Source organism: Melanerpes formicivorus, unplaced genomic scaffold (genome assembly GCF_026170545.1).
Source record: "Melanerpes formicivorus ecotype bairdi unplaced genomic scaffold, bMelFor1.0.p_v2 SCAF_205, whole genome shotgun sequence".
In the NCBI taxonomy this organism is placed as follows: domain Eukaryota; kingdom Metazoa; phylum Chordata; class Aves; order Piciformes; family Picidae; genus Melanerpes; species Melanerpes formicivorus.
This window is the reverse complement of record NW_027142557.1, coordinates 91007-212902: the sequence shown is the minus strand read 5'-3', so window position 1 is coordinate 212902 and position 121896 is coordinate 91007. Positions and strand designations below refer to the sequence as shown.

Sequence of the window (121896 nt, the reverse complement as noted above, 5' to 3'; positions counted from 1 at the left end):
TTCCCTACATCCAGGGAAAATTTCAAGAAGGATTCCACCTTCTGGGTATCTGTGGGAACTCAAGAGAAGGCATCATTGATGGTATTGAGCCTGAAGGCTCAGATTAAAGACTGCTTAAGTTTAAATGTGTGGTGGGTTAACACCCATTCTGAAAACAGGGGGGAGGGCCTGCCAGTGCTTTGCCCTCCCTGCAGGGCATTTTCCCCCTGGGAAACTGAGTATGTTCCACTCCCCCCTCCCTGCCCAGCTAGGGTATAAAAGGAGTCATTAGTGAACAAGGTGAACATTAATGAAGTCTGTTCCTTTTGTAGAGACGAGGCATGATATACACAGCAAATACAGCATCAAACTGCAACATCATTTTTCTTTCAGTCATCCTTACAGCTTTTACCAAACTGCACAATTTAAGGTTATACAAGCACAAAAATTTCACAAGACAAATGATACAATTCATAACACAGAGAAATAAGTGTAAAAAAACCAACCCCAAACCCATAGAACACATTTTCTGATGCTCCAGAAATCTTCAGAGGAGGTTTAACACACAAAATGGAATTTATTCAGCAGCACTGATTAAACTCAAGATGAGGCAAGGAACTTCTTTACAAAGTAAAGGCACCAGCTCTTTGTAAACACAGAGTCCTCTCACTTGAACTGAGAAAGCACTCAAAATATTGTGTGGAGGCAACCTGCGTGGGAGTGTTCCATTTGCCTGTGAATACTTCACAGTAGAGATACCAAAGACCTTTCTCCACCTTGTGACTGTGTTTCCTTTACATTGTTTTTTCTTCAATTGATCCATTGGGAATCCCTAAATCTCCCCAGAAGTGTTACAATGAACCTGTAAGACCGTGTTTTCTCTTATCAGGGAAGTTATTCTACCCCTGTACTCAGCCCTGGTGAGGCCATACCTTGAGCACTGTGTCCAGTTCTGACTTGCTCGAACGTGTTTAGAGAAGGGCAACAAAGCTGGGGAGGGGGTTGGAGCACAAGGCCTATGAGGAGTGGCTGAAGGAGCTGGGGTTGTTTAGCCTGGAGAGGAGGAGACTCAGAGGAGACCTTATTGCCATCTACAGCTACCTGAAGAGAGGTTGTAGCCAGGTGGGGGTTGGTCTCTTCTCCCAGACAACCACCAACAGAACGAGAAGACACAGTCAGGGGAGATTTAGGCTGGATGTGAGAAAGAAATTCTTCTCAGAATCGTTGGCCATTGGAATGTGCTGCCCAGGGAGGTGGTGGTGTCACCATCCCTGGAGGTGTTTAAAAAGAGCCTGGATGAGGCACTTGGTGCCATGGTTTAGTTGAATAGATGGTGTTGGGTGATAGGTTGGACCTGATGATCTCAACAGGTCTTTTCCAACTTGGTTAACTCTGTATCTGCCTTCTGATACCTATCAAGAAGTTTCAAGGCAAAAGAAACGTCAGATGCCTGTGTGAAACACACATCTGCAGTCATCTCTTGCTTTCAGTATTGTGCTATAGACAGTTTCCCAGAAGGAAATGTTGGCTAAAAATACAGAAACACTACTTTAAATAAAGGGAACTTGTGAATACCCTTCAGCTGCTACTGGCTCTCTGACTATTCAAATGCACTAGCAAAGACTACACACAAAAGAGACTTTTGTTATGCTGACTGCACTTGGGAGCTTCCAGACTTGTTTCAAGTATGCATCCAGAGGTACAGGTGTCTGTAGCACAGAGAGTCCTCACGCAGCTCTTCACTCATGAAATGTAAAACTTGAAAACCATTGGAACAAATACTCCACACCAAGGTGGATGGTTTGCATCTTAGGCAAAGTGAACTGGCCATCTTCGCAGTCTCCACCCCACAGCTATCATCAGGATCAAGCAAACACATTTTACTGCCCACCCACACAAATCCAGTGATTACACTAATTAACAGGGTTCAGCATCCAGCCACACTTGTGCGTTTCTAAGTCATCTTCGTCCAGCTTTATAAAGCCGACTGCATTTTTAACGTAGTACTCTCAGGTTCTGCAGGACTGTCAACTGGCACCTGGAGAGGGGGGAAAATGGCAGGAATTAATTTGTCATTCACTGGAAGCTAGTCCCTACCTCACTACTCTTAAGTAATCATTAGTAATTAAGTAATTGTACCTCAGTATTAAGTAATTATACCTCAGTATTCTTAAGTTCCAGAGAAGGGCAACGAGGCTGGGGAGAGGTCTCTAGCACAGCCCTATGAGGAGAGGCTGAGGGAGCTGGGGTTGCATAGCCTGGAGAAGAGGAGGCTCAGGGGAGACATTACTGCTCTCAACAACTACTTGAAAGGAGATTGTAGCCAGGTGGGGGTTGGTCTCTTCTCCCAGGCAAGCAGCACCAGAACAAGGGGACACAGTCTCAAGCTGCACCAGGAGAGGTTTAGACTCGAGGTGAGGAGAAAGTTCTTCACTGAGAGAGTCATTTGTCATTGGAATGTGCTGCCCAGGGAGGTGGTGGAGTCCCCATCCCTGGAGGTGTTCAAGAGGGGATCGGACGTGGCACTTGGTGCCATGGTTTGGTTAGTCATGGGGTATTGGGTGATAGGTTGGACTCAATGATCTCTGAGGTCTTTTCCAACCTTATTAATTCTATGATTCTAATCCAATCATGCTAGAAGAGTCACCACCACTTACAGCTTTAACATCCAAATTCATGATCCCTGAATTCACATTGTGTCTTCGCAAATCGGATTTTATTAAGGCTGAAACAATAAACAAAGACAAAACTGGTTCATAACCCTGCAACAACATCCATTTCAAGGGGAATATTTGTACTCTGCAAGCACATGGAAGCTGCTTTCAGCACACTGAACGTGAGCCAGCAGTGTGCCCAGGGGTCCAAGAAGGCCAATGGCATCCTGGCCTGCATCAGGAATAGTGTGGCCAGCAGGGGCAGGGAAGTCATTGTGCCCTGTGCTCAGCACTGCTTAGGCCACACCTTGAGTCCATGTGGGGTGTCCCTGCCCATGCCAGGGGGGTTGGAACTAGATGATTCTTGTGGTCCCTTCCAACCCTGACTGATACTATGATACTATATACTCAAAGTACCCTCACTTATTTTTCCCTCATCACTGATAGTTTGGACTTGCTCCTCAAAGCACACAATGGAAATTACAATAAAAGCTTTTAAACCATGTGGAAACAAAGCTGGGGAGGGGTCTGGAGCACAGCCCTGTGAGGAGAGGCTGAGGGAGCTGGGGTTGTTTAGCCTGGAGAAGAGAAGGCTCAGGGGAGACCTTATTGCTCTCTACAACTACCTGAAGAGAGGTTGTAGCCAGATGGGGGTTGGTCTCTTCCCCCAGGCAACCAGCACCAGAACAAGAGGACACAGTCTCAAATGGCACCAGGGGAAGTTTAGGCTTGAGGTGAGGAGAAAGTTCTTCACTGAGCGAGTCGTTCGCCATTGGAATGTGCTGCTCAGGGAGGTGGTGGAGTCCCCATCCCTGGAGGTGTTCAAGAGGGGAATGGACATGGCACTTGAAGCCATGGTTTAGTAGTCATGAGGTGTTGGGTGACAGGTTGGACTTAATCATCTTTGAGGTCTTTTCCAACCTTATTGATTCTATGTATCACAACAAGTCTTCATATTTCACTTCCATTCCTATTCCTTTTCTTTTCTCTTCTGACCTTGGCTGTTTTGCTTCACCCAGGAGATAAGGGTGCTTCTGGCTGGCCTTTGAGGTAAGACTAACACTGCCTTCTCTCAATCTCTTTCCCCCTGGCACACAGGTAGGGGAAGAGTTTTTGGGGGGGCAGTGGAGTGGCTTCCCTGGTCTTCTGGGGGGGGTTTCTTTGTTATTTGCTAATTGTAAACATCTGGCTGATATTGTAACTCCTGTATATTTTGTACACATTCATTGCAGTCCATTGTAGAGTGTAGGTTTTGCTTGTAAATACAGCTTCATTTGCTTCTAACTGAGTTAGCCTGGCTAAAGTTAATGCTGGGGGAAACTTCAACCCACCACAATGCCTCAAGAAGTGTGTGAGAGATGGCTGTCTGTATATTAATGACAGCATCCTTAAAACAAAGGCCACACACAGCAAGTATTTGAAGTGAAAAAATCAAAACAAACTAACCCAGGCCTTGCACTTGCAGCTCCTGTCAGCCCAGACAGAAAGCCACATATTTAAATCCTAGGTGCCTACAAACTGCCTGGAAATTAATTCTCTCAAAGAAACCTCCACATTGTTACATGAAAGAGAAAGCATTACTTATGTTTCCAATGAATTACCTGTTAAGATGATGCCCACAAAAATCCAAGCACAGAGAAAGAGGTTTCCTGCACGAGGACTGTAGTCTGTTGTGAGTTTTCCTTGAACAAGTGTAAAGACAATTCCAAATATCTATAAACAAACAAGGCACTCATCAGGGTCACTCAGAAAAGAATCATCACTTTACCTTGCAAGGCTTCAAATGAAAAAAAAATATAAGACTACAGCAACAGAACTGAGACTTAGGCAGCCAAGTCTGAGAAAGCCTTCTAAGATTCAAGGAGAGTGGCCTTCTTCCTGAACATCTTCCCCAGGTGGCCAAGAAGGCCAATGGCATCCTGGCCTGTATCAGGAATAGTGTGTCCAGCAGGAGCAGGGAGGTCATTCTGCCCCTGTACTCAGCACTGGTTAGGCCACACCTCGAGTACTGTGTCCAGTTCTGGGCCACTCAGTTTAAGAAGGAGGTTGAGTTGCTGGAAGGTGTCCAGAGAAGGGCAACAAAGCTGGGGAGGGGTCTGGAGCACAGCCCTGTGAGGAGAGGCTGAGGGGGCTGGGGTTGCTTAGCCTGGAGAAGAGGAGGCTCAGGGGAGACCTCATTGCTCTCTACAACTCCCTGAAGGGAGGTTGTAGACAGGTGGGGGTTGGTCTCTTCTTCCAGGCAACCAGCACCAGGACAAGAGGACACAGTCTCAAGCTGTGCCAGGGAAAGTTTAGGCTGGATGTTAGGAAGAAATTCTTCATAGAAAGAGAGATTGGCCATTGGAATGTGCTGCCCAGGGAGGTGGTGGAGTCACCATCACTGGAGGTGTTTAGGAAGAGACTTGATGGGGTGCTTGGTGCCATGGTTTAGTTGAATAGGTGGTGTTGGGCGATAGGTTGGACTCTATCTCGAAGGTCTCTTCCAACCTGGTTAATTCTACTCTATTCTATCTGTTCCCTTGTAGCAATAAGATGGTATAACCTGTGCTGATGCATTAAGGAGTCCTGAGGAAGTGCCTTCAGATTCTGGGTATGTAATTTCCACAGCAAATTCAAACCCAAGTGGGAGATAGCCAGTCATGAAGAACCTGATGGAGACAAAAGTAAAAGGGCCTTCATCTATCACTACAGCTAAGAAAATGAAATGCAAACACATGGCATTATGAATTAGGTGGTATTCTGAACTGTCTGTTTTCAAGACTCAGCACTTGCTTTGCTGGCTTCATTCCCCTGACCTCATCCAGCAATGTTAGCCATACATCTCTCTTTTTGGGACAAAGAAATTTAAATGTATTTGCCATGTTTCCCACAACAACCTTCTCTGGCCAGCCCACGAGCCACTCCATAATTATTTTCAAATGAAAGACATACACAACCAGTTGACCAGCCCAAAGATCCATGTTGGAGAAAAAAAGAGACCATCAGCAGGGCATGAGGCTGGACATGGGAATATCTGCTAGAAGTGGATGAGGGGGTTGATCTGGATGAGGGGGTTGAGTATCTGGATGAGGGGGTTGAGTATCTGGATGAGGGGGTTGAGTCAGTCATCAGCAAGTTTGCAGATGACACCAAGTTAGGAGCAGATGTTGGTCAGTTAGAGGGTAGAAAGGCTCTGCAGAGGGACCTCGACCGACTGGACAGATGGGCAGAGTCCAACGGGATGGCATTCAACAAGTCCAAGTGCCAGGTGCAGCACTTTGGCCACAGCAACCCCATGCAGAGCTACAGGCTGGGGTCAGAGTGGCTGAGAGCTCCCAAACAGAGAGGGACCTGGGGGTGCTGATTGACAGCTGCCTAAACATGAGCCAGCAGTGTGCCCAGGTGGCCAGGAAGGCCAATGGCATCCTGGCCTGCATTAGGAATAGTGTGGCCAGCAGGAGCAGGGAGGTCATTGTGCCCTGTACTCTGCATTGGTTAGGCCACACCTTGAGTCCTGTGTCCAGTTCTGGGCCCCTCAGTTTAAGAAGGACATCGAAACACTTGAAGGTGTCCAGAGAAGGGCAACAAGGCTGGGGAGAGGCCTTGAGCACAGCCCTGTGAGGAGAGGCTGAGGGAGCTGGGGTTGTTTAGCCTGGAGAAGAGAAGGCTCAGGGGAGACCTTACTGTTCTCTACAACTACCTGAAAGGAGTTTGTAGCCAGGAAGGGGTTGGTCTCTTCTCCTAGGCAAGCAGCACCAGAACAAGAGGACACAGTCTCAAGCTGTGCCAGGGGAAGTTTAGGCTGGAGGTGAAGAGAAAGTTCTTCATGGAGAGAGTCATTCGCCATTGGAATGTGCTGCCCAGGGAGGTGGTGGAGTCACCATCCCTGGAGGTGTTCAAGAGGGGATTGGATGTGGCACTTGGTGCCATGGTTTAGTCATGAGGTCTGTGGTTACAGGTTGGACTTGATGATCCTTGAGGTCTCTTCCAACCTTAGTTATACTGTGATACTATGATACTGTGAAGTGGCTGTGAGGGAAGCTGTGGGGACCTTCAGGTGAGAGGAAGAGCAGGGGCTTAATGTAATTGAGGTTGGTTGGTTGCTTTTTTAATTGAAACTCTCAAGATGTTTCTGGCTCTACCTTGACTACTGTGTCTGGATACAGCATCATTTCTTCAGCACCTTTTGGGCTTTTTAGATTACATATATATGAGAAGTGCTCATGCTTTTCTGAGGGTATGTTGCTTGGGCTATCAAAACATATCTTGAAGGTCTCTTCCAACCTGGTCTGGTCTGGTCTGGTCTGGTCTGGTCTGGTCTGGTCTGGTCTGGTCTGGTCTATTCTATTCTATTCTATTCTATTCTATTCTATTCTATTCCATTCCATTCTATTCCATTCCATTCCATTCCATTCCATTCCATTCCATTCCATTCCATTCCATTCCATTCCATTCCATTCCATTCCACATATTAAATCCAAATACACAGAAGCCAGTCTCCCTAGGTATGCTCAGTTAGAATCTAGTGACTTATCTGCTGGCCAACAGAAAGATCCAACTTTACTGCTGGCAGCATGTCTAGCTGCAACCAAACTGACCACACACAGACTTTGGCTAGGTCCATTAAAATGTCAAAAGGAATTCACTGGTGAGTTACTTTAGATGAATTCTGATGTAACAGAAGGTGAAACCCTAGTAAACCCTACCTGTGAGCTACAGGCATAGGTCAAGAGCATGATAATACAACATACAGTAGCATGGTTTAGCTAAAACAGTCAAATATTGTTTCTGAGCAGAACCTCAGTAAGTCTTCCAGTCCTCTTTAATTGCTCACCCAAGTACTCCTCCAGTCACAAATACTACTATAAGGTATCCAAGGTCCAAGGTGAAAGTAAATACCACCAAGCCAATGAAAGAGAGAATGTAAACAATCAGAGTAGTTTGCCTGCAAAGCCAACCAAACAAAAAGAGCAATTAGTAAAAGTGATGTTGTTAACATAAGGTCACAGCACAAGGCTGAAGCATGGAAGAGTAACAGTAACAGTGCTTACTCTCTAGCAACTGACATTCTACAGCTCCAACATGTGCTTCATGTAATTCTGACTCATACATATCATGCAGTGAGAACTTGTACCTTCCTGCACTCTTTACTGCCTTGGTTATATGGCTGTTTACTCAAAGCTAGAAAAAGGCTTACTCCAAGAGTGCACAAGCACAGCACATACTATTACCTTAAGACTACTTTAGGTCTCCTCAATGTTGTACCTCTTGGCCATTCCACAGCCTGGCCTATTATACAACACATGAGCAGCCAAATCAAACTCTATTGGCAGCAAAAGTCAGCCTGTGAGGCAAGTCAAACAAAATCTCATTACAATGGTCTATGTATTTTAAATCTGGAATATTAAAGCACATATCACTTATTTAGAAGCCAAAACACATGCAGAAACAAAGCCAGTCTACAGCATTAACACTCCTGAAGTTTCTAGAGCTCCTGCACACAGAGTACCAAGAGTCAAGTCACAGGGGAGAACTACTCCACCAGAAGCAGCGCTCCAGGGCACTGCTCACTCCTGGGGGGGCACCACACCATGGCTGATGGACCCAAAAGCTCCTACCCTAGAAGAGCTCTACTCCATGGCCATGCCTCCAATTAAACCAGATGTTATGCTTACTAATAGGATCAGGAGTAGTATGTTGAGGAAACAAAAAGAGAGAATCCATCAGCTGTACATGTTACAAATCAGCAACAGAGAGCAGGTCTTGAGCCTTTATGCTTTCCTACAAGGAGCCCACTGAGCCACTGGGCTCCTGAAAAGCCAGTAGATGGAGAACTCCTTCACATGATTGCATTCTCCTCTCATTTCTTTTGGCCAAGAACCAGTTTCTCTCAAGCTTTTGTCATAGCTAGTAACTAGCCTCCATCAAGGCCACTAAACGATCAGGGATGAACTGCATTTTCTCATCAGCTCACTTCAGCCCTCAGGTTGCAGTACTTTTCTACTGCCATTGCAGCCACTCTCCTACCCCTAACCCCAGACATGCCTACCCACACTTACTTGTATGTTTTAGTGTAATCCAGCCACAAACCACAAATAATGGAACCCACCATTCCTGCCACCACCAGTGTCAAGCCAATTCTCCCAGCGTTCACTTCTTCTCCCTTTCAACAGATATTTATATGGTGCTCATTAATAACTTGCTTCCACTCAGAGTCAAGTTCAGACCTCTTGGCAGTCACAAGTCATAACATTCCTATGACTCCCAGAGCTGTAGGGTGCAAGAAATTGTAGGGGGGGGCATATAAAGGAAACAAAATGCCTGAGCACATGTAATACCTACATAATAATCAACATCATCCCTGCCAAGTGCTAAGTTAAAAGAGAAAAGAGATCCCAAAAACTTACCTCATAATGAGTTACTATCATCTGGTTTAATAATGTTGAGACAGAATAAAATGCCCCAGTCATAATACCTGCAGTGCCAAAAGAAAAGCTTCAGTCGTTCCAGGCATAGCCACACAGATCAGCTCCCCCCTAAACATTTCATCTGATGATATATAAGACTCACATCAAAGGCAAAAACTTGTATCTGTCCAGTTCTGGGCCCTTCAATTAAAGGATATTGAGACACTTGAGTGTGTCCAGAGAAGGGCAACAAGGCTGGGGAGAGGTCTGGAGCACAGCCCTGTGAGGAGAGGCTGAGGGAGTTGGGGTTGTTTAGCCTGGAGAAGAGGAGGCTCAGGGGAGACCTTATTGCTCTCTACAACTACCTGAAGGGAGGTTGTAGCCAGGAAGGGGTTGGTCTCTTCTCCCAGACAACCAGCACCAGAACAAGGGGACACAGTCTCAAGCTGCACCAGGGGAGGTTTAGACTCGAGGTGAGGAGAAAGTTCTTCACTGAGAGAGTCATTGGTCATTGGAATGTGCTGCCCAGGGAGGTGGTGGAGTCACCATCCCTGGAGGTGTTCAAGAGGGGATTGGATGTGGCACTTGGTGCCATGGTTTAGTTAGTCATGAGGTGTTGGGTGACAGGTTGGACTTGATGATCTCTGAGGTCTCTTCCAACCTTACTGATTCTATGATTCTATGATCTGCCACATAAAATCTCTTTGCCAGCCCTCCTGCTGGCATTCTGAATCCAGCCAAACCTTCCAGCACTGGCTGCTAAGTACAAGTCTGACAATCCCTCCCCCATAAAACCAAAACCACCACAACCAAAGGTCAGTGTGCTTTTTGCACACATTTGAACTGTTCTGCCAGATGACAGCCAGACAGCACCACTTACCATAACTGATCAGCAAGAGCACAAATGGAATATTTCTGAACAAATTAATAATTGACTGCTTGTAGGAGTAATTCTCAGGAGGCATAGTCTGCAGGACTGCTTGAGAGTGACTAGGAGGGTATTTGGGCTTTTCTTCAAACACTGGGGGAGAAGAAAGAACCATTTTCATTTGTCTTTACCATGAACTTGTGGATTTTAAACACTTCCATGTAATAAATCAAGTCACAGACACATAACAAAATGTGCTAACTATTTGGTCACATCTGACCTCCAACAACATATGATCAAAGACTTCATTTGAAATGTGTCTAAACCTTTGTATCTGAACAGGCAGACTAACAGAGAGAAGGCATGGACTACTCAGTGGATAAGGAACTGGCTAGAAGGCCTCTCTCAAAGAGCTGTGGTCAATGGCTCAACATCCAAGTGGTGACCTGTGATGAGTGGAGTCCCTCAGGGATCAGTACTAGGACCAGTGCTGTTTAACATCTCTGTTGGCAACATGGACAGTGGCTTTGAGTGCACCCTCAGCAAGTTTGCTGACAACACCAAGCTGTGTGGTGCAGCAGAGCCACTGGAAGGAAGGGATGCCAACCAGAGGGACCCTGACAGGCTTCAGAGGTGGGCCTATGCCAGCTTCATGAAGGCAAAGTGCAAGGTTCTGCACCTGCATCAGGGCAACCTTAAGCATAAATACAGACAAGAGGATTGAAAGCAGTCCTGCAGAGAAGGACTTGAGGGTGCTGTTTGATGAGGCATTTGACAAGAGCTGGCAATGTCTGCTGGCAGATCAAAAAGGCAACCACATCATGGGCTGCATCAAAAGATGAGTGGCCAGCAGGTCAAGGGAGCTAATTCTACCTCTCTAATCTGCTCTTGTGAGACTCCACCTGGAGTATTGAGGTCAGCTCAGAACATGGATCTGTTGCAGAGCATCCAGAGGAGAACCATGAAGATGATCAGAGGACTGGAGCACCTTTCCCACCAGGACAGGCTGAGGGAGTTGGGTCTGTTCAGCCTGGAGAAGAGAAGGCTTCAGGCAGACCTTATAGCAGCCTTCCAGTACCTGAAGGGTGCCTACAGGAAAACTAGAGTGGGACTGTTTTTAAGGATCTGTGGTAACAGGGACAGAGGCAATGGCTTTAACCTAGAGCAGGGCAGACTTAGATTAGGTAGTAGAAAGAAGTTCTTTAATATGAGAGCGGCGAGACACTGAAACAGGTTGCCCAAAGAAGGTATGGGTGCCTCATCCCTGGAAGTGTTCAAGACCAGGCTGGATGAAGCTTTGAGCAACCTGGTCTAGGGGGAGGTGTCCCTGCCCATGGCAGAGGGGTTGGAATTAGATGATCTTTGAGGTTCCCTCCAACTCAAGCCAGACTATCATTCCATAGGATGCTAAGAATTCACATCACACCATAATGCTCTGGTAGCAAAAAACCCAAGGGACCAAAATATTCTGAATGAGGTCACAAACTGCTTGTCACTTACCCTGGTGCAACATGTAAGTGAACACAAGTGAGCTAGAGAAAATGCAACCTCAGTTACTTCAAGCAGTCAGATACTTTAAGTGAGATGTTACAAGTATGCACCAGGAATAGTGTGGCCAGCAGGAGCAGGGAAGTCATTGTGCCCCTGTACTCTGCATTGGTTAGACCACACCTTGAGTCCTGTGCCCAGTTCTGGGCCCCTCCATTTAAGAAGGACCTTGAGACAATTGAATGTGTCCAGAGAAGGGCAACGAGGCTGGGAAGAGGCCTTGAGCACAGCCCTGTGAGGAGAGGCTGAGGGAGCTGGGGTTGTTTAGCCTGGAGAAGAGGAGGCTCAGGGAAGACCTTATTGCTGTCCACAACTATCTGAAGGGAGGCTGTAGCCAGGAGGGGGTTGGTCTCTTCTCCCAGGCAACCAGCACCTGAACAAGAGGACACAGTCTCAAGCTGTGCCAGAGGAGGTTTAGGCTGGATGTTAGGATGCAGTTCTTCATAGAAAGAGAGATTGGCCATTGGAATGTGCTGCCCAGGGAGGTGGTGGAGTCACCATCCCTGGAGGTGTTCAAGCAGGGATTGGACATGGCACTTGGTGCCATGGTTTAGTAGTCATGAGGTGTTGGGTGATAGGTTGGACTTCATGATCTCTGAGGTCTTTTCCAATCTTATTGATTCTATGATTCTAAGTGTGACATGTTCACCATTTAAACTACAAGAAGAGAACACTTACCAACTCCTGTCAAGAAGAACAGAAGCGTGGACACTATTGCTGTTCCGTAGAACATGATGCTGATGTTGTGTGCCATCAGAGCAATGTCATCAGGTGTATTTGGAACCAAAACAGGTGGCAATAAAAAGCCAATTGCAGTGCCAAGCTGTAAAGCAAGAAAAGAAAGCTAAAAATAATCATTTCTTTCTTTTATGTTCAGAGGGAAAAGGGAAAAGCCTTACCGGGGGGGTTCAGGATGTATCTTATAATAAACATTAATACAACCACGATGGCAAAGTGTTTCTTTAGTATCATACTTCTGAGTCATTTGCTCTCACAGACATTTCACAATCAGGCCTTTCATAACTCAGGTTTTAACCTTTTCATTTCTAAATTAAACCATAAAACTAAAGCCTACTGCACAGCACACTTAACAACTAAGCATTAAGGAATTTTTGGGGGGCAGGCAGAAGAATCTTTCACAGGAACATGCTGTGCACACACATGGATTTGTATTGGCCATGCTATCCTGAGAAGGCTGGGGAGGGACTTCTCAGGATCTCAGGTAGTGATAGGACTAGGGGGAATGGAATGAAGCTGGAAGTGGGGAGATTTAGGCTGGAGGTGAGGAGGAAGTTCTTCCCCATGAGAGTGGTGAAGCCCTGGAATGGGTTGTCCAGGGAGGTGGTTGGGGCCCTGTCCCTGGAGGTGTTTAAGCCCAGGCTGGATGAGGCTCTGGCCAGGCTGATGTAGTGTGGGGTGTCCCTGCCCATGGCAGGGGGGTTGGAACTAGATGATCCTTGTGGTCCCTTCCAACCCTGACTGATACTATGATACTACTATGCTGCAAATGAAAGCCTAGGGATGACAGAATGAAAGGGATGACAGAAGGCTCCACCTACTGTTGCAGAAATACTCTTCTCTTTCTCCTCAATTAAAATGCTTCACTTGATGTCACAATCCTACCACTACAATAACACAGACTGACATGCAGGTTTTATTGCAGAACTGATACAGCAGAGAAGAGGGAGGGGGAAAAAAGACAAAAAAAGAAGCATCCTTATCAAGAAACACAAAGCCCAAACCTGTATCTGCAATTATTGCTAAGGAGATAAAGAAAAATCACAACATCAGGTAGCAGTGGGTTTGTATCTGAGGCCAATTCCAATGCAGCAACTGATTTTCTCTTAAAAAGGGGCAAAATTCAAGGGCTGAAATTCTGGGTATACAAAGTCTTGGACTATGCTGCAATTTATCTCTGCTAAGAACAACTTTTGGGTTTTTTTAGCTAGGAAAAAACAAACCCTGTGTCTATTTCAGGTAAAGATAAATAAATAAAAGCCAGCACCAATGACTCTAAGAGTAGCCAGGCCAACACTCAGAAAGTGTTCCAATTAAAGGTGTGCCAATGTACTGAAGTATGGCCAAGGGCTCAGGTCCAGCCAGCATGGATTTAGGAAGGGCAGGTCCTGCCTCTCCAACCTGATCTCTTTCTATGATCAGGTGACTGCCTGGTGGATGTGGGGAGGCCTGTGGATGTGGTCTGCCTGGACTTCAGCAAGGCCTTTGACACCGTCCCCCATAGCAAACTGCTGGCCAAGCTGTCAGCCCGTGGATTGGACCACTACACTCTGTGCTGGGTTAGGAACTGGCTGGAGGGCCGGGCCCAGAGAGTGGTAGTGAACGGTGCCACATCCAGCTGGTGGCCAGTCACCAGTGGTGTCCCCCAGGGATCAGTGCTGGGTCCTGTCCTCTTCAACATCTTCATTGATGATCTGGATGAGGGGGTCGAGTCAGTCATCAGCAAGTTTGCAGATGACACCAAGTTAGGGGCAGATGTTGGTCAGTTAGCCCAACCTCCCTGCAGTCAGCAGAGACATTCCAAACTATACCAGGCTGCCCAGGGCCTCATCAAGTCTTACCCTGAATATCTCCAGGGAAGAGGCCTCAGCCACCTCCCTGGGTAACCTGTTCCAGTGTTCCACCAACCTCATAGTGAAGAACTTCCTGATATCTAATCTAAATCTGCCCTTAGAATAGAATAGAATAAACCAGGTTGGAAGAGACCTTTGAGATCATTGTGTCCAACTCGTCATCCAACACCATCTAATCAACTAAACCATGGCACCAAGCACCCCATCAAGTCTCCTCCTAAACACCTCCAGTGATGCTGACTCCACCACCTCCCTGGGCAGCACATTCCAATGGCCAATCACTCCCTCTATGAAGAATTTCTTCCTAACATCCAGCCTAAACCTCCCCTGGCACAGCTTGAGACTGTGTCCTCTTGTTCTGGTGCTGCTTGCCTGGGAGAAGAGACCAACCCCACCTGTCTACAACCTCCCTTCAGGGAGTTGTAGATGGCAGTAAGGTCACCCCTGAGCCTCCTCTTCTCCAGGCTAAGCAACCCCAGCTTCCTCAGCCTCTCCTCACAGGGCTGTGCTCCAGACCCCTCCCCAGCTTTGTTGTCCTTCTCTGGACACCTTCCAGCAACTCAACATCTTTCCTAAACTGTGGGGCCCAGAACTGGAGACAATGCTCATGAAGCCATTGACCCTGCACGCCCAGTGATTTACATTTCAATTGCAAATGACTGGCATCTTATGGGATAACAACTGTGATATGATTTTTGGCAACTGCTCTGTCTCTTCCCTGCCTGTGGTCCCAGCCCTGTTTGTTGTAGCTATAAAGTTATGCAAGGTAGCTGATAAGAAACCAGATGACCAACAGCCCAGTTGGCCATAACAACCCAATTCTGTTACATAGTTCACCTTGTGCAGTTAAAGAAGTACAGTGGGACTGTATCATAATGTGTATGCAGAAGAACATGTATGCATCACTTCTACCTTCCAAGTGCCTAATTGGTCATTTCATATTCCTTCAGTCTAGCTTTTGAGTGGTTGCTTTCAGAAAGCAAAAACTGAGAGCAGAGCAATTCCATTCTTTGACACTCTTATCAATAATCTTCATGGGTCACAAGCAGGATTGGGATCTTAAGCACACAGCTCTGAGCAAGCCGGGCAGGCCACGGACAACACACATCTTGTCAGTGCTTTTTACAGGTGTCTCCCTGCCAGAGGGCCATCTGCACACTCTGATCAGTCCTAGCTTCTGATGGGGGATATGCTCCAGGAGAAACCAACCCTTATTTTGTTCACACCTCTGCTCCTGTTTTCCTCATCCATCCTTCCTGTGTTTCCACACAATCCCTGCCCTCCTGCACCACTTCCACACCCACATCTCAGCATTTGAGGGAAGCATGAGTTGCAGATTCCAAGTAGGATCCCTAGCACTCTATCACACAACTCCTAACTCCTTGCTGCTGGGATGACTTGTGCATGTCAGGAAGAGTTGAAATTTAGCTGCCAAGGAAACCCTTAACCTGCTTCTGGAATGCAGATGCAGTATTCTTCCTGGTCTGCTAAAACCAACAACTTCAAAGCCTTCAGTCCAAAAGAGACAGTCAACTAACTTGTCCATTGGAAGACTTTAACACCAAAGAAAATGATCTTGCAAAAGCATTGGGGGAACTGTAAACAGTTGTGAGCTAATGAGCAATCCTAACTGCAAATAGGGTACTCTAATATTACTGCTGTAATAATCCAAAGTGCACAAGCATAAAACCATTAGACTCACATGAGGAGCAACAAATCACCTGTTACCTTATTCAACCTGTGCCTACGACCTTAGCCTGTGTCACTGCTGCTCGCTGGGATCTTTCTGTTGCCACAAAAAAGCAGGCACAGTGGCAGGGGTGAGAACAAGGCTATGGGAGAGGGGGGGAAAACAACAGTGTCATATCCTCACCCATGCTTTTAGATACACCCGCTCTAGCTTTATGAAAAGCCAGCCAGGACGAGGGAGCTTGAGGAAATCTGACTCAGCTCCCAACTTGTCACGGCAATGTGAACGATCACAGTGCTACAGAAAACTTCGAGTCACCAGGACACTGATTACTGGCATCCAGTGATCCGAGCACATAATTTAAAAAGCATGAACATCTTGGCATTGGAGCTCCCCATGGAAGTTCACATACTTGACTGACCTAGATCTAGGCGAGGGTGGGATTCAGTCAGACGAATGATGCAAGCAGTAAGACGGTGATTACAAGAGGAAAAGTAAGCAGTGCAGGATGACTTCTGCAAAAGGCTCTGACTGATGTAATCTAGGCTGCTAACAGCAGCATCTGAGCCGCTACACACTGCCACAGGTGTGGCAAGGCTGGCCAGGGACAGCAGAGCACAACATCACCACCGGGCCTGCCTCTGCACTGCCATTTGTCCACCCTCCAATGCTGCCCTGTAACCATCTCTCAAAGAATACTTTTCCCCACTTATACAACTTAACTTCTAAATCGATACCACGTGAAACTCCACGGAAGCCTCCCTTGCCCCACTCCATCCCTACCTGGTTGCCCAGCACGGCCACAGCGCAGGCAGTGGAGACCTCGGTGGGGCCAAACCAAACAGAGGCTATGCGCGAGGGCAGCCCCAGGATGAAGACTTGGGCGACGGCGCAGACGGTCTGAGCGGCCAGGGTGAGCCCGTACCGGTCGGGGGCCAGGCTGGCACACTTGAGCCAGGCGCCCAGGCCGTTGAGACCGGCGCCCAGCAGGGCGGTGAGGCGCAGGCCGCGGGCGTCCAGCAGCCAGGTGGCGGGGAGGATCAGCGGCACGTAGGCCACCATGTAGACTATGGAGAGCCAGTCTATCTGCGTGAAGGAGACGTTGTAGAAGCTGGCGAAGACGTTGCTAAGGATGCTGTACTGGATCCACTGGAAAGCGTTCACCAGCGAGTAGCAGCTGAAGACGGCCAGCACCGCCAGCCGCCGCCGCGACAGCCGCGTCTCCAGCCGCCTGCCGCCCGCCGCTAGCATGGCCTCGGCCTCCGCCGCCGCCCGCTCCCCGCCGCCCTCCGTGGCCGGCCGCTCGCCGTCCTCCGCCTCCTTGCCGGGGAGGAAGCCGTTGCAGCGCTGTAGAGGGGGCACGGCGGCGGCCGCCGGCATCTCCCCGCTCTCGCTCTCCCCTTCCGCCTCTTCCTCGCCGCCGTCTTCCACCATCTCCGCCGTCAGCTTCCCCGCTAACAGCGCCGGCAAGGTCACCCGGCTCCCACTCCCGTCCCCGTCCCCACTCCCACTGCGCTCCCACCACCACCACCACGCCGCTACCGCCCTGCCCGCCCACTTCCAGGGCCGGACAACAGCCGCACAGTCCGGCGGGCGGAGCGGGAGGCGGCCCCTGGGCGGGGGGTTCTCGCCGGGCGGGGAAACACTGACGTACCCGAGAGTGGGTTCAAAATCTGTTACCGCAGCACCCGCTGCTGAGAAGCTGCTGAGTGTGATATAGCCACTTCTTACAGTGTGTTCAACAGGACCTATAAAGGCTGTCTCTGCAGGTGACTGAGGGCCAAACGGAGATGGGAATCACAGAATTATAGAATGCTTTAGGCCGGAAGGGATATTTAAAGATCATGGAGCAGATCCTCCTGGAGTCACTACTCACTCAAAAGAATAGTGAAGAGGTGATTGGGAGCAGTCAGCATGGCTTTGCCAAGGGCAAATCCTGCCTGACCAACCTGGTGGCCTTCTATGAGCAGGTGACAAAATTAATAGATGAGGGGAGAGCAACTGATGTCATTTACCTGGACCTGAGCAAAGCCTTTGACACTGTCCCGCACCACATCCTGGTCTCCAGGCTGGTGACACATGGGTTGGATGGGTGACCACTAGATGGATAAGGAACTGGCTTGATGGCCGCACCCAAAGAGTGGCTGTCAATGGCTCCATGTCCCAGTGGAGGCCAGTGACAAGCGGAGTCCCTCAGGGATCAGTCCTGGGACCTGTCTTATTCAACATCTTTGTGGGTGCCATGGACAGTGGCATTGAGTGCACCCTCAGCAGGTTTGCTGATGACACCAAGCTGTGTGGTGCAGCAGACACGCTGGAGGGAAGGGAGGCCATCCAGAGGGACCTTGACAGGCTGGAGAGGTGGGCACAAGCCAACCTCATGAAGTTCAATAAGAGCAAGGGCAGGGTCCTGCATCTGGGTCGAGGCAATCCCAGGCACAAATCCAGGCTGGGCAGGGACTGGCTGGAAAGCAGCCCTGAGGAGAGAGACTTGGGGGTGCTGGTGGACAAAAAGCTCAACAGGAGCTCTCAGTGTGCACTTGCAGCCCAGAAAGCCAATCAGATCCTGGGCTGCATCAGGAGAAGTGTGGCTAGCAGGTCGAGGGAGGTGATCCTCCCCCTCTACTCAGCCCTGGTGAGACCCCATCTGGAGTACTGTGTCCAGTTCTGGAGCCCCTATTACAAGAGGGATCTGGAGGTGCTGGAAGGTGTCCAGAGAAGGCCCAGGAGGATGAGCAGAGAGCTGGAGCACCTCTCCTGTGAGGACAGACTGAAGGAGTTGGGGCTGTTCAGTCTGCAGAAGAGAAGGCTCCGAGGTGACCTCATTGTGGCCTTCCAGTATCTGAAGGGGGCTACAGGAAGGCTGGGGAAGGACTTCTCAGGATCTCAGGTAGTGATAGGACTAGGGGGAAGCTGGAGGTGGGGAGATTCAGGCTAGATGTGAGGAGGAGGTTCTTCACCATGAGAGTGGTGAAACTCTGGAATGGGTTGTCCAGGGAGGTGGTTGAGGCCCTGTCTCTGGAGGTGTTTAAGCCCAGGCTGGATGAGGCTCTGGCCAGGCTGATGTAGTGTGGGGTGTCCCTGCCCATGGGAGGGGGGTTGGAACTAGATGATCCTTGTGGTCCCTTCCAACCCTGAATGAAACTATGAAACTATCTAGCCCAATCCCCCTGCAACAAACTCCATCAGGTTGCTCAGAGTCCTGTCCAACCTGAACTTGAGTGTTTCCAGGGGTAGGGCATCCACCACCTCCCTGGGCAACCTGTAGCAGTATTTCGACACCATCGTGAAAAAATTTTTCCTTTTTTTTAACCTAGATCTCTCCTCCTTTAGTTTAAAACCATTGCCCTTTGTCCAGTCACAACAGGACCTGCATAGTTCTTAAAGTATTGAAAGGCTGCAAAAAAGGTCTCCTTGGAGCCTTTTCTTCTCCAGGCTGAATAAACTTAGCTCTCACAGCCTGCCTTCATAGCAGAAGTCTTCTTATTCTCTGATCATTTTTGTGGCCCTCCTCTGGAGCCACTCCAGCAGGTCTGTGTCTTTCCTGTGCTGAGGCTTCTAGATCAGAACAGGGTAGTCCAGGTGGGGTTTCACCAGAGCAGAGCAGAGCACGGGGGCAGAATCACCTCTGTCAACCTGCTGGCCTGCTTGTCTCTGATCTTCCTATGGCATCCCCAAGGAATGAGCACCATAATCACACTCTCATAATTGCTCTCTCTCGGTCACTGTGTGCTACACAGGCAAAGCTGAGTGATCACAGACCTGGCTTGGCAGCTCATCCCTTGTGTACCCTCCACTGGGCACAGCACAGGCTGTATCACCTGCTGTGCCAAGTGGGGCCATGGGCACACAGGCCACACTGCTCCTAGCACACTCAGGAAAAATCACTGGCCTTGCCCTGGGGTAATGGATTTGTCTCTTTGCAGCAGCAGTGCAGAGAAATGTACTGATGTGATAAGAGACAGATGGGCAGAAACAGAGGCCTGAATTGTGGTGGATGGTGGCCAGGAGGGGTGTATCCACTCCTGCCCTTCACTGCTTGGACGCCGCAGGCAAAAGACATTCCTTGTTTCCACTCAGCCTCTGAAATTTGGTTTGACACATATCCCAGAAAACTGGCCATCTGATTCATGTAGGGATGCAGTTAGATATCTTGCCTCAAACCCTGCTCAGGACATGTCTGCACAGGAGCGGTGTCCGCCAGCCAGCCACGGTTCATAACTCTGCTGCTGCAGACAACACGCCCTCCTAACAAAAAGACAGATTGTTCTCCAAAGAGCATTAGGAAAACACAGGAATATTTCAATTTCTTAATGATGTTAGAAGTATTTTACTGGCTTCTGTGAGAAATCAGTTGGCATGTGTTTAGCAAGTAACACACTGCACATTGTTCACAGATATGTCAGAGCCTAATCAGATCTGTCTGGGTGGGAGACCTGCTTAGCCACCAGTCTCAAGTTCCCTCAGTAATAATGAGTTGGTATTTTAGTCAAGATCAGGTGATCTGTGTAAGCCACAGTCCCTGATCTTATTTACAGAACAAACAACAAACATGTAGATGCATTTCAAAATATTTATTTGGCTATGTTTGCTTTCCCTGAGCACATAGCTGAGCGATGGCAGCACTGAGTTGAGGCACCATGGATTTTTTGAGGCTATTAAAAGTGAATCCTGAATCTGGAGATCACAGGGGTGTGATAAAAACTTGCTCTTGAAGAAGAAATTTACCCATGTCAGACTCAGGCCCTTCCTGCTACTTTAATTTATAACAATGAAAACCCGGATTTGTTTTTAGTTTTCCTGTGTATGACCAGATGCTGAGCAAATTCTTCTGAATTCCTCTGCCTGATTTCACCTTTCAAGTGCTACGTGCTGCAGCAATGAAGCCCTTTTAAAAACAGGCTTCTTCAAGAGGAAGGAGCGTAGTGGAAACAGAAAGACACATGGTATCAAAACAACAGAGTAGCCATATGCCCATGTTACACATTGGTAGAAATATGCTGAAAACACACCTGAGATTACATCTGTGCTGGTGCTTCCAGCAGTGCTTGTCATGGTCACAAGGACCCTGTCATCCACACTGCTGGCACAGGCTGTGGGTTGGCCTCGGGGCCAGGGAAAGGTCTGTATCGCTTTGCTTGGCTCATACAGATGTAGCACCAGTCTCCTAAACAACACTTAATCTTTTGGAAGAAGGTATAAACATCCATCTACAGCTGAATGAATTTAACATCTTTTTCCTGATAGATTTTGGATGATCTCTATGTCCATTCAAAGATAACATTCACTCCTTAAAGACAGGGCACAATAGGCTTTGTTCTTCTCTCGTTTTTCCTTCTCCTTCTGTTACACCCTTGGCTCCATCAGGCAGAGCTGCTGCCAGCTAATACCTTCTGTGAAAGTTTCCAATTCAGCTTGCTGAGGAATGGCCACACTTAGGTTTCACTTCCACGGCACACACAGAGCATCGTCTCAGATAACCACCTGGTGGTTCAGCACACAGAGCATTATCTGCCTCCTGCAGAGGGATACTGCATTGTGGTAGGTTGAAAAGTCCCCAGTAGTAAATTTGCCAGACCAGCTCAGTTGGAAGCAAATGAATCTGTATTTACAAGCAGATATGCAATGAAATGCAATGAATATGTACAGAGTATATAATATTTGCAATATTTACAGGTTTTTACAATCAATAAACAGCACAAGAATCCCCCGGCCAAAAAACAGGGGAGCTGCAACAGCTTCTCCTCCCCACCTCCCCACTCCTCTCCCTACCTCCCTGTACACAAAAGGGACAAGAGAAAGAGTAGAGAAGTTGTTGTTAATACCAGTCACAACAAAAGCAATGAAATAAAGGTCAGTAAAGCCAGGAGAAGCACCAGCCAAATTCCAGCAGTCAGGCAGAGGCCAAGCACTCAAGTTTTAAGGCTGGAGGAAGTTAAAAAGCAATTGGAGTGGTGTTATTGTTCCTTTTGTATCATAGAATCAATAAGGTTGGAAAAGACCTCAGAGATCATCGAGTCCAACCTATCACCCAACACCTCATGACTAACTAAACCATGGCTTCAAGTGCCACATCCAATCCCCTCTTGAATACCTCCAGAGGCAGTGACTCCACCACCTCCCTGGGCAGCCCATTCCAACAGCCAATCTCTCTTTCTGTGAAGAACTTCTTCCTAACATCTGGCCTAAACCTGCCCTGGCACAGCTTGAAACTGTGGCCTCATGTTCTGGTGCTGGTTGCCTGGGAGAAGAGACCAAACTTGTAGCACATGTTCAATTGAAAGAACAGTGTCTCTTCATAACTACTATCAAACTTTATCTTGCAGACAATATCATCCTTGTAAAATTGGCTCAGTTCAGGGCATTTCACAAAACAAAGAAAACCCAGCTATGAAGTGGAGTTTCCAGGGTGTAATTAGCTTTCTGACACTCCCAGATAGGTGATTTCAGTTCTTTCTTCCAAATCAGAAAATCACAGTATCACAGCATCGCTAAGGTTGGAAGAGACCTCAAAGATCACCAAGTCCAACCTGTCACCACAGACCTCATGACTAGACCATGGCACCAAGTGCCACATCCAATCCCCTCTTGAACATCTCCAGGGGAGCTACCAACAAATTTTAGTTAAGGGCCTTGTATCACAGCATCACAGAATCACCAAGGTTGGAAGAGACCTCAAAGATCATCAAGTCCAGCTTGTCACCACAGACCTCATGACTAGACCATGGCACTTGGTTCAGTCCCCTCTTGAACACCTCCAGGGATGGTGACTCCACCACCTCCCTGGACAGCACATTCCAATGACGAATGACTCTCTCGGTGAAGAACTTTCTCCTCACCTCCAGCCTAAAATTCCCCTGGTGTAGCTTGAGACTGTGTCCTCTTGTTCTGGTGCTCATTGCCTGGGAGAAGAGACCAACCCCCTCCTGGCTACAACCACCTTTCAGGTAGTTGTAGAGGGCAATGAGGTCACCCCTGAGCCTCCTCTTCTCCAGGCTAAACAACCCCAGCTCCCTCAGCCTCTCCTCACAGGGCTGTGCTCAAGGCCTCTCCCCAGCCTTGTTGCCCTGCTCTGGACTCCTTCAAGTGTCTTGATGTCCTTCTTAAAGTGAGGGGCCCTGAACTGGACACAGGACTCAAGGTGTGGCCTAACCAAAGCAGAGTACAGGGGCACAATGACTTCCCTGCTCCTGCTAAGCCCCAGCCCTGCAAAAAACAAATACACAACTCCCAAAGCCCAACCCTAACCAACCACCCCACAAGTCAATACATCTTTGTAAACCTTGGTCAGGTGCCTGAAATGAACAATGTAGAATACTGCCAAACTATCATAGAATCATAGTATCAGTCAGGGGTGGAAGGGACCACAAGGATCATCTAGTTCCAACCCCCATTTCTAAAACAAATCTAGAAGTGTTTTGTACAGCAGGCACACAGTTCAGACTTCAACATGTTCTCTCTTTTCAATGTTTCAAACCACATATTTCAGTCTCTTGAGGGAAAAACAAACAAACAAACCACTTCATTTTCTAATGCATTTATCTCTTGGTTACAATTTTCAATGCAAAAAGTTGATCTCTTGATGCAGAAAATACCTACATGGCAGGAGATGCTTAAACAAGTAAACTACAGCATCTTAAGAATGGGATTTCAGAACAAAAGATCTGAAGGTCCAGCTGAGCTATAAATGAACTACTTTAGAAGGATGTTAAACAAACCTCAGTAAGCTGGACTTGGAAGAAAGTGGTTGGAGAGACACATTTAAATTTCTTGATTGAAAGCTAGTAAAGAATACAGGGGAAAATGTAAACATCCTCTTCCTTCTATGCAATCTTCATTCCAGCAACATTTGCCCACTCCCAGGAAAGGTAAAACCATAATTCCACATGAAGAATAAGAGCTTGTAACACAAGCTCTTTGGTGGTGAATGGAGCCACATCCAGCTGGTGGCCAGGGACCAGTGGTGTCCCCCAGGGATCAGTGCTGGGCCCCATCCTCTTTAATATCTTCATTGATGATCTGGATGAGGGGATTGAGTCAGTCATCAGCAAATTTGCAGATGACACCAAGTTAGGAGCAGATGTTGGTCAATTAGAGCACAGAAGGGCTCTGCAGAGGGACCTCGACCGACTGGACAGCTGGGCAGAGTCCAACAGGATGGCATTCAACAAGTCCAAGTGCCGGGTGCTGCACTTTGGCCACAGCAACCCCATGCAGAGCTACAGGCTGGGGTCAGAGTGGCTGAGAGCTGCCAAACAGAGAGGGACCTGGGGGTGCTGATTGACAGCTGCCTAAACATGAGCCAGCAGTGTGCCCAGGTGGCCAGGAAGGCCAATGGCATCCTGGCCTGCATTAGGAACAGTGTGGCCAGCAGGAGCAGGGAAGTCATTGTGCCCCTGTACTCTGCATTGGTTAGGCCACACCTTGAGTCCTGTGTCCAGTTCTGGGCCCCTCAGTTTAGGAAGGACATCGAGACACTTGAACATGTCCAGAGAAGGGCAACAGGGCTGGGGAGAGGCCTTGAGCACAGCCCTGTGAGGAGAGGCTGAGGGAGCTGGGGTTGCTTAGCCTGGAGAGGAGGAGGCTCAGGGGAGACCTCATTTCCCTCTACAACTACCTGAAAGGTGGTTGTAGCCAGGAAGGGGTTGGTCTCTTCTCTCTAGCAACCAGCACCAGAACAAGAGGACACAGTCTCAAGCTGTGCCAGGGGAAGTTTAGGCTGGAGGTGAGGAGAAAGTTCTTCACCAAGCGAGTCATTCGTCATTGGAATGTGCTGCCCAGGGAGGTCGTGGAGTCACCATCCCTGGAGGTGTTCAAGAGGGGACTGAACCAAGTGCCATGGTCTAGTCATGAGGTCTGTGGTGACAGGCTGGACTTGATGATCTTTGAGGTCTCTTCCAACCTTGGTGATTCTGTGATGCTGTGATACAAGGCCCTTAACTAAAATTTGTTGGTAGCTCCAGGTGTTTGCCTAGCCTCCTCAAATGTGAAAAATTTCTTTTCACAGTAGTCAGCTTTGCCAATCCCCTGGATTAAAACTTTTATATCATAACAGGAATATAGAAGCACAGAGATAAGTTCTGAACTTTAAAATACAGGTAATGAACTCCCCTACTGTAAACAATAGACATTTGTCTGTCAACCCACATCAAAGATGCAGAAATGTACATCTGGTCCTTCTGTCAGGCTGCCATCTGGTCTTCCTTTTTGCAGTGAGCTATGGATTTCATTTACATAATGGATTTTTACCCCTGAGTTTCTTACCAAAGCAAGCAAAGTGAAAAAAACAATACATTAAAAAAACCAGTCATGTGAACAAATAGAGTAGGTAAAATTCATGGTGTTCTCTTGGTGAAAATTAACAAGGTCTTTATATTATGAATATAATATATTTGTATGACAAACATGCAAACTATAGTGCAATATATGTTACCCCCCCCAAAAAAAAAAAGGAATATCAATGATATGGATGAGGGGATTGGGTCCAGCATCAGTAAGTTTGCAGACAACACCAAGCTGGGGGCAGGAGTTGATCTGTTAGAGGGTAGGAGAGCTCTGCAGAGGGACCTTGACAGGCTGGACAGAGGGGACACAGTCCAAGGGCAGGAGATTGAACACATCCAAGTGCCAGGTTCTGCACATTGGCCACAACAACCCCAGGCAGTGCTACAGGCTGGGGTCAGAGTGGCTGAGAGCAGCCAGGCAGAAATGGACCTAGGGGTACTGGTCGATAGTAGGCTGAGCATAAGCCAGCAGTGTGCCCAGGTGGCCAAGAAGGCCAATGGCATCCTGGCCTGCATCAGGAACAGTGTGGCCAGCAGGAGCAGGGAAGTCCTTGTGCCCCTGTACACCACACTGGTTAGGCCACACCTGGAGACACGATAGTGAGCCAGTGTATGCCATCAATGGATACCAAACCACACAGGAGTGCTTTGCACCTTCCTTCTTCGACCAGCAGCTTGAATCAGAAGCAGGGACTAGAAGGCTGCTGAAATTACAGTTCATTGGCAGGCTGATGTTGCCCCTTTGCCACCCATGCCAAGCTGTTGGCAGGATTTGTGTAACAAGACTGAAATGATTTTTGTCTGAAGGGCAAGTGGTGCACCAGAAGGGAGTGCATGGAGAGAACTGAAAGGTTACTCTAAGTCACTTGAACTCCTCAGACCCTGGAAATCCCCTCTGAGTTCAGGACTGACAGCCCAGAGTCTAAGGGCTCTATCTTTGCTTACTCACCCAGTTTTTTGGAGGGGCCTTCTGAAACTTGCTCTTAGTCCTGGGCTAATAAGTTCTGAATCTGTTGAACTCTGGGACAAGCTGCGAGGGTGGTGAGAGTGTTTCCAGATTTCAACATGGGAACAAGTGAGGAGATGGTGAAGCCAAGTGGATGATACACTGTTCAATTCTGCTCTTTATTGTGGTTGGAGTTTAAACAAATGGACCAGTGACTTTTACTGGAGATGCTTCCAACAGAGCGGCCAGGCAGAGAGGGAGCTGGAGGTCGATGGTAGGCTGAACATGAGCCTGCAGTGTGCCCAGGCAGCCAGGAGGGCCAATGGCATCCTGGCCTGCATCAGGAACAGTGTGGCCAGCAGGAGCAGGCCACACCTTGAGTCCTGTGTCCAGTTCTGGGCCCCTCAGTTTAGGAAAGATGTTGAGTTGCTGGAAGGTGTCCAGAGAAGGGCAACAAAGCTGGGGAGGGGTTTGGAGCACAGCCCTGTGAGGAGAGGCTGAGGGAGCTGGGGTTGCTTAGCCTGGAGAAGAGGAGGCTCAGGGGAGACCTTCTTGCTGTCTACAACTCCCTGAAGGGAGATTGTAGCCAGGAAGGGTTTCGTCTCTTCTCCCAGGCAACCAGCACCAGAACAAGAGAACACATTCTCAAGCTGTGCCAGTGGTGGTTTAGGCTGGAGGTTAGGACAAAGTTCTACACAGAGAGAGTGATTGCCCATTCGAATGTGCTGCCCAGGGAGGTGGTGGAGTCACCATCAGTGGAGGTGTTCAGGAGGAGACTGGATGGGGTTCTTGGTGCCATGGTTTAGTTGATTAGATGGTGCTGGATGAGAGGTTGGATGCAATGATCTTGAAGGTCTCTTCCAACCTGGTATATCCTATCCTATCCTATCCTATCCTATCCTATCCTATCCTATCCTATCCTATCCTATCCTATCCTATCCTATCCTATCCTATCCTATCCTATCCTATTCTATTCTAAGTCTCCTATGCAATCCATAGATAGGCTCTTTAGAGACCAAAGCAAATAAGTGGCTGGAAAAGCAACTTTCATCACTAATGAGCTTCTGCTTTTGTTTGTTTTTTCATTAATGCAGGCTAGGGTTTGAGCCTCTGTTCCCACTACACAGCAGGAAAATGAGTTTGAAAGAGTCATTGGCTTAGCAGAAAGGTTTGTTGTTCTTCTCTTTGCTTTTCTATATGCAGTACAAAAATATGGCTGAGATCAAAGGAAGGACACTAATTACCATGGTACCTAGTTGTCTCAGCATCTTCCTCTTCAGCAGGTGGTTATCCATCCATTCACTTCCCCTGCTGGAGCTGGATTTCCTCTTGGTGTGGACTGGTTTGGGCATGTGCATGGTAACCCACACTGCACTGTGTGGTGGCCAGATCATGCAGTGAGAGCAAGGTACTTCTTCCCAGGTCTGGCAGATTTCTATGCCTCTCTGAGCTGCTGTGACTGAGAAAAGAGTGAGAAATCATGGTGAGCATGTTGACTGATGAGGCCATACCTGGAGCAGGAACTGATACTCATCTCAAATGCTCAGTGCTGTTCCAGAGCAATGCTGCCAACCAGGTGTTTAATGCAAACACAGGAGGTCAATGCCATTACTGTGTCTGGGTCTGCTGATGAAAATGATGGCATGGTTCACCTGAAAAAGCAGAAACAAAGGAGCTCTGGGACAAGGAGTATGTAGGAGGAAGGCATAACCCCTTTCTGCCCTTGAGAGCAGTGTAACAAGCGTCTCTGAGGTCTTTTCCAACCTTATTGATTCTATGATTCTAAGCAGTGCTGGTATTTTGCCTAGGTGCCACAGGGGACTTCGGTGCACAGAGCCACTGGCATGTGGAGCACTTGTCATGGGATGAGTGCACAGGTGGCATCAAGAAGCATGTTAGATGTTTGAAATGCTGGTTTCCTGCAATGAAAACATTGGAAGGAAGCTAGAAAAGCTACTTTAGATCTTTACAGGAGTATTTCCATAGCTGTTGTCACTTTAAAAGAAATAAATTTATTATTCATATGTTGTTTTATTTCCACATACCTTGCATTGAGAGGATGTTTTCTGCTCTGTTTCATCCTTGCTAAAATCTTCCATTACTGTCCTGTGAAAGTTAAGGTGGAAAAGGCATTAAGATTCCCCCAGTTTGAATTTCACCACTTTTTGTGAAGTCTTAACTGGCTCTTTGTGAGTGTTGGGTAGGACTTCACTCCATGATTTGTGTCCACATCCCAGCAATGCAAGGAGCAGCTGACAGTCCTTGTGCTGGCCACAACAAAACAACTGGACTTGCTCATGTGAGCCAGAAAACTTTCACATAGTGTCTTCCTCATACCTCAGACTTTAACTGGGCTCCACACCTGTTTCCTGCATTACAGCTCCACAGGCATCCTCTGAAGAACACTAGGGGTTGTTTTGAAGTTTGATTTTATCCAAGTGTTCAATGACTTGAGATAAAACAAACCCCAACAATACTTGTGAGGGCTCACATTTGGAGCATGGCATCTTTGCCAAATGCAAGCTAGAAGAATGTTCCTTTCCAGCTGTGCTTCTCCTAAGGATGTGGGAGACTTCCTAGTCTTGTTCCCAAAGGAAACTTCTTTTTATGGTTCTTCACTTTCTTCTGTTAGTACCCACACCATCCTTTCAGTGATCACTGAGTTGGACTTCCCTCAAAAGGACAGCTCAGGATTTAGACTTGTGCTGATTTCTCTCAAGGCTTCATTATCTCTCCCATGCTCCCTGAGGTAGCAGAGGAAAGGTTCTCATTGAAATAAGGAAAGAAAAATGGAAGAGGGCCTGATTTCACCTCCAGAGAACTTGGCTAGTGATTTCACAGTATCACAGTATAACTAAGGTTGGCAGAGACCTCGAGGATCATCGAGTCCAACCTATAACACAGACCTCATGACTAGACCATGGCACCAAGTGCCACATCCAATCCCCTCTTGAACACCTCCAGGGATGGGGACTCCACCACCTCCCTGGGCAGCACATCCCAATGGCGAACAACTCTCTCAGTGAAGAACTTTCTCCTCGCCTCGAGTCTAAACCTCCCCTGGCGCAGCTTGAGACTGTGTCCCCTTGTTCTGGTGCTGGTTGCCTGGGAGAAGAGACCAACCCCTTCCTGGCTACAACCTCCCTTCAGGGAGTTTTAGAGGGCAATGAGGTCACCCCTGAGCCTCCTCTTCTCCAGGCTAAGCAATCCCAGCTCCCTCAGCCTCTCCTCACAGGGCTGTGCTCAAGGCCTCTCCCCAGCCTTGTTGCCCTTCTCTGGACATGTTCAAGCGTTTCGATGTCCTTCTTAAACTGAGGGGCCCAGAACTGGACACAGTACTCAAGGTGCTTTGTCACTGATGGCCAGGAGCAGATATGCCTCCTGTCAGGTTACTCTTAAAAAATACTTTGTGGCTCAAGTTCAGGTTTCAGCTGTTGACAGATGTAACTTGCAATGGAGGAAGGAGGATGAGACAAAGCAGCTTATCTTCTTATTAATTTAAATAGGCATGCTGCATGCAGTTTTATACATGAGGAAGGGTCATGGTTGTCCTGGGCAAAACCCACTGTAAAGGGGAATTTCAACTTACCTTTGCATGTGATTTCTGAGCTCCAACATGTCTTTTGCTGCCAAACAATGGCTCTTATTTTTCTCTTCTTCCAGCCATTACAAGGCATGTTCAGGACAGGCCTTGCAGAGTTCGTGGAAGTCATTTCAGCAGGGTTATAATTGGATTGCTTGAGCCTTGGCCTTTTGTCTTCTCTTCCAATTGTCGTTTTCCAGGACCTGAATGCAGAAGGGAAAGAGTGATTCTGTGAAGGGTTGGCTGTGCTTGGGAGGTGACATCCACACAATGAAAAGTGTCAGTGCCCCTGTAAACTTGTTTTCTTTTGAAGTGAAAACGACATACTCGGATGATGATGATGATGATGATTAGTAGTAGTGGTAGTAGTAGTAAAAAACACCAAAAACATGAGAAAGAGACCTCATGGAGCAGTTTCAAGTTGAACCTCCCACAGACTGTTGTTTCCAAACAAAATTACTCACTTTGAAATGAGAGGCTGATTTTTTTCCCCCCAAGATAAAACCGAACACTTCAACACTTAGTCACCGATAGCTCAGTATGAAATTCTGAAATTCACTGTGAGAAATGACTTGGTGTTTAGAAATGAATAAAAAATGTGTAAGTAGCTTTACTTTCTCAAAAATGCAGCCTCTCCCAAGCCAAACACTTGTCAGCATGAAGCAGGAGCTACACATTTACCATCATCTATCTAAACATTGCCCAGCTCTGCTCTTTATCCAGCCTCTGCTGCTCCATCACCTTCCTCTGGCCTGATAAATGCAGAAAGTCTTTTGTTTCCAGCACTCACACATTTACCCTGGGAAGAGTTGAGATCATAGAATCATAGAATCAATAAGGTTGGAAAAGACCTCAGAGATAGAATAGAATAGAATAGAATAGAATAGAATAGAATAGAATAGAATAGAATAGAATAGAATAGAATAGAATAGACCAGGTTGGAAGAGACCTTCAAGATCATCATGTCCAACCTATCAACCAATCCAACTCACCTAATCAACTAAGCCATGGCACCAAGCACCCCATCAAGTCTCCTCCTGAACACCTCCAGTGATGGTGACTCCACCACCTCCCTGGGCAGCACATTCCAATGGGCAATCACTCTCTCTGTATAGAACTTCTTCCTAATATCCAGCCTAAACTTCCCCTGGCACAGCCTGAGACTGTGTCCTCTTGTTCTGGTGCTGCTTGCCTGGGAGAAGAGGCCAACCTCTGCCAGTGTACAACCTCCCTTCAGGTAGTTGTAGAGAGCAATAAGATCACCCCTGAGTCTCCTCTTCTCCAGGCTAAGCAACCCCAGCTCCCTCAGCCTCTCCTCAGAGGGCTGTGTTCCAGACCTCTCCCCAGCCTCATTGCCCTTCTCTGGATATGTTCAAGTGTCTCAATGCCCTCCTTAAATTGAGGGCCCCAGAACTGGACACAAGAGTGCCAGGTCTAAGCAGAAGGAGACATAATGAGCTCTCCCTTTCTATTCACTCAGGCTAGGAAGAGGGATGCCAGGATGATTCTGAGCATCGTGCTCCTGAGCTGGCAGCCAGGTCATGGCTGTGTTTTTCTTTCGACATTCTGCTAAACTGACTTGTGTCTTTTCAGCAGCTTTGTGAGTCTTCTTTCTGTCATCTTACATCACTTTTGTCCTGTGTGTGGCTCCCAGGAACCCAAGGTTGCTGTGCAGTCAGTGGAGAGAAGTAACCATCCAAAGCAGAGTTATTCTCACAACCCAAGTTGTGTTTCTCTTCATTCCCCTCACAAGGTTTCTAAAAGCTATAAGCTGTTGGTACTGTCTGAGGTCTTAAGGGACATAAATACTCTCTTCAGCCTGTGCTTGCAGATCATTGGAAATACAGGATTATATCCAAAGGCTTACACAGTCTGAATGCCATTCTGTCAGAGCTGGTACTTATTTTGCATGTTGCTATATTGATTGCTGTAGTGAGACTGACCTTCTCCTGGGCTGGGCTGTTTTGTTTGTTTTCCTGGCTGCACCAGTAAAAGAGATTAATCAAACAGAGAACATTTGCTTGGAGACTGATTCCCCTTCCCTTGCTCCACACAAAGAGATATAGTCAAAGCCGTGTAGACTGGTCCCTACACATAGGCTCCTTTAAAAGCCTTCACAGAATCACAGAATATTAGGAGTTGGAAGGGACCTCAAAAGATCATCCAGTCCAATGCCCCTGCCAGAGCACAGTATCACAGTATCACAATATCACCAAGGCTGGAAGAGACCTTGAGGATCATCGAGTCCAGGATCACCTGGATCAGGTCACAAAGGAATCCATCCAGATGGGTTTTGAACTTCTCCAGAGAAGAAGACTCCACAACTTCTCTGGGCAGCCTGTTGCAGTGTTTTGTCACAAGAGCTAAAACCACCTGGTCCCCCAACACAAAAGCAAATGGAAGAGCGACACACAAAACTCAAGGCTGAGATAGAGATGAGAGTTTAATGTAACATAAGATATCATAAGCCCAATGCATAATTACATTAGCTAATAATCAAATTAATCTAATAATGAACTTCATTATTACCTTAGTCTGTTTGCAGAAGCAGCACAGTGAAATACAGTTGGGGGGGGGGGGGGGGGAACACAGCATAAACCAGAAATCCAGAACCAGCAGCTATCCAACTCCCACTTTTCCTGCTGCAGAAAAGAGCCAACACCCAAGAACCCAGAAGCAGCAACTGAAACAGGAAGCCTCCTGTGTTGCAGTCTGAATTTCAACCCCCATAATAATTTGCACCAGTTAGCACTTTCATTTTTGAAGCTGGCATGACTGCAGCATGGCATGGATAACAGCAGCGGGTACAACTCAATCCGTGACTCACCCTCACAATGAAAAGGTTTTTCCTTATGTTCATGTGGAACCTCCTATGCTCCAGCTTGCACCCATTGCCCTTTGTCTTATCATTGGACATCTCTGTGAAGAGCCTGCCTCTATCCTCCCAACACTCAAACTTCATGTACTTACAAACATTAATGAGGCCACCCCTCAGTCTCCTCCAAGCTAAAGAGACCCAACTCCTTCAGCCTTTCCTCACAAGGGAGATGTTCCTCTCCATTAATCATCTTTGGAGCTCTGCACTGGACTCTTTCAAGCAGTTCCCTGTCCTTCTTGAACTGAGTGGCTTAGAACTGGGCAAAATATTCCAGATGTGACCTCACCAAGGCAGAGCAGAGTGGAAAGAGAACCTCTCTTGCCCTACTAAGCACACCCCTTCTAATAGATCCCAGGATGCCATTGGCATTCTTGGCCATCAAGGGCGCATTGCTGGCTCATGGTCATCCTGTTGTCTGCCGGGACCCCGAGGTCCCTTTCCCCTACACTGCTCTCCAACAGTCCCCAGCTTATAGGGTTGAAGTTCATGCACTTCAAGATCCTTAGTGCTACATAACATTTATATTTGTTGGGGTTTTTACTGGCTTGGTCTTATTATTTCAAAACCCCCTGGATATATGCATATATAAATGAGTGCTATGGGTGTCCATGTCTTTTCCCAAGTGACAAGTAATAGGACAAGAGGAAAGGGCCTCAAGTTGTGCCAAGGGAAGTTTAAGTTGGATATTAGGAAGAATTTCTTCACTGGAAGGTGTGAGAGACTAATAAGTTTGTCTCTCTTGATGTGAGTCAACAAAGATAAACTGATAGCAGAGCCACTGGAAAGAAGGTGGAAAGAATCCTGTCTACCAATCCTGGATGCAAATCAGCTTGTGATTGCATCGTGATAACACGGGACTACAGCAATGGACCCACGGACCCAGCCATCACGCCGTTAGGGCAAGATAATCTCCACCCATCAAGTACCCTGGGCAGGGCGACACAATGGGTTTTACCACCTGTTTCCTGAGGTATAAGGAATGTGGGGGGCCTTGTCTGGATGGAGACGGGGGAGACAGAGATTCCCCCACCTCCATCCAAAATCTTGCCCAAACACACAGCAATACACAGAACCTAAGGATTATTTCCTGCCCCTGGAATTCCTGAGGGACAATATTTGAATACATACCTAAGGACTAAAAACTGTATAAAAGACTGGAGCAACTACTGGTTTGTAGAGAGAAACAGAGGAGAAAAACGGGGAGAAAAACGGAGATGAAGGAAAACACAGGAGACGGACCATGCCGCTGAGAAGGGAAAGCCGGGACAATGCTGCTCCGGAGAAAAGAATCTGCCCGGAGGACCACAGCTCTTCTCCAGCCAAAGCCTCAGCACCCTTTCTCTACAGACCCAGTCTGCCCAGAGAAGCCTCAGCACCATTCCTCTACAGACCCAACATCTCCTGCAGCACCTTTCCTCCACAGACTCTAACTGTCTTGGGGGGGATGAGGGGGTGTGGTAATATAATTCCTTTCCTCTTCTCTCTCTCTTCTCTCTCTCCCTCTCTCTTTTCTCCCTCTCCCCTTCTTATGTCCACTTTATTTATGTAATAAATAGTCTAGCTGTTGATACTTTGGCCTGGTTTGTGCCTCTAATTTCACAACATGGGAATATTTAAAAGAACTGTGTCTCCGGACCAAGACATTTAATGTCTCCGGACCTTGACAGAAGGGTTATCAGGCATTGGAATGGCTTCCCCAGGGAGGTGGTGGAGTCCCCATCCCTGGAGGTATTTAAGAGTCGTGTAGATGTAGTGCTTAGTGATAGGGCGTAGTCAAGGACTTGTCAATGTTAGGCTAATGATTGGACTTGGTGATTTTAAAGACCTTTTCCAGTCTAGGTGATTCTGTGAAATGGCCTTAAGTTGAGCCAAAGGGAGGTTTAGATTGAATATTAGGAAAGAATTCTTCACTAAAAGATTGTCAAGCATTGTAACAGGCTGCCAAAGAAAGTGGTGGGACCACCATCCCTGGGTATATCTAAAAGACATGCAGATGTGGTGCTGAGGGACATGACTTAGGGGTGGACCTGGCAGTGCTAGGTTTATGTTGGACTCATTGATCTTAAAGGTCTTTTCTAATCTAAATAATTCTGTGTATGTAAGACCCACAGGATCTCACAAGATAAACAATTTGTAAGTCAACACTGTATCTGTGGGGCTGACTTTTTATGGTCACTGCTGCATTAAAACACCATAATGAATGCATTCATGGAGACTTAGGGGATGATAGGTGCCAGGTGAGTGCCAGAGGCACTGTCAGGAGCTAGGTGTAGTGTTAAATGGGTTAGTGTGGAGGGAGGAGGTGAAAGCACAAGGCCAAGCTCTCCCCTTCATCTGGATGAAGCAGATGTTGTCATTCCCATGCTAAAAGCTCTAGATGCTCTGTGGTTGTCCTGGAAGAGGAGCTGCTCAATGACCAGCAGCTGTGGAAGTAACTGCATGGTTGATAGGGGCACTAGGCTTTAATTCCTTGATGATAAATGGGAGATCATTGTCTGTGAGAGATTCTGGGATTGCAGATGATCTGAAGTAGTTTACATCTTGCTAAGTGTGCTGCTGAAGACCACTGTTCAAAGAGGTCTTTGGAGAACACTTGGAGTTCTTTCCCAACAAAGGATCTGCAGCAGGGAGAGTCCCTCTTGCTGTTTGTCTGTCTGAATTCCTGTTAAAATAGTAAATGCTGCTGGAACATTAATGCATTTTCCATGCTGTACTGTCACATCCAGGCTCTTGGGCAGGCATCTTTTATTGTTATTCAGCCTAAACAAAAACATTCCTGCTGGCTTTTAGTGAAGTTAAGGTCAGCTAGCACTTTCCCCATTGAATGGATCTAGACCTTTAAAGAGCATGGCTTTCTTCCTGCTGCTAACCTCTTCAGAGAGAAACTGGGAACTTCAAGCTGTTAGTAAATATTTGGTTTTCCTCAACAGTAAAAGTAGCAACATTTCTCAATGCAATACAAATACAAGCACATTTCTGTGCTAGGCCTCTAATGGCTCCAGACTCCCATGTTCCTAGCATTTAGCTTTGTGTGTGTGTAAGGATTAAGCAAAGAAGTTGCAGTGAATCAAGCAGTGAGAGTTGGAAAATGTAAGTTTCATTATAGTGGTGTTTGGTTCACAGGTTCACGTTGGGTTGGATGGGACCCTCAAAGGTCATCTTGTCCAACCCCCTGCAGGGAGCAGGAGCACCTCCAACTAGATCAGGCTGCCTGGGGGGACATGAGTATAGTGCTTTAAATTGTTGTAACTCTTAAGTTATCTAGCACCTTCCAGAAGCGGAGAGGACATCTTATCCTTGTTGCTCTGCATGGTGGTTTCACCAGCTTAATTGCTCCAACATTGCTGTGATTCCTATGCAGATGGGGCAGGGAGTGGACATGTTCACAGAACCACAGAATCATGGAATCCTAGAATCAATAAGGTTGGGAAAAAGCCTTAAAGATCATCAAGTCCAACCTGTCACTCAAGACCTCATGACTATTAAACCATGCCTCCCAGTGCCATGTCCAATCCCCTTTTTAACACCTCCAGGGGCAATGACTCTACCACCTCCCTGGGCAGCACATTCCAATGGCCAATTACTCTTTCTGGGAAGAACATTCTCCTCACCTCCAAACTAAACCCCTCCTGGTGCAGCTTTAGACTGTGTTCTCTTGTTCTGGTGCTGGTTGCCTGGGAGAGGAGGCCAACCCCCACCTGGCTACAACCTCCCTTAAGGTAGTTGTAGAGAGCAATAAGGTCACCCCTGAGTCTCCTCTTCTCCAGGCTGAGCAAGCCCAGCTCCCTCAGCCTCTCCTCATAGGGTTTGTGTTCCAAACCCCTCACCAACTTTGTTGCCCTTCTCTGGACACCTTCCAGCAACTCAACATCCTTCCTAAACTGAGGGGCCCAGAACTGGACACAGGACTCAAGGTGTGGCCTAACCAGTGCGGTGTACAGAAGAGTAACCTCCCTGCTCCTGCTGGCCACACTGTTCCTGATGCAGGCCAGGATGCCATTGGCCCTCTTGGCTGCCTGGGCACACTGCAGGCTCATGTTCAGCCTACCATCAACCAGTACCTTCAGGTCCCTCTCTGCCTGGCCCTCTACGCTCTGTTGGAAGCATCTCCAGTAAAAGTCATTGGTCCATTTGTTTAAACTCCAACCACAATAAACAGCAGAATTAAACAGTGTATCATCCACTTGGCTTCACCATCTCCTCACTTGTTCCCATGTTGAAATCTGGAAACACACTCACCACCCTCGCAGCTTGTCCCAGAGTTCAACAGATTCAGAACTTATTAGCCCAGGACTAAGAGCAAGTTTCAGAAGGCCTCTCCAAAAAACTGGGTGAGTAAGCAAAGATAGAGCCCTTAGACTCTTGGCTGCCTGTCCTGAACTCAGAGGGGATTTCCAGGGTCTGAGGAGTTCAAGTGACTTACAGTAACCTTTCAGTTCTCTCTATGCACTCCCTTCTGGTGCACCACTTGCCCTTCAGACAAAAATCATTTCAGTCTTGTTACACAAATCCTGCCAACAGCTTGGCATGGGTGGCAAAGGGGCAACATCAGCCTGCCAATGAACTGTAATTTCAGCAGCCTTCTAGTCCCTGCTTCTGATTCAAGCTGCTGGTCGAAGAAGGAAGGTGCAAAGCACTCCTGTGTGGTTTGGTATCCATTAATGGCATACACTGGCTCACTATCATGTCTCCATCAATAGACAAATCCACTTTAGAAGCTCTCTAGATCCACAAGCTCCACATGGCAGCCTGTGGAAAGTACCTTCACACTATCACTGTTACCCTGCATCCCCATCCTTAGTTCTGCCTCGCATTAAGCCATGTGCTCACTGCAAGGCACTGCACATGGGGGAGCCCCCAGTGCACAACTGCATCTGCATGCATTAGTCTAAGCCTGAAAAGAATCAAGTGCTGTGAGGCTTTTGTTTTCTGGGAGAAGCTCTACCAGCCAGAGCTACATCAGTCAGAGAGTACAGACTAATGAGCGAGGCACTCTGTAGGCACTAATTATGCCACTAATTATCACAAACATTTCTTGGTTTTTCTATCATTTTGTGCACATCCTGCAAGGTAAAAGACATGAGGAGTCAATCAAACTGCAATCACATCTGCTGTTTGGAGCATCCCAGGGAAAGGTGTTGCCTAAAGGTATCAGATGAAGTCTGGGACCTACCTTCAGCATGGCCTTTGACACCATCCCCCACAGCAAACTGCTGGCCAAGCTGTCAGCCCCTGGCTTGGACAGCAGCACTCTGAGCTGGGTTAGGAACTGGCTGGAGGCTGAGCCCAGAGAGTGGTGGTGAATGGTGCCACAGCCAGCTGGCAGCCAGGCACCAGTGGTGTCCCCCAGGGATCAGTGCTGGGCCTCATCCTCTTTAACATCTTCATTGATGATCTGGATGAGGGGATTGAGACAGTCATCAGCAAATTTGCAGATGACACCAAGTTGGGAGCAGATGTTGGTCAGTTAGAGGGTTGAAAGGCTCTGCAGAGGGACCTCGACCGACTGGACAGATGGGCAGAGTCCGACAGGATGGCATTCAACAAGTCCAAGTGCCAGGTGCTGCACTTTGGCCACAGCAACCCCATGCAGAGCTACAGGCTGGGCTCAGAGTGGCTGGAGAGCTGCCAAACAGAGAGGGACCTGGGGGTGATGATTGACAGCCACCTAAACATGAGCCAGCAGTGTGCCCAGGTGGCCAGGAAGGCCAATGGCATCCTGGTCTGCATTAGGAACAGTGTGGCCAGCAGGAGCAGGGAAGTCATTGTGCCCCTGTACTCTGCATTGGTTAGGCCACACCTTGAGTCCTGTGTCCAGTTCTGGGCCCCTCAGTTTAAGAAGGACATTGAGACTCTTGAATGTGTCCAGAGAAGGGCAACAAGGCTGGGGAGAGGCCTTGAGCACAGCCCTGTGAGGAGAGGCTGAGGGAGCTGGGGTTGTTTAGCCTGGAGAAGAGGAGGCTCAGGGGTGACCTCATTGCCCTCTACAACTACCTGAAGGGAGGTTGTAGCCAGGAGGGAGTTGGTCCCTTCTTCCAGGCAACCAGGACTAGAACAAGAGGACACAGTCTCAAGCTGCACCAGGGGAAGTTTAGGCTGGAGGTGAGGAGAAAGTTCTTCTCAGAGAGAGTTGTTAGCCATTGGAATGTGCTGCCCAGGGAGGTGGTGGAGTCCCCATCCCTGGAGGTGTTCAAGAGGGGATTGGATGTGGCACTTGGTGCCATGGTCTAGTCATGAGGTGTTGGGTGACAGGTTGGACTTGATGATCTTTGAGGTCTCTTCCAACCTTGGTGATTCTGTGATACAGCTTTCCACAATGCTGCAGACCATCTGTGCCATTCTATCTCTGTGACACAGAAGTCACCTGGGCTGTCAAGTGTCTCCTAGAACAAGTGCCATGACTGAAAACTCATGTCTCTCACTAACTCTGTGCTTTTCCTCCCATTTCCTCTCAGGTTTCCCAATGGCTAAACATAGCATCCAGCTAAATTTGCTCCAAGTCCTTCCCCCACTATGGTCACTCCAATGCTCTGTCCTACACAGGAGGGAACATGACTTGTCTGGACAACCTGAAGCTGCAACAGGGTTCAGCACACATGTGGGTATTGCTAAAGCCAGCCTTCGTGGGGATGGAGGGTGTCATAGCAGGCAGCTACACAGCTTACCTATGAGCTGCCCTGCTTTCCCAAGACCCTTCAAGGCTAGATGTTAGCCAGGGAGTGCAGGCAGAAATACAAGCTCCTTGTTCAATTCCCCTTTGAAGGTAAAGACTGACTTTTGTACTGGGATCATCTCCATACCTCACTGCATTCCCATGCAATACTGGGAAGCCTTCCTGTCACACCAGCAGCAAGCATGTGTAGGGCTGCCTGGTATCACCTCCTTGGCATCTCCATTGACAACACCATTAATCATCAATGTTAATCACATTAATGCTATGATACCTGTTCCCTAGCACCATCTGGAGGCAAACTCTGCTCTTCACCCACTTCAGTGGAAACGGTGCCAGGAGATACAGGATAACAGATGGCCCTACCTACATTCAGCAAAGATTCAGGTGTTTGCTGCTCTGAATACATGATGTAAGAGAGACAAATAGTTCAAGTTTGGTTGTCTGCTGCAGGACAAGAACTCTTTAGAACACAGGCTTAAACTGAGTAAGCTAACACTAGACAAAAAAACCCTCCTGACAATCTGGTTTTAAGAAACTGAGGATGAAAATGTAGAGAAAATCAAAAGTATTAAATGGGTATTACCTACAAGCTTTTTCTTCTCCCTCTTTCCCCATCCCCACTCATCTGGGAGCTGATACCTTCTCCCATTGCATGCTCCTCAAAACAGGAAAAACCCAAATCCTTGACTTCCTGTCCCACACCCATCAGATGATTTCACAATAAGTAATTACAGGCCATCTTACAAAGGGGCAATCAGGGTAACCAGGGAAAAAGGAAGCAGTTTCATCTGAAAAGTCACATAGGCACCTGAGACATAGAAGACACATACCCAAAGGCTAAAGCTCTGGAAATTCAGGAATGAGTGGGACAGTGTGGCCAGCAGGAGCAGGGAAGTCATTCTGCCCTGTACTCAGCACTGGTTAGGCCATACCTTGAGTCCTGTGTCCAGTTCTGGGCCCCTCAATTTAAGAAGGACATTGAGACACTTGAATGTGTCCAGAGAAGGGCAATGAGGCTGGGCAGGGGCCTCGAGAACAGTCCTGTGAGGAGAGGCTGAGGGAGCTGGGGTTGCTTAGCCTGGAAAAGAGGAGGCTCAGGGGAGACCTCATTGCTCTCTACAACTACCTGAAGGGTGGTTGTAGCCAGGAGGGGGGTGGTCTCTTCTCCCAGGCAGCCAGCACCAGAACAAGAGGACACAGTTTTAAACTCCACCAGGGGATGTTTAGGCTGGAGGTGAGGAGAAAGTTCTTCACTGAGAGAGTCGTTGGCCATTGGAATGTGCTGCCCAGGGAGGTGGTGGAGTCACCATCCCTGGAGGTGTTCAAGAGAGGATTGGATGTGGCACTTGGTGCCATGGTCTAGTAGTCATGAGGTGTTGGGTGACAGGTTGGACTTTATGATCTTTGAGGTCTTTTCCAACCTTACTGATTCTATGATTCAGCACTGCACACTAGCCACCTCCCAGACTAGGAGCAGCCGAGTAAGGAGTCTGAGAAACTGAACTGACAATGTCACAGTGCTCTTCCTCACACAGTACTTGTTCAGAGGCAGGAGAAATGCAAACTAAAAACCTGCCTTCATCACATTCAAGAGATGACAGTGGCGCACACCAAAGGTCTCTGAGACATTCCCTACATTCACCCTACACATCCATACAGCACTCTGCTCCCCTCTTGAACTTTGACAGGAAAACTCCACTCTCAAGCAAGATTCACACTGTGTTTATTAATTACAGCACAAATCAGTTTTCCCAGCATCCTGTATTTCAGTTTCTGGACCTATACCCGGAGAGAGCTGCGCAGCTTGGGGAACACTTTCAGTGCATTCTGGGTAGTTGCTTCTATCACCTCTTCAACTGGAATTCCTTTAAGTTTGGCAACACATTCCGCAGCAATGTAAATGTTTTTTGGTTCATTTCTCACCTGAAAACAAATTAACCACAGTAAGCCAGACCAAAGTGCAGATCCCCACAGCCAACAGGGGTGTCAGAGTCAGTGCCCCCTGGCACAACTTCAGTCACCCTGTGGCATGTGTGCCAGAGAAATTACATGGAGCCATTCTTACTGGATCATCCTCCCCTTGGCCCATTCCTGGAAATTATTACTGGGACACTAACTTGTTCATCTAAAAGTTTCACTTGCCAGCTTGGTGAGGGGTTTGGAGCACAAGCCCTGTGAGGAGAGGCTGAGGGAGCTGGGGTTGCTTAGCCTGGAGAAGAGGAGGCTCAGGGGAGACCTTATTGCTGTCTACAACCACCTGAAGGGAGGTTGTAGCCAGGTGGGGATCAGTTTCTTCTCCCAGGCAACCAGGACCAGAACAAGAGGACACAGTCTCAAGCTGTGCCAGGGGAGGTTTAGGGTTTAGGCTGGAGGTTAGGAAGAAGTTGTTCACAGAAAGAGAGATTGGCCCTTGGAATGTGCTGCCCAGGGAGGTGGTGGAGTCCCCATCACTGGAGGTGTTTAGGAAGAAACTGGATGGGGTGCTTGGTGCCATGGTTTAGTTGATTAGATGATGTCAGATGCTAGGTTGGACTTGATGATATCAAAGGTCTTTTCCAACCTGGTCAATTCAATTCAATTCAATTCAATTCAATTCAATTCAATTCAATTCAATTCAATTCAATTCAATTCAATTCAATTCCTATTCTATTTCTATTCTACTCTATTTTCATCTCTTGTACCCATGCTTACACTACTTAACTCTCCAGTGTCAGTAACTGACCTGCACGATTGGTGGGTTTGGATGTACATACACAGAAGTCCCTCCTCTCATTATTTACCTGTTTTTCAGGCCCCAGAGCAGGAGAGTCAGTTTCCAAGCACATATTTTCCAGAGGCAGCAGTTTCACAAGCTTCTGCTTCTTGGAAGAAAATAAGACAGCTATTAAATGCTTTATGCATTTTGTTATTATTCAGTATCACTAAGGTTGGAAGAGACCTCAAAGATCATCGAGTCCAACCTGTCACCACAGACCTCATGAGTAGAGTAGGGAGGACACTACTGCCCACTGCAGGCTTGAACTCACAACCTTCTCATTAAGGGTCTGATGCGCTACCAACTGAGCCACTACAGTCACAGTACTGTAGACATTTAGACATGCACACAAAAAAAATGGATGAAGGGAGGATATGGTCTGCATTTAAAAGGAATGGGAAAAGACTTTATTGCCACTGCATTTTATCAACAATTTCAGAATGGAAGCAAGAATACCATGAGCTGCTCACCTTGAGTCCTGTGTCCAGTTCTGGGCCCCTCAGTTTAAGAAGGACATTGAGACACTTGAAGGTGTCCAGAGAAGGGCAACAAGGCTGGGGAGAGGCCTTGAGCACAGCCCTGTGAGGAGAGGCTGAGGGAGCTGGGGTTGCTTAGCCTGGAGAAGAGAAGGCTCAGGGGAGACCTTCTTGCTGTCTACAATTACCTGATGGGAGGTTGTAGCCAGGAGGCGGTTGGTCTCTTCTCCCAGGCAACCAGCACCAGAACTAGTGGACACAGACTCAAGCTGTGCCAGGGGAGGTTTAGGCTCAAGGTGAGGAGAAAGTTCTTCACCAAGAGAGTTGTTAGCCATTGGAATGTGCTGCCCAGGGAGGTGGTGGAGTCGCTGTCCCTGGAGGTGTTCAGGAGGGGATTGGATGTGGCACTTGGTGCCATGGTTTAGTCATGAGGTCTGTGGTGACAGGTTGGACTTGATGATCTTTGAGGTCTCTTCCAACCTTGGTGATTCTGTGATTCTGTGAAGTCCCTTTACATTAGGGTGATCCTGTTTTCTAAATATCTAAGAGCACTACTATCTGAACACTGAACCCCTTGTGATTTATTAAGTCATAGTTAAACTGTACAACATGCCCTATCTTTAGAGTTGCCAATGCAACTTTAATTTGCTATTTTCCTGAGTGTGTACATATATAGATAAATATTAGTGTACCTTTTTCCAATATCTGTTTTTTACCCCTCAAGTCCACTCTGCTTTCCTTTCTCCAAGCTCCTAACTCAGCCCTAGCTATACCCACCCCTGACACCCCCCCTCCACTTGAATTGTGCTCTTTTGCTTTCTTACATTTCCTGGGCTTATCACAGAAAGTATTGAGGGTGCAAGACAGAAATAGACTGCTACCCAAAGATAAGAAGTTAGCATAGCTTGCAGCAGCCCAGACATTAAAAGAGCAGCCTTCCCAACTCAAAGGCTGAACCTGATCAACAACATCTTTAAGCAATGCAGCTGCTGCACTGCTGGGTGCACCTTGTGACAATCACATGTTTGCAAATCTCTGTAACTCAGACAATCATGAAGAAACTTCTTATTGGACAGAAAGTGCCAAAGCACTGAGATAAAAACTCAGCTTTTTCCATGTCATGTCACTACTCTAAAACAATACTGTGACAGAAACTTCCAAAGAAGAATTCACCAGAAATGAGGAAAAAAAATGCCTATTTTCTTAACCTGTGTTCCTCAGGAACAGCTGAACTGTTTCAGCCTAAATTTCCACCCAGAAGTCCAGCTAAGGCAAAGCCCCAGACAGAAATGTAGCCAAAGTGAAAATGTGCAATGCCAGAAGCAACTGAAATGCCTGTTGAGAAGTATCAGGTGACAGCAACCATACAGGAGTACTACCAGTCCCACTTCAAATGCTACAGACTTAATAGGCCTCTTCTTGAACTGCACTGTGAGAATAGTCAAGATTGCCATCAGAAGCTGTCAACAAGTCCCTAGGCTGCCTGCAATCCCCAAGCACCAAGAAGCAAAGCACTTTAAATCATACCTGTTCACTCCTTATAATGGAAGGAGGAATGGAGAAGAAATATCCAGCTTTCACCCCTTCCATTGCTACAGATGGCTTCCCATCAAATGCATGGAGCAACACCTTCGTAGCACCTCAAAGAAAAGAAGCAAATCCAATCACTGCCAGTGTTTATAGTGGTCTGCAATGTTAGCTTCCATGGGGACCTTGGTCCCACAAAGAACAAAGAAAGAATCCCTGCACCACTCCTCCCAAGTTTCATGTACACAAGCTCATTGGAATGGGCTGCCTGGGGAGGCAGTGGAGTCCCCATCACTGGAGGTGTTTAGGATGAGACTGGATGGGGTGCTTGGTGCCATGGTTTAGTTGATTAGATGGTGCTGGGTGATAGGTTGGACTCGATCTCAAAGGTCTTTTCCAACCTGGTTAATTCTAGTCTATGGCCATTGGAATGTGCTGCCAGGGAGGTGGTGGAGTCACCATCAAGAGAGGTGTTTAAAATAAGACTGGAGGGAGCACTTAGTGCCATGGTTTAGTTAATTAAATGGTGTTGGGTGATAGGTTGGCCTTGATGATCTTAAGGGTCTTTTCCAACCTGGTTAATTCTATTCTGTGGCCATTGGAATGTGCTGCCCAGGGAGGTGGTGGAGTCACCATCAGTGGAGGTGTTTAGGAAGAGACTGGATGGGGTGCTTGGTGCCATGGTTTAGTTGATTAGATGGTGTTGGGTGATAGGTTGGCCTTGATGATCTTGAGGGTCTTTTCCAACCTGGTTAATTCTATTCTATGGCCATTAGAATGGGCTGCCCAGGGAGGTGGTGGAGTCACCATCACTGGAAGTGTTTAAGAAGAGACTGTTTGAGGCACTTAGTGCCATGGTTTAGTTGGTTAGATGGTGTTGGGTGATAGGTTGGACTTGATGATCTTGAAGGTCTTTTCCAACCTGGTTAATTCTATTCTATTCTATTCTATTCTATTCTATTCTATTCTATTCTATTCTATTCTATTCTATTCTATTCTATTCCATTCCATTCCATTCCATTCCATTCCATGTCATTCCATGCCATTCCATTCCATGCCATTCCCTTTCATGTCAGGACATGGTATAACAGAAAGAAGTCTGTTGACAAAAGCCATGACATAGAAAGTGAGTTAAAGATATACCTTGCTCCTTTAAGAGATTAATGGTTGGTCGTCCTGCTGAGCGTGAATGAACATTTCTGCACACAAAAGAAGAGGCCCAGCATTAGGAAATCATTTGAAATACCTTTTTTTCCCCCCAAACACAAAGGAACTAACAGCAAAGTGGGAAAGAAAATAATTAATCTGCATTACACCTTTTATCAAGCAAAAATCTAAAGACATTTATATGGCTTGTTCTAGCTACAGTGAAGATACAGCAACAACACAGCAAGGGCAGGACACAGAAGGACCACGGTATTCAAATGGAAACATATGGAAAATTCCATCCTGAAGCCTCTGCCTCACAGCTTTAACACCTGTCAAATCTAAGGATTTGATCTACTACTGTTTTTAGTGATTTCATGTGGTTTTACAGGAAGATTCCTACAACCTGACACTTGGCAAAACTGCTGCAGATTCTTTTTTAGTTTAATGAGGTCTTTGTCATTACTCCTCACCTTGTGTTTTAAGGGCTTTTAAAGTAACAGCATTGGTTAGGCCACACCTTGAGTCCTGTGTCCAGTTCTAGCCCAAGGATATTGAGACACTTGAATGTGTCCAGAGAAGGGCAACAAAGCTGGGGAGGGGTCTGGAGCACAGCCCTGTGAGGAGAGGCTGAGGGAGCTGGGGTTGCTTAGCCTGGAGAAGAGGAGGCTCAGGGGAGACCTTCTTGCTCTCTCCAACTCCCTGAAGGGAGGTTGGAGCCAGTGGGGGTTGGTCTCTTCTCCCAGGCAATCAGCACCAGAACAAGAGGACACAGTCTCAAGCTGCACCAGGGGAAGTTTAGGCTGGAGGTGAGGAGAAAGTTCTTCCCAGAGAGAGTAATTGGCCATTGGGATGTGCTGCCCAGGGAGGTGGTGGAGTCCCCATCCCTGGAGGTGCTCAAGAGGGGATTGGATGTGGCACTTGAAGCTATGGTTTAGTCATGAGGTGTTGGGTGACAGGTTGGACTTGATGATCTCTGAGGTCTTTTCCAACCTTATTCATTCTGTGATTCTATGAACATATTTGAACATATTCTCTGATTCTATGATTCTACTTGGAGACCCACAGGATACTAATGCCATAGAGGAAGAGTTCTGTGGGGTCTTAGGAATTATAAATCCTGGGAAATACTTCACATGTTACTGAGACATGGCAAATTCCCCTACTGGCACAAACAAAACCTACAAAGGCAAATCCAGTCTTCTTGCTAGTTCAATCTGCTTGATCAACACCTGTCTTTGTTCTTCCTTCTCTTCATCTGTGCTGGCAAATCTGGGAGTGAAATCTAGTCCAACCTACAGCACAAGAAGAAAAGTCAGAAGATCTGACAGACTTCATGTTGACTAAACCACAATACCATAGAGAAAGACCAAAAATGCTTCCAAAGTGCCAGGTATTTCAAAATATATATATACACTATACAGCAGTTACTAACAAACATGCTTAACATTTTAATTTGCAACTTGTCTTCTGGGGTTTTATCTTCTATTGATCCAGACTAAACCTCAAACCTGGATCTTTAAATACAACTACAATTTCTGACCTGATCCTGTAGCTGTAGCCTTATCTCAATCAAAAAGTTATCCATTAGTTGTACTTCTTTTTGATTCAGGCAAAATTTATGCCAACTAAAATCCTTGCTATACAGCACAATTACAACATGGAAAGTTTAGCTACACAGTTTTGCCCATGGTTGCTCTTTCTGGAGCCAGCACAGAACCAGTTTTAAGTTCCTCTGGTCCCAGCACACACAAAGTCACAGATTCTACCCTAAAGCTTTCAAGCCTCAGTCACCTTATAAACAAATGTTAAGACAGGAGACAAGACATGGACACAGGTAGCAGATCCTCCTGGAGGCACTACTGGCTCAGAAGAATAGTGAAGAGGAGATTGGAAACAGTCAGCATGGCTTTGCCAAGGGCAAATCCTGCCTGACCAACCTGGTGGCCTTCTATGAGCAGGTGACAACATCAACAGCTGAGGGGAGAGCAACTGATGTCGTTTGCCTGGACCTGAGCAAAGCCTTCGACACTGTCCCACACCACATCCTGGTCTCCAGGCTGGTGACACATGGGTTGGATGGGTGACCACTAGATGGATAAGGAACTGGCTTGATGGCCAAAGAGTGGCTGTCAATGGCTCCATGTCCCAGTGGAGTCCAGGGACAAGCGGAGTCCCTCAGGGATCAGTCCTGGGACCAGGCTTGTTCAACATCTTTGTGGGTGCCATGGACAGTGGCATTGAGTGCACCCTCAGCAAGTTTGCTGATGACACCAAGCTGTGTGGTGCAGCAGACAGCTGGAGGGAAGGGAGGCCATCCAGAGGGACCTGGACAGGCTGGAGAGGTGGGCACAAGCCAACCTCATGAGGTTCAACAAGACCAAGGGCAGGGTCCTGCAGCTGGGTGGAGGCAATCCCAGGCACAAATCCAGGCTGGGCAGTGACTGGCTGGAAAGCAGCCCTGAGGAGAGAGATTTGGGGGTGCTGGTGGAGGAGAAGCTCAACAGGAGCTCTCAGTGTGCACTTGCAGCCCAGAAAGCCAATCAGATCCTGGGCTGCATCAGGAGAAGTGTGGCCAGCAGGGCAAGGGAGGTGATTCTCCCCCTCTGCTCAGCTCTGCTGAGACCCCACCTGGAGTACTGCATCCAGGTCTGGAGCCCCTATTCCAAGAGGGATATGGAGGTGCTGGAAGGTGTCCAGAGAAGGGCCACGAGGATGATCCGAGGGCTGGAGCACCTCTCCTGTGAGGACAGACTGAAGGAGCTGGGGCTGTTCAGTCTGGAGAAGAGAAGGCTCTGAGGTGACCTAATTGTGGCCTTCCTGTATCTGAAGGGGGCTACAGGAAGGCTGGGGAGGGACTGCTCAGGATCTCAGGTAGTGATAGGACTAGGGGGAATGGACAAGAGTCTGGGGGCAACAAGCTAGAGTCGGAGGTGAAACCAGCAGCCCAGCTGAAGTGCAAGGGAGGTTGTAGACAGGCGGATGATGGTCTCTTTTCCCAGGCACCCAGTACCAGAACAAGAGGACACAGTCTCAGGCTGCGCCAGGGAAGGTTCAGGTTGGATGTTAGGAAGAAGTTCTATACAGAAAGAGTGATTGCGCTATGGAATGGGCTGCCTGGGGAGGTGGTGGAGTCGCCGTCATTGAAGGTGTTCAGGAGGAGACTTGATGGGGTGCTTGGTGCCATGGGTTAGCTGTTTGGGTGGGTTGGATTGGTTGATGGGTTGGACACGATGATCTTGAAGGTCTCTTCCAACCTGGTTTGGTTTATTCTAATAAATGTTTATTCTATTCTAATGAAGCTGGAGGTGGGGAGATTCAGGCTGGAGGGGAGGAGGAAGTTCTTCCCCATGAGAGTGGTGAAGCCCTGGAATGGGTTGTCCAGGGAGGTGGTTGGGGCCCTGTCCCTGGAGGTGTTTAAGCCCAGGCTGGATGAGGCTCTGGCCAGGCTGATGTAGTGTGGGGTGTCCCTGCCCATGGCAGGGGGGTTGGAACTGGATGATCCTTTTGGTCCCTTCCAACCCTGACTGATACTATGATAGGTAGAAAAAAGTAGAATCAGAGAATCATACAATCATAGTTAGTGAGTGTACTGGAATCATAGCTTAGCCTGCCTTTGCAAGGAAGAGGTAGGAAGACTTTGAATGAGGATAACAACATGACTCAACACTCCATTGTGTCAGAGAACAGGTCAGAAGGCAAAATGGATGTGCTGAGACCATGGGATTCGGTTGCTGGGTCTGCTGCATTACATAAGAGGACACAGCATAATTATGTAATTCTTCCTACTAAATCCACCAGCGTAAATGCCATCTATTTCCTAATCATGAAGGAAAAGAGGGAATCAGACAAATCTATGAAGGGAAGTAGATTAAGAGAATTACAAATCAGACCCAGCACTTGTTCAGACTGACAGCAACACTCACTGCATATGCACACACAAGGATTCAGTAAGTCTTTGTAATTCTGGTGACAGAAGCTGCTGAAGCCACAGACATTTAAACACCTTGTGGAATTCTACTTACTTCTCCAATCCCCACCAATTTATCTTTGTAAAGCTCTATAAGTGGCAATGCAGCATCCAGATCCTGCAAGAACAAATTAAAGATGCAACCTTTGCTGCCCTTACATGATGCAAGGAGTATGAAATCGACATTAGGATTAAATTGGGAAGTTTCCTTCACTGTTCTTAAACTCTGTACCTGTGATGGTTTAAGCCTTAACTGGGAGTTAAGAGCTCAGATGGGGGCAAGGCTGAGAATCTCTCCCCCACTCCCCCCTCCTCCCTCTCAACAGAGAGGGAAAAAAAAAAGGAAGGAGTAAATCGACCAAACAATAGGTTCACAAGGGCAAGGAGCAAGGATGGATGGGAGGGGACAAAAAAAGAAGAATACAAACCAGTCTCTCTCTGAAGAGGCACAGAGGCAGCAGGGAGAATGATCAGGCCCAACCACGTGGCAGAGGAGCAGGAAAGCAGCCACAGTAGCTCTCATCCATGGGAGGCAGGAGCCAAAAGGAGAGCTAATAGCTGCAATGCCCTGCTTTTTATACCCTAGCTGGGCAGGGAGGGGGGAGTGGAACAGACTCAGCTTCCCAGGGGGAAAACGCCCTGCAGGGAGGGCAAAGCACCCACAAGCCCTCCCCCCTGCTTTGTGTTTTGTTTTCAGAATGGGCGTTAACCCACCATGGTACCTCAAAAACTTTCTATCACTGTGGGTTGTGTAGTCACAGAGACCAGAGAAACCTGCAAGGATTTCCTCTCTTTACTTCACGATCCTTCATTTCAAGCTACCTTTTGACAGGAGCAGAAGAGATAATTAAAAGAAGGCCCATAAAAAGTCTGGTAACATCAAAGGACTGCAGACAGCGCGCCAGCTTTTTCAGGCTGCGGGCACCAAGGGTCACCTTCCACTTCCCAAGCTAACAAAGGGACATCTGCAAAGACACGTGTGTGCCCTTAGCTGTAAACAAAGCACTCACTTGGGATCTTAAAACCCTTTCACTGCAGCAATCCGGCCAGATGACTCCAGTGAACAATTCTACTTCAGGTTTACAAGTGGATGTGCTAAGAGACCCTGGGATTTGATCCACGGGGTCTGCTCGGTCTGCTCTGTTACAGACATGCAGGGGGAAAACAAAACAACGCTGTGCAGACCTTCAGTTAAATTAAGCAGACCAGAGCATTCTGCTGTCTTGCCCTGAACAGTTCCTGCAGTGCTTTACAGCTGTTCTAATTGAACTTAGGTTTTACCTTCAAAGTAACGCTGCGCTGCTCCCCTGGTAAAGCCTCTTGAACTGGGTGAACTCCCAGGCACGGCCAAACAAACCCTGGGAACCTAGGATAGAATAGAGAATAGAATAGAATAGAATAGAATAGAATAGAATAGAATAGAATAGAATAGAATAGAATAGAATAGAATAGAAAAGAATAGAATAGAGAAGAGACTAGAATAGAATAGAATAGAATAGAATAGAATAGAATAGAATAGAATAGAATAGAATAGAGATAGAATAGAGATAGAGATAGAATAGGGATAGAATAGAATAGGAATGGAATGGAATAGAATAGCAATAGAATGGAATGGAATGGAATAGAATAGAATAGAATAGAATAGAATAGAATAGAATAGAATAGAATAGAATAGAATAGAATAGAATAGAATAGAATAGAATAGAATAGAATAGGGATAGAATAGAATAGGAATGGAATAGAATAGAATATGAATAGAATAGAATGGAATAGAATAGAATAGAATAGAATAGAATAGAATAGAATAGAATAGAATAGAATAGAATAGAATAGAATAGACCAGACCAGGTTGGAAGAGACGTTCAAGATCATCAAGTCCAACCTATCACCCAACACCATCTGATCAACTAAACCATGGCACCAAGCACCCCATCAAGTCTCCTCCTAAACACCTCCACTGATGGTGACTCCATCACCTCCTCGGGCAGCACATTCCAATGGGCAATCACTCTCTCTGTGTAAATTTCCTCCTAACATCCAGTCTGAACTTCCCCTGGCACAGCTTGAGACTGTGTCCTCTTGTTCTGGTGCTGGGTGCCTGGGAGAAGAGACCAACCCCCACCTGGCTACAACCTCCCTTCAGGTAGTTATAGACAGCAGTAAGGTACCAGTGGAGGCCAGTGACAAGTGGAGTCCCTCAGGGATCAGTCCTGGGACCTGTCTTATTCAACATCTTTGTGGGGGACATGGACAGTGGCATTGAGTGCACCCTCAGCAAGTTTGCTGATGACACCAAGCTGTGTGGTGCAGCAGACACGCTGGAGGGAAGGGAGGCCATCCAGAGGGACCTGGACAGGCTGGAGAGGTGGGCACAAGCCAACCTCATGAAGTTCAATAAGAGCAAGTGCAGGGTCCTGCATCTGGGTCGAGGCAATCCCAGGCACAAATCCAGGCTGGGCAGGGACTGGCTGGAAAGCAGCCCTGAGGAGAGAGACTTGGGGGTGCTGGTGGACAAAAAGCTCAACAGGAGCTCTCAGTGTGCACTTGCAGCCCGCAAAGCCAATCAGATCCTGGGCTGCATCAGGAGAAGTGTGGCCAGCAGGTCGAGGGAGGTGATCCTCCCCCTCTACTCAGCCCTGGTGAGACCCCACCTGGAGTACTGTGTCCAGTTCTGGAGCCCCTATTACAAGAGGGATCTGGAGGTGCTGGAAGGTGTCCAGAGAAGGGCCAGGAGGATGATCAGAGGGCTGGAGCACCTCTCCTGTGAGGACAGACTGAAGGAGTTGGGGCTGTTCAGTCTGCAGAAGAGAAGGCTCCCAGGTGACCTCATTGTGGCCTTCCAGTAACTGAAGGGGGGCTGCAGGAAGGCTGGGGAAGGACTTCTCAGGATCTCAGGATCTCAGGTAGTGATAGGACTAGGGGGAATGGAATGAAGCTGGAGGTGGGGAGATTCAGGCTGGATGTGAGGAGGAGGTTCTTCACCATGAGAGTGGTGAAGCCCTGGAATGGGTTGTCCAGGGAGGTGGTTGAGGCCCTGTCCCTGGAGGTGTTTAAGCCCAGGCTGGATGAGGCTCTGGCCAGGCTGAGGTAGTGTGGGGTGTCCCTGCCCATGGCAGGGGGGTTGGAACTAGCTGATCCTTGTGGTCCCTTCCAACCCTGAATGAAACTATGAAACTATGAAACTATGAAACCTGTACCTAGACGCGTTACAGTATCAGTACCGTGAGAGACCACCACAAAAGCCAAGCATGTGTGAACAATAAACAGTTAGCCTGACAAAGGACCAGGGCACCCTCCTCCCACGCCGCCAGCCGCTCCCGCCGAGGCGCGGACCCGGGTTGGGGGCGCCGGATCCCACCTCTCCGGCTTCGCACCTCTCCGACAGCGCCACGACGCTCTGGAACTCCCCCGCCTGCTCCGACACCGCCACCAGCGCCGACACCGCCGCCTGCGGCAAGAAACCCCCACCCCGCTGAGGCCGGGCCGGACCAGGCGGGGGGGTCGGGGAGGAGCGGGAAGAGGGTCGCCGCCACCAGCCTCACCTGCTCCGCCGCCCGCACGACAGTCGCCACGTCCTGCAAAGGGACACGCTCCACCTTAGCACCGCGACAGCGCGCCACCGAGCCCCCCGGAGGCAGCGCGCCCCCCTGAGGCAGAGCGCGCCCCCCTCCCCCCTCCAGCAGCGCGCCCCCCCCCCCCCCCCCCCCCGGTAGCGCGCCCCCCTGAGGCAGCGCCCCCTGCGCGGCAGCGCGATTCCCCCCCTCAGGCAGCGCGATTCCCCCCTCAGGCAGCGCGATTCCCCCCCAGGCAGCGCGATTCCCCCCTCAGGCAGCGCGATTCCCCCCCAGGCAGCGCGATTCTCCCCCAGGCAGCGCGATTCTCCCCCCCCAGGCAGCGCGATTCCCCCCTCAGGCAGCGCGATTCCCCCCCAGGCAGCGCGATTCTCCCCCAGGCAGCGCGATTCTCCCCCCCAGGCAGCGCGATTCCCCCCTCAGGCAGCGCGATTCCCCCCCAGGCAGCGCGATTCCCCCCCCAGGCAGCGCGATTCTCCCCCTGAGGCAGCGCGCCCCCCTGAGGCAGCGCGCGCGCCACACCCCGGCAGCGCGATTCTCCCCCAGGCAGCGCGATTCCTCCCCAGGCAGCGCGATTCTCTCCCCCAGGCAGCGCGATTCTCCCCCCAGGCAGCGCGATTCTCGCCCCCGGCAGCGCGCCCCCTCGGCGCCTCACCGTTCGGAAGCAGGGCGCTGCGAGGTGGCAGTGACAGTCCACCGGCCCCATCACGGCAGCCATGGCGCGCACCCAGCTGAGGGGAAAGGGCGGAGACGCCACGGGTTCTGCTTCCGGGCCGGCATTTTCCCTGCGTCCGAGGCGGGAAATGGCGGCTGGCCTGGCCGCGCCGCTGCTGTTGCCTCCGCCGCCGGGGGAGAAGGGCCCTGCGCCGCCGCTCAGCCCGCCCGCCGCCGCCGCCCCGCAGGATGCGCGGTTGCGGTGCTGCTCGCGGCGCGGCCTGGGCGAGCTGAAGGCGCTCTGTAAGCCCTTCGTGCGGGCCCTGGCCCAGGGGCAGCAGGGCGAGTCGGCCGCGGCGGGAGACGCGTTCTGGGTGAGGCTGAAGGGGGAGGCCTGCGCGTACTGGCTCTGAGCACCTGTGTCTGATCCCGCATGGGACCCGGCACGGAGCTGGGGCGCCCCAGCTTGGCGGGTTCAGGTAGCTGTGCCCGAAGGACTGATTCTCAGGCTCTCCCGTCTCTTGCAGAACTTCGAAACAGCGATGCGGGAGAACATTACCATTAATGGGCAGCCCTGGGAGGAGACATCGGGGGATAACGATCTGTACAGCGGTACGCGTTGGGTTTCCTTCATTTACGGCTGGAGGGGTTGGGTTTGGATTCTGCATGGGGTATTTCTGATTGAGCAGTTTTCCCCCCTCCTATTCTATTCTATTCTATTCTATTCTATTCTATTCTAAAGATTGAGCAGTTTCCCCCTCACTTTCTGTGACAGTAAGGATGCTCAGGGTGCAGGTAAAGATTGAGCAGTTTCCCCCTCACATTCTGTGACAGTAAGGATGCTCAGGATGCAGGTAAAGATTGAGCAGCTTTTCCCCTTCACATTCTGTGACAGTAAGGATGCTCAGGGTGCAGGTAAAGATTGAGCAGTTTCCCCCTCACATTCTGTGACAGTAAGGATGCTCAGGATGCAGGTAAAGATTGAGCAGCTTTTCCCCTTCACATTCTGTGACAGTAAGGATGCTCAGGGTGCAGGTAAAGATTGAGCAGTTTCCCCCTCACATTCTGTGACAGTAAGGATGCTCAGGATGCAGGTAAAGATTGAGCAGCTTTTCCCCTTCACATTCTGTGACAGTAAGGATGCTCAGGGTGCAGGTAAAGATTGAGCAGTTTCCCCCTCACTTTCTGTGACAGTAAAGATGCTCAGGGTGCAGGTAAAGATTGAGCAGTTTCCCCCTCGCGTTCTGTGACAGTAAGGATGCTCAGGGTGCAGGTAAAGATTGAGCAGTTTCCCCCTCACATTCTGTGACAGTAAGGATGCTCAGGGTGCAGGTAAAGATTGAGCAGTTTCCCCCTCACATTCTGTGACAGTAAGGATGCTCAGGATGCAGGTAAAGATTGAGCAGCTTTTCCCCTTCACATTCTGTGACAGTAAGGATGCTCAGGGTGCAGGTAAAGATTGAGCAGTTTCCCCCCTCGCGTTCTGTGCCAGTAAGGATGCTCAGGGTGCAGGTAAAGATTGAGCAGTTTCCCCCTCACATTCTGTGCCAGTAAGGATGCTCAGGGTGCAGATAAAGATTGATCATTTTCCCCCCCTCGCATTCTGTGACAGCAAGGATGCTCAGGGTGCAGGTAAAGATTGAGCAGTTTCCCCATCGAATTCTGTGACAGTAAGGATGCTCAGGGTGGAGGTCAAGTCAAACTCTAGCTCTGATGTGCCCATGTAAAGATCTGAAGTTCTGCACTACAGGAGCATGGTTCTGTTGGGGCAGTATTCCTGAAGAAATGGAACCAAGAGGTGTAGAGACCTGTGACCAAGAGAAAAGGGGAAGGGAAAAGTGCTTTACCTGAAGGACTGCTGCATGTTTAACACTGTTGAGATTCTTCTAAATCTCAAGGCACAAGTTCCAGCTGTCAGTAGTATGGTGACTACCTAACTTAAATCTGCTCTTGACTGCTAGAGAAAAGTAACTTAGAAACTACTGAAATATCTGATATTCACGTGGAAAAGCAAAGCTTTAACCAAGTTTAATGCCAGCTGCCTTACTATAGCAAGCTCTTAGAAAGACAGTATTTCAAAGCAAGATCTCTTTATCTGGGAAGCTAGGAAAGAGTGTGTTCTATTTCATGCTTCACCTAGCAGAATAAAGGTGATCTATTTTTAAAGCTAGAACACAGCAGTGGGATCCAAGTCATAGAATCAACAAGTTTGGAAAAGACCTCAGAGATCATCAAGTCCAATCTGTCACCCAACACCTCATGACTAAACCATGGCACCAAGTGCCACATCCAGTCCCCTCTTGAACACCTCCAGGGATGGTGACTCCACCACCTCCCTGGGCAGCACATTCCAATGGCTAATGACTCTCTCTGGGAAGAACTTTCTCCTCACCTCCAGTCTAAACTCCCCCTGGCACAGTGTAAAACTGTGTCCTCTTGTTCTGGTGCTGGTTGCCTGGGAGAAGAGACCAACCCCCACCTGGCTACAACCTCCCTTCAGGGAGTTGTAGACAGCAATAAGGTCACCGCTGAGTCTTTTTGGCCACAACAACCCCATGCAGAGCTACAGGCTGGGGTCAGAGTGGCTGGAGAGCAGCCAGGCAGAAAGGGACCTGGGGGTACTGGTTGACAGCTGGCTGAACATGAGCCAGCAGTGTGCCTAGGTGGCCAAGAAGGCAAATGGCATCCTGGCCTGCATCAGGAATAGTGTGGCCAGCAGGAGCAGGGAGGTCATTCTGCCCCTGTACTCTGCATTGGTTAGGCCACACCTTGAGTCCTGTGTCCAGTTCTGTGCCCCTCAGTTTAAGAAGGACATTGAGACTCTTGAACATGTTCAGAGAAGGGCAAAGAGGCTGGGGAGAGGCCTTGAGCACAGCCCTGTGAGGAGAGGCTGAGGGAGCTGGGGTTGTTTAGCCTGGAGAAGAGGAGGCTCAGGGGAGACCTTCTAGCTCTCTACAACTCCCTGAAGGGAGGTTGTAGCCAGGTGGGGGTTGGTCTCTTCTCCCAGGCACCCAGCACCAGAACAAGAGAACACAATCTCAAGCTGTGCCAGGGGAAGTTTAGGCTGGAGGTGAGGAGAAAGTTCTTCCCAGAAGGAGTAATTGGCCATTGGGATGTGCTGCCCAGGGAGATGGTGGAGTCCCCATGCCTGGAGGTGTTCAAGAGGGGATTTGTTGTGGCACTTGGTGCTGTGTTTTAGTGGTCATGAGGTGTTGGGTGACAGGTTAGACTTGATCTTTGTGGTCTCTTCCAACCTTATTGATTCTATGAGCTTCCTCCAGCTGGTCTAAGGCAGGTGTGAGGACTGTATTGTGCTTTTTAATCTGACATAAATTTACCCTGAGCCGGTGTGACTCACCAAGCGGTCTGGCATTCTGTGCTTTTAGTGTTTGTCTTGCCCAGTGACTCAAGTCTTTGCTCTGTGTACTTTAATGATTTCATGGTGATCCTAAAGCAAACAAACAAAACAAACTCTGAAAGCCTCTATTTTTGCCTTTCTGAGGTTTCTAATCACCTGGTTCTGCAGAGATTGGCCAAAAGAGGGTGTTGAAGATCTATTCTTTAGCAGCTAGATTGAAAGCATTGTGTGGCTTGCAAGTTGTGCTCAAGGCATTAATGGGGGTGGTAAATTTGAACACTAAAGAGTTTTGAAAACTAGATAAAAATGAAACAGCCAGACTCTTGTGGTCAACATTCTAATCTCCCCCAGGGGAGAAAAATTGCAGGAGTGTACAGGTGAGAGAGTATAGAAACATGTCCCACCTTTCAGTCACACTTAAGGTATAAGATTGAGTGCTTAATTCTGTTTTCTTCCATAGCTCTTAGTTGTTATAGTTTGTAATGGTGGCTGTGATGTCAGCACAGTGCAGGCATTGACCCAATTGTGAAACTATTTGTTTATAAGCTTAAGATTGTATTTGAGTTGTGAAGTTTAATTGCAGTCTGGAAGAACTGAGTGCCTGTGTTAGGGTACAGAATACAGAATTATCCAGGTTGGAACAGACCTCAGAGATCATCGAGTCCAACCTATCACCCAACACCATCTAATCAACTAAACCATGGCACCAAGTGCCTCATCCAGTCCCCTCTTGAACACCTCCAGGGATGGTGACTCCACCACCTCCCTGGGCAGCACATTCCAATGGCCAATCTCTCCTTCTGGGAAGAATTTCTTCCTAACATCCAGATTAAACCTCCTTTGGCGCACCTTGAGACTGTGTCCCCTTGTTCTGGTGCTGCTTGCCTGGGAGAAGAGATCAACCCCCACCTGGCTACAACCTCCCTTCAGGGAGTTGTAGACAGCAATGAGGTCTCCCTTGGGCCTCCTCTTCTCCAGGCTAAGCAACCCCAGCTCCCTCAGCCTCTCCTCACAGGGCTGTGCTCCAGACCCCTCCCCAGCTTTGTTGCCCTTCTCTGGACACCTTCCAGCAACTCAACATCTTTCCTAAACTGAGGGGCCCAGAACTAGTCTAAACAATTTAGTCCTGAAGCAGCAAGTGATGAAAGTTAGCTCCTACCAGGCTACAGTCTCAGGTGTTGAAAGCAGTCATATTTTAGTTTTTTGTGAACCTTATTGCTTTCTACAACTACCTGAAGGGAGGCTGTAGCCAGGAGGGTGTTGATCTCTTCTCCTAGGCACCCAGCACCAGAACTAGAGGACACAGTCTCAAGCTGCACCAGGGGAAGTTTAGGCTCAAGGTGAGGAGAAAGTTCTTCTCAGAGAGAGTTGTTAGCCATTGGAATGTGCTGCCCAGGGAGGTGGTGGAGTCACCATGCCTGGAGGTGTTCAAGAGGGGATTGGACGTGGCACTTGGTGCCATGGTTTAGTCATGAGGTCTGTGGTGACAGGTTGGACTTGATGATCTTTGAGGCCTCTTCCAACCTTGGTGATTCTGTGATTCCTGTGACTAGGTAATTACAGGTGTCCTCAGCATGTGGTATGTCAGGGAACTGGGTCTCATTCAGGTAGCATTGCATGCTGTCAAAAATGTACAGATGGATTTTGAAGTTAAACTGCCTGCCTGCTCTATGTGATACAAAATCTGTTAGTCTTCAAATTACTATGCAAACAGTTGACACTTTTCTACTGGTTGTGTACATTACAGGGATAAAACTTTTTTTCTTGCTTCATTTTGCATTTTCTTTAGTTTTAAAGGAAATTATCTCAAAGGGTAACTATTGCTTTGTGAGATTTTCTTTATAGATTCAGAGTTCATAGGGAAAAACACATTGCTGGATTTTGAGTGGACTGTTCCCCACCTCCCCCATTCTCACTGGCAGCCTTACCTCAGAAGCACCTGATCAACATCAAGTTGTGCTCCACTTTCTGTATCACCTTACAAGGAGCTCCAAGACAGATCCTGTTATCTTCATTGATAACCACGTGTGATTTCTTATTTTAGATCTAAAGCTGTTTTTTGTTTCCATCTAACTTTGTCTCATTTTTTCCCCCCTCATTTTTAATGTGAAGAATTCCTGTAGCATCTTCATGTGTTTGTGATTTTCAGGTTCCAACATGAAAACCATTGATGATCAGTTTGAGGAACTCATAGTGGAGACAACAAGAAAACGTAAGCATTGGCCTAAGAAGATACTGAAGCATGCTGTCCAAACATACAAAGCAGAGCAGGAGATGTTGGTGAGTGATCCAAGATGTTCAGAAACCCTTTAGCATGTAGTAGCTGCTGACCACATGTGACTTGAAGAAGTAACTCAGCAAATGGTGGTCACTAAGCTCCTTCCCATGGTTGCTTTTGATTCTTTGTCATATCATGAAATTGCTTCTTTGTATTAATTTGTTCTTTGGTAAAATGAGGGATAGAATAGGATAGGATAGGATAAGATAGGATAGGATAAGATAGAATAGAATAGAATAGAATAGAATAGACGAGACCAGGTTGGAAGAGACCTTCAAGATCATGATGCCCAACCCATCATCCAACACCACCTAATCAACTAACCCATGGCACCAAGCACCCTATCAAGTCTCCTCCTGAACACCTCCAGTGATGGTGACTCCACCACCTCCCCAGGCAGCACATTCCAATGGGCAATCACTCTCTCTGTATAGAACTTCTTCCTAACATCCAGCCTAAACCCCCCCCCTGGCGCAGCTTGAGACTGTGTCTTCTTGTTCTGGTGCTGGTTGCCTGGGAGAAGAGACCAACCTCTGTCTGTCAACAACCTCCCTTAAGGTAGCTGTAGAGAGCAATAAGTTCACACCTGAGTCTCTTCTTCTCCAGGCTAAGCAACCCCAGCTCCCTCAGCCTCTCCTCATAGGGCTTTGCTCCAAACCCATCACCAACTTTGTTGCCCTTCTCTGGACACCTTCCAGCAACTCAACATCTTTCTAAAACTGAGGGGCCCAGAACTGGACACAGGACTCAAGGTGTGGCCTAACCAGTGCTGACTACAGGGCAGAATGACCTCCCTGCTCCTGCTGGCCACACTGTTCCTGATGCAGGCCAGGATGCCATTGGCCCTCCTGGCTGCCTGGGCACACTGCAGGCTCATGTTCATCCTGCCATCGACCAGCACCCCCATGGAGTCTCCATCCTTAGAGATAATCAAAACCTGACTGGATGCAGCTCTGAGCAATCTGCTTCAGTTGACCCTGCTGTCGGTAGAGGGTTGGACTAGACCATATTTGGAGTCCCAGCCTCATCTGTTCTTGGATTCTGTATTAAAGAAGATAGTAATTTTTATTTATTTATTTATTGTATTATTAGTTTTGAAAGTTGTTGAAGAGCCTAAGCTGCATTTCTGGGCACAAACATTGACAAGACAGTAACTGTTAAGGTTAGCAGGCTTAGAATCATAGAATCAATGAGGTTGGAAAAGACCTCAGAGATTATCAAGTCCAATCTGTCACCCAACACTTCATGAGTACTAAACCATGGCTTCAAGTGCCACATCCAATCCCCTCTTGAACACCTCCAGGGATGGTGACTCCACCACCTCCCTGGGCAGCACATTCCAATGGCCAACAACTCTTTCTGTGTACTTACTTAAAGTATAAGTTCATGGGTATATGTGTGTCTTAAATCTGAGATATTTTCCTGATGTATATTGCCTTTTGTGTCAATGTATCAAGTATGCAAAACAAGCAAACAAAATCAAGTACAGTAAAACATGCTACTGAATAACAGCAAGATTTAGCAAGACCTTCTAATACTTCTGCAAAAGGAAAGCATAGATTCTACCTGAGTCCTAAAGTGTGTTAGTTATTTAGAATGCCTCTCACACTGCCTTTCTTCTATTGCTGACTTCATCAGTTTTTGCACCACCAAAGGGTGATTGTTTTATTTCAAAGTATCTGCAAACTATAGGAAGTGTTTTAGTTTACCTCTATAAATGAGGTGTCTTTCCTCTTAGCTTCTTCTGTGAAGGTACTAGTGGTTTCCCTGCCTCTGGTTGAGGAAGTTTTATGTTCTTTCTTGACCCTAGCCAATCCTGTGATCCACCTTTTCTAAGATAGAAAGAAGGACTATGAATATGCAGTAATTGACTGCAGTTCACCTAGAGAGAAGTATGATCATCTCCCTGTAATTGCCAAAGCAAGAGGTGCTCTTGTAGGCTTGCAGTCAATACATTGAGGAGAATGCAAGCTATGTTTGTTCTTCTGCTTGGAGCTGTTGCTGTAAACTTGCTAAGATGATGTGTGAACTGCTCTTCCCCATGAGAGTGGTGAAGCCCTGGAATGGGTTGTCCAGGGAGGTGGTTGAGGCCCTGTCCCTGGAGGTGTTTAAGCCCAGGCTGGATGAGGCTCTGGCCAGGCTGATGTAGTGTGGGGTGTCCCTGCCCATGGCAGGAGGGTTGGAACTAGATGATCCCTGTGGTCCCTTCCAACCCTGACTGATACTATGATACTGTGAGAAATCTGCTCTGGTGAAACTGCAGGGAGGAATGACTAACTTTCTGCTACTTGTTTTTGGCTGAAGAAGGTTGAGGGACAGCTCCTGAAGCCGAGAAGAGTACTGGCTTACAGATGATATAACTCATGTTCCCATGTCTTTATCTTGTTTCCTTCTTCCCTGGTGGTCACTTCCAGTTCCACCTTTAATAGGACCATTAGTTATATTCATTATTTAACTTCTGGTCACAGTTAACTGGTACCAAGTCACAAGACTTACAGCAGGACCAAAGACCCAGAGAGGCTGGTCTGTAAAGGAGGGTGTTCTTATTCATGCATAAGTAATGGCAGGGCTAGAATGTAGTCCTTTGTTTCCTTGTTGTTTTAATGTACCCTTTGTTTGAGTTTGCTGCTCTGTGAAAGGACACTGCCTTTGTGAAGTCAGAGCAGCTCTGTTTCCTCAGCTGTGCAGCAGGTGGCAATGCTTCTTCCAAAACTTCTAGATTCCACTTTCATTCTCATGCTTTAATAATGAGAATCCTGTAAACCAGAGCAGGCCTTGGAGACATGTTTGCACTGAGCTTAGCTGTGTTAACCAGAGTGCTGCTTCCAGGGACTGAGTAGCTATAAATTGTACCTCTGCTGTGGTGTTTCTTTACCTAATTCCATCCCCAGTTCCTTGTTAATGCCCTTTTCCATTGTTCTGCCTGCAATGTGTATATTCAATGTCTGTTAAACCAAGAAGGTGTTTTAGAATCTTTCTCTCTTCTTTTTGCTTCTGCAGAAGCTCTACCAGCCTTTTGTAGCACCAGAAGAGATAAGATCACAGCTTTCTCAAGGTAAAGATTTCATGGGGAGGGCAACTTGTTTACCTTTCTGCCTGCCTGTACATGTTGAAGAAGTTTTAACTTTGTTTTAAATTACTGTTTAAATAGTTTCAATGGCTGGAAGTTTGTAATGCCTGAATGTATGGCTGCATCAGTTTGCTGTACCCATTCCTTTTCCAAGTGCTGCCTGCTGTTAGGCACTGTACAAGCTTGGATGCTATGTGGGTGTTAGATAGAAGTTGTCACAGAGATACTACCCTCAGCAGTGTTTTCTTACCTCTTTCCTTTACTATTGGTGGAGCTGGATGGGGAACTAGATGGATCACTGACATTATACTTTGACCACACTTGTCTTCCTTTTACATGAATACTAGAAATGCTTCAGTCTCTCTTCCCACCAGACAGTTTCTTCAGGGAATTGAAAGCAGTTGTGTAGTACTCACTGGTGGCAGTGTTGGCTTTCCTAAGTTGTTAAGCAGGCACCACATTTTATCCTAGCATTTATCCTGTCATTTGTAAGGATTGATGGAAAACCAGAACTGCATACAGCCTCATAAATTTGCTACATTCCATGTACAACCTCCACAGCCAGCTGGCAGCCAGGCACTAGTGGTGTCCCCCAGGGATCAGTGCTGGGCCCCATCCTGTTCAGTGTCTTTATTGATGATCTGGACAAGGGGATTGAGGCCATCATTAGTAAATTTGCAGATGACACCAAGCCGGGGGCAGGAGTTGATCTGTTAGAGGGTAGGAGAACTCTGCAGAGGGACCTTGACAGGCTGGACAGGTGAGCAGAGTCCAAGGGCAGGAGATTGAACACATCCAAGTGCCAGGTTCTACACATTGGCCACAGCAACCCCATGCAGTGCTACAGGCTGGGGTCAGAGTGGCTGGAGAGCAGCCAGGCAGAGAGGGATCTGGGGGTACTGGTCAATAGTAGGGTGAACATGAGCCTGCAGTGTGCCCAGGTGGCCAAGAAGGCCAAGGGCAACCTGGCCTGCATCAGGAACAGCGTAGCCAGCAGGAGCAGGGAGGTCATTCTGCTCCTGTATACCACACTGGTTAGGCCACACCTTGAGTCCTGTGTCCAGTTCTGGGCCCTTCAGTTTAGGAAAGATGTTGAGTTGCTGGAAGGTTTCCAGAGAAGGGCAACAAAGCTGGGGAGGGGTCTGGAGCACAGCCCTGTGAGGAGAGGCTGAGGGAGCTGGGGTTCTTAGCCTGGAGAAGAGGAGGCTCAGGGGAGACCTTCTTGCTGTCTACAACTACCTGAAGAGAGGTTGTAGCCAGGTGGGGGTTGGTCTCTTCTCCCAGGCAAGCAGCACCAGAACAAGGGGACACAGTCTCAAGCTGCACCAGGGGAGGTTTAGGCTGGATGTTAGGAAGAAATTCTTCACAGAGAGAGTGCTTGCCCATTGGAATGTGCTGCCCAGGGAGGTGGTGGAGTCACCATCCCTGGAGGTGTTTAGGAAGAGACTGGATGAGGCACTTGGTGCCATGGTTTAGTTGATTAGATGGTGTTGGGTGATAGGTTGGATCTTGAAGGTCTTTTCCAACCTGGTTAATTCTATCCTATTCTGCAGCAGGTGACTGGGATGTGCTTTTTTGAGGCTGATTAAGAAATTTGAAGTTTTACCTTGCCTTTTGTTAATGACAGAATGACTGAAAATGACAGAATTCACCAGTGCTGTTCTAAGTTGAAAGACATGGTTACAGAGCCCTCACCATGGATTGCTGCTCATGCTATAAAGCTGGTGCAAACTGCGTGAGCTTCAACAAGTCAAAGTGCAAGGTCCTGCATCTGTGTCAGGCCAGTCCCAGACACAATTACAAACTGGGTACAGAGTAGGTTGAGAGTGGCTCTGAAGAAGGGGACTTGGGTGTGTTGATTGATGAGAAGCTTACCATGGGCTGGCAGTGCACTCTTGCAGTCCAGAAGGCTAATCATATACTAGGCTGTATCAAGAAGAGTGTGGCCAGCAGGGCAAGAGAGGTGATTCTTCCCCTTCACTCTGCTCTTGGGAGACTCCACTTTGAATACTGTGTCCAGTTCTGGTGTCCCCAGACTTGTTGGAGCAAGTCCATAGGAGGAGACTTGATGGGGTGCTTGGTGCCATGGGTTAGTTGTTTAGGTGGGTTGGATTGGTTGATGGGTTGGACGCGATGATCTTGAAGGTCTCTTCCAACCTGGTTTATTCCATTCTATTCCATTCTATTTCTATTGCAAAAAGCCACAAAGATGATCCAAGGGCTGGAGCACCTCTGCTATAAAGATAGGCTGAGGGAGCTGGGGTTGTTTAGCCTGTGGTGACAGGTTGGACTTGATGATCCTCGAGGTCTCTTCCAACCTTAGCAATACTATGATACTGAGAAGAGAAGACTCCAGGGGGACCTTACTGCTGTCTTTCAATACCTGAAGGAATCCTACAGGAAGGCTGGAGAGAGACTTTTCATAAGGCTGTCTTGCAATAGGACAAGGAGGAATGGTTCTAAGCTGAGGGAGAGCAGGGTTAGACTGGATCTTAGGAAGAGGTTCTTCAGTACAAGGGTAGTGAGACTCTGGAATAGGTTGCCCGGGGAGGCTGTGGATGCCTTCAGCCTGGGGTGTTGAAGGCCAGGTTGGATGAGGCCTTGAGCAGCCAAGTCTAGTTGGGAGGCATCCCTGCCCATGGCAGGAAGGTTGGAGTAGATGATATCCAAGGTGCCTTCCAGCCTAAGCCATTCTGGGAAGCATTGGTGTTAAACTTTGAGAACTTAAACTTTATCTTCCAGTTCTTGTCCTGCTGACATGCCTTTACTCTGAGCATCATTTCCCCTTTGCAAACAGGAGTCATTGCTTCCAGAAATGCCAGCCTGTGCAGCGAAGCAGCCGGCAGGGGCAGTAAAAAGCATTGCTTCATGTCTGGGGTTCTTTCAGTTTCTAGTGTCTGATGTGCATTAACTACTTCTTGTCAGTTAGTAACACCTTGTGCTTTGTTACTGTTCTTTTAGGTTTGGTGGTAGCAAAGTCCTAGCCAAGGCAGTGCAGAGTTTGTGCTGGATTGTAGTATTGTGTAGTCTTTGGGAAGTTAATGTATCTCAGTTTAGCAACTACAGTGGCTAGAAACAAAAAATGTTTAGATTACTCAATACCTTTCATTTCCTTTTTTCATTTCCTTTGTTTTGGGAAGCTTTGAACCCTGAGGAATACAATGCTGTCCATGTCAAGCTGAACTGCAAGCAAATTTCATTTAGCTGTGTGTCAGTCTTTCTGTTTGACTGGAAAAATCTGAGTAATTGGTTTTACTTTTCTCAGTACTCTGCTTCATTAGAGACTTAGCCTTCTTGTAGAGAATGTCCATACATAGGCATCTGAAGGGGGCCTACAAGAAGGCAGGGGAGGGACTGCTCAGGATCTCAGGTAGTGGTAGGACTAGGGGGAATGGAATGAGGCTGGAGGTGGGGAGATTCAGGCTGGAGATGAGGAGGAAGTTCTTCCCCATGAGAGTGGTGAAGCCCTGGAATGGGTTGTCCAGGGAGATGGTCGAGGCCCCGTCCCTGGGGGTGTTTAAGAGCAGGCTGGCTGAGGCTCTGGGCAGCCTGATCTAGTTTGGGGTGTCTGTTGCAGTTTGAGCTGGGTGCCCCCTGCAATGGTTACTTCCTGTGTCCAGAAGTCCAGCCCAGAGGAGTGGACACAGGAAATTATGTAGTATTTCCTACCACAATTCTTAGCACCACTATAAGATCCAGTGCGGGGTCTCGCACGCTCTCTTCTCTTCCTTCTCCGTCAGCCGGTAACTGGGGGAGATGCCTCCTGGCTTTGGGCCTGGCTAGGCCCAAGGCCACGGGGGGATGGGCAGTCTCAGACCTGGCCAGCTGAGACTAGCCTAGTAGTGGGGGGGGAAGGAGCCCTGAGGGTCTCGGGTGTACCCTCAGGTGGGGATGGGATCTCTCTGGGTCTGCTTTGGGATCTTTCTTTGTCACTGCGCTTTTGGCTTTCTGTAAACGTTCACTGCTTTCTATTTAAACTTTCCATCACTTTTGCAATCCCTTTGTCTGAGTGTTTATTGTTGCCAGTGGTGGGGAAGGGGGCTGCCTCAACCCCCATGGCAGGAGGGTTGGAACTAGATGATCCCTGTGGTCCCTTCCAACCCTGACTGATACTATGATACTATGATCTGTGGGGTGTTTAAAGAGGCAGCTGTTGGGCTTGTTTCCCTTCCATATTCTGAATGATGCTGCTTGCTCACATCTGTGTTCACACATAAATTCTGTGTGGCTGATCATCACATGGGGCATGAGGACATAGGCATCTGTGGGCTGTTTAAAGAGGCTGCTGTGGACTTGTTTCCCTTCCAAATTCTGAATGATGCTGCTTGCTCACATCCGTGTTCACACGTGGATTTTGTGCTCCTAAACCATACCAAATCATCACATTGGGCATGAGGACAGCCAATGTACCAAAATCCTGTCTCCTGCTGCTTGCTGGCTTTCAGCAGGGGATCACTGTCACCCTGCACTAGAATACAGTGATTGACTCAAATTATCTTCAGTAGCACTAATGAGGTTGGCTGCAAATCAGAGTGATGTGTTAAACCCTGAAGGAAATGTGAGGGTGTGCATGCTGTCTGACATTGTATCCTGCTGCAGGCACTGGTGAAACCCTGCAGAAAAATAATAGGAGGGGAGGGGAGGCTGCTTGGTTCTCAAGAGCTTGGTTTTGTTAATGGGATTTAAGATTGTTGTTAATGTGCCAGTTTTAGGCTATGCCTTTGAAATTTGGCTGCAGATTTCGAGCAGCAAAGTAGAAAGCTATCAATAAATCACTGTTGGGTGTAAAAAGGGAAACAAAAGATTGTTCTGAACAAATCCATTGGGTGAAAGTCTGGGATAAGGGAAGCTGTATCATAACAATTCTTCACATTTCACTTCCATTCCCATTCCTTTTCTGTTCTCTTCTGGTCTTGGCTGTTTTGCTTCACCCGGGAGATAACGCTGCTTCTGGCTGGCCTTGAGATAAGCTAACCCACTGCTCTCTCAGCTCCTCTTGGTACAGGGTGGGTCTGGGAGGTTTGTGGGGGGCAGGTTTCAGTGGAGCAGCTTCCCTGGTCTTTTTGACCAGGGTGGGGTTTGTGTTGTTTGCTAATTAGAATAGAATTAACCAAGTTGGAAAAGACCTTCGAGATCATCAAGTCCAAAATAGTGAATATCAGTATAATGTTGTAAATAGAATATTGTAACTCCTGTAGATTTTTGTACACATTCATTGCATTCCATTGTAGAGTGTAGTTTTTGCTTGTGAATACAGCTTTCATTTGCTTCTAACTGAGTTAGTCTGGCTACAGTTAATGCTGGGGGAAACTTCAACCCACCACACAGAATCACAGAATCACCAAGGCTGGAAGAGGCCTCAAAGATCACCGCGTCCAACCTGTCACCACAGACCCCATGACTTACACCATGGCACCAAGTGCCACATCCAATCCCCTCTTGAACACCTCCAGGGATGGTGACTCCACCACCTCCCTGGACAGCACATTCCAATGGCTAACAACTCTCTCTGGGAAGAACTTCTTCCTCACCTCCAGCCTAAACTTCCCCTGGTGCAGCTTGAGACTGTGTGTTCTGGTGCTGGTTGCTTGGGAGAAGAGACCAACCCCCACCTGGCTACAACCTCCCTTCAGGTAGTTGTAGAGGGCAATGAGGTCCCCCCTGAGCCTCCTCTGCTCCAGGCTAAGCAACCCCAGCTCCCTCAGCCTCTCCTCACAGGGCTGTGCTCAAGGCCTCTCCCCAGCCTCGTTGCCCTTCTCTGGACACATGGCATTGCAGACAGGTTAGTGGCAGAGAACATGCAGAACTCTTGAATAAAGAGTGAATTAATCATCAAATGCTTGTAAATAAATCATCAAACTCATGTATTGTGTTAGTGATCTTGTACTGCCACTGCAATCAAATGCATGCCCTTTTCCCCCAGTATCCTGCACCTGCTGGCTGCATCAGTGTTACTGAGAGCTGCTTTTGCTTTCTCATGAACCCAGCAGAATTAATGAAGTTCAGGTTGTTTACACCAGGTTCCTTTTATCTTTGCTGTTAATGCTTGGTAAGTTAAGCCAGGAGGATAATGTGACCTTTAGTGTAAAAGTTGAATTGTTGGAGCTGCAAGATTTTAATGACAATTTTTTTTCCCCTTTAGAACTCTTTCTTTCTGTCAGATACTATGTTCCTGCTTCATGTTTTCTGTGAGCTGTAGGTTTGCTAGGGAAGAACTTTGTGGCTCGCTGTAGTTGAGACTGCTAGGCACTGCTGCTTTTTGAGTGGGAAAGAATAGTAACAGAGGAAAGACAAAACCTGTGGGCCCCAATGCTATAATCAAGTGTTGAAGGTTTAAGTTTTAAGGAAGGACTCCACTGCTTTTCTGTCTGATTTCTAAGAAGGAAATAGCAAGTATGGAGAGGAGTGACTAATGTTTCAGCAGTTTCTCTGGGCTTTATCCTGCAGATGCTTACATCGCAGATTTGAAGCAGATGACAGAAATGGTGTTCAAAGACATCGGTGGAGCCATAAAGGTGAGGCCTCTGTGTTCTCCAAGAAGGAAGTGCTTTTTGTTTTCTTGATATGCTACCCAGTCACAAAGCAGGAGCTCTAACTCCTCTGGGTTGTAGTTTAGTACAAAAAAAAGCCTGTGTGTGTTGTGTTGAGGGAAGTGCATCTTCAGGTTTGGACTGCTGAAGCATCACCCCCACCCCCAACACGGCAGTGAGGAAGATCACCCTGTGCCTGCAGGAAGTGTTTTTAGCAGACTTTAGAATCTGCAACATCCAAAAAAAACCCAAAACATCCTTGGAAGACATGTACAGCTTCATGTGACACATGACATTTATTGCTTCAGTGCCAGCTAAGACATGATCTGTGATGCAGCATCGGGATGTAATGAAGGAACGTTTAAACTTGGCATACTCTTTGCATGGCCTGCCAACCCTAGTAAATCTGCCTTCCCAACCTTCACATGCCACCCTTAGGTTCATCTCTGCAGACACTGAAGCTTTTGTGCCTGTCAGGATCTAATGAATGCATTTCATTCACTGCAGCCATTACTTTTCTCATGTAACCTGAGATTCTTGGGTTTGTTTTTGCAGTCTCTCCCGACGCTAATAGAAAGAGCAGAAGGTTTTTCCCAAGTGTTGACTTGGCAACCCACCCTGGAGCTCTGCAGGCTGCGGCATGAAGTCTTCTCTGCTTGCAAGCTGAAGCAGGAAAATAATGTCCAGAGTTATGTGGCACCAGCAGAGGTCACACCAGCAGAGGTCACACCAACAGGTGCTGGTAGCAGGAGAAATCCTTATGTGTTGCTAAAAAGGAAAAAGACTGCGAGTGCCCTGGAACGGAGACGCTATCCGCTGCGGGGGAAGACTGCTCTCAGGACGTGAAGCTCTCATTTAGCATCTTCACTTTGGAGTCTCACTTCAGTGTGCTCAGTGTTTCTTCTTCTTCAAACTGTCTCTCCTCTCTAATACAGTGCTACACATGGGAGCTTCCTTAATTATTTAGCCTTTGATCCTTCTAAATATCTGTGGGAGCTTCCTTAAATGTTTAGCCTTTGATCCTTCTAAATATCTGTGGTTTTCCTGTCACCCTGATGGTGTAGGAAAGCCATGCATACCAGTAGCATCTATACCCAGCAAGTGTGTTTGCCAGTTAAATCATTTTATGCTCTTTTATTGCAGCATTTAGCTTGAGTCCTCATGCTTCCCAGTTAGTGCACGTCCTTGCTGTGTGTGAGCAGTGAGTAAAACCACCAAGTGCTTATTTACCTGTCTAAAGAGGCTGGAGAATGGCTGGTTCTCCTAGGGCACATTCATTTTTACCCAGGAGGGTGGCCAGTTTTTAATCAATCAGTTTTAAAAGGAATTTACTTTGGAGCATACTGAGAACACCAGCTGGGGCTATGTTACAGCCTTCAGAAGATCCACACCCAGACCTGACATCAGTCCCTGCTAGTCCACCTTTCCTGAGGTTAGGTCAGTGGTGTGTGTTTATAGTTGTGTTTGTTTGAACTGGGATTTATCAGTAGTTGCATTTATGTTGCCATGTGCTCTCCTCAGCATGGATCTGACCACATTTTGCCACCTGATATTTCATAGAATCCAGTTACGCAGTCTGAAGGGTTCATGGACAATATTTCCACACCTTACAGGGTGTTGACTTGGGTCACATAGGCATTTGTGGTGGTTGACTACATTTCAAAGCTCAGAGCAGGCCACCAGTAAATGGTATTAAGTTGAGCTAGCATGCTGCTTTGGGGCTTTTTTTTTACACATTAGCACTTACACCATTGCAGAGTAGGACTAAGTTGAGCCTTGTGCCTTAACCATTCATAACTTCTTTTGGTTTAGGATTGCATGTGCTTGCAGGAAATGCTGAGGGCTAATATGTAGTGTATTTCTCACCCAGTGAAGGGAGGGCTTTTTTTCTTTTAGAAATGAAATTCCTGTGGTGAGAAGCTGGACCTCTGGGTCCAAGGGAGTGTCTGAGAGACTGAAAACTTCCAAGAAAATGTGTGGTAGGTTTTTAGCACTATTTTATAAAGGTGAGCAGCTCTACTAAAGACTCTGTATATTTAAGCATATGTAAATATCTGCTTCCTGTTGCTCTTGTATATAGAAATACTGGGTTTTATACAAAGTAAATTAAATCCATTTTAAAAGATCAAAGCTGCAGGTACTGTTGTCAGTTCTAATCCTGGAGCAGGTGGTGACCCGAGTGTACTTCAGAAGACATGTTCACATTTTGGCTGGAGTAACCAGAAGAGTTCCCTTTACTGCCTTTGAACTGTTGTGTCAGGGCTACATGGTGTGTAAAAGAGGCTGCAGCTATGAAGCTGTGGGACATGGGGCTGGGGTAGTTTTTCACACTAACAGCTGCTTTGAGCATATCACAGTATCACTAAGGTTGGAAGAGACCTCCAGGATCATCGAGTCCAACCTGTCACCACAGGCCCCATGACTAGACCGTGGCACCAAGTGCCACATCCAATCCCCTCTTGAACACCTCCAGGGATGGTGACTCCACCACCTCCCTGGGCAGCACATTCCAATGACGAACAACTTGCTTGGTGGAGAACTTTCTCCTCACCTCGAGTCTAAACCTCCCCTGGCGCAGCTCTGTGCTGTGTTGCAGAGGGACCTCAACCGACTGGACAGATGGGCAGAGTCCAACAGGATGGCGTTCAACAAGTCCAAGTGCCAGGTGCTGCACTTTGGCCACAGCAACCCCATGCAGAGCTACAGGCTGGGGTCAGAGTGGCTGAGAGCTGCCAAACAGAGAGGGACCTGGGGGTGCTGATTGACAGCCACCTAAACATGAGCCAGCAGTGTGCCCAGGTGGCCAGGAAGGCCAATGGCATCCTGGCCTGCATTAGGAATAGTGTGGCCAGTAGGAGCAGGGAAGTCAGGTAGCAGGGGTCAGAGGACCTCCTTTTAAGTGCAGGTATTGTGATGAGCTAAACTCAATACTGGAATGCTCAGCTGTGTTATCAAAAACTTAACACAGCAAGTGATGCCTGCAACCAGCCATGCCTGGGATCTCTTCTTCCCACTGGCAGAAATACAGAAAATACTTGATTGATTTTCCCCCCTCCTTCTAGCAGCTTTTTGTCCTTCAGTTAACTTTTCATAGAAATCAGCAGTGTTGTGTAAGACAAGTGTCTAATCAGGCTTCTCCTGAAGTGTCTCAACATCCAAGCTTGCTATTTTTATCTGGGGGCAATTGGTATTGCATCAAGAAATGTCTGGTAGTTTGTCTTTATATAGCCTCTGAATTTTGTAAGAGAGCTCAGTGGTGGTGGGTGCTGGAGAGTTTGAGTTTCTGGGCTTGTGAGGTGGAACAGCTTGCTGGGTTTTGGCATGTGCTGTCAGTAATGTGGTTATTGCTCATGAGGGTGGGCCGTCCCTGCCCAAGAGAAGCTTGCCACTTGGAGCACTATCTGTGCACACTTCTGTTGCATGTAGTTTCTGAACAGAGGGGATTACAGATGTCATGCAGGGAAGCTCCTCTCCCAGAAATCTTCACATAGACAGCAGTGTCTGTTTGCAAGCTTGATCACACTGGTGCTCTGAAACCCCACTCTGGTCTGTGCTGTTCTTCAGGAGAGCCTCACTGTGCTAAGCTGCATTCAGTAACCATTCCCCATGGGCGTGTAGGCTGCTTCATGCAGACAACAATGGCTGATAACCAGCAGCTGTAAAATGGAGACTCAGTGCACCAGGCTGCTCTGTGGGCTTGGTTTCTCCTCCATAGAAACACTCTGCCTTGACTGCTGCATTACCTGGAATTACTGTGTAGGCATCTCTACAGATGTACCAGAGATAGCTTTAATACTCAGCAGAAACTGTTCCCATAAGCAAATTTTGACTTTTCATTTCCTTTGCTACTTTGAACCAGAGCAGACTGTATTCAGGTCAAGGGGACCATACTGTGACTTGTCCCATACTTGCAGGATCCTGGAAGCCTTACCCTGCAGCTGCTGGGAGTTAGTGGATGAAGCAGATATTTGTTCAGTACTGATTCATTCTTGGTAGGCCGCTCAGGACTCACTGCTGTTGGATGGCCTGCTTGTGCAGTTGCCATTAAGGGTAGACTTGCTCCTGGAACAGCACAAGAGCTTCATGTGGAGTCAGTTCAAAGTCCTTCAGTGAAAGGGGATTTTTTTTCCCCCCTGCAGATCACTCAAGGTATTTTGTCTGCATAGTTCATAGATTTTATTGCAAGACAACATTCCTGTTCCCTGAACTTATGGAAATGCCAGCTTCTAGTCATGTTTATTGCAACTGTGTTGAAGCTAAAGAGCCAGCAAAGAGCCCAGTGCTCTCTTCTTAAGCAGCTGTTCCAACTCAGTCTCTGCTCATGCCCATATTTTTGCTCTTTTTGACTGCATGAGCTGCAGTTAATTGGACAGCTTGGACTGTTTCAAGGAGCAATTGAAAGCAGTTCACCCCCTCATTCCTCACTGCCTGGCAGCTAGGGCTGCCTTCTAGGACAGTGGTTTGAATCCCCTCAGCTGAAGAACAGCACTGAACTGGGCTCTGGGCAACCTGATCTAGTTGAGGATGCCCCTGCTTACTGCAGAGGGGCTTGGACTAGAGGTTAGACCTTTGGAGGTCCTTTCCAAGCTAGACCATTCTATGATACTATGAACGAACACACACCTTCTGCCAGCTCCATGAGCACCCCTTTGGTAGAGCATCCTGGTGTTGGTAGAGCATCCTGGTGTTGGCAGGCTGGATGGCAGAGGAAAGGAGAAGTAGGACTACCTTTAAAGAAATCAAGGGGGGCTAGCAACATCCTGTAAGATGCTTGGGAAACCCAGCACAATCTAGGGATGCAGGTGAGGGCAGGGCACTTTGGCAAGAGTGCCCATCTGAGCTGTGGGTCCCCGTGGCCGTTAAGGTGGGGAAGACTCACAGGTACTCAGTTCTCAGGTTGGAGGAGCTGTGAGAAAGTGCAAAAGCAAAGATGTGAGTACACTGGAAGATGGAGACACAAGCTGCTTTGAGGTGGAACCTGCTCAGGATTGTCAGTCATGCTGATGGTCCTAGAGCCTACCTGGAAACCTGTGGCAGAGCACACACTTTGGTTTGACTTTTGGACTCCTGGGCCATGTGGTTTTCTCTTGCAGCATGAACTGCAAGATCTTCCTGAAAGGATAGTCTATATTGACTCAGTTTGCAAACTTTGTAACCTCATCTTCATCTAAGCTGGGTGATTCAAGCTTCTGGTGGCAACCAGAAAAATAGGGAAGTATCCAATTTATGAAGATACAGAGGGCTTTATAAGTGACAGTCCTGCAGCTGGTGTGCACTTAACCCTCCTCACATGGCCATGTGCTTCCCCCTGTGAGTTGAGCTTTCCCAGGAGTGCACATTAGGTACCACAAACAAATCCATCCATGTGCAGAGCAAGGGTGTTGTTGAAGTTACTTGTCCGTGCCAAACACCTCTCCTGCCTAAGAGCAGAGGGCCAGGAGAATGGGTCATCCAAAGTGTAAGGGAAGTATTTGGAAGGATGACGAAAAGCTGTTCAGTCAGAAGAGAATTTTCTCAATGGACCGGTCCCACGGAGGGAATTGTGTCTGCAGCAGCTGTCCCCAGCAGCCCTTGCCTGGTGTCGGCTTTACAAGAAGCCGGTGGCATTTCCTTATTATTTAAAGGAACAGGGCGGGTAGCGAAAGTGAAAATCGGTTTATCCCAGCGTGTCCTCAGCCCGTGAGCCCTGGCTGTCACTGCGCTGGCAGTCACGCCGCTCCCGAGAGCCGATGCCACAGCCGCGGGGCGGGAAGGAGCGGCCTGGGGTGAGCGATGGCGGGGGGCTCCGCGGGGGGAGGGCAGCGCCGGCTCCCGGGGACAGCCCGGCCTCCCCCGCCATGCCACAGCGGGGGAATTGCGAAGAGAAACGGCGGCGTGGATATTTCTGGAAACGGAAACCCAGAGGGGTGCCGGGCCCAGCTAGCCCCCGAGACTGGGGCTCTCTGGGGATTTTCAGACAGCTCCAGTCCGGCAGCGCCAAGCCCCGAGGACGCGGCCGCTCCGCCAGCTCCTGGAGCTGAGCGGACCCCGCGGTCCCGGGGGAGAGGCACGCTTGCCTGCGGGGGATGTGCTCAGGGCCGGGATGGCCGAGACAGGGAATTCCAGGCGGTCCCGGGGCTCCCGGTTCCCCGGGTGCGGTTGCCGCCGGGCGCCATGTGACAGCCATGCGGACGGCGAAGTGTCCCGGAGCGGAGCGGGGAGGCTCCCGCGGCGGCTCCGCCCCCGGGCCAGGGGGCTCCAGGTGCCGGGGCGGCCCGGGGCGGTGCGTCCAGCTTCCTCGCCTCGCCCCGACCCGCCCTCCCCTGCCAGCCCCGGCGGGCCGGGGGAGCCCTGCAGCGCCGAGCGCGGCTCCGCAGCCGGCGGAATGTCCGTCGCCGTCCCGCCGGCGGCGGCGGGGGACAACGCGCTGCCTCGGACCACGGCAGAGGGTAGCCAGCAGGTAGGAGAAGGTTCGGAGGGGCTCGGGGCTGTAGGCGGGCGGGCACGTGGGACTGAGTCACGCCGGGCAGCGCCGTGTCCGGGATGTCCGCCCACCCCAGCCAGGCATCGGCCCTTCCGTTCTCGGGAGAGCAGGGGAACCGTCGGCGGTGGGGGAGAGTTCCCTGCCGCCGGCATACGGGGCGGTCAGCGGCTTTTCCCACGCTTCAGGCAGCCCCGAGAAGCGCCGGGAGCGGAGAGGAGCTGCTCCAGCAGCTGCCCGCACCTCTGCCTTCGCGTCCGCGCTGTGCCAGGCAGGTGTCAAACGCAGGGCGGGAGCGCAGATCTCCGCCGGGGGTGAGGGGAGCGCAGCGCAGGCTCCCCCGTTAGCAGTGGAGCAGGTGTCTGAGGGGCTCTGCAGCATCCCTCAGGCATTCTGGCCGGCTTCCAGCCCTTCGCCTCGGGTCCCGTCTGTGCCGTGGAGCCGGAGGTTGCGCTGCCCTTTGCAGTCACTGTGCAGTCGATGGGCGGCCTGAGGGTAGGTGCTGTGGCATTGGGACCGTGTGCTCGTTCTCAAAACACCTGACTTTGAGTGTCTCCCTGTGCACCTTAAAATCTAGCGAAGTGCTTCTGGCTTATGTCTTCCAGAGTCACGAAGAAGATGACAAGAAGGTAAGAAGGAGAGAAAAAAACCGAGTCGCTGCCCAGAGGAGCCGGAAGAAGCAAACTCAGAAAGCAGATAAACTTCACGAGGTGAATGGGTACTTGATGTTTTGCAGGCACAGCTCAGGACTTTGCAATAATTGGGACTTCTTAAGCAGGCATGAGCCTGCCTTCACACTAATTCAGCTCAGAGAGCCGTGGGTATGTGGCAGAGACAGGCGTGCTGTGGGGTGTGTGGCTGGGAGCTTCAGGACACCGATGCTGATGTTGGACACTGTCTCCCTGGCAGTGTCACCGATAGCAGAGCTGCAGAGACATGGTCCTGCCCTTGCCTCACCCTCCCTGACTACCCAGTAAACCGGGCCACAGGGTTCCTCTGGGCTAAACCAAACCCATTTTATTCTGGATTAGTGTTAAGCTTGTCACTTTTGCTATGGCAGAGTCTTTACAGGCTTACAGTGGAGCAGGCAATGGAGGAGGAAGGGACCATGCTGCTTTGTGGCAGTGCTGCCTTAAGTCAGTTCATGTGAGACAGAAATGCCCAGCTGAAAAGGCTTCTTAGGAACTTCAAAACCTCAAAGCATGAGAGCTTGGTGTACTTGTGTGCTCTGATAATTCACAGTGGGTGTTTCAAAAAACCCACAGAAGTAGCTGATTCTTCCAGTAACTCTGAATACTTCGCAATATCGCAATGTGGTGTAGTTTTCTTGTGTTCCCAGGGCAAACACTGGAGGACAGGAATCCCCTTTCTCTGGTTTTGGATGTTACCTCACACAGACTGGTTTTATAGTAGCCCCAGCTGTGTTAGTTCTGCTGCTGCAATTGTGGCTGAGTCAGTTGTTCAGCTCTGGAGGTTCAGCACAGACTTGTATCTTTCTCAGTGTGGAAGGATCTGCTAACAGTCAGCAGAGGCCAAGAGGGACAGCGTGGGGAGTTTTGATCTTTCCATCTCCTCTGAGTCAGGGTCTGGGAAAGCCAGGTGCAGGCTGCTTCTGGAAAAGGGTAACCTCTGGCTTTTGTGAAATAATTTCTGGGCCCTGTGCCATCCTGTAGATCCTCTGATGTTCCTCCTGAGCTGCCTCATGCTGAGCATCTTCATACTGGGCACACAGATTTTTTCCAAGGTCAAGCACATCTGGTTGAATAGGAATTAATTCTTAGGAAGAACAACTTGATAGTTTCATCCCTGAAAATCAACTTACTCCAAAACTCAGCATCACAGGGTTTGAGGCAACAGAGGTGAGCAAAGCCAGAGTCAGGGATGGACAACTTTTCTGGCTGGAGCTGCTGTAATGTGTTAGGAGGACCATCTAGTGTGGGGTGTCCCTGCCCATGGCAGGGGGGTTGGAACTGGATGATCCTTGTGGTCCCTTCCAACCCTGAATGATACTATGACCATGCCTGTTTTACTCTGTGTGTGAGAGGTGTTGGGTGACAGAGGAGAGAGGCCAAGGGGATGCAAGTATCTACATAAAGAGCAGAAGTGGCAGTGCCAGGCTGCCCAGAGGAGCATTGCATGTGAGGTTCTCCCTTCTGACTGGTAAGGAGGCCTTTTAAGGTATGTGTAGGCTTTCAAGTTTGCTCTAAAGCTTTTCCAAGGAGGTGAGATTGAGTGAGAGAGTGTTGAGCCACAGGCCAGCAGCAAGGTGCAGACACCTGCAGGTTTTCCATGGGCTTGCTCTGAACCTCTAGGTCTCCTCCCTTTGGGATGAGAAGGCTTGACAGCAGGGACACTGGAGGCATGAAGTTAAAGAGCATGACATGCAAGTCTCACATCCATCACAGATATATGCTGCAGAACATCTCAGAAGTCCCCTGCAGTTAATAGCAGCTTATTCACTGTCAGAGAAGCCTTAGCTCAAAAGCAGCCCAGGTCAGGGGTAACCAAGGCAGTGGGCAAGCCACCTGGTGACAAAGGGGCTGGGAACAAGCTGTCATAATGCTCCTCTCCTTCTCTTCCTTCCAAACATCTGAGCAGGTTGCTCCAAGCCCCAGCCAGCTTGCAGGAGAGCGGCTGGCACTGGATGCATTGTGCTAAGTGTGCATCTCAGCCCCTGGCTAAGTGGCCTTTTTCTCCAGTGGCCTGGGGCAGGGACTGCCCTTTCCTTCCCGGCAATGCCAGACCCTGGGTTTTCCCAGCACCTACCTGCAGTTGGTGCTTTCATTTTCTCTGCTCTGACACTGCAGGGCTGCCCTGCTCGGCCCTTCCCAGCAGAGGCAGCACAGGACTGGAAGAGGCCACCACAGGGACTCAGCCATCCGTACCTGCAGCCCTGGGCTGCTGGGGGACCCTTGGGGACCAACAGCACCTCCTGGTCCTCAGAGTCATGAAAGGAATTAGGGTGTGGGCAGGGCACAGGTTGTGAATCACTTGCCCTGCTCCAGCACTCAGGCTGTATTTGTCTTTCCTTATCATTTTGCACACTGCAGTAAGAAACCACACAGCTTTTCTACAGTTGCATGAATATACTCAGGGTGGAAGCACTGAAAGGAATGTTTGGGTTTTTTCTTCTTCCAGGAGTATGAGTGTCTTGAGCAAGAAAATACCTCCCTGAAAAGGGAAATTGGAAAGCTAACAGATGAAATGAAGCACTTGAGTGAAGTGTTGAAGGATCATGAAAAGATCTGTCCACTATTGCACTGCACCATGAACTTTGTGACCATACCAAGGCCCGATGCACTCACCAGCTGCCTGCCAAGATGAGACCTCTCCTCTGTAGCCTTTAAATGGGATGTGTGAAAGTGCCATTAGCAAGGGATATCTGAAGAACTGCCCACTTGTGGTGCAGGCCTTCCATCAAAGAGTGTTGGACTTGACCATGCAGCTGTTCTCCACGTTGAAGTGTTCTAAATCTCAGGAAGACACCAGTAGGATAGAAAAAAAACTTCAAACTGCAACTTTGTGCTTGGCAGAATCTTTGAGCCATGGTTTTTCAGCCAGAAAGGTCAGAGTGCATCACAGCCCCCCACTGCACGATGGAATACTGACCTTGGGCTGGGATTGCTTTCTCCCACACATCCTCTGTCAGTAGCACTTTGTCAGTTGTCATCCATATATACCATGCTCTGGCTGCTCTGGTGGGTTTTGGGGTTTTTATCTAAGCAGTTTTGGTTAATAAAAGTGATGTCCCATCCTTGTGATGTTCTTCACAGTCTTCATAGAATCACAGACTCAATCAGGTTGGAAAAGACCTGAAAGTTCAAGTCCAACCTGTCTACTAAACCATGACTACTAAACCATGGCACCAAGTGCCACATCCAATCCCTTTTTGAACACCTCCAGGGATGGGGACTCCACCACCTCCCTGGGCAGCACATTCCAATGACTAACAACTCTCTCAGTGAAGAACTTTCTCCTCACCTCCAGCCTAAACTTCCCCTGGTGCAGCTTGAGACTGTGTCCTCTTGTTCTGGTGCTGGTTGCCTGGGAGAAGAGACCAACTCCCTCCTGGCTACAACCTCCCTTCAGGTAGCCATAGAGAGCAATGAGGTCTCCCCTGAGCCTCCTCTTCTCCAGGCTAAGCAAGCCCAGCTCCCTCAGCCTCTCCTCACAGGGCTGTGCTCAAGGCCTCTCCCCAGCCTCGTTGCCCTTCTCTGGACACGTTCAAGAGTCTCAATGTCCTTAAGTTGAGGGGCCCAGAACTGGACACAATAATCAATGCCTTTATACAGCTCTTCTTTTTCTTGACTGGTCACATCCACTGTCTAATGCTCATCTTCCTGTCAGTTCTTTTATTATTTGCTTATCACCTCCTCATTGGTTCTTCTTTTGAGGTGTGTGTAACAAACGAGTCTGCCCAGTCTTTATTTCTTTAATAGCCCAAATCACCAGCCCTGCTGACCTTAGTTCTTGGAGTATTTTGTATCCTAAAACGTGGCTTGGTCAGTTTCTAATGATGATTATCTGCTCTGTGTGGAAGCAAAGCAAAGCAGAGTCTGCTGGTTCTACTCTTTGTTTTAAGAAGCATCCACTGGGACTGCACAAATACATTTTCCTTCATCTTGCATATTGCTTCTGGCAAATTATTGTCTGTGGATGGAACAAATCGAGCTTAGCTAAGCATTTTGTTCTATGTCCATGCTGTTTGATAACTGCTTCAAGGAAAACATAATGTTTTCTTCAACCCTTTTTTATTTTGATTTCTTTTAAACAAAAGGAAGACTTAGGACAATGCTGTTGAGAAATACACAGAAAGTATGTTTGCCTTTTTTTCCTGAAGATTATTAGGAGTGTTGAGCTCTAGAAATGTGAATGCTGTAGCCTGGGATCCAGCAAAGCATGTTTTTCCCACTCAGAGGGCACCTTTGGATGATAAGAAAGCTCCACCCCTTTGCCAACTCTCTCACTTCAGTATTTGGATTTGTTTTCATTGGATTAATTTCTCCCCTCACTAGGATCATAGCATTTATCAGCAGAATGTAATCTGAAAGTCTTACAAGTCCTCTCCTCTCCTCTCCTCTCCTCTCCTCTCCTCTCCTCTCCTCTCCTCTCCTCTCCTCTCCTCTCCTCTCCTCTCCTCTCCTCTCCTCTCCTCTCCTCTCCTCTCCTCTCCTCTCCGAACCTCTCCTCTCCGAACCTCTCCTCTCCGAACCTCTCCTCTCCGAACCTCTCCTCTCCTCTCCGAACCTCTCCTCTCCGAACCTCTCCTCTCCTCTCCGAACCTCTCCTCTCCGAACCTCTCCTCTCCTCTCCTCTCCTCTCCTCTCCTCTCCTCTCCTCTCCTCTCCTCTCCTCTCCTCTCCTCTCCTCTCCTCTCCTCTCCTCTCCTCTCCTCTCCTCTCCTCTCCTCTCCTCTCCTCTCCTCTCCTCTCCTCTCCTCTCCGAACCTCTCCTCTCCTCTCCGAACCTCTCCTCTCCTCTCCGAACCTCTCCTCTCCTCTCCTCTCCGAACCTCTCCTCTCCGAACCTCTCCTCTCCGAACCTCTCCTCTCCTCTCCGAACCTCTCCTCTCCTCTCCTCTCCGAACCTCTCCTCTCCGAACCTCTCCTCTCCGAACCTCTCCTCTCCGAACCTCTCCGAACCTCTCCGAACCTCTCCTCTCCGAACCGAACCTCTCCTCTCCTCTCCTCTCCTCTCCTCTCCTCTCCTCTCCTCTCCTCCCCCTCCCCTCCCCTCCCCTCCCCTCCCCTCCCCTCCCCTCCCCTCCCCTCTCCCCTCCCCTCCCCTCCCTTCCCCTCCCCTCCCCTCCCCTCCCCTCCCCTCCCCTCCCCCCTCCCCTCCCCTCCCCTCCCCTCCCCTCCCCTCCCCTCCCCTCCCCTCCCCCCTCCCCTCCCCTCCCCTCCCCTCCCCCTCCCCTCTCCTCTCCTCTCCTCTCCTCTCCTCTCCTCCCCTCCCCTCCCCTCCCCTCCCCTCCCCTCCCCTCCCCTCCCCTCCTCTCCCATCTCCTCTCCCCTCTCCCATCTCCTCTCCCCTTCCCTTCCCTTCCCTTCCCTGTAGAATAATGTGTTGCCCATCACTGCAAAGATAGATTTGGGGAAACCAGGTAGTCAGTTCTGCCATGTAAAGGGCTCTCTCTCTCTCAGGCTAAAAACTCCAGATAACAGGTGTTATCTTGAATGGCTTCATTAACATGTTTTGTCCACAAGAGAGTTTCCAGCACTTGCAGAAGCTATCTCCAGCCTAAAGGCAGCCTTCAAAGTCTCTTGCGGATCTGCAAGAACTGAGTCATTCTGCATCGAAAACCTGGTTCAGTCCCTGCCAAGGAAAATGAAAGTTTTAAGACACTTCACATTATGCTTTTTGGATGCCATCCTTGGTATGATGCTCTGTGTCACAATTAAGAAAGGAAGCTATCTTAAGCACCTTCACCCAGCCATCCACATTCCTTCAGTCTCTGGATGCCACTGTGTAATTTGGACTGAGTGGAGGTGTAATGGACAAGTGGAAATTCACTATGGGAAAACAAGCAAGTTTGCAGATGACACCAAGTTAGGGGCAGATGTTAGTCAGTTAGAGGATTGAAAGGCTCTGCAGAGGGACCTCGACCAACTGGACAGATGGGCAGAGTCCAACAGGATGGCATTCAACAAGTCCAAGTGCCAGGTGCTGCACTTTGGCTACGGCAATCCCATGCAGAGCTACAGGCTGGGGTCAGAGTGGCTGAGAGCTGCCAAACAGAGAGGGACCTGGGGGTGCTGATTGACAGCTGCCTAAACATGAGCCAGCAGTGTGCCCAGGTGGCCAAGAGGGCCAATGGCATCCTGGTCTGCATTAGGAATAGTGTGGCCAGCAGGAGCAGGGAAGTCATTGTGCCCCTGTACTCTGCTTTGGTTAGGCCACACCTTGAGTCCTGTGTCCAGTTCTGGGCCCCTCAGTTTAAGAAGCACATCGAAACACTTGAAGGTGTCCAGAGAAGGGCAACAAGGCTGGGGAGAGGCCTTGAGCACAGCCCTGTGAGGAGAGGCTGAGGGAGCTGGGGTTGTTTAGCCTGGAGAAAAGGAGGCTCAGGGGAGACTTTATTGTTCTCTACAACTACCTGAAAGGTGGTTGTGTCCAGGTGGGGGTTGATCTCTTCTCCCAGGCAACCAGCACCACAATGAGGGGACACAGTCTCAAGCTGCACCAGGGGAGGTTTAGACTCGAGGTGAGGAAGAAGTTCTTCACCGAGCGAGTCATTCGTCATTGGAACGGGTTGCCCAGGGAGGTGGTGGAGTCACCGTCCCTGGAGGTGTTCAAGAGGGGATTGGATGTGGCACTTGGTGCCATGGTCTAGTCATGAGGTCTGTGTTGATAGGTTGGACTCGATGATCCTCGAGGTCCTTTCCAACCTAAGTTATACTGTGATACTGTGAGGGAATGTGAGAGTATGTGCAGCTGAGCTGAGGCTGGGAATGGAAAGTAGCTAATTGAGATCAAGGCTGGTGTGAAAGCACAGTCTCTCCTATGGAGCCCTGCAGACCCTCAGAACTGGAAGAAAAGATCAACCACCTCATCCAAGACACTCCATCCCAGCAGAATCCTCCCACAGGTTTTGTTCCACAGGTACTTCTAAAAGAAGTAAGTTAGTTCTCTGTGTAAAATCCTCCTCCTTACCCATTTGTTCTTCTAGACACCTGTCTAGAAATAGGCTCCAGCTTCTCCTTCAGTAGTCCAAGATCTATGGTACACTTTTAATTAGTAAGCACTCTGCTTGTTCTGCAATGCCAGCTTTAGACTGCATTGGAATGTATTGGTTTATTAGCTGTGTAATGTCTGTGCAGATAGCTGAATTCACAACAATGTTGTCTGCTGGCAACAGCACAACCCACGCCCAGGGTCATGCTGCTATTAGAGAGTTGTTAGCCTTTGGAATGTGCTGCCCAGGGAGGTGATGGATTCACCATCCCTGGAGGTGTTCAAGAGGGGAATGGATGTGGCACTTGGTGCCATGGTGTAGTAGTCCTGAGGTGTTGGGTGTCAGATTGGACTTGATGATCTTTGAGGTCTATTCCAACCTTATTGATTCTGTGATTCTATGTTTCTATGATTCTATTCCTTGGAGGGGCAGGGAGCCCTGCAGAGGCACTCACTGCCACCAGTTCCTTCCCATAACTGCAGAGTGTAGGTTCAGCCTGTCATCAACTCTGTTAGTAAAAGCAGGGTTTGAACTCTCTGGGGCCTGGGCTGCTGCTTCCTCCTTCACCTATTGCATCACTGTTTTCCCCAGCACTCTTCCCACAGAGCCTTGTGCATCATTTTTCTGTTTAACAGCAAAAGCCATCTCTCACAAAGAGTATATTGTGTGAGTAATGTTCAAAGGCAGCTGGGGACCTGAAGTAAAAAACTAAGCAAAAGGAGTACCCCAAGCCAAATAAATACAAGATTTTGATCTGCTTGTAGAACTAGTGTCATGGCTGAAGCATGGGTGGAAAGGGAAAATGAACTGTTAAAGCACAAGCTGATGTATCCCCAAGCAAATGATGCACATACAGACTTGATTGCACTCTGTGGAGTAGCTGTTCATAACAATATTGATTTACAGAGGGTTTCAAAACTGAAAGCATGTTCTGGAGGCTGGGATAATTATTACATGAATAGGGAACCAGAAAGGAGAACAGAAAGGAAAAGGCTCATCTGTTAAGGAAGCAACAGAAAGTTCTATTTCAAACCCAAACCTCTCCTTTTGCAGCAGTTAAACCAACACCAAAGGGGGAAAAAAAAACCCCATGGCTATAGAGAGCTAAAATACTGCTTGACATATTCCAGCTTCAGGCAACTTCCAGTTGGTTTGACTTATTCCCTACAAACCTGGCCTGTATTATATTCACATAGTTTTCAGATGCAGGCACATGGGGAAGATCTTTTCCCTGTTCAGATGGTGGCTCACGTGAGGAGCACTGTGAATCGCAGTCTTGCCTGTGAATGTGTAACATAGATGAGGGTTGCCAGGAAAGCTGGGGTTTGCCTCTGAAGCTCCCAGGGAAGGTTACAGTTTGCCTACCTTTGGTTAGCACAGGTTTCCTTTTTGTATGTTCTGTGACTCTAATGAAGAAGCAAAATGGACAGTGCAAACGTACCCACAGATGAGTCCCGGAGCAGGCTGGGCTCAGTTCAGCTGCTTGTTTGTTCATTGCTTTCAATTGTTGTTGAGTCATAATCAAATGGACTGATTAAATTGATACCTGAAGGCTGGTTGTAGCCAGGTGGGGGTTGGTCTCTTCTCCCAGACAACCAGCACCAGAACAAGAGGACACAGTCTCAAGCTGTGCCAGGGGAAGTTTAGGCTGGAGGCGAGGAGAAAGTTCTTCACAGAGAGAGTTGTTAGAGAGAGTAGAATGTGCTGCCCAGGGAGGTGGTGGAGTCACCATCCCTGGAGTTAAAGGGTAAGAGAAGTTAGAAAACTACAGCGTTCCCTCTCTGGATCTTTTTAAGTCCTAGCCTGATCCTAGCCTCCTCTCCTACTCTGGGCCTTCACTTCCCTACTCCAAACACAAACCACCAGTACATCCATCAACAATTCTCTTTCCTGCAGCTCCCAAGACTTCCATCTCAATCCATTGCGTCACCAGTTCCTTTAAACTCAGGCACACTTCCCCATGCTGCTGCACTAAGTGTGCTCTTCATGACTTCTGCAGAGAGGTCAAGTGCATCACCAGGGGAGGTTTAGGCTGGAGGTGAGGAGAAAGTTCTTCACAGAGTGAGTTGTTAGCTGTTGGAATGTGCTGCCCAGGGAGGTGGTGGAGTCCCCATCCCTGGAGGTGTTCAAGAGGGGATTGGATGTGGCACTTGGTGCCAAGGTTTAGTCAAGCTTCCCAAAACTGCTACTGTGAGTATAACACAGATCAAGTATTATACCTCAGTCCTCAATACAGCTGGTTAGAAAGTCCTGATCCTTCCCACTGCTGTCTGTGGACATTTATAAGCACCTTCATGTACTTATGCAGAATCTTGTGGGAAAATACACCTTTAAAAAAACCCAAACAGACTTAAAGCAGCCTATTCTACAGACTTCCTCTTCTTTTCACCTGGTAGCTTTTACTGTGGTCTGCTGCTCCATCTGTGACACCTGCTGATCCCATCTGCCTCTGTATTCTTTCATAACTGTATTTCAAATGCCACATAGAATGGAATCATAGAATCACTAAGGTTGGAAAAGACCTCAAAGATCATCAAGTCCAACCTGTCACCCAACACCTCATAACTACTAGACCATGGCATCAAGTGCCACGTCCAATCCCCTCTTGAACACCTCCCTTCTTCCTGTTTCCTTCTGCTCCTACGTAGTTTGGTGACAACATCAGAACAAGAGGACACAGTCTCAAGCTGTGCCAGGGGAGGTTTAGACTGGATGTTAGGAAGAAATTCTTCATAGAGAGAGAGATTGGCCATTGGACTGTGCTGCCTGGGGAGGTGGTGGAGTCACCATCCCTGGAGGTGTTTAGGAAGAGACTGGATGGGGAGCTTGGTGCCATGGGTTAGTTGATTAGATGGTGTTGGAAGATGCGTTGGGCATCATGATCTTGAAGGTCTCTTCCAACCTGATCTATTCTATTCTATTCTATTCTATTCTATTCTATCCTATCCTATCCTATCCTATCCTATCCTATCCTATCCTATCCTATCCTATCCTATCCTAATGTCAATATTAGAGGAGCAAGGCTAGTCTGTAGGAAATGACAGAAATTAGACTTCACTGATACATCTGGTGTATGATTAAAAGCTTTCATCTGTGGCTAGTTTTGTCAGTTGAATATTAAGGAAGGTGCCCATGAAGTCTTTTAAAATGTAATTAAACATGACACAACCTTTACGGTAGCCTATAAAACCCATACTGTTTCCTGTCCATAGATGAATACTTTGCTGCATGGCATTTGGGGTTTCCACCTGTGAATCAGTCTAGAATTTATGCCTCAGTGAAAATCACAGCTAAAACAACCATTTAAAAAAAGCAATATCCCTTTTCTCTTCTTCCCATCAGTGCAGTGATACGATTCCTGTCACAGGAAGGAAGCATGGCTGACAAGCAGGAGAAGTGGTGGGGTTATTTACTGCCACAAAGACTAGTGTTATTCTTTCTAAAGGGAGGTAGGAGTTTTCTGTTTGTAAAGCATGGGGTACTGTCAAGTGACCCTCAGAGAAACATTTCCACATGTACACACAGCATGTGGTGTGGGCACACACTGATCACACAGTGAAAGAATTGGGATGAATTCACCATCACTGGAGGTGTTCAGGAAGAGACTTGATAGGGTGCTTGGTTGCATGGGTTAGTTGATTAGGTGGTGTTGGATGATAGGTTGGATGCGATGATCTTGAAGGTCTCTTCAAACCTGGTCTATTCTATTCTATTCTATTCTATTCTATTCTATTCTATTCTATTCTACAGAAACATAGGGTTTCCATTCATTTCACCAGAAGTAGAAGCAATCCTACAGCTGCCTCAGAGGACACTGCTTGACATGAGCCAGCAGTGTGCCCAGGTGGCCAAGAGTGCCTATGGCATCCTAGCCTGCATCAGGAACAGTGTGGCCAGAAGGAGCAAGGAAGTCATTGTGCCCTGTACTCTGCACTGGTTAGGACACACCTTGAGTCCTCTGTCCAGTTCTGGGCTCCTCAATTTAAGAAGGACATTAAGATACTTGAACGTGTCCAGAAGGGCAACGAGGCTGGGGAGAGGCCTTGAGCACAGCCCTGTGAGGAGAAACTGAGGGAGCTGGTGGTGTTTAGCCTGGAGGAGAAGAGGCTCAAGGGAGACCTTCTTGCTCTCTACAAATACCTCAAAGGGGGTTGCAGACAGGTGGGGGTTGGTCTCTTCTCCCAGGCAACCAGCACCAGAAGAAGAGGACACAGACTCAAGCTGTGCCAGGGGAAGTTTAGGCTGGAGGGGAGGAGAAAGTTCTTCACTGAGGGAGTCATTCATCATAGGAATGTGCTCCCCAGGGAGGTGGTGGAGTCACCAACCCTGGAGGTGTTCTAAAAGGGATTGGATGTGGCACTTGAAGCCATGGTTTAGTTAGTCATGAGGTGTTGGGTGATAGGTTGGACTTGCTGATCTCTGAGGTCTTTTCCAAACTTATTGATTCTATGATTCTATGATTCTATGATATGTGGCACTGTGCTTACTAACTTGGGTAATATATAAGTCAATAGCTACAGGCTAACCTGAAGTGGATAATTCTTAATGAGGAAACCATAGTAACAATTATCCCTGCTATTGCATGCTCCTTTTCTGGTACTCATTGGGGTGGTCTGGTTTTGTTTTGGTGTGGTGTTTTTTTTCCCCTACACAGTTCCTATGGAAAATCCATAAGTAGGGTTTTTTTCTCTCCAGGTGTGGTATTTATAAAACATTATGAACAGGAGGACACAGTCTCAAGCTGCACCAGGAGAAGTTTAGGCTGGAGGTGAGGAGAAAGTTCTTCACTGAGAGAGTTGTTAGCCATTGGAATGTGCTGCCCAGGGAGGTGGTGGAGTCACCATCCCTGGAGGTGTTCCAGAGGGGATTGGATGTGGCACTTGGTGCCATGGTTTAGTCATGAGGTCTGTGGTGACAGGTTGGACTAGATGATCTTTGAGGTCTCTTCCAACCTTGGTGATTCTGTGATTCTGTGATCAAGTGCAGAGGTTTGACTAGTCAACTTTTGAAACAGCTGGAATAGCTTTTGCAAATCATCTGCTCTCTAGTAGCTTCTTGTTTGGTCTGCTGGAAGGGAATCATTATAGTTCTCTTTAGAAGTGGATAAGCTAAACCACAAAGGGCTCTCTTGGTATAGAATGAAAACATTCATTTGAGAAGCTAGTACCAAATGACTACTGTGCCTCAAATTCACAGTTTGTCTCATCCTGAAGCATCTTCTTCATGTGGCTAGATAGAAAATGATATCTCTCGTGGGAGTGTTTGCTTTAAATCTGCAATAGAAGAGGTTTTATTGCATGTATTTGCTAAGTATTATAGACTGCAAGTATAGCTTGATGCACTTATCTAGGCACTGTCCAATTAAGTCTACCACAGACCTTTCCCTTCAGAACTCAGTTCTGACTAGAAGTCTCCCATTATCTGGAAGAACTTTCTTCTTTAACTGTTTCATAATGAACTTGTTGTAGTATTTTCACTATTCTGAGTTATTAAACTGTCAAAACTGCTGAGAGTCTAGGCAAGGGTCATAAGTAAGCTCTGCTGGGATACACAAACTATTAAGGTTTGTCTTCCCACTGTAAAGTAAATGTTGAGAATACTAATGTGCTATCTGTCTTAGGTAAAGTAATTGAGGATAAACTGCACTTTGGCCACAGCAAGCCCATGCAGAGCTACAGGCTGGGGTCAGAGTGGTTGGTGAGCTCGCAAACAGAGAGGGACCTGGGGGTGCTGATTGACAGCTGCCTAAACACAAGCCAGCAGTGTGCCCAGGTGTCCAAGGCGGCCAATGGCATCCTGGCCTGCATTAGGAATAGTGTGGCCAGCAGGAGCAGGGAAGTGATTGTGCCCTGTACTCTGCATTGGTTAGGCTACACCTTGAGTCCTGTGTCCAGTTCTGGGCCCCTCAGTTTAAGAAGGACATTGAGACACTTGAAGGTGTCCAGAGAAGGGCAACAAGGCTGGGGAGAGGCCTTGAGCACAGCCCTGTGAGGAGAGGCTGAGGGAGCTGGGGTTGCTTAGCCTGGAGAAGAGGAGGCTCAGGAGTGGCCTCATTGCTCTCTACAACTACCTGAAAGGTGGTTGTGTCCAGGTGGGGGTTGATCTCTTCTCCCAGGCAACCAGCAGCAGAACAAGAGGACACAGTCTCAAGCTGCGTCAGGGGAGGTTTAAGCTTGAGGTGAGGAGAAAGTTTTTCATGGAGAGAGTCATTCATCATTTTAATGTGCTGCCCAGGGAGGTGGTGGAGTCCCCATCCCTGGGGGTGTTCAAGAGGGGATTGGACGTGGCACTTGGTGCCATGGTTTAGTCATGAGGCCTGTGGTGACAGGTTGGACTCAATGATCTTTGAGGTCTCTTCCAACCTTGGTGATACTGTGACACTGTGATAAAGAATAAGCAACAAGACTCTATTAAGATATTTGATGTGATGCTCTACAAGATGCAATCACTCCAGCTGAGCATGATGTGAAATAGCACAGAAAGGAAAAGGAAAGAAAGGGAAAATGACCAAAGAACTAGCTGAAGGACTATGGCAACAATTTGTTTTGAAAAGGGAGCTATCAGGCTAAAGAATGGTTCTTAAGTGGAGGTTCTTAAGGACTGATAGCAGACCATCCCTCTTTAGTATCTGTGGGAAGGACTTCGGATACAAAGGAATCATTAATACAGAAGAAGACTGAAATATTGTGCAAAAGAAGCTGCATGACCTTGCAGAACAGAATAGAAATGCCATGAGAATTAATTATGGAATCATAGAACAGCCTAGGTTGGAAGAGACCTCAAAAGATGAGACTTCCTAGCAGCCTGCCAGGATGCAAAGTATCAGTCACAAACTTGAAGAACTGTTAAGAAGAATTTCCATCACAAATTGGAGACTCATCAACAGGAAATGACAATGAAATGAACAAGCCAAGGTGTATTAGTCAGTAACTGGTGCTGAGATATCAATGCAGAGGGGCATAAAGGAAGTTAAATAGGAACTGAGATGCATAGCACTGGAGCTGTTTCTTTAGTTGTGTATTTCTGGTCTTAAAGATCAATAGAATATTGTATTATTAATATCCATTTTATTATATAATAAATATTTATTACATATTATACATAAGATAGTCATTTTATATATTATACATATTATATATACACACACATATATACACAGTATATATTATGAATATCAATTATATTCTATCATAAAACATTATACCCTGGCAAAACCTCATGTGGAACTCTGCATACCTTTCTGCTCAACCATGATAAAGGTGAACCCAAACTAGTACAGCTACATGGAAGGACTACTAGGAAGACCCTGCTAGGAAAGGTGGGACTGGATGATCTTTGAGGTCTGTTCCAACCAGCTAGATTCTGTGATTAAGGGAATTAGGAATCTACTTTTGAAGAGGAATAAAGTCTGAGAAGTTGTAGGATCACAGTCTATGCAATTACAGGGGAGTCAAGACTATGTAAAAGGAAAGGCTATTATAGAATAGAATTAACCAGGTTGGAAAAGGCCTTTGAGATACTCGAGTCCAACCTATCACCCAACACCTTCTGATCAACTAAACCATGGCACCAAATACCCCATCCAGTCTTCTCCTAAACACCTCCAGTCATGGTGACTCCCTCAACCAACCTGGGCAGCACATTCCAATGGGCAATCACTCTCTCTGTGAAGAACTTCTTCCTAACCTCCAGCCTAAACCTCCCCTGGCACAGCTTGAGACTGTGTCTTCTTGTTCTGGTGCTGGCCACCCCGGGAGAAGAGACCAACCCCTAGCTGGCTACAACCTCCCTTCAGGTATCTGTAGAGAGCAATAAGTTCTCCCCTGAGCTTCCTCTTCGCCAGGCTAAGCAACCCCAGCTCCCTCAGCCTCTCCTCACAGGGCTGTGCTCCAAACCCCTCCCCAGCTTTGTTGCCCTCCTCTGGACACCTTCCAGCAACTCAACATCTTTCCTAGACTGAGGGGCCCAGAACTGAACACAGGACTCAAGGTGTGGCTGAGTACAGGGGGAGAATGTCCTCCCTGCTCCTGCTGGCCATGCTGTTCCTGATACAGGCCAGGATGCCATTGGTCTTCTTGGATGTAAAGTTAGTAGAGGAATAAATAGGAATAATTTGTACCTATTTTTGACGTCCATATATGAAGAAGGTTCTATCTGTCCAGAAAAAGATGTTCAGGAATAGCCTTCCACTCGAAATGGTGTATGTGAGCAGTTTTGTAGGCAGGCGTGCATGCATGCAGCCTGCTTTGCTTTAGGATGAAGCTCAGTTATTTGATGTGAGACCTCTTCAGTATGCTGGTGATCCAAATCCTTCCTCCTCTCCCACATCCTTATTCTTCTTGCAGAAGACTTGCAATTAATCTTTAAAATCCAAGAGATCTTAGCATATACAAAACACAGCAGAGCAACCCCCTGAGGTTCCTGAATCTCCCATTGCTATCCAGAAGCTCATTTTGACAGGAGGGCTACCAGAGGTGTAAGGTTTTGTCACAGGCAGAGTTTCTTCTAAAACTGAAATCTCTGATGACATTCAGGTAACAAAAGAGCAGAAAAGAAAATGGGGGTTAATTTTTGTCCTTTCTTTCATGTCTTTCCCCTAAACACCTGCCACTGAACCGTGATACATGCCCAGAAAAATCAGAAAACTCTCTGCAGAGAAACAGAAACAAAACCTGACAGGGTTTTGGGGAATTTCCCAAAGTGTTTAGCTGTTTACTTTAAAAGCTGAGTTACTCCAGCTTGGCAAATATCATCTTACAGAGGGTTGCAGGCAGCTTCTGTTTCCCTGCCATCCAATTGATTGATCAAAGATATCAACAGGACGCCTTTAAGACCAGAAGGTTTTAAAACAGGATTTGATACTAAGCAAGAAATCTGCTAGTTCCCTTTTAGCTACTTGAGTTTCATCTTTGCTTATCAGAGCTGTTTTAGGGTACAGTAATTTCCAAGTGCACTGCGGGGTTGCAAGGGTAAATAATCTCTAGAGATGAATATATTTTTTTCTTCTCTCTTACTGTAAATTGCAATAGCACACAGGCTAGAAATTTCCCTTCGAATAGAATAGAATCAAGCAGGTTGGGAAAGACCTCAGAGATCATCAAGTCCAACCTATTACCTAGTACCTAACACCTCCTGACAACTAAACCATGGCTCCAAGTCCCACATCCAATCCCCTCTTGAACACCTCCAGGGATGGGGACTCCACCACCTCCCTGGGCAGCACATTCCAATGGCTAACAACTCTCTCTGGGAAGAAATTTCTCCTCACCTTGAGCCTAAACCTCCCCTGGCACAGCTTGAGACTGTGTCTTCTTGTTCTGGTGCTGGTTGCCTAGGAGAAGAGACCAACCCCCACCTGGCTACAGCCTCCTTTCAGGTAGTTGTAGACAACACTAAGGTCTTCCCTGAGCCTCCTCTTCTCCAGGCTAAACAACCCCAGCTCCCTCAGCCTCTCCTCATAGGGCTTGTGCTCAAAGCCTCTCTCCCCAGCTTTGTTGCCCTTCTCTGGACACATCCACTTGTCTCAATATCCTTCTTAAATTGAGGACCCCAGAACCAGACACAGTAGTCAAGGTGTGCATTAGACCTGCATTAGGAATAGTGTGGCCAGCAGGAGCAGGGAAGTAATTGTGCCCCTGTACTCTGCATTGGTTAGGCCGCACCTTGAGTCCTGTGCCCAGTTCTGGGCCCCTCAGTTTAAGAAGGACATTGAAACACTTGAAGGTGTCCAGAGAAGGACAACAAGGCTGGGGAGAGGCCTTGAACACAAGCCATATGAGGAGAGGCTGAGGGAGGTGGGGTTGCTTAGCCTGGTGAAAAGGAGGCTCAGGGGTGACCTCATTGCCCTCTACAACTACCTGAAAGGTGGTTGTAGCCAGGAAGGGGTTGGTCTCTTCTCCCTGGCAACCAGCACCAGAACAAGAGGACACAGTCTCAAGCTGTGCCAGGGGAGGTTTAGACTTGAGGTGAGGAGAAAGTTCTTCACCAAGTGAGTCATTCATCATTGGAATGTGCTGCCCAGGGAGGTGGTGGAGTCACCATCCCTGGAGGCGTTCAAGAGGAGATTGGATGTGGCACTTGGTGACATGGTTTAGTCATGGGGTCTGTGTTGATAGGTTGGACTCGATGATCTCTGAGGTCCTTTCCAGCCTAAGTTATACTGTGATACTGCGATACTGTGTGGCCTAACCAGTGCTGTGTACAAGTGCTGAAGTTATAACTTAAGTAGCTCAAACACAAAATGAATGCAAGATAATGACAAGAAGAAAATGCAGAGGACATACCTGTGCATTCTGGTCATCCCATTTGTTTGCAAGCTCCAGTCTGGACTCAGGACCTATTCTATCAGTGCAGTGAGAGTTTATGCACCCTCACTCCTGCCTTTCCAGGGGTAGGCAATCCATCAGCTGTGTTTAAGGAGTTGATTAATGGCCAAGAGCTATCAAATTTGAAAGAGTCTCGTTGATCCCTACTCTAGTCATGAGGTCTGTGGTGACAGGTTGGACTCGATGATCTTTAAGGTCTCTTCCAACCTTAGTGATACTGAATACTGAATATCATATAGATGAGGAAATTAATAGCAACAACTTAGGTATTGTTTATAGACCAGAAGGCCTTTGATTCCAGGTGAATAAAATGCTGAGGGAGCCTGCCTTGGGTTGAACCTTTTTCCTGCTGGTAGTTCCACACTTCTTCTCTCTGGAGTTTCAGATGACTCAGGGAGTTTTCAGCGAGGTCAGCCTACGCAGAGCAGCTTGCAGCAGGGACAGGATGTAATTGTGGAACCATTCAAGCAGAAGAGTACAAACATAGATATGGGGGATCGAGACCTGCAATATAAAGTTACATGAGTACTCAGGGGGTTTATGATCATTGATGAATGATGATCACGTGTGAACACATCTGTATTTTTACCATCATGGTAAGAAACTATGTGAAGAAACCCTGTGATCAAAACATTTGCCCCATAAACCATTAGGCTATTAGCTTTTTATAGAAATGTGGCTGATGTTTCACAATTGTCAAATGTTGTACTTAATTCATATGAAACCCCATCTGTATAGTTCTCAGTAATTGGTTTTCCAGTGTGTCTGCTTTTTTCTGCCTTTCCTTTACAATTCTTCACAATTACTCCTCAGAGATGTACCTGCAGGAATCCCATGGGCTAAGACTCTGGAGGGTAAAGGAGCCCAAGAAAGTTGGACATAGTTTAAATGCCACTTCCTCCAAGCCCGAGACAGGTGTGCTCCCTTGAGTAAAAAAATGGAGTAGATGTGCCAGGAGACCTTCATGGATGAGCAAGGAGCTCCTGAAGGAAATCTCATGGAAGAAAGATACTTACAGTACATGGAAGAAGGGACTTGTCATTTGGGAGAACTAGAGAGTAGATGTCAGGGCATGTAGGAAGGCAACAAGGAAGGTCAAAGCCCTGTTGGAACTAAAACTGGCAAAGAAAGTAAAAGAGAACAAGAAGAGCTTCTTCAAATATATTGGCAGGAAAAGGAAGAATAGGGAAGTGTGGGCCCAGTGCTGAATGAGGAGGCAGCCCTGGTAGCTGAGGATGTAGAGAAGGCAGAGTTGCTGAATACCTTCTTTGCTTCAGTCTTTACTCCTAAGACTGAACTCCCCCATGAATTCCAGACCCTGGATGAAGGAGAAGAAGCCTGGAGGAGGGAAGACTCTCCACTAATCAGTGAAGACTGGGTTAGGGATCACTTACATAAACTGAATATTCACAAATCCATGGGGCCTGATGAGATGCACCCAAGAGTGGTGAGAGAGCTGCCTGATGTTGTCACTCTACCACTCTCCATCATTTTTGCAGAGTCCTGGCAGACAGGAGAGGTGCCTGAGGACTGGAAGAAAGCCAATGCCATTCCAGGCTTCAAAAAGGTCAAGAAAGAGATTCCAGGAAGCAACAGACCAGTGAGCCTCATCTCCATCCCTGGAAAAATGATGGAGCTGCTCATTCAGGAGGTCATCTCTAGGCATTTGAAAGAGAAGATGATCAGGAGCAGTCAGCATGGATTTACCAAGGGGAAATCATGCTTGACTAATCTGATAGCATTCTACGATGTTGTAACAGAATGGCAGGGAGAGCAGTGGGTGTAGTCTACCTTGACCTTAGCAAGGCCTTTGACACTGTCTCCCATAACATTCTTGTGAGTATGCTCAGGAAGTGTGGGATGGAAGAGCAGACAGTGAGCTGGATTAATAACTGATCACAAAATAGAGTCCAAAGAGTGGTGGTCAATGGTGCCAAGCCCAGCTGGAGAGCTGTAACTAGTGGAGTCCCCCCAGGATCAGTGCTGGGTCCAGCGCTGTTCAACATCTCCATCAATGACATTGATGAGGGGACAGAGAGTCTGCTCAGCAAGTTTGCTGATGATACCAAACTGGGAGGCTTGGCTGATATGCCTGAAAGCTGTGTGGCCATTCAGTGAGACCTGGACAGACTGAGAGCTGGGCAAGAGGAACCTTGTGAGGTTCAGCAAGGACAAGTGCAGAGTCCTGCATCTGGGAGGGAATAATAAACTCCACCAGTTCAGGTGGGGAGGGGATCTGCTGGAGAGCAGCCCTGCAGAGGACCTGGGAGTCCTGGTGGATAACAAGTTGTCCATGGGACAGCAATATGCCCTGGTGGCCAAGAAGGCCAATGGGATCCTGGGGTGCATTAGGAGGAGTGTGTCCAGCAGATCAATGGAGGTTCTCCTCCCCCTCTACTCTGCCCTGGTGAGACCTCACCTGGAATATTGCATCCAGTTCTGGGCTTCCCAGTTCCAGAGGGACAGGGATCTGCTGGAGAGAGTCCAATGGAGAGCTACCAGGACGATTAAGGGACTGGAACACGTACTCTGTGAGGAGAGGCTGAGACACCAGGGAGTGTCTAATGTGGAGAAGAGAAGAATGAGAGGGGTTTTGATAAATGTCTATAAATATCTGAGAGCTGGGTGTCAAGAGGGAGGGGACAGGCTCTTCTCTGTTGCACCCTGTGACAGAACAAGGAGTAACGGATATAAACTACAACACAGGAGGTTCCACCTCAACATGAGGAGGAACTTCACTGTGAGGGTCACAGAGCCCTGGAGCAGGCTGCCCAGGGAGGTTGTGGAGTCTCCTTCTATGGAGACTTTCAAGACCCATCTGGCTGTGTTCCTGTGCAACCTGTGCTAGATTCTATGGTCCTGCTCTGGCAAGGGGGTTTGGACTCAGTGATCTTAGGAGGTCCCTTCCAACCCCTAATATCCTGTGATCCTGTGATCCTGTAATTCCAACCACAGCTTCAGGAAACAACATACAGTGGTTTAAAATTACTTTGACCTCAGGATGCAGCTTTTATAATGGTTGGGGGAAATGGAGCTATTTTACTTCTAAAACACTTGTCAAAAGAAAAAAAAAGGATGATGTATTTTCAGTTTCACTTTTATTCCAGTACATGACAACAGATAGGGAGAGAGTCTTGGTAGTTGTTTCCTTGATTTGCCCTGAAAAACTGGAATAATACCCTATTGCCAAGGATAACAGAGAGATGTTAAAGTGTTCATTTTCTTAACCACATTCATAGTTTCATAGTTTCATAGTTTCATAGTTTCATTCAGGGTTGGAAGGGACCACAAGGATCATCTACTTCCAACCCCCCTGCCATGGGCAGGGACACCCCACACTACATCAGCCTGGCCAGAGCCTCATCCAGCCTGCTCTTAAACACCCCAGGGACGGGGCCTCGACCACCTCCCTGGACAACCCATTCCAGGGCTTCACCACTCTCATGATGAAGAACTTCCTCCTCACCTCCAGCCTGAATCTCCCCACCTCCAGCTTCATTCCATTCCCCCTAGTCCTACCACTACCTGAGATCCTGAGCAGTCCTTCCCCAGCCTTCCTGTAGCCCCCTTCAGATTCTGGAAGGCCACAATGAGGTCACCTTGGAGCCTTCTCTTCTGCAGACTGAACAGCCCCAACTCCTTCAGTCTGTCCTCACAGGAGAGGTGCTCCAGCCCTCTGATCATCCTCCTGGCCCTTCTCTGGACATGTTCCAGCACCTCCAGATCCGTCTTGGAATAGGGGCTCCAGACCTGGAGGCAGTACTCCAGGAGGGGTCTCCCCAGAGCTGAGCAGAGGGGGAGAATCACCTCCCTTGCCCTGCTGGCCACACTTCTCCTGATGCAGCCCAGGATCTGATTGGCTTTGTGGGCTGCAAGTGCACACTGAGAGCTCCTGTTACCTAATGTGCCTGCTGGATTTGTACCTAAATAGTAGCATTTCAAGAGCAGTAATTCAGTTACTGAGTGCCTGTTAAAAATAACAGTGACTGAGAAAGCAAGGATTTCTCCCAAGTCAATACACACAGTCTCTATTTTGCTTAGAAACATTCCAATTTTATTAATAATAATGATTTTTTCCCCTCCCCCCCTTTTTTTATTATTTATTATGCAATAAATTTTCCAAACACTGTTAAATGAACAACTGCTCTTCATTCAGGGCCTCTCCATTTAAGAAGGACATTGAGACACTTGAAGGTGTCCAGGGAAGGGCAACAAGGCTGGGGAGAGGCCTTGAGCACAGCCCTGTGAGGAGAGGCTGAGGGAGCTGGGGTTGTTTAGCCTGGAGAAGAGGAGGCTCAGGGGAGACCTTCTTGCTCTCTACAACTACCTGAAAGGAGGTTGTAGCCAGGTGGGGGTTGGTCTCTTCTCCCAGGCAACCAGCAGCAGAACAAGAGGACACAGTCTCAAGGGGAAGTTTAGGCTGGAGGTGAGGAGAAAGTTCTTCCCACAAAGAGTAATTTGCCATTGGAATGTGCTGCCCAGGGAGGTGGTGGAGTCCCCATCCCTGGAGGTGTTCAAGAGGGGATTGGACGTGGCACTTGGTGCCATGGTTTAGTCATGAGGTCTGTGGTGACAGGTTGGACTTGGTGATCTTTGAGTTCTATTCCAACCTTGTTGATTCTGTGTGTAATATTAAAGAGTCCCCAGACACTGTTTAAAATCAGTTGTCATCTCTCCTACACTATACCTCACTTTGTAATTACTGCCTCCCATTGCAAACAATACGTGCCCTTCACAAGGCCTTGTTCAAGATTGAGTAATAAAATACTGGGAGATTAATATTCACTTGATAACAGATCATCTAATGCAACCCTTACCAAAACTCTCCAGTGTGTAGGAAATTGGTAGGATATGGCTGATAGCTGCTTTCTGATGCCATTCAATGAGCAACCAGGGATTAGTTCTCTAAGGTTTTTCTCTGATGTTTAATGGAGCAGATTCCTTTTTAATCTTCAGTCTTCTCAGGGAATTGTATGAGGTGAATTTAATTCATCTGTATTGGGCATGAAAGCAAATCTTCTTTGACTGCAAACCAAGACTTGCATTACTGTCTCAGAGCTGTGGTTAGTAAAATTAAATACCTTCATTTAATAGTGTGCTGATACTCCCAGTGAGAGCACAAGACCCTGGCCTGCATCAGGAATAGTGTGGCCAGCAGGAGCAGGGAGGTCATTCTGCCCTGTAATCAGCACTGGTTAGTCCACACCTTGAGTCCTGTGTCCAGTTCTGGGCCCCTCAGTTTAGGAAAGATGTTGACTTGCTGGAAGGTGTCCAGAGAAGGGCAACAAAGCTGGGGAGGGGTCTGGAGCACAGCCCTGTGAGGAGAGGCTGAGGGAGCTGGGGTTGCTTAGCCTGGAGAAGAGGAGGCTCAGGGGAGACCTTCTTGCTGTCTACAACTACCTGAAGGGAGGTTGTAGCCAAGTGGGGGTTGGTCTCTTCTCCCAGGCACCCAGCACCAGAACAAGAGGACACAGTCTCAAGGTGCATCAGGGGAGGTTTAGGCTGGAGGTGAGGAGAAAGTTCTTCCCAGAAAGAGAGATTGGCCATTGGAATGTGCTGCCCAGGGAGGTGGTGGAGTCACCATCCCTGGAGGTGTTCAAGAGGGGACTGGACGTGGCACTTGGTGCCATGGTTTAGTAGTCAGGAGGTGTTGGGTGACAGGTTGGACTTGATGATCTCTGAGGTCTTTTCCCACCTGATTGATTCTGTGATTCTCTGATTCTCTGTGCATGGATCCATACTCAGGCTCTGAAGCCGCACGTCGCAGTCTAGATTTTCTCAGAACCATATGGTGACACTTTAAACAGCTGCACATGTTGCCAAGCACTCGGATCAGTTGCCTTTGTGATTTCAAAATCACAGTTCCAACAACTTAAATAATGCAATGAGACATCACACCAGTTTCTTTCCCTGCATCCCCCTTTCTGCCACCTTGGCAACACAAAGGGATTTCAAAATGGGAGTGGATGAGGTTGAAGTAATTTACAAGCTGATTTCAGCAGGGATGTTCTTGTTGGGTACCTTCCAGCTGAGTAAGAACACTGATTAACTGGCTATAGTAAATTTAGCAGTCACAGTTTTTACTGTGTGGATGTTGTTCTGCTCCTCTGCCACTGATTACCAGAACTGACAGAAGGGGACATACCCCTGCTTAACCTACTTCAGTTCTCACTCAAATGCCTTGGTTCCTTTGAAAGGCCACCAATGCCTTAAGGTACACTGCAGCATTGCTTATTTGTACTTTATTACTGATGAAATCAGAGTGAGAAGTTTAAACTTGTGAGAAGTGTTGGAATAAAACTTATTCCTCTTCTAACTCCTCAAGTCAGTGGGGTTTGGCATCAGAAACTGCCTTTCTGCCAGGATTTCAATCAAGGTGTTCACCTCCTGCTCAGAGTGAGGGGAAAGGAAGGGAAAGGGCAGAGACTTCAGATATCCAGCTGAAAAAGAGACTTTCAGTTGTCTCTGAAATCCATCTGGGCTCGAATTGCATGCCATATTTTGAGACAGTAGGTGCATATAGTTTTTTGAGTGGCAATACCATCTAATGCAGGTCTTACTTGCTCACCCCCAGTAGCTGCTTCTTCCATAATGCTGCCTGCCTGTGCCATGGTGCCAGCACAATGAATTACAAACCCAGCCAGTGAACTGCAGCTGGCTGAAAAGTAATCTTGTGTGAAAGAAAGGGAACCTTTCTCTGAGTGCTATTTGGCTGCTCCTCTTCACACAACGGCTTGATAAACACCAGGAATGGCATAGCTGAAAGGGGGGAACTTGCCAAGACAGACATAAGTCAAGTTAGGGGAATGCCTTCAACTGGTAGGTCATGCTTGCTACTGAACACTTTGTGTCATGAACCTCCTCACCCTCATTTGGCATCCAACATTTATCTACATAAACAGGACAGATTATCTGTCATTTGAGAGCTGCATGCCTATCTCAGCTGGCTTGTTAACGTGCTTTAGTAATAGCTGACCTCTTGGACATTAATATATGGTTGAAATGCTGTCACTCCTTCCCTGAACTGACCACTTCCATGCAGATAAAGAGGATAAGATGGTTATTCAGCACTATGTTCTTAATGGTCATCATTTAGTATCATAGTATCATAGTATCAGTCAGGGTTGGAAGGGACCACAAGGATCATCCAGTTCCAACCCCCCTGCCATGGGCAGGGACACCCCACACTACATCAGCCTGCCCAGAGCCTCATCCAGCCTGGGCTTAAACACCTCCAGGGACAGGGCCCCAACCACCTCCCTGGACAACCCATTCCAGGGCTTCACCACTCTCATGATGAAGAACTTCCTCCTCACCTCCAGCCTGAATCTCCCCACCTCCAGCTTCATTCCATTCCCCCTAGTCCTATCACTACCTGAGATCCTGAGCAATCCCTCCCCAGCCTTCCTGTAGCCCCCTTCAGATACTGGAAGGCCACAATGAGGTCACCTCAGAGCCTTCTCTTCTCCAGACTGAACAGCCCTAACTCCTTCAGTCTGTCCTCACAGCAGAGGTGCTCCAGCCCTCTGATCATCCTCCTGGCCCTTCTCTGGACACCTTCCAGCACCTCCAGATCCCTCTTGGAATAGGGGCTCCAGAACTGGAGGCAGTACTCCAGGTGGGGTCTCCCCAGAGCTGAGCAGAGGGGGAGAATCACCTCCCTTGCCCTGCTGGCTACACTTCTCCTGATGCAGCCCAGGCTCTGGTTGGCTTTCTGGGCTGCAAGTGCACACTGAGAGCTCCTGTTGAGCTTCTCCTCCCCCATCACCCCCAAGTCTCTCTCCTCAGGGCTGCTTTCCAGCCAGTCCCTGCCCAGCCTGGATTTGTGCCAGGGATTGCCTTGACCCAGCTGCAGGACCCTGCCCTTGGTCTTGTTGAACCTCATGAGGTTGGCTTGTGCCCACCTCTCCAGCCTGTCCAGGTCCCTCTGGATGGCCTCCCTTCCCTCCAGCTGTCTGCTGCACCACACAGCTTGGTGTCATCAGCAAACTTGCTGAGGGTGCACTCAATGCCACTGTCCATGGCACCCACAAAGATGTTGAACAAGCCTGGTCCCAGGACTGATCCCTGAGGGACTCTGCTTGTCCCTGGCCTCCACTGGGACATGGAGCCATTGACAGCCACTCTTTGGGTGCGGCCATCAAGCCAGTTCCTTATCCATCTAGTGGTCACCCATCCAACCCATGTGTCACCAGCCTGGAGACCAGGCTGTGGTGTGGGACAGTGTCGAAGGCTTTGCTCAGCTCCAGGTAAATGACATCAGTTGCTCACCCCTCAGCTATTAATTTCATCACCTGCTCATAGAAGGCCACCAGGTTGGTCAGGCAGGAACCAGGTTGGTCAGGCAGGATTTCTCTAGATCTTCACTGATTCAGATGTAATATGAAAAGATTCCTTTCCTTCTCCACTTTCCCTTGGGACTAAACAAGGTAGAGAAATGATTGGAAGAATCCATGACTGACTTTGTAGTTTTCCTATGGTGAGAATGATGACTTTTCCTATTTCATGTACAGAGGCATTCTTTATGGTTGTGTGATCTTAGCTACTGTGTGAACCTTTGGATGCCACACCTGTCTTTAGAATAGAATTATAGAATTGTTTTAGTTGGAAAAGACCTTTAAGAGCATAAAATCCAATCATTATCTAACTCTACCAATTTTGGTGCTAAATCACATCCCTTAGGACGACGTCTTTTAAACACCTCCAGGAGCACCTGCCTGGGGAGATTATTCCACAGTTTGATAACCCCTTCAGCAAAGAAGTTTCTTGTAGTGCCCAGTCTGAACATCCCCCAAAGCAACTTGAGGCTGTCTCCTCTTATTCTATCATTATGGAGAAGAAACTAATCCCCACCCCACCACAACCCCCTTTCAGGTAGCTGCAGAGAGGTCTCCCCTCAGGCTTCTTTTCTCCATGTTCCCTCAGCTGCTCCTGGAGGGCCGAGCCCAGAGAGTGGTGGTGAATGGTGCCACATCCAGCTGGTGACCAGTCAGTAGTGGTGTGCCCCAAGGATCAGTGCTGGGCCCTGTGCTCTTTAACATCTTTATTGATGATCTGGATGAGGGCATTGAGTCCACCATCCGTAAATTTGCTGACGACACCAAGCTGGGGCAGGAGTTGATCTGCTGGAGGGTAGAGAGGCTCTGCAGAGGGACCTGGACAGGCTGGGCAGATGGGCAGAGTCCAAGGGCAGGAGATTGAACACATCCAAGTGCCAGGTTCTGCACATTGGCCACAACAACCCCAGGCAGTGCTACAGGCTGGGGTCAGAGTGGCTGGAGAGCAGCCAGGCAGAGAGGGACCTGGGGGTACTGGTCAATGGTAGGTTGAACATGAGCCTGCAGTGTGCCCAGGTGGCCAAGAGGGCCAATGGCATCCTGGCCTGCATCAGGAACAGTGTGGCCAGCAGGAGCAGGGAGGTCATTCTGCCCCTGTACACTGCATTGGTTAGGCCACACCTCGAGTACTGTGTCCAGTTCTGGGCCCCTCAGTTTAGGAAGGAGGTTGACTTGCTGGAACGAGTCCAGAGAAGAGCAACGAAGTTGGTGAGGGGTTTGGAACACAGCCCTGTGAGGAGAGGCTGAGGGAGCTGGGGTTGCTTAGCCTGGAGAGGAGGAGACTCAGGGGTGACCTTATTGCTCTCTACAACTACCTGAAGGGAAGTTGTAGACAGGCAGAGGTTGGTCTCTTCTCCCAGGCAGCCAGCACCAGAACAAGAGGACACAGTCTCAGGCTGTGCCAGGGGAGATTTAGGCTGGATGTTAGGAAGAAGTTCTATACAGAGAGAGTGATTGCCCATTGGAATGGGCTGCCTGGGGAGGTGGTGGAGTCACCATCACTGGAGGTGTTCAGGAGGAGACTTGATGGGGTGCTTGGTGCCATGGTTTAGTTGTTTAGGTGGGTTGGATTGGTTGATGGGTTGGACACAATGATCTTGAAGGTCTCTTCCAACATGGTTTGTTTTATTCTAAATAAATAAAGGTTTATTCTCCTCATAAGACCTGTTCTCAAGGCCCCTCATCACTTTCATTGTCCTTCTCTGGATCTGGACAAGCTCCAGCAACTATGTCTTTCTTGTAGTGAGGGTCCCAAAACCGAACACAATACTTAAGGTGTGGTCTCACCAGTGCTGAGTGCAGAGAAAGAATCACTTCCCTGGCCGTGCTGTCACACTGTTCCTCATACAGACCAGGATGCCATTGACTTTCTTGGCCACCTGAGCATATTCAGTCAGCTGTCAATCAACACCCCCAGGTCCTTCTCTGCTGAGCAACTTCCCAGCCACTCTTCCCCAGGCCTGTAGCATTGTATGGGATTGTTGTGACCCAAATGCAAGATTTGGCACTTGACCTTGTTAAACCTCATACAACTGATCTTGGCTCATTGATCCAGCCTACCAGGTCCCTACCCTCAGGAAGATCAACACTCCCTCCCAATTTACTGTCATCTGCAAATTTAAGGATGGTGCACTCAATCTCCTCATCCAGAGCACTAGTAAAGGTATTAAAGAGAACTGGCCTCCATACTGAGCTCTGGGGAACACCTCTAGTGATCAGCCACTAGCTGAATTTAAACCTATTCACCAACACTCTTTGGGCCTGGCAATCCAGCCATTTTCTTTATCCAGTAAAGCATCTACCCATCCAAGCCACGAGGAGCCCATTCCTCCAGGAATATGCTGTGGAGAACAATGCCAAATGCTTTACTAAAGCCTAGTTAAACAACATCCACAGCCTTTCCCACACCCACTGTGTTTGGAACACAAGCCCTATGAGGAGAGGCTGAGGGAGCTGGGGTTGCTTAGCCTGGAGAAGAGGAGACTCAGGGGTGACCTTATCACTCTCTACAACTACCTGAAGGGAGGTTGTAGACAGGTGGATGTTGGTCTCTTCTCCCAGGCAGCCAGTATCAGAACAAGAGGACACAGTCTCAAGCTGTGCCAGGGGAGGTTTATGTTGGATGTTAGGAAGAAGTTCTACACAGAGAGAGTGATTGCCCATTGGAATGGGCTGCCTGGGGAGGTGGTGGAGTCACCATCACTGGAGGTGTTCAGGAGGAGACTTGATGGGGTGCTTGGTGCCATGGGTTAGTTGTTTAGGTGGGTTGGATTGGTTGATGGGTTGGATGCGATAATCTTGAAGGTCTCTTCCAACCTAGTCTCGTCTCGTCTCTTCTCTCTTCTCTTCTCTTCTCTTCTCTTCTCTTCTCTTCTCTTCTCTTCTCTTCTCTTCTCTTCTCTTCTCTTCTCTTCTCTTCTCTTCTCTTCTCTTCTCTTCTCTTCTCTTCTCTTCTCTCAGCAGGTCACCTTGTTGTAGGAAGAGATCAGGTTCATTGAACAAGACCTCCCCTTCATGAACCCATGCTGACTGGGCCTGGTTGCCCTGAACATGCTGTGTAATGGCACTCAAGATGATCTGATTCATGGCCTTCTCTGGCATTGCAGTCAGACTGACAAATCTGTAATTCCCTAGGTTCTCCTCCCAGCCATTCTTGTAGATGGGCATCACATTTGCCAGTCTCTAGTTAGCTGAGACCTCTGTGCTTAGCCAGGACTGCTGGTAGCTTATTTATTTACTTTTAAAGAAATTCATGCCTTCAAGGGAAGGCACTAAGTGACAAATAATTTTCACTTTCTCTTGCAGTACTGGTTGGCTACTCAGTAAGAGATCACTCTTCATGATTGCTTTTAGCATTTCAAAATCCTAAACTAGCCTTTGTAGTAGAGAGCAAAATATGCACAAGACATTGAGTGCCATGAATCAGGAAGGTTATGCAGTTCATCTGTTCATTAATTCACTCTGGAGAAAGGTTTGCCATCACTCATAAAGTGGAATGAGGTAATTTGGAACTTAGTGCTTCTTGCAGTTTCCTCATACCATTTTTATTACAGGAGTTGCATAATGTACAGTAGTGGAAAAATTATGCCTTACACAGCATCTGCTGTGCAGAGCAGTGATTCCCAAAGAATGAGGCAGGGCTCCCAGGTAAGATGTGAGTCTGTGACACACAGGAATGTGCTCCACAGGACTCCCTTGGGAGCTGCAAAACATTAACAGCTTTCTCAGGTAGGTTTAGCTCCCCAAAAGGCCACTCAGAATACTAAGCACTCTCACTGATAGGGTGTATTTTCCCCCTACACACCCATCTTTCAGTTCTTCCTGATTTTTCCAGGACTCTTTTTCACAATCATGTGGAAAAAGAAAAAAATCAAACCAGTTGGGTAGCATCAATTCCTTTGAAGACTTTTCTTCATAGTACTGATTCAGGGTTTAGGACAATCGTATGAAAAGCAATGCCCAGGGAATCCTTCCTGACTTTACACCAAACTCACTACCTTGGGGGACGAGGCTCTGGTGGTCAGCATATTATTCTTGCTGAGTAGTCTTCATCAGTACAGTCCAGGACTGAAGTACTTCTCTAGGGGCACTCCATGCATTGACCAAAGGCTACAGGATTGGACAAGCAGCTGTAAAAAGACTTTACAAGATTTAAACTGTTTAAAAGTGAAATTCACCTGAGGTATGTTCTGCTCCCAGTTTAGAGAGAATGATTTGGGGCTTTGTTGTTATTGTTGTTGTTTTAGAAATGCTTAACTCTTGTCTTAGCAAGTTTATATGCCTGCATTACAAAAGACATTACACACTCATTTGCTCATCATTTCAAAGACAACGTTGCTTGTGGGGAGAATAGAATAGAGTAGAAGAATAGAATAGAATAGAATAGAATAGAATAGAATAGAATAGAATAGAATAGAATAGAATAGAATAGAATAGAACAGGACCAGGTTGGAAGAGACCTTTGAGATCATCAAGTCCAACCCATCATCCAACACCATCTAATCAACTAAACCATGGCACCAAGTGCCTCATCCAGGCTCTTCCTAAACACCTCCAGTGATGGTGACTCCACCACCTCCCTAGGCAGCACATTCCAATGGCCAATCACTCTCTCTATGAAGAATGTCTTCCTAACATCCACTCTAAACATCCCCTGGTGCAGCTTGAGACTGTGTCCTCTTGTTCTGGTGCTGGTTGCCTGGGAGAAGAGACCAACCCCCACCTGGCTACAACCTCCCTTCAGGGAGTTGTAGACAGCAATAAGGTCTCCCCTGAGCCTCCTCTTCTCCAGGCTAAGCAACCCCAGCTCCCTCAGCCTCATAGGGCTGTGCTCCAGACCCCTCCCCATCTTTGTTGCCCTTCTCTGAACACCTTCCAGCAACTCAACATCTTTCCTAAATGGAGAGGCCCAGAACTGGACACAGGACTCAAGGTGTGGCCTAACCAGTGCTGAGTACAGGGGGAGAATGACCTCCCTGCTCCTGCTGGCCACACTGTTCCTGATCCAGGCCAAGATGACTTTGGAGATATTTGTTACCACTTTCATGTCAGAAGTTACCAGTTCTGTAGCAGAGTCAGCAGAGTGTATTATTCCTGTCTACAATCAATGACCAAACTATTGCTTGAGCTGCTTCCTTCGTACTGAAGAAGCTACAAGAGAGCTTACCTGATTTGTTATACACACTGTTCTGGGCTGCCTGGTTTTTAAACCACCACAACTGCTTGCTTTGACAACATATGTTAAAGGTGTTGTCTCAGGGCTCTCTGACAAGAGTAGGGAAGTGATTGTGTGCTGGTGAGCCTGCGCCTTGAATACTGTGCTCAGTTTTGTGCCTCTCACTACAAGAAGGACATTGAGTGGCTGAAGCATGTCCAGAGAAGGGCAACAAAGCTGGTGAAGGGTCTGGAGATGAAATCTTATGAGAAACAGCTGGGAGAGCTGGGATTTGTTAGTCTGGGGAAGAAGAGGCAGAGGAGAGACCTTATTGCTCTCCAAAACTACCTGAAAGGAGGATGTAGTGAAGTGGGGGTCGGTCTCTTCTCCCAGGTAACTAGCAATAGGATGAGAGCAAATGGCCTCAAGTTGCACCAGGGGAGGTTTAAACTGGAAGCATTTCTTTACTTAAAGAGCAGCCAAACAGTGGAACAGGCTGCCCAGAGAGGTGGTAGAATCACCATCCCTGGAAGCATTAAAAAAGCCCCACATAGACATGGTTTAATGGCCACAGTGGTGTTAGGTCGATGGTTGGACTCACTGATCTTAGTGGTCCCTTCCAACCAAAATGATTCTGTGATTCTATAGTTGTCTGTAACTCTGTGGTCCACTGCTTTTGTCCAGTGTTTGCATACAGTGATAGGTGTGCAGCCATGGTTTGAAATGCTCAGTTACCACACAAATGGCTTTGGTATCTTATCTGTGGAGCTCAAAGGACATTGAGGTTTTCCCAGCTTGTCACCACTGTCATTTTTATGTTCTGCTCTCATAAAGGTAGCTCAGCGGGCTATACTTGGAAGCCATCAGAAAATCCCAACAACTGCATTTTGTTAGTCATTAACTACCGTCTATAGATTGCCTTCAGGGACTCTCCATCCAGACAAGCAGCAGGGTCAGAATTTTCATTTACAGGATCTGGGCTCGCTGCAGTGAGGGGAAGTCCCCACACGTCTCGTAAGGCTGCGCGGGTTCCACATGCCTGGAAGTGACACGCTGAGACGTGCGAGTCGTGTACGCTCGCTGCGTCCACGCCGACACCCACCCACTCACACGAGACCCGTCCGGGCAGGCTTTGGGTACCAGCCCCAAGCCTGGCCTCGGAAAGGCAGAGCCAGAGGCTGCCCCGAGGGCCGAGAAGGGAGCGAGCCGGCAGTACCGCCCCTCGAACATGGTGCTCCGCTTCTCGGCCTGCCGGGTCCCCGTCCGGGGCAGTACCCTCCCCCTCAGCTGCGGCCGGTCGATCCCTCTCAGAGAGCTGTCCTGACCCGCGCCGTCCTCCGTGGGAAAGGCTGTGTGGGCTGCCCGAAGGCTGCTGAGGGGGACGCTGTCCCGCAGCTGCACGGAGCGGTTCCTCACGCTTGTAAAGCCGCCTCATGGCGGGCGGCAGCTGCGCGCTCGCCCACACAGATCGTGGCCCCGAGGCGAGGGACAGCTCCCTCCCTGCCTCACGGCAGGACCGGGCTAGGCTGCTCAGGAGCAGCCCCCGCCTACCCGCTCCCTCCGGGGCCGCAGCCAGAGAGGGCACTCGGAAGGAGCGGCGGTAGCCGCGGCCACAGTGTCCCCTGGTGGCGACTGGCCCGCCCGGTGCCGGTGGGCAGCAGAAAGTGAAAGCCTGTCGGTTAAACTCTAGAGTTCCGGGATGACGAGGATGAACCCAACACTGGCCCAAGCGCCTCTTTCTGCTGAAGCCCCGGCGGAGAGCACAGACAGCCCCGGCCCTGCGCGCCTCTCTGCCCGGACCAGTCAGCGGAGGGTCGCACTGAGGGTCAGGGGGCTCTGCACACCCTGGAGCTGTCCTAAGGCAATCTGGTGCAGGATTTGCCCCAAAGTAAATAAGTTTTTACTGCCAGATAAAAATAGAAACCTCTTTCCAGCCTACCCAATTGAGTTTATGGCTCTTGGAAACGTGTTGAGCTTTAATGATCTGCCTCAGACAATGCTGCCAAGCCTGCGGAAAGCGGCCAAAACCAGCACTGTTCTAAGAGAATAATCATCATTGCAACAGAAATTCCAGCAGCCTTAGTGTGACCAGCCTGAGTATCTGCTTAATGTTGGCTTACCATTAAAGAGCCAACTCTGTACCCTTTAACACATGCAACGCTGTTTTGAATTAGCTAATGTACCGGGAATCACATCAAGATGTTTGCCAGAGAGACTCATGGTTTAATGCAAGGAATACAGAAAGGTCTTGCACAAGCTGTGCAGACTAACTGCATCCTTTTGGCACCGGTACCTGTAATGTGCCAACACAGTGCAGAGTTCATCTAAGAAGCAAGCCACGTAGTGTTTCAAAGAAGTGTGCTTGTTTGGAGGATGGGAGAGGAAATGCAAAGGTTAGGTATGTGTGGATAGTAACTGTTAATGCACTGCTGTAGCTTTAGTCAGTGGGGGGAAAAGAACGGAGTAAAGTGCATTTGAAAGCTTGTTTCACTTCTGCTTAGTGTTGCCTACTCTCCAGCCAGCAAGTATCTGCTTACTGTCTTAGAGCTGTTCGCAGGAGCTGATCTGGGGACAGTTTGATTGAGAAACAAGTACTGGAAATACCACATTTCATAGAAGGAGACGGTGAATAGAAACCCCACGTTTGGCTCCTATCTTATTTCTTGCTATCCATACTAGAAATGAAAATACCCCACAGCTTTCTGATTCAGTGTGATGCTACTCATAGCATGCTCACAGTTCATGTTGCAGTAAGGGAAGTGCTATGCACATATGTGAACTAAAAGCTCTCTGTGTGAGCTAGGCATTTCTAGGTTTGAGTGACCAAATTATGTGCAAGAACCAAGCCACTCATTACAGGGCCAGTAAAAAGGCTAGACTGCAAGCACTGGACTTTGCCTTTTATCATATCTACTGGAATCAGCCACCATTTCCATGGGTGCTGAAGTCTGTGTTACTGGGGCAGAAAACTTCACCATTCATACTGTCTATGAAAAGAATCAGTTCCAGATTAAGTTCATCCCCTCTAGTTGTCCATGATCCCTCATATTCCTTTTCATTGTCATCATTCCTGTGGATGGTGATTATTTTCCTTATAGAAGACAAGAGAGATGCAGGAAACTCTTTTCTTCCACAGGCTGCTAATCTATAGAATAGAATCATAGAATCAATAAGGTTGGAAAAGACCTCAAAGATCATCAAGTTCAATGTGTCACCACAGACCTCATGGCTACTAGACCATAGCACCAAGTGCCATGTCCAGTCCCCTCTTGAACACCTCCAGGGATGGGGACTCCACCACCTCCCTGGGCAGCACATCCCAATGGCTAACAACTCTCTCTGGGAAGAACTTTCTCCTCACCTCCAGCCTAAACTTCCCCTGGTGCAGCTTGAGACTGTGTCCCCTTGTTCTGGTGCTGCTTGCCTGGGAGAAGAGACCAACCCCTTCCTGGCTACAACATCCTTTCAGGTAGTTGTAGAGAGCAATGAGGTCACCCCTGAGCCTCCTCTCCTCCAGGCTAAGCAACCCCAGCTCCCTCAGCCTCTCCTCACAGGGCTGTGCTCAAGGCCTCTCCCCAGCCTTGTTGCCCTTCTCTGGACACCTTCAAGAGTCTCAATGTCCTTCTTAAGCTCAGGGGCCCAGAACTGGACACAGATTTTATCATGATTTATCAGAAATGAAGGGATTTCAGGGAAACCACCTTTCAGAGTTTAACATAAGAATGTTAATGTCTGGGGGGTCCTGAAATTAATTCTCTTTCACTGTTTTTCTATTTGATGTTGTCTGCACATTATGTAGCTGTTTATCTCGGTTCTTTTGCCTTAAATAGTCTCACAGTTTTATGGAGCAATTCTTTACCAGGTCAGGACTGTAGAATATAAACCTCAGGGCCAAGCTTATCATTCCATCCAGTACATATTGCTGTCACGTCCTTGAAGGGGATGTTTGCCACCATCTGCCTTACTTTTCACTCTGGTAAAATAATGTTCTGCATTTTATCATAGTATCATAGTATCAGTCAGGGTTGGAAGGGACCACAAGGATCAGCTAGTTCCAACCCCCCTGCCATGGGCAGGGACACCCCACACTACATCAGCCTGGCCAGAGCCTCATCCAGCCTGGCCTTAAACACCTCCAGGGACAGGGCCCCAACCACCTCCCTGGACAACCCATTCCAGGGCTTCACCACTCTCATGGGGAAGAACTTCCTCCTCCCCTCCAGCCTCAATCTCCCCACCTCCAGCTTCATTCCATTCCCCCTAGTCCTATCACTACCTGAGATCCTGAGCAGTCCCTCCCCAGCCTTCCTGTAGCCCCCTTCAGATACTGGAAGGCCACAATGAGGTCACCTCAGAGCCTTCTCTTCTCCAGACTGAACAGCCCCAACTCCTTCAGTCTGTCCTCATAGGAGAGGTGCTCCAGCCCTCTGATCATCCTTGTGACCCTTCTCTGGACATGTTCCAGCACCTCCAGATCCCTCTTGGAATAGGGGCTCCAGACCTGGAGGCAGTACTCCAGGTGGGGTCTCCCCAGAGCTGAGCAGAGGGGGAGAATCACCTCCCTTGCCCTGCTGGCCACACTTCTCCTGATGCAGCCCAGGATTTTGCTCTATTAAGCAAATGGAGATTCACAGCAGCAGAGCCAAGAGAATCTTCTTCCTTCTCTTGATGAAGTATTGCCTGCCTCTCAGCTTTTTATGGAAAATAAATCCAGATTTTATGAACCTACTGTTTACTTTCAATCAATGATAGGAAGCTTGCTATCTCTTCCAAGGCTTAAGAAGCTGACTTTGAACTCGGTGTGCCGCTTGCTTCTTGCAGAGCCTTACGTTACAGAGAGCTGTTTGCTTGTGTCTGGTGGGAACAGTTCTGTAGTGGTTAGAATTTACTGACAATTAAAGCTGCTATTGTAAAACAATGTCACTAGTTTTTTTTAGGGCCAAAAGTTGGAAGCAGAGCCTTTTGCTCATGACTTCTTTTTTTTTTGTTGTTTATTATTAAGGGATTTTATTTCTCCCATTTAAAACTGAGTTTTCACTCTTAGTAATGAAAAGTTCCACTTCATGAGGATGCTTGGAATGCTATAGATCTCCCAGCAAGTTTTATGGGCTGGGTCTCTCATCTATTTAAGATCTCTCTTTGAGATCAAACCTCCCAAGTCCCCACTCATAAACTGGGAATTGAAACAACTCTTTGTACCCTGCCTGTCTTTTTTTCTGGGCAGGAATTTAGCACTTCAAAGTATGGTCTGTTACTCTGTATTTGTCTGCTGTTTGGTGGCACAAGAAAGCCACAAATTCATCTGTGGTCTCTAAGCAGTGTTTATTACAATGCATATGGGGAAAAGTTCAACAATAACTTAAATTGTGGTGTTTCTCATTGTATGGAAATGATTCCTAAGAGAGGAGTGTGTGATAAAATGCAGTCACTTGAGCTAATTCAGCAGCATGCCAAGCAAGTGTAATGGAGATGCTTAAGAGGAGAAAGTGTGGAAAGATAACATACATGTCTGGGGAGAACTGTTTACTCTTAAACTCTCCTGTTAGTTATTCATGTCACCACAGGCTGGGCATTAGGTTAGAATGGAATAGAGTGGAACGGAACGGAACGGAACGGAACGGAACGGAACGGAACAGAACAGAACAGAACAGAACAGAACAGAATAGAATAGAATAGAATAGAATAGAATAGAATAGAATAGAATAGAATAGAATAGAATAGAATAGAATAGAATAATAGGATCAATAAGGTTGGAAAAGACCTCAAAGATCATCAAGTCCAACCTGTCACCCAACACCTCGTGACTACTAAACCATGGCACCAAGTGCCACATCCAATCCCCTCTTGAACACCTCCAGGGATGAGGACTCCACCACCTCCCTGGGCAGCACATTCCAATGGCTAATGACTCTCTCTGTGAAGAACTTTCTCCTGACCTCCAGCCTAAACCTCCCCTGGTGATGCACTTGACCTCTCTGCAGAAGTCATGAAGAGCACACTCAGTGCAGCAGCACGGGGAAGTGTGCCTGAGTTTAAAGGAACTGGTTACATGCTGGATTGAGCTGGGAGTCTTGGGAGCTGCAGGAAAGAGAATTGTTGATGGATGTACTGGTGGTTTGTGTTTAGAGTAGGGAAGTGAAGGCCCAGAGTAGGAGGGGAGGCTAGGATCAGGCTAGAACTTAAAAAGATCCAGAGAGAAAACGCTGTAGTTTCCTAACTTCTCTTACCCTTTAACATTTCCAAGTTCTACTCATGCAGAAAGACAGGATGCAAGAGAAATACTTCATTTCCCTCTTGGCCTTCATCTTTCTCTGCCAGAAAAGTGGTTGTGACATTGTTGGGATGACAGAGCATTTATTTTTCAGTTTATATTCATAGACTACCTGCTGAGGAGGGTAGATACATATGGTTGAGAGCTTGGAGAGAAAAACTCATGACCTACCATCACATTCTTGCTACTGAGGCTGCCACTGCCATCTGTATTGTTGCTTTCTGCCATTAAGGCAGATAAAACTATATTCATTTTACAAGCCAGTATATGTTAAAGTTGTGCAGGCCACTCCACCCAGCGTCTGTGAACAGTTTATATAAACTGTAAGGTTTACAGGTTGGATATTAGGAAGAAGTTTTACACAGAGAGAGTGATTGCCCATTGGAATGGGCTGCCTGGGGAGGTGGTGGAGTCGCCATCACTGGAGGTGTTCAGGAGGAGACTTGCTGGGGTGCTTGGTGCCATGGGTTAGTTGTTTAGGTGGGTTGGATTGGTTGATGTGATGGACACAATGATCTTGAAGGTCTCTTCCAACCTGGTTTGGTTTATTCTAAATAAAGATTGGTTTATTCTAAATAAAGATGATTCTCATCTTACATGCTCTGAGGAATAACCACTGATGTCAATACTTTGCTTCTCTTAGATACCAGCATGTCAGCTTGTGCCACTATTGCACCACAGTCAAATTTGACCCCTAAAATCGTTGGAGATGGATGTGCCTACCCTGCTTCTGACTTCAGCTTGCTGCACTCTTTCTAAGTAAAAGCCTGAAAGGGTCAAACAGAGACCTCCTCCTGAAATGTAATCCAGATCACACATATGGGACAGGGCAGAACAGGAACCACAGAGTGCTCTGCCAGTCCTAGATTGTGTAAAATCTAAACACACCAGTAATCACTGAGGTTGTTTTTAAAGGCTTAACATGACTCTCAGAGGCACAGGCACATAGTTCACATCTGCCTCTTTTTAAAGTGTTATTTATTACAGTATATCACAGCTCTGGCAGTAATTCTGTGCTAATTGCTCAGAACATGCTGAACTTTGGAGGGTTGCAAATTTAAGCATGACATTTACTGTGCTCTGGTGGGGTTTTTTTCCCCCCCTTTCTTCCTTTAATTTACATACCCTGAACAGACAACCAACCTGACACTCCTGGGAGCTCAGGATGGTTGGGGCCTGTCCATTTCACTGCACGAGTGTGGATTTATTGCCATGAGTCAGAGAAGCAGAATTACCTTTTCATGAGTTTGGAGTGATCTGTCTTTCCATATATGATGCTACTAGGGTAATGTTGGTCATGTTGCTAGGGTGACCTAAAAACATTAACTGAGTGTTTTATGTGGAATTAATTTTAAAGGAAACTGGGCATTACCTTCTGTTCCCTTACTAATGCATATGCTTATCCATACTTAGAAGTACTCTCTAGTGCTTGAATTTTAGTTCAAGAACTAAAGTACATTAATGGGGCTTAAAGCCCCTGAAGGATTTAAGCACCATTAAGGTCACCATAATTCCAGTGCTCTCGAACCCTAAATTTCTGTTCAGCTGAACATGCACAAACATCAGGATTCATCATCTGCACAGGCCCATAGCTACAGCAGGATGGTCTGAGTGGGAGTTTGCCTGGCTGACCATCAGGATCTAATGTGACATTCATTCTGAGCACACACACATTCATAGAATCATAAAATGGCCTAGGTTGGAAGTGACCTTAAAGAGTATCTAGTTCTAACCTCTCTACTATGAGCAGGGACACTGTCTACTAACCCAAGTTGCTCAAAGCCCCATCTAACCTGGCCTTGAACACTTCCAGGGAGGGGTACAGATCTATGCTGTGGGAACTCACTAGTGACCAGGGATCAGTTCTGGGCCCCATCCTCTTTCATATCTTCATTGAGATCTGGATGAGGGGATTGAGTCAGTCAACAGCAAATTTGCAGATGATACCAATTTGGGAGCAGATGTTGACCTGTTAGAGGGTGGAAGGGCTCTGCAGAGGGACCTCAATGGACTGGACAGATGGGCAGAGTCCCACAGGATGACATTCAACAAATCCAAGTGCCAGGTGCTGCACTTTGGCCACAGCAACCCCATGCAGAGCTACAGGCTGAGGTCAGAGTGGCTGGAGAGCTGCCAAACAGAGAGGGACTGGGGGTGCTGTTTGACAGCTGGCTGAACATGAGCCAGCAGTGTGCCCAGGTGGCCAAGAAGGCCAAAGGCATCCTGGCCTGCATCAAGAATAGTATGGCCAGCAAGAGCAGGGAAGTCATTGTGCCCCTGTACACTGCACTGGTTAGGCCACACCTTGAGTCCTGTGTCCAGTTCTGGGCCCCTCAGTTTAAGAAGGACATTGAGACACTTGAAGGTGTCCAGAGAAAGGTAACGAGGCTGGGGAGAGGCCTTGAGCACAGCCCTGTGAGGAGAGGCTGAGGGAGCTGGGGTTGCTTAGCCTGGAGAAGAGGAGGCTCAGGGGAGACCTTCTTGCTGTCTACAACTACCTGAAGAGAGGTTGTAGCCAGGAGGGGGTTGGTCTCTTCTCCCAGGCAACCAGTACCAGAACAAGAGGACACAGTCTCAAGCTGTGCCAGGGGAGGTTTAGGCTGGAAGTGAGGAGAAAGTTCTTCACAGAGAGAGTTGTTAGCCATTGGAATGTGCTGCCCAGGGAGGTGGTGGAGTCACCATCCCTGGAGGTGTTCAAGAGGGAATTGGATGTGGCACTTGGTGCCATGGTTTAGTCGTGAGGTCTGTGGTGACAGGTTGGACTTGATTATCTTTGAGGTCTCTTCCAACCTTAGTGATCCTGTGATTCTGTGAACTGTATCTGTCTTTAGAATGCTTACTTAAGGAAGCCACACTCAAATGATGTTTTTCACCATGACTATACAGGTGGCACATGGCAGAGGCCGGGCTCTGCGTGTTGAAATCTCTTTAAAACCATGAGGTTCTTTTTCAGTGCTAGCAGAGTATTTTGGTAGGATGTCTTGTCTGGTTCTTGCAACTTCCATATCCCTCTCATTCACATGCACAGGAGTAATATCATAGTATGCTCAGAGGTGGTGGAGTCACCATCATTGGAGGTGTTCAGGAGGAGACTTGATAGGGTGCTTGGTGCCCTGGTTTAGTTGTTTAGGTGGGTTGGATTGGTTGATGGGTTGGACACGATGATCTTGAAGGTCTCTTCCCACCTGGTCTATTCTATTCTATTCTATTCTATTCTATTCTATTCTATTCTATTCTATTCTATTCTATTCTATTCTATTCTATCCTACTCTATTCTATTCTATTCTATTCTATTCTATTCTATTCTATTCTATTCTATTCTATTCTATTCTATTCTATTCTATTCTATTCTATTCTATTCTATTCTATCATATTCTACTCTATTCTATTCTATTTGAATACTTAAGGAGCAGTCTGAAATACCAGACATACCTGGATAACCTCTCAGGTTACTAATTATGTGTTTGTGAGAAGCAGGACTAATGACTTGTAAGAACTGGTCTGAAGAGCATTACGTGTCCCAGCGTTGTCATCAGGAATCAGGGCTGCTGAAACTTGAAGCAATGTTCTTGCTAACATCTTAGCAGTTTGCAGTGGCCTGCTTCAGTAATAAGTTACTGATTAGGTTTCTGAGCCTGAACAATGGAATGCAGTTTCCATGGATGCACAGGTGCAAGCTCCATGGAAGGCAACTGCTTGGTACCAAGAGGGCCAAACCCTGTGTTGCATAGCGAGTGCCACGATGATGGATTGTCCCACTGTCCCAGCTCATTCTCTTGGAACAAAAATCACAACAGATTTCTAAAAGGGGATTGATGCTCTGGTGTTGATGAGGAAATCGTGCACCTCAGGTGAACTTTGCTCATTACAGCGTCACTGTAATATGAATACACATCTCCTGGTCGAAAGCTGCCTGCCTCCAAGGCAGACCACACCTCAGACAGCCCTCCCTGGGCATGCATGGGAGCCTTGCTCGTGAGGGGAGGAGAGAGGCAGAGAGGTGGATAGAGGCAGAGATTGGCCATGGACAGGTGTGTGGTTGAGTATAAAAGAGGTCTTCCTAGCAACACTTTGAAAAGCTTTCCCAACCAGAATCAAGAAAGGACTGGAAGGACCAGCAGGGCTGGACCTGGGACCACAGAGACATCTTTGGACCCTCACATTGGTGGTAGCTATAAGCATCTTTGCTCTTTCTTTACTCTACTTCACTTTTCTCCTTTCTCCTCTCACTTTTCTACCTATCATAGGCCACTTTTACTGTCAAGCAATTAAGTTTTACTGTTGATTGAAGCAAACCCGCCTGGAGAGGTTGCCTTAGCTTTTGCACTTTTAGATCACAGCAGAAGAAGCATCATGAGTCCACTGAGTGGACCAGAACCCTTGCCAAAGAGAGTAGGACCCTACAGTGCAGTCAGTGTCTATGAATATTCAGAGTGAAGGGGTTGCTTATGAAGGAATTTAGGTTTTTCTGCTTGAACTTGTGACAGGTCATCTTCTAAAGGGAATTGAGTTTACAGGATGCAATTGTGTTGCTGTTTCTGAGCTAATAGTGTCAAGAATGAGATTCTCTGTGCTTCAGCAATTAGGGGCTTTGCAGAGGGACCTCAACAGGCTGGACAGATGGGCACAGTCCAAGGGCATAAGGTGAACACAAGCAAGTGCCGGGTTCTGCACATTGGCCACAACAACCCCATGCAGTGCTACAGGCTGGGGTCAGAGTGGCTGGAGAGCAGCCAGGCAGAGAGGGACCTGGGGGTACTGGTTGATAGTAGGCTGAACATGAGCCTGCAGTGTGCCCAGGTGGCCAAGAAGGCCAATGACATCGGGCCGCTATCAGGAACAGTGTGGCCAGCAGGAGCAGGGAGGTCATTCTGCCCCTGTACAATGCACTGGTTAGGCCACACCTTGAGTCCTGTGTCCAGTTCTGGGCTCCTCAGTTTAGGAAAGATGTTGAGCTGCTAGAAGGTGTCCAGAGAAGGGCAACAAAGCTGGGGAGGGGTCTGGAGCACAGCCCTGTGAGGAGAGGCTGAGGGAGCTGGGGTTGCTTAGCCTGGAGAAGAGGAGGCTCAGGGGAGACCTTCTTGCTCTCTCCAACTCCCTGAAGGGAGGTTGTAGCCAGGTGGGGTTTGGTCTCTTCTCCCAGGCAACCAGCACCAGAACAAGAGGACACAGTCTCAAGCTGTGCCAGGGGAGGTTTAGGCTGAATGTTAGGAAGAAATTCTTCCTAGAAAGAGAGATTGCCCATTGGAATATCCTGCCCAGGGAGGTGGTGGAGTCACCATCACTGAAAGTGTTTAGAAAGAGACTGGATGAGTCACCTGCTGCCATGGTTTAGTTGATTAGATGGTGCTGGGTGATAGGTTGACTTGATGATCTTGAAGGTCCCTTCCAACCTGGTCTATTCTATTCTATTCTATTCTATTCTATTCTATTCTATTCTACCCTACCCTACCCTACCCTACCCTACTCTACTCTACTCTGCTCTACTTTACTGTACTCTACTCTACTCTACTCTATTCCTTCTGACTTTAGGAATCATACTAAAGGTTTATAAAACCTACATCTTCTTTAGAATGATTGATGTGTGTATGTGTTTGTTTGAAAACAAAAACCACAACAACAAAAACCCCCGACCCACAATGCAAACCAAAACAAACCATTAACCCTCACATCAACTGAAATCATTAACCAGCCAAAGCATTCATTTTCCCAAAGGCATTCATGACACCTTTTGTAATTTAGACATCTATTTATAGTTATCAATTTGTGCTGCACAGACTTCCAGGGTTATTGCAGGTCTATTGGAAACCTGGGGGCATGTATGAATGAGTATTCATTTGAGTTTGTAACAGTGGGGGTTGTCAGTAAGTAGCTCCTAAATGAGACTGTCTGTGAACTTAAGTGCATGCAGGTAAGAATACTAACTCTGTTCTGCATTGTATGTACATATATATTCTTAAAAGATTCTGTTAGAATAGAATAGAATAGAATAGAATAGAATAGAATAGAATAGAATAGAATAGAATAGAATAGAATAGACTTAACCAGGTTGGAAAAGACCTTCAAGATCATCAAGTCCAACCTATCACCCAACACCATCTAATCAACTAAACCATGGCACCAAGTGCCTCATCCAGTCTCTTCTTAAACACCTCCAGTGATGGGGACCCCACCACCTCCCTGGGCAGCACATTCCAAAGGCCAATCTCTCTTTCTGGGAAGAACTTTCTCCTCACCTCCAGCCTAAAACTCCCCTGGTGCAGCTTGAGACTGTGTCCCCTTGTTCTGATGCTGGTTGCCTGAGAGAAGAGACCAACCCCCACCTGGCTACAACCTCCCTTCAGGGAGTTGTAGAGAGCAATGAGGTCTCCCCTGAGCCTCCTCTTCTCCAGGCTAAGCAACCCCAGCTCCCTCAGCCTCTCCTCACAGGGCTGTGCTCCAGACCCCTCCCCAGCTTTGTTGCCCTTCTCTGGACACCTTCAAGTGTCTCAATGTCCTTCTTAAACTGAGGGGCCCAGAACTGGACACAGGACTCGAGGTGTGGCCTAACCAGTGCTGAGCACAGTGCAGAATGACTTCCCTGCTCCTGCTGGCCACACTGTTCCTGATGCAGGCCAGGATGCCATTGGCCTTCTTGGCCACCTGGGCACACTGCAGGCTCATGTTCAGCCTGCTATCAACCAGTACCCCCAGGTCCCTCTCTGCCTGGCTGCTCTCCAGCCACTCTGACCCCAGCCTGTAGCACTGCATTACATGCAGCACCGTGCAAGTTACTGCAACTGTAGAGAACAAATGTGATTTATCATCTTCTTTGGAAATACTTAGTCACACAATTAGAAGATATTTCATCATCCATGTGTAAGATAGCAGAGCTGAACTTCTGCTTGCACTCTCAACAATGGCATTTCCTGCTTTCAAATACATATTTCTGCAACTTAATATTTGCTTTAGCTTCCTGTGGAATAGTTTCCCTTCTCTTTAAGAGGCCTATTATGCTGTGTGCTGGAAACCAGCTTTGTAACATTCTGTACATTTGAGTAATGACTTGTAGCAAGCTGGGAAGGGTCAGTGCAGAGAGGGTAGGAGAGCTGAAAACACTTTCAGGAAACTGAGATAAAAGTAACAACAGAAAGATGTCAAACAGAAGGCTTCAGTGCTTTGCAGTAGATGCAGTGAGGTGTGGTAGTACTTGAAAGGAGGGTAATACAGATGTACTTGTTGTTTAATTAATCTCTCTCTTCTTTTGCTCTTTATGTTAAGAGTTTTCTTGTTTCAACCTAGTGTTGGTAACCCTTCAGAATTAGCACTAATGTCCAGTTTCCCTAGCCACCCTTTTTCTCTGCCCACGGATGGTTTTGCTGTCAGCAGGGGAATGCGGTATGGCCTAACCCAGGCATTCAGAAACCCTGTGTGGAAAAAAAGGACCCCCCACGTACACACAAACCAGAGCATTTGCTTCTAAACATGACATGTTAACAGCCCAATGCATTAAATTTATTTTCTCTTGGTTTCTGACCATAGAGGACACAAGGGATATTTCTAAAGAGAATAAATCTCATGAAGAGTGACTGAAGGAGCTGGGGCTGTGTAGTTTGAAAAAGAGGCTGAGGGGAGACCTCATTGTTCTCTACAGCTGCCTGAAAGGACGTTGTGGAGTGGTTGGTGCTGGTCTCTGTTCACAGGTAATTAGCAGGGAGGGAACAGCCTCAAGCTGCAATAGGGTTTTTAGACTGAACATTGGAATGTGCTGCCCAGGGTGATCATAGTACCATAGTATCATAGTATCAGTCAGGGTTGGAAGGGACCACAAGGATCATCTAGTTCCAACCCCCTGCCATGGGCAGGGACACCCCACACTACATCAGCCTGGCCAGAGCCTCAGCCAGCCTGGGCTTAAACACCTCCAGGGACAGGGCCTCAACCACCTCCCTGGACAACCCATTCCAGGGCTTCACCACTCTCATGGGGAAGAACTTCCTCCTCACCTCCAGCCTCAATCTCCCCACCTCCAGCTTCATTCCATTCCCCCTAGTCCTATCACTCCCTGAGATCCTGAGCAGTCCCTCCCCAGCCTTCCTGTAGGCCCCCTTCAGATACTGGAAGGCCACAATGAGGTCACCTGGGAGCCTTCTCTTCTCCAGACTGAACAGCCCCAACTCCTTCAGTCTGTCCTCACAGGAGAGGTGCTCCAGCCCTCTGATCATCCTCCTGGCCCTTCTCTGGACACCTTCCAGCACCTCCAGATCCCTCTTGGAATAGGGGCTCCAGAACTGGACACAGTACTCCAGGTGGGGTCTCAGCAGAGCTGAGGAGAGGGGGAGAATCACCTCCCTTGCCCTGCTGGCCACACTTCTCCTGATGCAGCCCAGGATCTGATTGGCTTTCTGGGCTGCAAGTGCACACTGAGAGCTCCTGGTGAGCTTCTTGTCCACCAGCACCCCCAAGTATCTCTCCTCAGGGCTGCTTTCCAGCCAGTCCCTGTGATTCTGCACAGTTTTTGAACAAGTCTTGCAAATATCCAGTCTTCAGAAGTATGGGATATTTGTTTCTTGGGACAAAAGAGTGGCACTGCTATGACTTTTAACTGAGGTAAACTCTCAAAAAAAAAGAGAAATGCTGCTGTTGGATTGCAGCGTTTCCATGAGGTTGTGAAAAACATTGTGGTCCCTATCCATAGAATCATAGAATCAATAAGGTTGGAAAAGACCTCAGAGATCATCAAGTCCAACCTGTCGCCCAACACCTCATGACTAACTAAACCACAGCACCAAGTGACATGTCCAATCCCCTCTTGAACACCTCCAGGGATGGGGGGCCAATTACCCTACCTGGGAAGAACTTTCTCCTCACCTCCAGCCTAAACTTCCCCTGGCACAGCTTGAGACTGTGTCCTCTTGTTCTGGTGCTGGTTGCCTGGGAGAAGAGACCAACCCCCACCTGGCTGCAACCTCCCTTCAGGGAGCTGTAGAGAGCAAGAAGGTCTCCCCTCAGCCTCCTCTTCTCCAGGCTAAGCAACCCCAGCTCCCTCAGCCTCTCCTCACAGGGCTGTGCTCAAGGCCTCTCCCCAGCCTTGTTGCCCTTCTCTGGACACCTTCAAGTGTCTCAACATCTTTCCTAAACTGAGGGGCCCAGAACTGGACACAGGACTCAAGGTGTGGCCTAACCAATGCAGAGTACAGGGGCACAATGACTTCCCTGCTCCTGCTGGCCACACTATTCTTGATGCAGGCCAGGATGCCATTGGCCGCCTTGGCCACC

The 121896-nt window shown here is 48.1% G+C and overlaps 4 protein-coding genes and 1 long non-coding RNA gene across 7 annotated transcripts; 2 read left to right on the top strand and 3 right to left on the bottom strand.

The window, feature by feature from the left end:
- Positions 1–337: 337 nt before the first annotated feature.
- On the bottom strand, positions 338–17208 carry FLVCR1 (FLVCR choline and heme transporter 1). Its single transcript, XM_068169593.1, has 10 exons — positions 16500–17208; positions 12114–12258; positions 9900–10040; positions 9020–9087; positions 8672–8775; positions 7447–7557; positions 5176–5281; positions 4235–4346; positions 2637–2704; positions 338–2017 (listed from the first exon to the last, which is right to left on the bottom strand). Exons 1-10 carry the CDS (start codon positions 17148–17150, stop codon positions 1955–1957), a joined length of 1569 nt encoding a protein of 522 aa, XP_068025694.1. The 5' UTR covers positions 17151–17208; the 3' UTR covers positions 338–1954.
- Positions 17209–27718: 10510 nt separating this feature from the next.
- Positions 27719–29729, bottom strand: LOC137457863 (uncharacterized). The gene is made up of 3 exons (XR_010991474.1): positions 29536–29729; positions 27992–28052; positions 27719–27865 (listed from the first exon to the last, which is right to left on the bottom strand). It is a non-coding gene; the product is annotated as an uncharacterized lncRNA (long non-coding RNA).
- Positions 29730–40781: 11052 nt separating this feature from the next.
- Positions 40782–53270, bottom strand: TATDN3 (TatD DNase domain containing 3). Its single transcript, XM_068169615.1, has 10 exons — positions 53182–53270; positions 52497–52529; positions 52329–52402; positions 50236–50320; positions 49010–49072; positions 46170–46279; positions 44982–45037; positions 43839–43951; positions 41861–41941; positions 40782–41003 (listed from the first exon to the last, which is right to left on the bottom strand). The coding sequence occupies exons 1-10, from the start codon at positions 53242–53244 to the stop codon at positions 40860–40862; spliced, it is 822 nt and encodes a 273-aa protein (XP_068025716.1). The 5' UTR covers positions 53245–53270; the 3' UTR covers positions 40782–40859.
- On the top strand, positions 53235–70539 carry NSL1 (NSL1 component of MIS12 kinetochore complex). Its single transcript, XM_068169614.1, has 6 exons — positions 53235–53554; positions 53708–53792; positions 58688–58818; positions 61817–61871; positions 68334–68401; positions 68972–70539. The coding sequence occupies exons 1-6, from the start codon at positions 53243–53245 to the stop codon at positions 69260–69262; spliced, it is 942 nt and encodes a 313-aa protein (XP_068025715.1). The 5' UTR covers positions 53235–53242; the 3' UTR covers positions 69263–70539.
- A 3556-nt stretch (positions 70540–74095) lies between these two features.
- On the top strand, positions 74096–78630 carry BATF3 (basic leucine zipper ATF-like transcription factor 3). Of its 3 annotated transcripts, none has more exons than XM_068169600.1 (3): positions 74096–74181; positions 75482–75586; positions 78015–78630. In XM_068169600.1, the coding sequence occupies exons 1-3, from the start codon at positions 74146–74148 to the stop codon at positions 78198–78200; spliced, it is 327 nt and encodes a 108-aa protein (XP_068025701.1). In that variant the 5' UTR covers positions 74096–74145; the 3' UTR covers positions 78201–78630. The 3 variants fall into 3 exon arrangements, with proteins under 3 accessions (XP_068025701.1, XP_068025700.1, XP_068025702.1); XM_068169599.1 differs by lacking the exon at positions 74096–74181 and adding an exon at positions 74722–74855; XM_068169601.1 differs by lacking the exon at positions 74096–74181 and adding an exon at positions 75228–75371.
- Positions 78631–121896: the final 43266 nt, after the last annotated feature.

Bases quoted from the DNA above. Each gene is read 5' to 3' on its own strand.
- FLVCR1 (XM_068169593.1), bottom strand. From the start codon at position 17,150: ATGGTGGAAGACGGCGGCGAGGAAGAGGCGGAAGGGGAGAGCGAGAGC. The intron at 10,041-12,113 runs GTAAGTGTTCTC...CTTCTCCCCCAG, and splicing joins GTTCTTCTTGACAGGAGTTG to TGTTTGAAGAAAAGCCCAAA. The intron at 8,776-9,019 runs GTAAGTTTTTGG...ATCTGTTGAAAG, and splicing joins TGATAGTAACTCATTATGAG to GGAGAAGAAGTGAACGCTGG.
- NSL1 (XM_068169614.1), top strand. From the start codon at position 53,243: ATGGCGCGCACCCAGCTGAGGGGAAAGGGCGGAGACGCCACGGGTTCT. The intron at 53,555-53,707 runs GTGAGGCTGAAG...CGTCTCTTGCAG, and splicing joins CGGCGGGAGACGCGTTCTGG to AACTTCGAAACAGCGATGCG. The intron at 68,402-68,971 runs GTGAGGCCTCTG...TTGTTTTTGCAG, and splicing joins ACATCGGTGGAGCCATAAAG to TCTCTCCCGACGCTAATAGA.
- TATDN3 (XM_068169615.1), bottom strand. From the start codon at position 53,244: ATGGCTGCCGTGATGGGGCCGGTGGACTGTCACTGCCACCTCGCAGCG. The intron at 52,530-53,181 runs GTGAGGCGCCGA...GTCCCTTTGCAG, and splicing joins CAGCGCCCTGCTTCCGAACG to GACGTGGCGACTGTCGTGCG. The intron at 52,403-52,496 runs GTGAGGCTGGTG...TTCTTGCCGCAG, and splicing joins TCGTGCGGGCGGCGGAGCAG to GCGGCGGTGTCGGCGCTGGT.
- BATF3 (XM_068169599.1), top strand. From the start codon at position 74,781: ATGTCCGTCGCCGTCCCGCCGGCGGCGGCGGGGGACAACGCGCTGCCT. The intron at 74,856-75,481 runs GTAGGAGAAGGT...TATGTCTTCCAG, and splicing joins CGGCAGAGGGTAGCCAGCAG to AGTCACGAAGAAGATGACAA. The intron at 75,587-78,014 runs GTGAATGGGTAC...TTCTTCTTCCAG, and splicing joins AAGCAGATAAACTTCACGAG to GAGTATGAGTGTCTTGAGCA.